This window comes from Panthera pardus, unplaced genomic scaffold, assembly GCF_024362965.1.
Source record: "Panthera pardus isolate Hobbes unplaced genomic scaffold, ASM2436296v1 HiC_scaffold_8, whole genome shotgun sequence".
Classification (NCBI taxonomy): Eukaryota; Metazoa; Chordata; class Mammalia; order Carnivora; family Felidae; genus Panthera; species Panthera pardus.
This window is the reverse complement of record NW_026527013.1, coordinates 141,121,957-141,266,135: the sequence shown is the minus strand read 5'-3', so window position 1 is coordinate 141,266,135 and position 144,179 is coordinate 141,121,957. Positions and strand designations below refer to the sequence as shown.

Below are 144,179 nucleotides of genomic sequence, written 5' to 3'. Positions count from 1 at the left end.
AACACTGATTCTGTTTTAAGCCTGAATGGGTGTGAACCGACAGGTAGTTTGATGAAGGTAGTCATATGATGACTCTTTGTAAGAAAATGTTTGACAAGCTGTCAAAACTCTTTTGGAGAAAAAAATAGTGGATAGAATTGCTCTAAGGAATACATGTCAAATCAGTTATCTTATTTCTACATCATATTTTGATGCTAGATGAGTAATCTCTGTGGATCTCATGCTAAAAATCAGGTTAAAGTGAGTCAGATTGATTTTGAAGCATTTAGCTAATGTTATCAGAATATTCATGCCAAAATTTTATCACAGGGTAAGCTTGGTTTTACTAAGATTCAAAACAAATATTGATAATATACAAATACAATCTTATGGCTTGATCAAGTAATTCAACACAAACCCTGTTGTTCAGAGTTTTATCTATCAAATGTCAAAAGTTAGAATCTGAAGGGAAAAACTGTCAGGGAATAGGGATGAAGGGTAATTCTCTGAAACAGACAAAAACCTGCAATCTGTCATCTGGGTAATGAGAACAAGAAAGAGTTGTATAGTTGACATCTTCAGTGGAATATGATTAAAAAAACAACTCTATCACTCACTAAAAATTTTTTTAATGTTTTATTTTACTTTTGAGAGAGACAGAGACAGAATGCAAGTAGGTTAGGGGCAGAGAGAGAGGGAGACACAGAATCTGAAGCAGGCTCCAAGCCATCAGCACAGAGACCGATGCGGGGCTCGAACTCAGAGCTGTGAGATCATGACCTGAGCCAAAGTCAGATGCTCAACCAACTGAGCCACCCAGGCACCCCTCACTAAAATATTTTTAAGACTTGCCATTTCTCAAGGAATATCATGCAACTACTTTAACTTTGGCATTCTAGGCCCTCTGTGATCTCAATGCCATGTGTCTGTCCTCATTCCCAACATTCCAGCAGACACATTAGACCTCTTACCTGATGTCTACATTTACTGTCTAAAGCCTTCACCGCTAGTCTCTTTGCCTGAATTCCTCTTTCTCTCTGATTGCTGAGACCTTACCTAACTTTTAAAGCTGAGTTCACATACTCAAATCTCATATCTTCAACACTTCTGATTTCTTAGTGAGAATTATGCTCTCATTGTACATACAGATTTTGACTCTGTAATTGACTCATCACATTTTGCCATAAATTATGGTTAATTTTATATATCTGTCCCTTTCCTATATCTAGTCCTAGAGCATAGGAACTGTATTAGTCACTTTGTATCTCATTTATATTTGAAAGGTTTGTGGAATTTGACTAGCACTGACCCTTGAACAACATGGGTTTATACTGCATGCATCCACTTATAGGTGATTTAGGGTTTCTTTTTAATAAATACAATACAATACTATAAGTGTATTTTCTCTCCCTTATAATTTTCTCCATAACATTTCTTTTCTCTAGCTTTTTTTCTTGTAAGAATACAGTATATAATACATATAATATTTAAAAATGTGTTAATCAACCATTTATGTTATTAGTAAGGCTTCCAGTCAACAGTAGGCTATTAAAAGTTTTGGGAGAATCAAGTTATATGGGATTTTTGAGTGCGTGGAGGGGTCACTGCCACTAATCCCCATGTTGTTCAAGGGTCAGCTGTAAATGAATTAATTAGCAGATTAGCAAACCACAGATGATGTTTCATTAAAATATCCGGTATAAAACAAAAACAAAAACCTCAAAAGGGCTTTGCAGACCTTGATTTCCCATTTTATATAAAGGGGGAAACATCCCCTGGGGTCTTCGGCCCCACATCTTCTTTGCCATTTGAACACCCAGGTATTATTCTAGAGAAATAATGTATCTTTGAAAAATTCTCAGACTTGCCTTATTTATCTCCTGGATCTTGACTATAGCATCACATATTCATTTCTCATTTAGCACCACATATTCCTTCTCATTTGGGGTAACGATGGTCTCCAGGCAAAACACACAGACTATACTTTGAAGGCTGAAAATTAAAGTTGGAGGCATGAGATATTGACAATAATTTTTATATACTTTTATATCTATGTATGGTTTCAGACACTAGACTAAAATGAGGAGTATTTCTTTACCCTGCCATAACTGCAGGGTGTTTTGCAATAACATTCTGAAGTTTCCTCTGTAGTGAAGGGGAAATGTATCTTTGGGTTTACTGATTTAAAAAAAAAAAAAAAAAAGACTATGCTGGAGTTATAGTCCAACATAAACTCAGACCTCACCAGAGCTCTCAGCAGTTAACATCTTCTAACTAAGCCTTGTAATGTTAATATTTTATGAAGAGACTGGCTTAAATGATCAATATAAGAATTACGTCCGCCAGAAAATTGGCGGATTGCTCTGGCAATCTCGCAGTACTCAGTTATTTGTTTTTAGATTCTAATACCTCTATAGGCATCCAGGCAAGAGTTACTTAGGCCTGAAACATCTTTCGTGAGACAAGAATAAAGAAAGTTGAGATTTGGGGAAACAAACAACCTCGGCTTCAGAAGTATTCCTTTTCTTTCTCATTTCTCTGGCTGTGTCTCCGTTCGTGAGTTACATCGCCCTTGTTCCTTCAATTGATGAAGATGTCTGATCCATCAGAGTCGTAACCAACCCATCTCCTACTGCTGCTTCAGTTTCTTCAGATCTCCCTGATCCTGATTAATACATGAAACTTACACCTCCTGCTCTGCTTTGTCTCTTATTCTACTTACCTGGGCACTGGATACTTCCCTTGCCTGGACATGGCATGTTTGTCTGTGTTTGGCTTCCCTCATTACACTTCTTCAAGGAGCTTCTCTATCCACTGCTTGAAGACACAATCACAAATAATAGTTTTCACTTTCTCATCTTTTCTCAAATACCAATTGGCCATCAGCTTATTAAAAGCATTGATAAAAATGTTCACTGTAAGGAGAGGATAAGGGAGAAGAATGACATATTAGGTTTCCAGGATGGCATAAAAAAATTACCCCAAACTGAAGGACCTCAAAAAACCAATTTTTTCTCCCCAAGTTCTGGACGCCAGAAGTCCAAAACCAAGGTATCGACAAACCCTGATGGAGATAATCTTTTCTGTGCTCTCTCTCAGGTTCTGGTGGTCCCTGGCAATCCTCAGTGAGCCTGGTTTGTAGATGCACTCACTCCATTCTCTGCTTTTAACACTTCATGGTGTTCTCTCTGTGTGTCTTTGTCTCTATGTCTCCTCTTTTCTTCTTTTTTTTTTTTAATTTTTTTTAAACATTTATTTATTTTTGAGACAGAGAGAGAGAGAGCATGAACAGGAGAGGGTCAGAGAAAGAGGGAGACACAGAATCTGAAACAGGCTCCAGGCTCCGAGCTGTCAGCACAGAGCCCGACGCAGGGCTTAAACCCACGGACCGCGAGATCATGACCTGAGCGGAAATCGGACGCTTAACCGACTGAGCCACCCAGGCGCCCCTCTCCTATTTTCTTCATATAAGGACACTATTTATATTGGATTAAGAGCCCACCTGACTCCAGTATGACTCCATCTTAATTAATTACATCTGCAACAACTCTACATTCAAATCAAGTTGCATTCTGAAATAGTTGAGGTTAAAATTTCAACATATCTTTTTGGAAAACAATTAAATTCATAACAAATGGTTATAGGCTGACTGGTCACATTTGTTAGCAGAAATTTAGGACTGTTCAAAAGTATTAGAATTTCTGACCCCAGATAAATATACCCCTGCTTCTATAGGTACGGGTTCTCTGCCTCGAATACAGTTCTGTTTTTTGTTTTTTGTTTTTTTCTTTTTGAGAAGAGAACTTCTCAAAGTCTTTGTCTTAGGTGTATTAGCGGGATTCAGGGTGTTTTGTTGTTGTTTATTTTGTGGGCTGTAACTGCAAATACTTTCACATTTGTACTATAAGCAGGCATATACTTTATTCAACAAATATTTACATCTCTATTTATCATAAAATACTGTTTTAGGAGAACAGGGGTTTACAAAAATATACAAGGGTAACTCATTCCTTCAGGGATGTTTTATTTTAGAAGACCACCTAAATTTTAATTCAGAAGACTATCTAAATTCAAAGGTATTTACTAAACTTCTAAAAATTGTACAAACAAAGCATTATAGATTCCAATAGAGGTGAAAATGACATCAGTTGAAGAAACGAAAAAAGCTTCCCACGACTACAGTTGTAAGTTTAGGTGTTAAAGAATACGTTAGGAGAAGAGCAATGATTACTGGAGTAAGTGCAAGTGTGTATATCTTGCCCCGAAATTCTGAACTTCTTTGATTCCACCATCTTACAGATATGAACATTGATAACGGGCAACATTCCAGGCAGAAGAAAATCAAATTGTGAATCACTGAAGGACGGCAAGGAGAGTACATCTCAGTGTGGCTGGATTAGAGCTAAGGGAACTAATTGGAGATGAGACTGGAAAGGTGGGCTGTGTATGACCCAAGCTAGTTGCTAACAGCAACAGCTGAAACTTCTGCTTTCAGGACCAATCTCGATCAGAAATAAGAGAGTTACAAACATTTCCCAGCTAAAAATCTTAAGTCTCAAATCGCCTTTGCTGCAAGTTCTGCCTGCTTCCTAAGCCCAGTCATGTCATTTGTGTCTCAGTTTGCAAAAACCTAAAAGAGCACTCTGGGGAACGCATAGTCCCTATGTATTACTAGTGAAAAGTTAAATTGTTAGATGTTTGCAGAGCAATCTTACAACATCTGTTAGAAATGAAAATATACAAATTCCTCTATCCCTTTAGCATTAAATAGCTACTAGATAAAAATCTAATAGAAGGATACATGGTAGCATTGTTAATAGTGAAGAAAAGATAAAAAAAAAAACAATGTGAAAAAATAACCATTAACAGAGGAATGATTGAATGGAACAAAATTTATTAATGACTTAATTTTGCAGGTATTAGGCTGTTATTTGATCTATTCAAGTTGATCTGATTTCACCATTCTGTTTGGAAAGGATTACTCTATTACTATTATTAATAGTGTTCTTATCTTGATTAAGATCATGAAGACAATTCTTTTTCTGCTTTAAATACCCTTTATAGAAGAAACATGTATTATAGAAAATAGAAAATGATATAAGCAAAATTAGGAAAAACTTTACTTATTGATAAAGATTATAACCCTTTCAGTGTATATTGTCCCAGGAATTTTTTTCCTCTGAAAAATATTTTTTCACTAAAATAAGATCATACAAAATGAGATGTTGGGTGATAAATTAGTTTCCTATTGCTGTTGTAACAAATTATCACAAATTTAGAGGCTTAAAACAAGACAAATGGATGATATCACATTCCTGGAAGCCAGAAATCTTAATGGGTTTTGCTGAGCTGAAATCAAGTTGTCTGCAGAGCCACGTTCCTTCTAAGGATCCTTAAGAAGAATCCACTTCCTCACCTTTTTCTGCTTCTAGAGGCTGCCTGGTTTCCTTGGCTCATGGCTCCTTTCTTTATTTTCAAAGCCAGCAAACTAGCATCTTAGAACCTCTCTCTGAGTCTGACCCATTTTTTTAAATCATATCTCCTCTTCTGAATCTGATATTCCTTTCTTCCCATTGGTAAAGACTCTTGTGTTTAAACTGGGCCCACCAAATAATCTCTACCCATTGTAAAATCTTAAACTTTCTCATACCTACAAAGTCCCCTTTGCCATGTAAGTAAACATATTCATAAGATGCTGGGATTACAATATGGATATCTCTGTGGGGGGGGGGGGGGGGAGTTGTACCACAGATGAGTTCTCCAGAAGCAGATGCTGAGATGGAGTTTTGGTTGGAAGATGTTTTTCAGAATTTCACCTGTGAAAGGGAAGGGAAAAACAGGCTTGGGTGGAGGAAGAAATTAAGCTTTGTCAGGTCTGAAAAACCTCAGCCAACCCAAGGAGGACTTCTAGAGCAAATCTCACCTTTCAGGGTGGTTTATGTGAGGTCCAAATTGTCAAGTCCCTATACCCCAACCTGCATCAATCACTGGGTGTGGGCTGCCCCAGGAAGGGAGTGAGGTGAGGCTCTCCAAAGCTGAGCTTGACCCCAAAGGAATGGACAGCTGGAGGCTGTCTACCAACCACATTTCCTGTGACTGAGCAGGAAATCTATCCTTGAAGAAGGGAACTGCATGGCATGTCCCCATGTCATCTACATAATGTATTCAAGACATTATCTATGGATTACTCTTTCATAAATTACTTTTTTTTCATTTAATATATTTTAAACATTTCCCAAAGGACTGCATAATTCTTAACGTCTAATACTCATGGTATCTATAACAGGTATCTCATAGTTGAACATTTGTGTTATTTTCTTTTTTTTCACTCTTATGAATAATTCTGCCATGAACTATGAACGTTAGAAATATTTAATAATATTCACCTTATACTTGCTCTTTCCTACCTGCCTAAAATACTAATCACACCTTTTTTCCATCTCTCATAACAATGAGACATTGGAATGAGACGTGGCAAATCATTCAAAGCCTAACCTTGGCAATTTATCTTTCAAAAGTTGTATTTTAGGACAGGATGGTGTATTTTTGGCGGCATTAAGATCTGGAGTGTTCCTTATGAATATACTTTTACCCTAAAGAATACTAAGATGGGAAATCTTGTCAAAACTTGTAAAAGCTAAACATTAATTCTAAAAATAAAAATCTGTAGCAAATCTGACCTTCCTTATTTATAGTCAACCTGCCTCTCTAGTTTAGGTATTCCAGGTGCCCTCACTGCCCATTGACTCTGTCTTGTCAATCCCATTGTCACGGAGTTTGTCTTCATTCCCAGGGAGACACAAAACACTCTTCTCCCAGTTCTTGGAAGTTAAGCCTAGACCTGAGATAATACCTTAAAATCATGCAGACTAGGGATATTTATACATTCCCTTTACGTTAAGCCTATCCCGAGTGCATGTTTATATTAACCGAGGAGAGCAAGAATGCTCCAAACACAGAGAAAAAAGTGGTTGGGAGATTAACAAACCTCATCTCTCTCTGGACCAAAAGTTAGTCATTTTAGGAATTATGTCTGCTTATCTTCCTGGCTAATGTCTTGATCCAGATGCACTGAGAAAATTAGAACACATTTGGGAACGAATTTGTACCAAACAGGGAGAAATTTGATAATGTTTTCAAATACGAATCTCCTTCTACATAGACAGTTACAGAAATAATTCTGCCAGCATTTGGAAGTAAAATTGCATTCATAAAAATAACTTTTTACATCCTTAAAAACATCCTACTCATAATTGCTCAGTACAGAATGTTTATTTTGTGCCTGTTTCTTTCACTTTTAAAAGAACACTAACTTTCAAAATTTAATTGGCTACTAAACTGTCATGTCACAGATTATATGGCCACATGTAATTTTTAAGAATACTATAAAGAAGTATTCAGGGCAAATATTTATAATGTTAAATGCTTAGTGAACATGTATTAAAAATAGTTTTAAGTTTGTATTTTAAAAATGTCATGTGCCTATACTGTCCTTCACTTAGAAAATTAAAGTGAAATATTTCTGAAGACACATAAAAAGTTCTATAAAAATATTCTTATGTATGAGATAATTCATTAGCAAAGTAAGTGCAATTATTTTTTGCTAGAATTTACATGTCTGTGTCTGTGTACACAATTTTTTATATTCCAAAGTAAGGAATATTACACCTGAATATAGAGCAGTCGCTATGACAGATTATTGATGAAAACAAACAATAAACTATTGCTTACTTTTATGGAAAAGCATTGGGTGGAAATGAAACTAATTGCAGTAAATACGATCTGACAGTAGGATGATAGTTTTGAACTAATTAGTGTAACACTAAATGAAAAGAAGGCATAATCGGGTGCCAAAAAAAGATATCTCATTTTAAACAAGTGCTTCTGCATTCTTTTAAAGTATGTAAAGGAAATGACAATCTCCAAATGAATCTCTCACCTACCTTATAAGTTAAGACACTAATGGTGAAAATGGGAAAAAAAAAAAAAAGGATCACAAGCATCGGTGAGATTGTGGATCACTTAGCACTTCTATTTAAGTTGCTATGTTTTTTTTTTCTCATTGTAAAGCCATTTTTTAATAACCGGTAAGACAGTAATACCTTGAAACATAATAATTGTGTAATTATTGTTATAACCTGCTAAAGTTTTCCATCAAAGCAACTGTTATCAATGGAATTTATTCAATATATGGCCATGGTAGACCCGAGCAGTATACAGGTGAAAGATGATCATTCTCTTCAGATCCTGGTTCTAAAGGAGATATTTATGGTAGGAGGAATATAAGCCCTCGTATACAAGCACTCTAATTCCCCATTTCTAGTTGTTGGAACAGGTTATAAATGTCTTGAGGGACCTCATAGAGGACTGGTTGGCAAGGAAGGACAGACTTATGTTGATAGAGCATTTCTAGTGATAAATGTTGCTTTGGCTCATTGTTCCCACAATTCATTATAGAACCGGGAATTGGTCAAGTTCGTAATGGTATTGGTTGGTGCCAAAAGTTTGGCAGTTTCGTAAAGCCCTGGACCTTCATCTGAGGCTGACTCACTCCTATATTTGTATCTAATGAGGTAGAATTTTAGTTATTTCATCCTTGTTAATGGCAAAATGTCTGGACCTTCTTTTCTTGCTCTTTTCTCTTTTCTTTTTTCCCCTTGAGATCTATTCTTGATTTTATTTGGCTCTTCCTGCTCCTACGTGTGTTGCCCTGGAAGTTACTGAAGACAATGGCTTTGATATTCACCCCTTGTTCTCGGACTCCCTTTACCTCTGGCCGTGCCAGAGAAAGAATGAGAATCAGAATCAAGGAAAGTTTGCAAGCGAGAAAATGGTGTTAAATAACAGTCGGGCAAGGCAATAAAGACAGAAAAAAGATGTGAGGTCAAAATAGTGAAAGATTAGAGACAAATTAGAATGTGGTGGATGTAATACTAGGATTTAGTCTTTATGAAAGTTACCAGGAAAAATGCAAGGATGCTGCTGACCACTTATGTGAAATGCCAACTGCATGTCGCAGAAAGGAGCCAGACAGCGTGTCCCTTGGAATGTATTTGTTTACCCCCACCTCACCTGCCTGAACAACTATACATTCCTCAGCTTCCTCCAGTGGTCGGTCTCTTTCAATTATCTTCTTATTTCTTTGATAGGCTTTGCCACCATTTGAAATTAATGTATTTTATTTATTTGTGATATGTGTTTATTATCTCTCTTTCCTAACAGAGTGTATGCTACGTGATGTTAGGAGCCTCTTTCTTGTTTACAGCTATAGCCAGCAGTAATGAACAGTGCCTGGCACAAAACTGATGTTTAATAATTTTGATAAATGCATGCATGCATGCACAAATGGATGAATGAATGAATTCAAGATCTAGTTCAAGCATTATATCCTTTGTGAATTTTTTGCTATATAGCTTAGTAATTTCTTTCTTGTTACAATGATGGCACCTTCTATATACAATGGTATTCTGCTTTAATAAACTCATTTGTTTACTTCTTATCTCTAATAAAATGAGTCCCTTAAAGATTAGGTCCTGTATAATTCTTGTTAGAACTCCCAACCATTTAGTATATAGTTTCGTGAGTGAATGAATACTTTTGAGAAAATATTATTAGGTTTCCAGAGCCATATTGACCACATGAAAAAACTTAAATTTTGTAAGTTATCAGATGTGGAAAATACAATTTTTTACAATCCAGATAGCAGAGAGGTTTATATTATTTGCTTATGGAAATGTATCATAATTTAACTACACGTTTTCTCCTTACCTAAATTCTATAGTCAATTTTATCCACTTCTTTGACCAAAAAAAAAATAGCTGTTCAATATAGGCAAATGCAAGGTTAAGAAGCATTTCTGATGTATTCTTTCTAAAAATTGGGTACTAGTCTTAGAATTTCTTTACCTTCTTCAACTTATCAGATGCTGTGATGTTTGAAAATAATTGTTTCTCTAACATACTTAATAAAAGTTCCAGGAATACCAGAGACTTCCTGACAACAGATGTTAGTTTAAAGCAAAAGTCATTTTCCACTGCTTTGCAAAATTTTCACTTAATAGAATAGATACCCTACATTTAAACAAATTAGAAAGAGGGTACAAAATATGAACATTTTTTAAACAATAGAAATAGAGAGCTCAGAGTAAGGAAAACTTTATATTTTTCTCCATTATGTATATTAACTTCTTGTCTTTTTGCCTAAACATTTACTTAAGTGAATTTTCAATCAAAAGTGTAAAATGTATATGCTTTGGCTTTCTTATAAGAAACATGATATTATTGAGCAACCACGAATCCCCGGTGCCTGAAGAGTTTCTTGGGATACAGGACTTTGAGTGCTAAAATCAGGCAAACCAAGATGGTTGTTCACCCTAGACTGATAGAACAATTTTTTTCTTTTTTAACTTGAATAATATACTTGAAAGAGTTTTTAGAATTTTACAAGAATACATCTCTAAGGTATAGTTAAAAAGAGAAAGGTAACTCATTTTTGTTTGAAAGGTTGACACTTTTATGTTTCATTTTTATCCCAAGATAATGATGATTATTTATTTATAATAGTTGTAAGGGTACATGGCACTTACAAACACATAAAAGACAAAGCTCCTGTGAGATTTCCCATCTAACTCGATATACAATATGCCATGTAAGAGCAAAAGGGGAGACAGAAAAAGGTTGGAAAAAAATCAATACTGGAAAGCTTAGTGAAAGAAATGTGTTCTAAGCTTTCAAGGAGAGATGTCAAGGAATAAAAGGAAGTTTATTCAAGTAGGACTAATCTAGTTTTAAACCTTTTGAGAATTATACATGCATAAGTAATAAGAAAATGGATTTCTACATCTTTTTTCTTATTATATTGTCTTAGTGAAGTATTTTTTTTTAATTTATAATTTTACAATGACTCTCTTTAACCTTACTAATGTTTTCTGCCTTAAACTATTTTCCCTGGGAGTTGTATAGCTACACCAGCTTCTTATGGTTAATACTTTTCAGATATATAATTTTTATTCCTCTTACTTTCAAATTTACCGTGTTACTATGTTTTAGATGTGCCTTTTAAAATAGCGTACAGCTAGAAATTCGGAATCCAGTCATCAAATTTTCACCTCTTAATTGTCAAGTTTATTGCATTTTCCTTTACTGTGTTTCTTAGTATTTTATTTCTGCCAACTTACTTTGTATTTTTATGTTCTTTGTTCCTTTACTGTCTCCAGTTGCACTGACCAACGAACTGTCTTTATTCCATTTTTTTCCTCTAAACTATTGGAAGTTACACATTATTTTTCTGTTATTTAGCAATTCCCCTTAAGTTTCTAATATTTGTAACCTATGTTGACAAAGTCTGATATTAATATTCTTATACTCCTCACCCATAATATAAGTAACTTCTAATCCCTCCCCTGTAATTCATGTCTAATGTTTTAGTTGTCTTATTTTTAAACCATATGCAATTAGTTATTTTTATAGTAATTTTAATTTAGATTGCCTCATATTTTTCAATATCCATTCTTACTATCCATTTTAAATCCTGCTACTACCTTCTGGGTATAATTTTCTTCTTCCTACAGTAAATTGCTGAGTGGTAATTTAAGTGATGGAAGGTCTCTGGTGAATAAAAAAAAAAAATCCAGCAAACAAAAAGTCCTCTCTATCTGGAAATATCTCCACCCACAACTCTTGAAGAATTATTTAGTGAGGTATAGAACTCTAAACTGGTAGTTATTTTCTTGAAGCACTGTGAGACTATAATTTATGCTTTATTTTTTGAGCTTTTTTATTATTTTTGACATACCTGCTGTGGTCCAAATGTTATTACTGTGTAGTTAATCTCTTCCTCTCTCACCTTTTCTTTCCTGGTAACCTTCTTTCTCCTGATTGTCTTTATTTTCTCATTGCCTCTAGGGTCCAGCCATTTCTACTAGACATTATTGGTAAAACTTTATTTTTATTTAGCCTGGTGAGAAATCATTTTGCTTCTGGACTGTAAGAATTCTTATTTTTCTTCAACTGGGAAAAACTTTTAGCCATTATCATTTCAAATATTGCCCCTCTCCTACTTCTTTAACTTATATGAATATATATGTTGGATCTTCTCTTCTGTCCTCTATGTGTCTTAATCTCTCTTCCATTTGTTTAATCTTTGCATCTCTATGGGCTACATCCTGAGAAATTTCACCAGCCATCCAATTCAACATTTTCTCTTTGGCTTTATTTCATCTACTATTTGGCCTGCTCATTGCTCGTTTTCATTTCAAGGATCCGTAAACTTTTTTAATTTTTAGGAGTTTTAAGTGGTGATTTTTCAAATCAGTCTGCATTTTTTTTCCTCGTGTCTAATTCTTTTCTTATGGTTTCTGTTCATAGATGGGTTTAACTGTATTAAATAAACTCATTTTATTTTCTGTCTCAAACTGTTTTATTATTCTTTTATACATTTCAAATATATCTGCTCGGTCTCAGGTAGATCATTTCCTTGTGATTTTTTTAAATATTTGATTGTGATCTTAAGTTGCAAACCAACTACTCCATAGGCATTTTGTGCAGCGTAGATTATAGAAATATCTCTTGGAAGTAGTTTTACATTTATTTTTTCCAAGTGTGTCAGGAGAAACGCTGACCCACAAATAATTTTTTAAGCATCTTTACTGAGGTACAGTTCACGTACTATAAAATTCATGAGTTTAAAGCGTATCATCACAAAAAGAAAGACTGTACACATTAGAAGTTACTTCCCATCCTTTCCCCTTCCCCAAGCAACCACGAATACACTCTCTGTCTCTAAGGATTTGCCTATTCTGGATTTTTTTTATATATAAATGGAATCATGCAGTATGTGGTCTTTTGACTTCTTTGGTTGATCATGTTTTCAAAATCCATCCATGTATCAACACTTTATTCCTTTTTATCACCAAACAATATCCTGCAGCATAGATATACTGCATGTTGTTATTCTTTTTTAGGTGATGGACATTTGGGTGGTTTTTACCTTTTGACTATTATGAATAATGCACTTATGATTATTCATGTGTAAGTTTTAGCGCAGATGTATGTTTTCATTTCTCTTTGAGTATATACCCAGGAATGAAATTACTATACCATATGGTAACTCCATGTTTAGCATGTTAAGGAATTACCAAACTGTTTTGTACAATGTTCACAGCATTTTATGTGCCCATCAGCAGTGTTTGAGGGTTCTGATTTCTCCACCTCCTCATCATTTGTTATGATATATTGTTTTTATTATGAGCCATCTAGTGAGTGTGAAGTGGTATCTAATTACAATTTTGATTTGCATTTCCCTAGTGGCTAATGATGTTGAGCATCTTTTTATTGGCCTAGTGGAATTTTGTATATCTTTTCTGGAGAAATGTCTATTCAGATGATCATCCCATTTTTTGATTGTGTTGTCTTTTTATTATTGAGCTATAAGTGTTTATATATTCTGGATACTAGTCCCTTATCAAATAAATGATTTACAAATGTTTTCTCCCATTCATTGGGTTGTCCTTTCACCTTCTTGATGGTATTACTTTCAGAAAAAGCAATTTAATTTTGATGTAGTCCAATTTACCTATTTTTTCCTTTCGTCTATGTTGCTTTTGGTGTCAAATCTAATAAACCATTGTCTTATCCAAGTTCATGAAAATTTATGTCTTTACTCTTATGTTTTCTTCTAGGAATTTTACAGTTCTCTTACTTTTAGGTCTATGATCCACTTTGATTTTATTTTTGTATATGGTTGAAGGAAGGGGCTCAATTTCACTTTTTTGCCTGTGGATATTTGTTTTTTTCAGCACCATTTGGTGAAAAGGCAATCTTTGCTTTTGACTTGACTTAGTATCTATGATGAATTTTATGTGTCCACTCAGCTAGACCATGGTAACCAGATATTTTGTCAAACATTGTTTTGGATTTTTCTTTGGAGGAGTTTTTATGTGAGATTATTATTTAAACAGGTAGTTTTTGAGTAAAGCAAATTACTCTTCACAATGCCCATTAACTACAGCCAATCAGTTGAAGGCCTTGATAGAACAAAGACTAATTCCCACCCACCCACCCCATCCACCCCCTCAGCAAGAAGGAATTACTCTAGCAGATTGCCTTTGGACTCAGGCTGCAACTTTTCCCTGGGTCTCCAGTCTGCAGGCCTACCTGAAAGATTTTGGACTTGTCAAGCCTCTACAATTGTGTAAGTGAATTCTTTAAAATCTATCTATATATCTGTGTATCTATGTATCTATGTATCTATCTATCTATCCATCCGTACACACACACACACACACACTCACACACTCACACACACACACACACACACACACACACACACACATCTATATTACTGGTCCTCTTTCTCTGGAGAACCCTGAGAACCCTGACTAATAGAGTACCATTGTCAAAAATTAACTGGCCTTAATTGTAATGGTTTATTTCTGGAATTTCAATTCTCTTCCTTCTATCCCATATATCTATATGTCTGTCCTTATAACCCAAACTACCAGTTTTAATATTTATGCTTCTATTTCACGATGCACGCGTATAGGATTCATGCATATAAACATTAATTTAGGATCAGTCTTCAAACTCATGCATTGCACACACTTGGCTTTGAATTCTTGTGAGATATTTCTGTTTTCTATTCAGAGAACTAAACATACACATGATAACTCGATTCATTAGGTCACTGGAAACATTTTGTAATCCCTTTATCACCAAAGGTAAAAAATCAAAGGACCCCAGATACGTGCAGGTGCCTTCATTCCAATTTCATGTCTTAATTGCTCCCAAAGTCTCACCTCTGTCTCTGCGTGGCTGTTAAACTCAAGACTTTGGGCATTGTAACTCATCTCTGAATTTGATAATCACCTCCTAGATGTACAGCAACTTGTGTTCTTAATTGATCTTTATTTTTAACACTTCAAGATCTGTATTTATTCATTGCAAACACACTTATAGATATGTTTTTATATTTATATCTGTATCTATCACTTTGAGTTGCAATTTATTATGTCTTCTAAGTATTTAAGGGAGTAGAGACATTTTGGTCAAAATCTTTGCTGGAAGCAGAATTCAAATATACTGATTATTTTTCTTTGACAACTTCAAAGGTCCACATTGAAAATTCAAACACAGATGAAAATGTTCAAATATGGATTATATTCTCCTATGAAGACAAAAAATAAGTACTCTAAATTCTATTAACATGAATACTCTGAATTATTTATATATTGAATATGCAAAGCTATTATCAGGATTAAATGAGATAGTCTGAGCCGGTGTATTAGTAATTAGCATAAGTTAGTTGCCACTCAGTAAATGGAATTATTATATTAATTTTGTTATTAGTATTTAGTTATACATTGAATTACCTGTGTGTCTGATTTACTTTAGGAGTTACTTAATATTATATTTCTTTCTTGATAGGAAAAAATGCTTCTGAATAAAATAACTAATTTACAAATGGATTTTGAAATAAAAAAAATTGCTGTCTGTCATTCTATATTATATATAAGGTTCTATTTACTTGAAGTTGAGGCCATTTAGTGAAATATAAAGGCAGGTTATAGTGTAGTGAAGCGTACAATTTCTAAATGTTGTTTCTCCCTCATTGCAATGAAACATTCATAGAGATGCATGATTTGAATAATTGATTTTTAAGGTCTCAGAACAAAGGTTCCAGAGAGAATTTTAACTATTTTACTGAAAAAAATAATTAGTTATGGAAAACTTTCCAACTTCAATTATTAGTGCACTGAAGTGATGCAACAAACCACACTAATCTTGAGAACATTTATCTTTAATTTTTGAGATGGACTATCCATCTTTCATTTCTAATGAAGGGACAAAAAATAAATACTTATTTCTAATATTTCTAATATTTTTAAAGCTCTAATTTTACTTATATTGATGACACTATTCTAAAAGTTCATCTATGAAATATATTTTTAAACGTTAAAAAAATTCTTTAACATTTATTTATTTTTGAGAGACAGAGGACAGAGCATGGGGGGGGGGGGGAAGGGGCAGAGAGACAGAGAGACACAGAATCTGAAGCAGGCTTCAGGCTCCCAACTGTCAGCACAGAGCCTGATACGCGGGGCTGGAACCCACAAACTGCGAGATCATGACCTAAGCCAAAGTTGGACGCTCAACCGACTGAGCCACCCAGGTGCCCCATACTAAATATATTTTTAAAATAAAATTTTAAACATTTAAATTTTTTCTTGTCAAAATGTCTTCATTTCTGGAAAGCCATTCCTTTGTTGTATGCTGTCAAATACATTTTGAAAATAAATAAATCAGCATTTTAACACCAACATTTATTTTTTCCTAATAAATATTCTAATAACACATTAATTACAAATCAGAGGTTTTCTTACAAAGCACAAGCGCCCAAGAATATTTTCTAGCCATGCAACAACTTTGACTACTACCATCTTACTTGGTTAGAGAGCTAGCAAGTTTGGTATCTGTATTAGAGTTCTATGGGTTTATTCAGGAAAGACAAGCAAAACCAAAGATACAAAATGCACTTACTATGTATCGATTTATCAACATGGCTTACTCCATCAATTAGAACAATTGCTAAGCTATACATCTCATAAGTGTATGTACTATATTGCATAACCAGAATTTTTCTTAGCTTCAACACAAAGATTTTACAGGAGCAGATGGCTACGTCTATGAAATGTAAACCTGTCTTATTTTATATAAAATGCTGAAATTATTTCATGCATTTTTGAACTTGCAGTTTGGACGAAAATTGATCTCATTTAAGCACACTTCCAGTTTATTAAAATAGATATTTGGCTTTCCAGAATTCTATATGTTTGATGTAGAATGAAGCTTTAAACACGCTTTCTCAACATGATTAACAGCTGACATAGTCTGCCTTAGCTGTGTGAACTTATTTCATGAAGAATTGTTTTGCTCTGTTGCATTTCCCAATAGATGTCATTCTCATTTTCTCATAATTTAATCTTTTAAAATCTTTAGAAGTGCCATTTTTATTATGTTAATTAATTTCTAAAGAACATTCCCACCCCCCCCCACCTCCCCCCCCCCCCCCCCGTGGAAATATTATCTGCTCATTTTCACATTTAGGTGAAAGTGTAAGATTTTTATTTTTAGGAAATCTGTTTTTGTAGCATATTTGCTTTTTTATCATTCATCATTTGAAAGTTTCCTTTGAGTTGTTTGATGTCAAATAACAATGGTGCCATAAAATAAATATAAAGGGCTTTTTGTTAAATATATATAAGATCTAATAGTCTATCAGTTATTGATAAATAAAAACTACATTCTCCCCAAAATGCCAGGAAGAAAACCCTCACTATATATATATCCTGGAACTTTTTTCTGTTAAGATAAAGGGAAAAGTTATGACTGCCTGCATTACCCATATTTAATAGGTGAAAATTCACAGTGAAAAGTTAAATATCTGGCCCATCCCAACAGAGATTTTGAAAATGATGACTTCATTTTCTAGACATTAAAAATTAGTCCTAAAATAATTCTTAAATATGTTGAATTAGCAGAACTGCAAGAATAATGTCAAGTACAAATACAACATATAAGTTTTTGTCACTTGTTATATTTACATTTTTTATAGCGATTCTCATTGGTGTTATAGCTTACCTAGCAGTTTTCCTGATACATGTGTTGACAGAAAGATTTTGAAGGTTGGTAAGAGATAATGGCTAACCATTAGAAGTGAGAGTATGACTCTGTTTTCGTCTTAAAATAGCTTCATTTTTCAGATGATTTACTTTAAGTTTCACATGAGCTCTGAGTATGAACAACAGATTGTGCAGGCATGCTCTTCTCTGTATAGATTTTGCTGTATTTTCACAGTCTAACATTCCAGTTACCAAATAGTAAAATGGCGAGCCTCTCTGGCCGCAGAGATGGGCTTTGTGTATCAATCAATGCACTCGCTTCTTGTAAACTGCTATGAAGCCAGACAGCCTGGAACAATTTAATACTGAGAGAGAGGTGTGAATTTCTTCTACTTATCTTAATAAAGTGTTAACTTCAGAATAGTTAAGTGCTTGCAGTTATATTCCAAAATAAAAATGCTCAGATTCAGTTGTGGAAACTTAATGAAATAACTTCTCATTTCTTAGTTCTTCCTTAGGTTCTGCTATTTAACTACTACTCTTTTGGGGGCTCCTGGGTGGCTCAGTTGGTTAAGCATCTGGCTTCGGCTGAGGTCATGGTCTTGTGGTTCGTGAGTTTGAGCCCCGGGTCAGGCTCTGTGCTGACAAAGCCTGGAGCCTGCTTCAGATTCTGTGTCTCCTCTCTCTCTGCCCCTCCCTTGCTCATGCTCTGTCTCTTTCTATCTCTCAAGAGTAAATAAACTTAAAAAAAAAAAAAAAAAATTAACTACTACTATTTTTGAAAGGGTTCTTAAAATTAAAGTAATTGGTAAAATAGATTTCTGAGCATAAACACACAAAAAAGCATTTTGCAATACTGCCAAAGGTTTTATGAGTAATAAAAATGAATAATAATTCATCTATCATGTAATAAAACTGCAATGTTACTATAGAATAATGCATTGGCATAGAACAGGAATTTAGATTGATTTTAAAGTGATGAGTCTGGAGTGAGATTTTCTGGTTTGAGATCTTGGCTCTAATATTTACTATCTAAGGCTTTTTTTGGGTAAATTATATAACCACTTTGTACCTCAATTTAGTCATCTGTAAATGGAATGATAATGGTACTACCTCATTGAGCTGTGATAAAGGTTAACTGGTCTCATATTTCTATTTGGAACAGTGCCTGGCATATATAAATATTATATACGAGTTCAAGATGTACTTGATCTAATAATTTATTATTATATCATGCGTTGAATAACGTACATTTCCAAGTCTGTGTTTTCTATCATCTTTCTGGATATTGGATTATTCTAGAGAATAACTAGTCCCAGTCAATCTCTTATTTAGAAACAAAATAAAAGATAAACTTATCAAATCTGTTACTAACCCAGAACTGAAATCACAGCTCACACTTTGGAGAACACACTGACATTCAGAAAGAACTGCTAGGAAAAAAACGAGCTGATTATAACTAGCTAAAATTGAATCAAAAAAAAAAATGTGGTTCTATGTTCAGGTTTTTAAAACAAAATGCCAAGTCTAGAATGGAGGAATTTTGTTTACCAAGAAAGAGAACTTGACAGCACTATTTGTCACCATACATAGTTCATTCTAAATTTACCTGGTAATTGATGTGACCATCTGTGTTAGTTAACTGGCTGTATCCAAAGGAAAAACATACTTCTTATATATTTATGATAGGAGGTAGTCTTGCAACTTGGAGGGAGGCAGCCACCTAAGTGAAGCTACAGAAATGGGGAGAAATAAGGGTGCTATATCCCTTGATAATTATATTTCAGACATGGCTCTCAGGTCCTTGAGAGAGACAAGTTGTGCCATAAAGCTGATAGGGGGGTCTATTTTTCATCTAAAAGATGTATATACATTTCAAAGAGACTGAGAAAGGACTTACAAGTTTTCTCAGTAAGTTCTCTAAGAAAATGGTGAGGAAGTCTCTTATTTTCAACATGGAGAATTAATTCTGTTATTTTTAATTTATATTTGCCCTTGCAGTAGAAGAGAGAAATCGGAAATGAAAAGGAAAAGCAAAGACAGAGTCCCTGCCATATATCATCAGACTTAAGATGCAGAAAATACAATTGGCTAAAGAGAGAAATCAAGAATATTTATTTTTAACTGCTTATAAATGAGTGATATCAAGGCAGATGGCTTTCATTAAGAAAGGAAATGTGTACCATAATGTAATTTAACATTATTTGAAATATATACCATTTATATCTAAGGTAAGTTCAGCCCAATAAAATTATGCTTATAAATGTGGTGGGGGGGGGTGGGGACGGGGAGAAAACTTTCTTTATTTGTGTCCAGGCTCCATTATTTATTTTCCCAGGAAGGTAACTGACAGGCTAAAAAGAATTGCATTGGGAAGATTTGTACGTATTACCACAAACCCACATCTGAAACACCTTTTCAGAAATGTGCTCTGGGAAAAGAAGAATGCATAGAAATAGAAGAGAGTAAGTAGGAGAAACACTTTTACCTCCCTGTGTTGAAGGTTCACAAGCCATATTTCCATATTAAAAGCTTCTATGAAGCTTTTAAGAAGTCCTTTTAAATGTTGTAGAAATAAGATAGGCTTATTTTTTTCAGAGCTAGCTATACTAAGGGAGTCAGCCACTATCATTTGTCTGCTGCCTTTACAGATAAACAAAAATTTAGAATAATACAAAATATTTAGTCACACTTCCTCTACTTGAGGATTTTCGAGAATTGTTTTACTTTGCTCTCACGCTGAAAAATGCTGTAGAGAAGGTTAAAACCAATCTTATGAGTGCCTCGAGGTGAGTTGATCTTTTATTTTACTTAGTTTTGGTTTCTTGTGTGCCATAGAAATCTTTCTTTACTTTTAAGTCCAGGAAATTTATGTGAAAATGTCACAGTGTTAATAAGTCTGAGTCAATTTTAATTAGTCCACCTTCAATTTATTGAGTCAAGTGTCTTTTTAATTTCAGGAATTTTTTCTTGATTTATATTTTCAAGTCTACTTTCTGTCCTAATTGTTGTTTTCTTTTTTATGTGGACCCTGGGTGTGTGTATAATGGATCTATTGTGGGCAAGTTTTCACATCTTTTTCTTCCTAATTATTTAAATGCTTTTTTTTTCTATTACATAATTTAAGGTACTAAAATTTGTCCTTCATTTGGGTAGATTTTTATTTTCAATGGTGTGGATGCTTCAACTGTTGCATCACTTATATCATTTTATCTTTGTTCCCACTTTTTTTGTTGTATTATTATTTCTTCTCTGAGTTCCTGTATTTTCTGTCTTGACATCTTCATGCATGGGGAACTCTTTTTTTTTTTTTTTTTTTTTAACAAAGCTATTTGATTCCATAGGAAAATACTTCACCAAGGTTTTTATTTACTCTGTGTTAAAATATTTTGTTGGCCATCTTTGTTTATAGCTTTTCATGGTTTTTTTCTTAATGACTTTTTGCCTTGTATGTTCCTTTTATTTATTTATTTATTTATTTATTTATTTATTTATTTATTTTTTTGTATGTTCCTTTTATAATGCTGCACACCTGTGAACGTGAGACATTCTTTCTGGCCCCAGTTATTTACAGAATTTGAAGTGGGAAGAGACCATATGAGTACTTTGGGCTAACATGAAGAAGAGTGTGGTAAACAGCTTTGTTGCAAAAATGGAACATACGTAGGTTTTTTTCCCTTCGGCTCTAACTCCCTTGCCGCTCCATGAGAACAAAGGATTGGGAAAGCTTCTTCAGCCCACACATTTGAGCCTGATTTCTAACACGAGAGTTAATTTCCCACTGGCTGGCACCAACCACTTTAGAAACCTGCTGCTCTAACAGGTTTGCTCGTGATCTGAAGTGGTCTGTGATCTCTCAGCCTTCTATCTCAAAATGGTCCCTTGTTCAATGCACATCGTAACCTTTATTAAAATATTTTAAAGTTTGGGATTATCTGTGCTAAATGTCATCTAACTTGCTATTTGTCATTTTCTTTGTTAGAAGTTGGCAGAGATTTTGTTTCTCCTCCAGCTTAAAAGTGAAATGTCTTCATTGTGTATTTTTTTTTTAATATTTATTTATTTTTGAGAGACAGAGTGAGACAAAGTGAGACTGGGGGAGGGGCAGAGAGAGAGGGAGACACAGGATTGGAAACAGGCTCAGGCTCTGAGCTGTCAGCACAGAGCCTGACGCGGGGCTCGAACCCACAGACTGTGAGATCATGACCTGAGCCGAAGTCGGACGCTCAACCGACTGAGCCACCCAGGCGCCCCATTCATTGTGTATTTTTTAAGAGTAGTTCTTTTATTCTCTTTTCCATTTTGTTTATAATGGCTCATTAATTCAGTTTCTTTCACTCTAGAGCCCATTTGAGCAATTTATATTTCCCCCCAAAATTATCCATTTAAGTTAGCCTTTAAATTTTATTGGTGTAAATATTAACACCAATTAATGTTGTTTATTTGAGCTTTTCTTTAATTTGTAATTTTTATTATTTTTTTTAAATGTTTATTTATTTTTGAGAGAGACAGAGACAGCACGAGTGGGGGAGTCCAGGCTCTGAGCTGTCAGCACAGAGCCCTATGCAGGGCTCAAACTCACAAACCGCAAGATCATTACCTGAGCCAAAGCTGGACACTTAACCGACTCATCCACTCAGGTGCCCCTAAACTTTTTTCTTAATACAAGCATTATAGCATAAATTTCACTCTAACACCTGCTTTGGCTGCATTCCATAGGTTTTGGAATATTGTGACTTTTTCTTTTGCTTTGAGACATACCTTTTTTTTTTTTTTGAGACATATTTTGATTTGCCATTTGATTTCTTATTTGGTCCATTGCTTGTGTAGCAACGTGTTGTTTAATATTTACATATTAAATACTTCATATTTATAAGTAATTTTTACACCAAGTGTTTTATACTCATTTAATATTCTACATCTATAATAGGTCCCTTTTTTTCTGATATTTTTATAACATCTAGACTTACTTTGAAGATGTTAATTACATTCCTTTTAAAGTCTACTGTTTGTTCTCTAAAATCTTGAGATTAATTTCTTGTCAAATTGGGTTTGGTGACTTATGTTAAAACATGTTTTCCTCAAAATGTTGGTGTTTTTTTTCACTGGCTCCTCATATTTTTGTTTGATGATTTGTTTTTGCCTGGCTGTGGATGTACATTCTGACATAAGAGCTGGCCTCAGGAGATCGTGGGAGCAAAGTGCTGGTAGACTATGCCAGAAATTTCTGTCTGATTATGTCTGGCTTCAATGATGCAGGCGCTCACCCTTGACACTTTGCTCCAAGGGCAAATGTAGCTGATGCCCAGGGAAGGAGAAGACTCTGTCCAGCTATTCCACATTCAGTCACCCAAATAATCCCTTCTCTGGGGGCCTCCCCAACTGTTTGAATGTGTTGCTCTGGGCTTGAAGCAACCTTTGGTACCATTTCACATCTGCTGCTCAATCCCCTTCTGTAAGCCTTTTGGGTTGTGGCTTACATGAACCTCTTTTCTCTGCTTTCTCTATTTAATGGATTCCTCAAATGACAAGACTAATTGATAAAAGATATTCTAGTTTTCCATCACCATTTTAGATTTATTATTTTGTAATATCTTTGGGCACTTAAAGGTGATCTGGGGGCATCTGGGTGGCTCAGTAGGTTAAGTATCCTACTCTTGGTTTTGATTCAGGTCATGATCTCACAGTTTTGTGAGTTCAAGGCCCACATCGAGCTCTGCACTGGCATCACAGAGGCTGCTTGGGGTTGTCTGTCTCTCCTCTCTCTGCCTCTACCCCACTCATACAATCTCTGTTTCTCTCAAAATAAATAAATAAATAAACTTAAAAAAAAATTAAGGTGATTTGGTTTGGAGAGAGTTCTTAGGTTTTGTCAGCCATCTTCATCCAATGTCCTTGTTCAGCACTTCTGTGACTACGGATTTGAACCTGTTTTATTTTTCTGTGGCCTGGATTAAACGTTTCTAAGAAGGTAATGTAGTGTCTGTATAGATTTATCTTTTCTAGGAATCTGGAGGTTTGTTTTAGTGGCATTTTTTTGGAAGGGAATTTGTCACTGGCAGAATGTTTTTCCATGTCTGTTTAAAGACAAGGCAGCTTATAAAGGCCATAATGGTAGAAGACTGACCTGATTTTACCTTATGTATAATTCATGGTGCAAAGATCTGACAAATGTTAGATATTTTATTATCTAACAGTCCTAATTGAAAGGGCCTTTTGTAAATTTTTTAAAAATTATTTATTTTTTAAAACTTAATTTTTTTTTAATTTTTTAAGTTTATTTATTTATTTTTGAGGTGGGGGGGGAGCTCAAGCAGGGGAGAGACAGAGAGTGAGAGGGAGACACAGCATCGAAAGTAGGCTCCAGGCTCTGAGCTATCAGCACAGAACCCGACACGGGGCTTGAACCCACAAACAGCAAGATCATGACCTGAGCTGAAGTCATATGCTTAACCGACTGAGCCACCCAGGGACCCTGAAAGGAACCTTTTTAAACTTTTGATTTAGGTTACTTGGGGCTTTTACATATTTAGTGGTGCCCATGTTTTTCATCTCTGTGGTAGTCATCACCACAGAATGCAAATATTAGGGTTCCGACATAGTACAGAAGATGCTATGAAAAATGTGGCTGTTTGCACTCCAACTTAAATGGCTGTTGTTTTTGTTTGTGTTGAGAAGGAAAAACTTTCTTCTACCATTGAAGATTCTTTTGTTTAATCTAAGAATCAAATTGACAAGAGATGGATTAACAGGAGAAAATAAAATTTAATTGTACATATACAGGGAATCCATAAACATGAGAGACTCTAAAGACAGCAAGGCAAAGTGAAGTATATATATATATTTTTTTTCTAAACTAAGGACAAGGGGGTAAGGAGTCCGGGACTTCAAAGGGAAGGAAAGCAATTCACAGGAAAATAAACAAGAATGATCAAATGTTTGCAGATTTGGTAATCAAATTGTTGCTGGGCCATTCTGAAACAAATGACATACAGAGAAATTTTAATAGATTTTGCTGAATGCCTTTCTGTCTATCATACTCAGCTCATATTATACTGTAGTTATTTATGGTAATAGCTCACTTTCTGGAATATGTCCTCTATCTGAATTCTTTTAGGCAGTTGGGGAGAAGGTGCAAAGTTCATCCTGAGCCTTCTGTTTCTTAAAAATAATCAGCCTAAAATAATCCACACGCCAAAGAGACATATTTTGGGGTGGCAAATTTTGCTCCCACACATTTTCTTGCATTAAAAAATGGGGGATATGCCAAAGATAACTTGGAAAATCATATTAAATCTTGGAGCTATCTGAATATAATCAAACTATGCAATTATAATTAGAATATACTTAAACCATCAATCTACAAATGTGACTCTAGCTGTACTGTGTATTTTACTATTTGGTTCTGAAGAAAGCTAGAAAATTGTAAAGTTTATATAGGCTTATAGAAATTATCCCATGTAAAATTACTGGGAAGTCTTAGAATTTTAATATTTCATCCTTACATTAATTTTTAAACAGGCTTTCCAGGATTTATAATTGTACTAAAATACTATGATAAATAATTGTATTTACTAAAGGGTCCTATGAAACTGGAATTAGATTAACAACTCATCACAAATCCCAGTTATGTCCTGAAAAGTGTCTTTGTTCCTGTTTTCTCCCAGATTGCTTATTTACCCTCAAAAACAACCAGTTTGAGTTAGGTTTGCTTTGCCTTGAGGTACTCACTGTCTGGACTTGTTCTTTTTTATTCAGTAATCCCTAAAGGGTAAATACTTTACCTCCTAATTCATATCCTAAAAATAGTTTTAAAGTAGTCTTCAAAAAGTGGAAGAAAGATTCCTCGAAAGACATGCCATATATTCTCCATGTGTCTTTCCACACCTTCTTGCCATTCTGTTTTGACCTGCTGTCAGGTTCCTGCGAAGGCTGACAGGTACAGACCACATTACGGCTATCCCGTATCCTCTGGCTTCTGGACGGCTTCAGCCAATGGTAGCCCTGGTAGTAGATCTTAGGGACTATGGATCTGTGGGGTGGCCTGAAGTCAGCTGCCTTACTACATTCAAGTCCTATCTGTGCTCTAGGCAGCCTCCATTTAGCAGAGAGATTGAGGGGGTTATTTGAATACAAAGGTGAAGAGGTGGTGGGAGGCTAGATTCATTCTTTCTGGGTTGATAAATATTTTTTAAAAATATTGCATAGAGGAGTGTCATTTTCTAATTATATTGTAATTCATTTATTTAATGTTTATTTATCTTGAGAGAGAGAGAGAGAGAGAGCGCACACACAAGTGGGGTAGGGGCAGGGAGAGAGAGGCCCTTCACTGTCAGCACAGACTGCAATAAGGGCTGGATCCCACCAACTATGAGATCATGACCTGAGCCAAAATCAAGAGTCTGATGCTAAACTGACTGAGCCACCCAGGTACCCCTAATTACTTTTTAAAAGCCTCACTCTGGGTCCTATGTGGAGCATCAAATGTAAGAGAATAAGAATAGAAGTTTGGAAAGCATCCTGGATCCAGGATGGGTATGTTCTGAAGATAGAGACAACTGGACTTGTTTACAGATTGCTTATGGGCTTTTATAAGAATTAAGTGTATCTTCAAGGCGGCTTGGACTAAAGTGATTAGTTGCATGAAGGTGGTGTAGTTTGTTGAGTTAGGGAAGCACGGTATTAAAGAGGAGCAATTTATTTATTTATAAAATAGAATCGAGTGTTCTTTTTTAGGCTTGGTATGGTTTGAAAGTTGGAAATATCTTCTAGACATCTGAATGGAGATCTCTAGTATGCAGTTGAAAATATAAGTCTGGAATTCATAGCAAATATGAATTTTGGAAATATGTCTAGCATAGAGGACATATATTGGGAAGTCATGAGCATGTACCTGCTTTGAGTGGGAAGGGAGGGATTCAAAAATAGAATGTCAAGGTGTTGTAGGATGGTGGATGGACAAGAAGTTAAAATCAGAATTCTCAGAGGCTATTTTTTTTTATTCTCTCATTTAGTATTGGATTTTGCTAAGGGAAGATTTCTAGTGATGTTAGATGTCTTGTATCTATGAATTCAGGTGCTCACCTGATTTGACAGCCAACAACAAAAACCTGAAAACTCAAAATGATTTAAACAGTAAGGAAATTTCCTAGCTCATAGACCTAGGAATTCAGAGAAATGTCAGGTTTCAGAGTTAGTTGATTCAAGGGCTTAATACTATCATCAAGTTCGCATAATTAAAAAACAAAATCCGACATTCTGCAGAGTCACCATAGACTGGCTTCGTCTTGAATTTGGTTCCTTTTTAGTCATGGAATGGGTGTCAGGGGTCACTGGTCTATGGGTTTCCTCACTTAGTACCAGGAAGAAGGGAGGTTGATATGTCATGTTATCTCTACAGAGAGACCAAAAAAAAAAAAAAAAAAAAAAAAAGCCTCAGCCAGTAGTATCTCTTCATCTCTTTTTGGATTGCATTGGGTCACATGCTCCTTCCTGAATCTGTAACTGTAGCAAAAGAGATAGGATTTTTTAAATGGAGGAATAGGTAATTTAATATAAAGAAAATCATGCAGAAATGGGAGGTGGGGAAGAGGCACTTCTAATATAAGGGAAAATTAGGGAGGAGGTTGATCAAGCTTAGTATCATTAGCACTTGGAAGTATAAAAAGAATAGAATTAGCAGATTACTTGGAGTACATAAAAAACTCTTAATGGTCAGATATAAATGACAAAACAAAAAAGAATATATTTCGTTTTTATCTTTTTTTTAAAACTCTAATACACTTACGAGACTGTTAAACAAACATGCCTCTAGACCTTGGACCTGTTTACACCATCTTAATATGAAAATAAGTAGGAATGGCAGAGTATTTGTTTTTATCCATCTGTTCTATTTCTTTGGCTGTGCCAGACTCTGACACTGCACTCTGGGTTGAATGTACCCTAATTAAACAGAAGTTTTTCAAATGTGATTATATAGCAATCATTTCTATTCTGCTCTAATTATAGGAAAGATGTCTTGGACTAATTTTTTACTATTGAGAACTAGATAAAAGTAGGGCCAACACAAATGATATTTTATCCTCTAATTAATACAGTAGCTACAACTTTATCATCCTAACAACATATAATCTTTGATGGGAAAGTTGTGGGAAGAAAAGATACCCTGTCACTTAGCCATAAAAAAGTCTCACTGTTATTGTACACAAGTGAAAAATGAATAAAATACCCTCAATGCTCATCAAGGGAACTCTGTGATGTTAACTTTTCCATTTCCTGAAAAAAGGTGTGAATATAATGAATAAATGCAGATTCTATTTAAACTAATAGAAGATCTGACAGAGTTACAAAATGTCTTTCTGTGTTAAAAATGCATTTTGAACCTAAAGCAAATGGTTCTCAATTATTCCAAATAACTGTGATGAGTTTAAAAAATATGCAACTTCCTAATCAATTTTCCATTACTTACAACCTTTCGTTATAAAGGGTTTTCAAAGTGCCTATTTTGGGTCACCCAAAAAAGAAGGGAAAAAAGAGAAAAAATATCAGGCTAACAAATAGCTACCTGCTATGGTGCTCTTCAACTTCTAGACCGTTGACTTTCCAAAACAAACATCAATGCAATTATTTATCCTAAGATTGCCTAGAAATAAGGTTCTAAATGTGAGTGTTATTGTATGATTTTTCAGGACACACCCTCATGGTATAAAATATAGGGCATGTAGAAAAGAGGTACTCCAAACGCTAGACATAAACCTTTACTTTTACAGTGTTAAGGAGTTGAAAGATCCTCTAATCTATCCTACATGTCTGTTAATTTCCAGCAGGTCTTTTCCTCTTATTTTTCTTCATCTGCCTTTTGTGTATGCTGCCTCAATTATAACTGGATCAATCGGAACATAAACCAAGTTCTTCACTTCCTTACTATGAGCTGGATAACTTTAGTAAAGATTATTTTTTCTTTTCAGAATGGGTGAATGGAGGACAAGACAAGCATCAGAGGGTATACACCTTCTAGTTTTCTTATGGTTCCTCCTCAATTTCTCTCTTCCCCACCTCCACAGAGAAACCTGAAGAATCAACCATATTCTTAGGCAACATGGTTCTTCTCACACATAGACACCTGTGAGTCTCATTTTTTTTTTCTATAAGCCAGCTTGTCAGAGAATCTTTTTCTGAATTAATACTCATGTTAATGTTTGTGAATGCAGGTTTTTGTTTTTTTTTTTTTTTCATCTCAACATGTATCATTGGTGTAACTCAACAGAAGGCTCTCTTTGTTGAATCAGCCTACCTCAAACTTCTTATATACTATGAGCCACTAAGTGCCACATGGCATGGTCCAAAACAGGAGAATGACCCCTTCCTCTTCATGTGAAAATTTTGGCCCTTCTTGCTCGGTCCGGGCCTTGATTTACACACTCGGATTCCATATTATGCTACCTTGGTGTTTAGTCATTTATTTTCTGTTTTCACTGATTCACTTTTCCCTTAGTATATGGCTTGTCCCTTAGCATTCCTCTCAGACAGGGCTTTTTGCCAAATTTGATTGGGAGGAAAATGGAAGTTATGCATGTAAAATTTCAAAACTTTGGCGCTAAAATACATAAGTTTTGGGGTGATCTCTTCAATAGACACTGATGTTTTTCTCAGTTTATGGTACTCAATATTATGATTTTAAAAAATCTTTATCTTCTTAATACACCCTGATTACAGACTTCATTTAATTATAAATTAAACTTATAACTTACACATAAATTTGCTATAAATTTGTTTGAATTATCTTGTTTCAAACATAGAATATACAAAGCTGATACTTCAAATAGGATTTTATACATTGATCTAAATGTTCAATAGGATTGGACAAAAACACCATTAGGTCACCAGGAAATGAACTCCAACTGATGTAGACTAGCTGGGAAATCTGCTAGGAAATCTCAGAAAACAGTAGCAAGTGATATTGTCATGTTGTAGGGATGCAACATGACAACAATGGCTTGCAGAGAGATAGTAAATCACAATGGGAATGGGTAATGATGCAGCAATCATTGCAAAGAAAATAAATATAAAGTGTTGGGTGATTAGAACATGTAATTCCAAGTCTCAGGTTACAAAGTAAATAGTAAAGAGCATTTTGAAAATGCTAAAGAGGGAAGAAGTATATCAGGGAGACACTTAGCATGTCTGACTCCAAATCGCTTCTATTTCTTTTGCTGCTGTGACCTATGGCTTAGAAACTTCTGCTTAACTCTGCACATAGGCATGTTACAGCTAAGATTTGTAAAAACTGCTTTTTACCCAAAATCTACCTCATCCAAGGAGATAAGGAAAGACATACAGAAGTGATTATGCTATGTTTAAGATTTACAGAAATGGCATGAGCAGATTTCTGTATGCAAAGATCAACTGACCAAGGACAAAGAAGTTACACAACCTTTACTTGGATGTCTACAGATGTCAGTCACCTTTTGACTTGAACTTCCTCCTACTTTCCTCTTTTGCTAACATCAAAGATGCTGGAATTTCATGCCAGGGGAGATTATACTTTGGGACAATACTCCACCATCTCCTCAGTTTGCTGGCTTTCCAAATAAAGTTGCTTTCCTTACCCCAACATCTTGCCTCTTGACTTACTGGCTTATTGTGTGGTGAAAGAAGGAGCTTGGACTCAGTTACAGAAGTACCAGATATTTGCAGATTAATTCCTTTAATCTCTGCTCAATTACTTATAAACAGCACCGTATCTTTATATTTATGCTTTTATTAATAAAAATTCCCACCCACTTTTAATGCTTATTATTTATTCGTGAGAATCTCATTTTAACTTTTTAAAAATTAAACATTTCACATTGTAGTTTGAAAACTTGACATGACCGCAGCCATTTTGAAATAGAGCTCGAGTGGCCACAGCAGAGAAAGTGTTTATGCTGTCTTTGTTTGAACTGGGCCATAACTTTTGCACTGAGCAAAACAGAAATTGTTCTAAGCAATTGCTTGAGAACAGACATCCTGATTACCAACTGATTGTTTGAACCTTCTGAAGATACAATTAGTAGCCAATGTAAAACCTAGAATTACCTGTTAACACCCACTGATAACTTTTTTTCCCTCTTCAACTCATGTAATTGGCTCCCTTTCTTTCCCTCATAAAAATTCTTATAATCCACAAAACTAAAAGTCAACTGACAGAATGGGAGAAGATATTTGCAAATGACATATGGGATAAAGGGTTAGTATAAAAAATCTATAAAGAACTTATCAAACTCAACATCCAAAAAACAAATAATGTAGTGAGGAAATAGGCAAAAGACAAGAACAGATACTTTGCCAAAGAAGACATCCAAATGATTAATAGGCACATGAAAAGCTGCTCAACATCACTCATCATCAGGGAAATACAAATAAAAACCACAGTGATATACCACCTCACACCTGGCAGAATGTCTAAAATGAACAACTCAGGCAACAACAGATGTTGGTGAGGATACGGAGAGAGGGGAACCATTCTGCACTGTTGGTGGGAATACAAACTGGTGTAGCCACTCTGGAAAACAGTATGGAGGTTTTCAAAAAATTAAAAATAGAACTACCCTATGACTCAGCAATTACACTTCTAGGTATTTATCCAAAGAATACAGGAGTGATGATTCGAAGGGGCACATGCACCCCAATGTTTACAGCAGCACTATTGACAATAGCCAAAGTATGGAAAGAACCCAAATGTCCATCGACTGATGAATGGATAAAAAAGATGTGGTATATATACACAAGGGAATATTACTCGGAATAAAATTCCACATATGAGTAAAATCACATGATATTTGTCTCTCTGACTTATTTTGCTTAGCATAATGGATTGCTTTAACATTTGATCTCCGTGCCTTATCTAGTTGGTCCACTCTTGTGTTTCTCTCATTATCTTAAGTTGTATGGTATACCCATATTTAATGTTCAATTTTCTTCACTTGTAGAACAAACTAATTGCTAATGTGAGGGAAAGCCATATAGGCTCTGGAGTCATATGTATACCCCGGCTCTACCACTAACTGGGAGATAGTAAAGAAGAAACAAGACTGGAAGTTACTTGGATGTGTATGAAGTGTTTAGGTCCTAGAGAAAGAGAGAGCAATCACAACCAAAAAACCAGTTATAGATATTGTCATCAGGGAAGAATATGGACATTTATAGGCTAACTGGAGGAAGAGAGAAAAACTTTAAAAGATTCAGTTGATATAGGATGAGGTAAACTAAACATGTCAACAAAATGAAAATGTTTAGAAAGATAAAGACTAAAGCATGTAAAGAGTGCCCTTTGGCTTAGCAACAAGGAGGTCTTCAGTGAACTTGGCAAAGGCAGATTCAGTGTAATGGGTGTGGAGGTAGGGCCAAGATGGAGAGGAGGAAGCCAGAGGTGAGGAAAGAGAACACTTTTTTTCTGAGCATTTGTTCATTCAACAAATATTCAGCCCCTACAGTGTGCGAAATACTGAATAGGCTCTAAGCATATAATAGTAAACAATTCTCCCTGCCGGTAATAAGCTTAGGCCGTGGAAGAATATGTTTAAATGCCAATGGGAAAGAATAAGACGTTGAAAATATGTTGAGAGAAGATACATAACTGATGGTAGGAGGTGAAACAAAAGCGGCCAGAATCCAGAGCCAAGGTGAAGGCCTTCACTTAGGGAGAAAAAACAGTATTTCTAAGCTGGGTGAGGCTAGGGTACGAACAAGGAGAGGATCTAAGCCTCACTTAGTCTAGTTTTCTACAAATGGACAGCTCAGCTTGCGAGTTCAGACTCCTGTCACCGCGGGTTTATGCATGATATGTGAATACAGGGGGGTGAGGGGAAGGTGCGCTAACGGAATGCTTCCTCCTAAGAAAATAGTTACTTTAAGCAGCTATTTCCTCCTGCAAATAAGTATCTGCAGCAGATATTTTAGTCCAAATTAGCCTTGGAAATATTTATGTCATTATTACATCAGGTCTTTGCACTGAGGTGGTTTCACTTTCATCAAATGATCGGGAAATACAAATCAGAAATTAGCAAAGAAATCACATTTAATAATACGTCTTACTAATTATACACCCAAACCAAGCCCTATAGATCAATGAAGAAGTTAATCCAATCTATCTAAAAATAGCATTACTCACTGATGGAATTATTTCTTTGCAAAACCTGCCTTTGGTTAATTGCTTCTGAGGTAGAAAACCTGCAGTTAAAGGAAGTGCCCTGCCCACGGGAGCTTCTAATTTCAAATCCCGCCCGGGTTTTGGGAAGACTTTTTATTGGTTGCGGGATTTATGAATCGCGCTGCGGACCGCCCCCGCTTCCCTGGCCGGCGCCTACAGCCCGACCCCAGGCGGAGCTAAAAGGGAACCGGACAATTCCGAAAGGATACTGTGCCAGCCCCCCACGCTACCCCGGGCGCGGCGCCATCTACTTATTCCGTGAAACTTCCAGGACACTTTATGCCTGGGAACCATCATGCAGTGTGTCCTCCGCAGGCGTAGGAGCAGTAAGCGTAGCCCTGCAGACCATGTACGCATGCGTGAGACCTGGGCCGTCGGCGTGCGTGTGGCGTCACGCGCGCGCCCTTCTAAACTTCCTTGTTTTTCTCTAGAGTGGGTGAGTGAAATTCTAAGTCGGTTTGCAGCTCGTTGTCTGAGTGCAGGGTGGTTCGGGTTGTGAACGGGTATTCCCAAAGAGGCTGATTTAGTTTAGATCAAAAGGTGGTGTAGTTATTGCAGAAAGACCCTTCATACTTATCTATAGCGTGAGCCTGCTGTGGTTAGTAACTTGCTTGGCATTTTGTGAGCAGCTGACTGGTCAAGTCCCCGCCCTCACGGAACTCAACTGGCTTGGGGAAGGTTGGTGCGCACACATTAAAATTAATATTGACACTGGTGGATGTCCCAGTCAAGAGGTATGACAAATAAGATTGAACCTAGGAAGCACGATTTAATATCAGTTCAGTAGTTCTTTCGATTATGTATAGGGGCTGGAGAGAGGAGGCAACCGGTATGTTTTGGAGTAATAAGCTTTCGGTGCCCAGTTTGCCTACACAATATTACCATGGCCAAGGGGATTAAAAAACAAAAATTCAATTCCCCTCCCTTTCCCAATAGTTTGTACATTTTAAAGCACAATTTTGGTAAGAGACATTGTTAGTGTGGTTTTCGCAGATCCTAAAACTGGCTTTTAGAGGTAAGTCTTTAAATAGAAAACCAAATAGAAAAGGCTGGAGTCTCAGTGTCCTAGGGGAATGGGTGTATTGATCTTTGTAATAAAATTATAGACTAATCCACCCCACCGCCAACAGTGATTACTAACTTAGAGGAAAGGAAAAGCAAAACTAAGTCAAAGAAGCTTAAAGCAATTTTTGACTGCTTTTTGGGTAAAACGTTGGTCTTTGTTTTCAGCCGCAAGCTGTCAAATTCCCTAGTTGAATTTGCTCTGGACAGCATTTTGAAGCAGATCTGATATGCCCCTTGAATTAATAAAAGAAGTGAATGGAGTGCCCGAAGTTGAGCTGCTAAGTGAATTAAACAAAGTAGATTTCAGATCTCTACAGCCAGGTTGTGATTATAGCAAGAAATACATCCAGGTAAGAATTTTCATAACTCAGAATGCTTTTTGTCTTCAAAAAGGGAATGCTAATTTTTATGTTGAGCTTATAATAGTTGTTTTAGAAATGGTTTTGTGTGTGTCATAACGTGACTATTTTGATGCTGTTATTCTTACTTAGCAAACATTTATTGAATTGTTTTGTGATACACTGGAATACATTTTGAGGGTACAGAGATGAGTGAATATGGTCCTTGAACTAAAGGGGACTGAATTTTTGTGGGTTTGGACAGGTAACCTAATCTCTAATTATAATAAGTTGGTGTTAGAACTATGGTATGTGAACATTTAGGAGGGAACTTTTGGTTCTGACAAGTTAGGTCTGGAAACTAGAGCTGGAACTTAAAGGGTGACTGAGACTATACCTTTTATTTTGGGTGTAATAGTCCTAATGTGCATTTTGAAGAATTTAGATGTTACCCTAAAAACTATGGGAGACCCTTAATAGATTTTAAGCAGGACAGGGACATGATTCATGTTGAGTTTAAATTACTCTGCCTTCTGGGTGAAGAGTATATCAGAGAGGGCAAGATTAGAGGAAGGATAATTAGTTAAGAGGTAGTTGCCATAATCTAGTTTAGAGTTGATGCTGGTCTGAAGCAGGAACAGAGGAGATGATAGGAAGGAGACAGACAATATCATAATAAAATTATAATAACAAAAATTAACATTGAGCTCTTTCTAGGAGTTAGGTGGTATTTTAAGTGTTTTGCATATATCAATTCATTTAATCATCACAAAACCCTGTGAGTTAGGTCCTATTTTTCTTCATCTGTAAGTGAGGATACTGCATTTCCAAAAGGTTAAGGTTAATGATTGGCCTGAGATACAGCTCGTAAGTAGTGGAGTTGGAGTTACAATCTAGACCTTCTGCTTTGGAACTGACAGAATAAAGAGGTAGAATCAACAGATCTTGGAGAGCAATTAGATGAGAGAGGTCAAGAGTTCAGGAAATTTCCATGTATTTAAGTCCTGTCAGCCTTGGGAAGATAATAGGAGTCACACGTTTAGGAAGAAAGAGGAGTTAGTTCAGTTTTGGATGTCTTCATAGGTTTTTGGAGGTATCCAAGTGGTGATGTCCTATAGGCAAATGGATTTGGGATTCTGGAGCTTAAAGGGTTTCCTTCTCTGGGAGATTTGGTCCAAAGAATAGAATGAGGAGAGTGTTGAAGGATTTCAGTGAAAGAAGGTAGCATGAATAAGAGTCTGAGTTGATCCAGAGGTGTAGGAGAAAAACTAGGAAAGAATGGTGTCTTGGATATTTAGTAAGTTTCAAGGAATGAGTAATATTAGTAACTTTTACATAAATTGCCATATTGTAAGCACTCTTCTAAGTGCTTTACATGTATTCCCACTTTTAATCCTTGAAAGAATCCTATAAATAGATGTTATTATTCCCATTTTATAGTTGGGAAAATAGATACAGTTTAAGTAATTCATTCAAGGTTAGATCCAAGGTTAGCTAGTAAGTGGCTGAGTGTGATTTGAATTTTCATTGTCTTTGCTAGTAACCAAAGCATTATGTTGCTGCTAGATACTCAGTCTAGTCTGAAAAGAATGTTTGATTTAATAACCAAGAAAGTATAGATCATTTGGAAAGACTAGTGTTGCTGGGTTGGCTTTTTAGTGGTTTGAGAATTGAATGTGGGGTGAGAAAGTGACAGCAGGAAATGTCTTTTGAGGAATATGTACTGGTATTTTGATATTTTAATTATGGTAAATCATAGTCCTGAAATGGGAGTGGAAGACTTTAATTTTAGCCAAGTCAATTTTGCAGTTGGTTAACAGTGACTGGCTTTTGCGCCACCTAAAATCAACTTCATAACTAACTACTGCACTAAAGTGAAATAAATTCAATTTTTAAAAATTTATCCGCATTTCCTTTTCTCTTCTGTTCTCCCCTCGTCCCATCCCTCTTCCACCAACACACTTCCAAACTCAAACTCACAGGCCCTGGTCACAAACTTACTCCTATAATAGTTTAGTATTCTAAAAAGGAGTGGAGGTCCTGAAGATAGGCTGACTGGATTTAAGCACAGATCCACCATTTACTAGCTATGTAATTGGAAGTGATTTTACCTGTTGATACCTTATTTTTTTCATTTGTAAACTAGGAATTATAATAGAACCTACTTCATAGAAATGCATTGAAGATTAAATGTAACTTGCTTACTTAGTAAATTCAAAGCATTTGGTAAATGCTGGTAAAGATAATGATATCAACAACATGCCTTCGGGCAAGGAATTTACCTGGTATTGGTTTTCAGTGAAAATAATGTACCATAATCCCATTGACCAGTGACAAAATTATTTTGCAGTTAGTGAAGTTGGAGCTTCAAAGACTCTACTTGAACAAGCCCTTCTAAGCCCATGTTAGGTGTCTTAGAAATGAATTTACATTTTCACATATTTGTAAAATTTACAGAAATGGGATGTTTTAACCTAGAGTGGTTAAGATTGGTGTCTCTTTCCATTTTGACTTCCCCTCCATCACATTTTCTGTCTTATCGAGTGGTCTTTGGAGTGGCTGAGAACATTATTGGAAGGTAGTTAAGGGGAAGTTGACTTATGGAATAATTTTAGTGAGATATATTTGTGTGGTTTTCAGTTACTTCTGCTTATAGGTAGCATATGCCAGCTCTTCTGGTGTAGGAATGTTTTCCAGGAACATTCCAACTCACTGGGTAGTGTAGGAGAAAAGTATGGGGACCGAAGTTGTACCAGGGTATGAATATATACTGTCACACCTAGCATCGGGTGTGTGTAGTTGGTGGACAAAAATAAGTACTGAAACTATGGAATCTGAAGCTACTTTGAGGACAATTGTTACAAATCTTACAGCTTATATAGGAAAGAAACTCAATAGAAATTTTTTTTCAAACTTGACAACAGTCCTAAAAATTTACACGAGGTTACTAATAATGAGTGGTGAAATTAAATACAATTGTTGTAAACTGTCAATAACAAAAATAAAATTTTAATCAACTATGCTATAGGAAAAACGGAATTTCTTTATATTTTATGTAGAAACCATACAGGACTTAATCCCACGAACTGTGAGATCATGACCTGAACTGAAATCAAAAGTCAGATGCTCAACTGACTGAGCCACCCAGAGGCCCCCTATTTTTCAATGTTAGCCCTTTATTACAATAATTCCTTTTAGACATAAGTGAACATGTTAGTATTCAGTAGGGTTAAACCAAGGAAACACCTTTTACTCATTTCTCATGATTATCACATTTTCATGAACAATGCTCATTTTTAAAAGTTAAGTCAAAGTATATAATCTCTTCTTTCATCTGTCAGAATGAATCTCTTATTTTTCATATCTCAGTTTGAATCCTTAACCCTTTTTTAAATTTAAAAATACTTTATAAAAAAGTTTATTTTTGAGAGAGAGAGAGCACTCCTGCGAGCATGGGGGAGGGACAGAGAGAGAGGGAAAGAGAGACTACCAAGCAGGCTCTATGTCAGCACAGAGCCCGACACAGGACTCCATCCCATGACTGAGATTATGAGCTGAGCCAAAATCAAGAGTCCGATGTTAAACCTACTGAGCCACCCAGGCGTCCCACATAACCTTTTTTAGCCTGCAAATGTCTCTTATGTTTCTTGAATTTTATTAAATGCATTTTACCGCTAAATTCACTTTTCAGTATACAGTTCTGCAAGTTTTGGCAGATGTATAAAAACATATAACCACAAACATAATTAAGCTGCATAACAGTCCATCACCCCCCAAATTTTATAGTCAGGTGCTACTCCCAATTCCAACCCCTGGCAACCACTTTTTACCAATTTTCTGACAGTATACTTTTACCTTTCAAGAATGCCATGTAGATGGAATCCTGCGCTAAGTAGCCTTTTGAGGCTGGCTTCTTTCACTTAGCATGATGCATTCAAGATTCTTCCAGGTTGCTGTTTATTAGTACTTTTCCTTTTTATTGGTGACTAGAATTCCATCACAGTCCATTTCTTCGTTCCTCAGTGTAGCAGTATTTGGATTCTTTCCAGTTTTTTATAATGATGAATGAAGCAGCTATAAATGCTCATACAAATTTTTACATAAACGTAGGTATTCATTTCATTTGGGGTAAATGTCAAGTGGTCAAATAGTTCTTAAGCAACAGTGTATAATCCACCTTTTGAGTTGGTGTGCAGATTTGGTTGGTCAGGAGACAGGGAGCCAAATAGATCAGGTTCCTACTGTGCACAAAAGCATTTGTATCCCTTTTGAGAGGCACTGACCTTAGGAAAACCCCACTCTTACAATGATGGGATGATACATTTTTAATATCTAATACTAATTGACTTTTATCCTGGAAGCTAGCAGATTTCTGGAGTATAAGCCAGCTATTATTTTTACTCTCAGCAGTGACTGCATCAGTTTTCTATCCTCACCTTCCTCACTCAAGACAGTACAGTGAGGATCAAAAGTCTTCCTGTGTGTATAAAGGGGATTTCTTGTGCTGTAGAAAAGGAACCTTGAAATTATGAATCTGGGTTACCTTCCCCTCCTGAGAGACAGAGAGAAACCTAATCTCCCTAATGTACATACATCGTTTGCAATGTAGAGAAATGTCTCTAGGTTTCAACCACCCCTTATTGAAATGAAATGTAAACAACTGGGGACATAAATCCCCCCTGCAGGTCTCTCATTATACAGTCATCCTTAAACTTCAAAGCTTAATCTTTAGTTCAGCCTCCATTTTTCTCTGCTCACTTCAGCTGAAGACAGGAACAAATTTTGTATTATCGTTCTAATGGAATAACTCTTACTGTGAATAAAACTGCCTACTTTGTATATAACTGAGGGCCACATAATCAACTGAGGGTGTTTTCTTAAACTTTTGAATATTTTTTATAACTATCCCTAGGAGCAAATCATACTGTTTGTTTTTAGTTAATTTCTGCTTTTCACACAGGAAGCACGATATTAAGGGCATACATGCTACCCTTGGAAACAAAGAGTTTACAGTTGTTAGGGGTCCTCAAGAAAGGATGTGGATCAATCAGGCAACATAAGTTAACAGGTCCTCTGTGTGGTCTGCCAGCTGGGAAGCCCTAAGGCCCCCAGTTTATTCCTAGTACTTCAGTTTAGTCCTTGTGTTCAGAGAGACTGCTTGAGGGCAGTCACTTAAATCTGGCCTACTTGTCCAGTTCATTTGCCCTGTAAGTTGTGGAATCATTTGAAAGTATCTTCTATTGAAGGTACAGGAGCTGGGCCATGCCCCTCAGGTGGGGATGCAGTTACTTTTCAGAGTTTCCTATAGTTTGTGGGAGCAGCTCCAGGACCTTTCCTTTGTGGTGAGGGGACGGCTTCTGGAATAGTTATGAAAGACAAAGATTAAAATTCCTTCTTTCCCCTTTACCTCCTGATGTTTAAGGAGTTCCTTTTCCAGGTTTGGGGGGGCTTCTCCCCAGGTGCTGGACATCTCTCCCTAGTTGCTTGAATTTTTTGCTCTCCATTATTACAGACCTGTGTATCCCATTCCAGAAAGCATAACATCACATTTTTTTCAGTCATTCTGGACTCTCACTTAGAGCGTACATTCTTTGTGCTTAGCCTCAGCTAAAGTTTCTCTCCCAGTTCTTTGCTTCTGTCTCAATAGTGGGTCATGTTGATTTTTACTAGACACTTGTTAGTCTTGCGATGAGTGGATGTTCTCTGTTCCGGTTTAGCCTCAGTCTTGTGGCAGTGCCACCTCAGTCTTGTGGGTGAGGTCTCCTTAGTGATTCTGGCCTGTCCTTAGTTGTAGGTCTGGCCCTCAACACCTGTATACCTTTTCCTGCTTATCGCTTGAAGGGGTAGAGAGTGGTTTTTTTTCCTACAGGAGGTTTTCACTGAAGCTCTAGTAAGATACATAAGTTTGTTGCTCTCCTCCCAGCAGTTCAAGGACTTTGTTCTGAGAAAGATGGGGGACATCCAGGCAGGGGTTCCTACTGTAACTCCTACCATCCTTGTATCCCCACCCCCTCTTGGCCTCAACTTTGTCAGGTTTGTGCAGAACAGCTTATAAGCGGGTGAGTTCCCCTTGTGTCTGCAGCTCCCAAAAGCTTCATGTCCCGTCACTACCCACACTTGGCCTTTAGCAACGTATTAAAAATGTTAGACGGGGGCACCTGGGTGGCTCAGTGAGTTACGTGTCTGACTTGGGCCCAGTCATAATCTCGTCGTTTGTGAGTTTGAGCCCCCATATTGGGCTCTCTGCTGTCAGCGCAGAGCCCACTCTGGATCTTCTGTCTCTCTCTCTCTCTCTCTCTCTCTCTCCCTCTCTCTCTGTCTGTCCCTTCCTCCTTCGTGCTCTCCCTAGTTCAAAAATTAATAAACGTTAAAAAAAATATATTAGATGAATTTTCTGACACGTGTCAGGCAGCTTTACCTCAGGTGAGCAAGTGGTTACCGCCCATCTCTCCCTGAAGATTTTCCCTTTACATTTCTGATAAGTTGGTTGCCTTGTGACCTCAACTCCCTGTTGCCCCTGTCTTATTGGAAGTTTTTCTCTTTTCCTAGATTTCTGATTAGTTGGTTGTCTTTTGACTTCAGTTCTCTGGTGGGTCAAGAAAGATGTTGAAATTTGTACATTGTCCACCTTTTTGTTGTTTTTTTCCAGCTTTCTGCCTCCTAAGTGGAACTATTTACTTTTACTTTTGACCAAATCCCGCACAACTGATAGCCTTATTTTAATTTTTTTCGAATTCCTATCTTATAAGTAAAATTGGTCTACACACATAGTTTTTTGTTGGTGGTGGTTACATCAAAGTCTAGAATATTGAGATATGTTTTACGTGATCCATTTTAAAAGTCTTTTAAACTTTTATTTCTATATGGAAGTTTTCAAAGAAACCTATAATGTATTTATTGATAGAATCATTAAATTTTAGAGCCAGAAGAAATTACAGAAACTACCAGGTTAAATACTTCATTTTGTCTGAGGAACTCTGATGAAGTAACTTTTTTAAGCAGATAGCTGGTTCATTACAGAAAACCGAGGACTAAACTTGATGTGTGCCTTCGTCCTTTGCGTCGTCCCACAGACCTTACTTACGAGATGACCATTCTGCACTTTTTAACCCTTCTTTCTTTATTTAAAAAAATTTTTTTAATTTTTGTTTATTTATTTTGAGAGAGAGAGAGAAAGAGCACCAACAGGGGAGGGGCAGAGACAGAGAGAGAGAGACTGTTGATCTCCTGAACTGTGAGATGATGACCTGAGCCGAGATCAAAAGTTGGACACTTAACTGAGCCACCCAGGTGCCCCTTCTTCAAATTAGTGTTTCTTTCTTTCCAGGAGCAAAATTTTTGTTTTTCTTTAGTAGAGGATAACTTTTTAGGTTAAAATGGAACTGAAGGTGAGCCTCTTCACTTTATCTGTAACATGAGGTATTGGATAATATTTGACTAACAAGATTGTTTAACAGTTAAATTGTGAACCTAAACAATTCGGTCTTTGGACATTGCTCTAGTAAAATCACTTTCATGTCTTAAATATGGTGACATGAACACAGTACCTTGTTTTTTTGGTTTTTTTCCCCCTTTTCCCTTATTTCTTGCTGTTATAAAAAGCTCTTTTGGCTCTTCTGTATAACTATTTTTTTCTCATTTTAGGGAAAACTCTCAATTATCTCTTCTTTAACTTCTGGTGGAAATAGAACAGCTGTTTTGAAGATTGCATTACAAGGTATACAATATAATACGACCATTTCTGCTTAACCTTTTGCTTGTAATCTGCAAATGGATAACTTCATATATGTACATACTCACATAGGCACAGTAGTGTAAGAAACTATAGGATGAAGTAATTTTTTTCCATTAAATTTTCCCCCACTGTCTATCCTCTCTCCCCTCTCCCATTGCTTCTGTTTCATTTCAGATTTCTTTAATCTCATATCTAGACTGTTAAATAGCTAACTGATGCCTCTACCTTCTAGTTTCACTAGTGTGACCTAAACAGCCTAGCAAACTTAACTTTCTTAAAATACTACTTTCAGCATGTTATTTGTTACCTAGATATAGTTAGGAGATTATTCCTTCTCCCTAGTAACCTTCAAATAATCCTAGTAAGCTAGGAAGAGCTACCATGGAGTATTTGAGGACCAAAATAGATCTCATCTAAAGCCTGAAATTGGTTTGAAGAAGGGTCTGCAGCAGTGAATGGGAAACAGACTTTGAACTACAACATTCTGTAACTACTGAAAACCAGTTACATATGAGATACTGTTTTAGATACGGGAGATACAGCAGTGAGTGACCAAAACAAAGCCCTCGCTTTCATGATGTTTACATTGTAGGGGAATAAATAATTACAAAAGTAGTTAGTATTAAGTAGAAATGTCTGAAGAAAAATAAAGCATGATCAAGTGGTAGGCCTGATGTATCATCCTTTTGATATATTGTTAGTTTGATTTACTAATATTTGGTTAAACAGTTTATGAAGGATGTTGTTCCAACTCTGTCTTTTCTGTGGTGATTTTGACTGTGGTATCAGAGTAATGCTGTCCTCCTGAAAGGAGTGTTAAGTGCCTCCTCTTATTTTCTGGATGAGTTTATCTGCTTTTATTTCTTCCTTAAGTATTTGTAGAATTCATCAGTGAAGCCAGCTGTGCCTGGAAATCTCTATGGGAAACTTTTAAACCCTATGTTCAATGTCTTCATTTTTTATGGGGCTTTTTGGGTTATCTTTTTTCCTTAAGTAATGTTGATAGTTTGTTTCTAAAGGAATTTTTCTGTTTCATCTTAGTTGTCAAGTATATTGGCATAAAGTTATTCCTAATATATTTTTGATATACTTTTAATGTTGATATGATCTACTTTTAATGTAGTGATGTTCTGTTTCATTGATTCTCTCTTTCTATCATTTTTTTTCCCCTGATCATTCTGGCTAGAGATTTGTTTTGTTGATCTTTAAAATCAACTTTTCATTGATTCTTCTCTGTTTTTCAGTTTTCTGTAACAGTTTATTCGTTTTAATCTGTTAACTCCACTCGGTATACTGTTAACCTCTTTTTTTTTTTAATGTTTTAAAATTTTTTAATTTTAAAAATCATTTTTTAATGTTCGTTTATTTTTGAGGCAGAGCGAGAGATAGAGTGCAAGCCAGGGAGGGGCAGACAGAGGGAGACACAGAATCTGAAGAGGACTCCAGGCTTCGAGCTGTCAGCACAGAGCCCGACGCAGGGCTCGAACTCACAAACTGTGAGATCATGACCTGAGCTGAAGTCTGATGCCCAACCAACTGAGCCACTCAGGCGCCCCAATTCTTTTTTTTTTTTTTTTTTTTTAATGTTTGTTTATTTTTGAGAGAGAGAGAAAGAGCGTGAGTGGAGGAGGGGCAGAGAAAGAGGGAGACACAGAATCCGAAGCAGGCTCCAGGCTCTGAGCTGTCAGCACAGAGCCCAACGTGGGACTCAAACCCATGATCCGCAAGATCATGACCTGAGCCAAAGTTGGTCATTAACCGACTGAGCCACACAGATGCCCCATATTAACTTCTAATGTTATATTTTTCTACCCTGAAAGTTCATTTTGAGATTTTTTTTGCATCTTCCATTTTCTCTTCATGTTCTTGGCTGATAATTTTTTTTATTGGATGCTGGATGCTTAGAATTTTATATTGTTTAATGTTGGGTTTATTTGCTATCCTTTAAATACTGTTTGTCTTGATTTTAGGATATATTTAATTTTCTTAGAATCAGTTTGATTAGCTTTGTTGGGGTGTGTATAGAACAGCCTTTATCTTCAGGCTAATTTGGCCTTATCACTGAGAAAATACCCTTCCAACAACTCTATTCTAGGCTCTGCGTATGAGGATACCATTCTGTCTGGTTGGAACCAGAACAGCTCCTAGCTCTATGTGAGTGTCAGAACTGTTCTGCCTACTCCTTTCAAGTGGTTCTTCCGCTTCTTGACCTTCTTGCCTTCATGCCATTGGAGATCAACATTCCACCAAAGATCTGTAGGCACCCATCTTCATATCACCAGGGCACTCTCTGTCTGTGCTGCTCTCTTCCATTTGACACTCTTCTCTGCAAATTCTAGCCACCTTAGTATCCTTGTATCTGAGCTCTTCTGAATTCACTGAGGCTGCTGAGCTTTGTTTGAGTTTGAGCTCCATTTTCTGCTGCCTGGAAACTCTCCAGGAATTAAGCTAGGGGTATTGCCTTATTTTCCTCCTCAAAGAGATTGCTCCATGGGGTACTTGGGGCACTTGGGGCACATGTTCAGTCCCACTTGGGCTCAGGTCACAATCTCACAGTTTGTGGGTCCAAACCCCAAGTCAGGCTCTGCGCTGACAGCTGCTTCAGATTCTGTGTCTCCCTCTCTCTTTACCCCTCCCCTGCTCATGCTCTGTCTGTCTCTCTCTCTCTCTCTCTCTCTTTTAGAAATATTAAAAAAAGAAAGATCGCTTTCCTACACTTACTGTTGTCTGATACCTGAAAACTGTTGTTTCATATTTTTTTTCTTAGTTTCCTAGTTGTTTTAAGGTGAGAATAAATCCAGTCCTTATTAGTCCATGATGGCCAGAAACAGACCTCTGATAGGTCGTTTCAAATATTAACAAAGCATGTTATATTTTGATTAGAAGCCACTATGTGTTTGAGAAACATTAGTGTTTCAATTTATGTATATACTTGCTTTGAGGAGTTGAAGAGGTAAGTGAAGGGAGGTAATGTGCAGCCACGTGTTAGTTATTTGACCGCTCGGTGGCACCAGATCTGACAGAGTAGCAGACTCAACAGTTCTGACTCACACAGAGGACTGTCAGTTTGGCAGAGGTCTTTCATGCACTGCATAGATTCAAAAAAATCTGAAATCATGGCAGTTTCTTGGAGTAGTTGAGTACTTGAAAGCTGATATGAATGAGACTTTTCCTCAGATGGTATAACTGAGTCTTAGCATTTGGCCCTACCGCACTGGTTACAGGAGGTGACCTCTGGAGAATGCGGATTGTGCAGATTCTTTTCCAAAGCCTAGAAGATCCAAATGAGGTTACTTGTAGAATATTCATTCCTTATTTCCCGAGTAAATTTCATTTTCAGAGTCACAGATACTTTGGTCTTTACGCACACTCTATTCTTTTACTCTTCCATTTGTGAGTGTGGGAGGAGAAAATCACTTTTCTAGAATAAAACTTAATGTACTGACACTGTGGATTACTAGAAGTTCAGTAAAAGTGAACTGCTTTGGGGATGATATGTTATACAGTATAAAAATTGAGTAATTGTTGTATTTCATTTCCTTTTATTACAAACATGGAAAATAAATAGAAAGTGGTTATTGTGTGCTGTTAATGTGATATTTATAGAAATTTATAAAATATATTCTAGTTGAAACTTGTTATAATTTTGATTTTGGTACCTAATAGCATTCTGTGCATTATTTTTGCAATACTTAAGGTTAACCTAAAAGCGAATGATAAAATTTTTAATTCTTCATAATTGCATTTTGAATTAACTGTTGTTTTTAGAATATAGCTGTCATCAATTTTCCTGTGTGTGTAAAACTGCTGTATCTAATTAAGTGTTTTTTTTTTTTTTTTGTATGTGTGTTTCTCTTTGTAGAACAAGAAAATTCAGATTCAGACATCAACACCATCAATGTATTATTTTTTGGAAAATTAGCAAAGGACTGTGCAAAAGTTTTCTATGAAGGGGTAAACCATTTTCATATTACTTTATTGTTCTAGAAGTAGATTGAAAATTATTGATACTATATTCATCTTATATATCTTTTTTTTTAATAGATTCATTATATATTTGTAGTTATGTTATAAAATGATATTAAGCAACATCTTTAAAATTGCAACATTCTTAAGAGATTGTAAAATTTATCATTGACATAAAAAGCGACAAATTTTCCTCTCACTTCATTTTAATGTTTAATATTCAATATTCAATATTGAATATAGTCAGTATTCAATGTATATGTACATAATTAAAAATAATTCTTAATAACTAAAAAATAATATAAGCTATAACACTCTGTATTTTTGAGTTATTTTCTAATAATTGTTTCAAAATACATGCCTCCTAAATCCAACAAGATACTACCAAACTGAACCCAGTGGCATATTAAAAGGAATTGACAATATGACCAAGTGGGATTTATCCTAAGAGTGCAATTTGATTCATCATACATCGATCAATCCTTATAATACATCACATTAATAGAACAAAGGGAAAAAACAAATAGTTGTCTTAATTGATACACAAAAGGCCATTTGGTAAAATCCTAAACCCTTTTATAATCAAAACACTCAGGAAACACCACGGGATAGAAGGGAAATCCTCAACACAATACAGGGCAATTATGACAAACCCACAGCTAACATCAAACTGCGTGGTAAAGGAATCAAAGCTTCCCCCTAAGATAAGGAACAAAACAAGGTTGCTCATTTTACCACTGCTCTTCCATGTTCTACTGAAAGTTCTAGCCCCAGAACAAAAGGACAACTATTGTGTGTTTCCATTCATATGAATATGTGGAATAGGCAAATTCAGAGTCAGAAAGTAGATTAGCGGTTATCAGGGTCTGGGGATGGGAGGAGGGGATGGGGAGTTATTGCTTAATGGTTAAAGAATTTCTGTTTGGGATGATGAAAACGTTTTGGAAATAGTGATGATGGTTGCATGCATCGTGATTGTAATTAATGCCACTGAGTTACACACTTAAAAATAGTTAAAATGGCAGAGCGCCTGAGTGGCTCAGTCGGTTAAGCGTCCGACTTTGACTCGTGTCATGATTTCATGGCTTGTAGGTTCAAGCCCCACATCGGGCTCTGTGCTGACAGCTCAGAGCCTGGAGCCTCCTTTGGATTCTGTGTCTCCCTCTTCCTGCCCCTCTCCCGCTCTCTGTCTCTCTGTCAAAACTGAACAAATATTTTTTAAAAAAAGAGTGTTTTAGACCAGGAAATTGCAAGTACAAACACTCTGAAGTATGAGTGCGTGTTCCAGATGCAGTAGGGGGTCAGAGTGTCTAAATCCTAGCAGGTGTGACTGGGGCAAAACACTTAATTCCATTCAGCCTTTTTTATTTTAATCTTTAAAGATTAAAAAAACTCTTAAAAATTTTTTTATTAAAAAAAATCTCAAGTTAAACAAAAATTAATTTAAAAAAATCTTTAAACAAATCGTAAGATAGGGATAATAATACCTACCTTTCTGGATTGTTGTTCGGGTTAGACATAAATGTGCCTACTGCTGGGAATAGGTGGGAACTCAGTACTGGCAGCTGTTGTTACGACTCTTTTTATCTTCTCTTACTGAAATTAGGTGCAGCCCCAATGAGGAAGAGCAGGGTGGAGAAAGGGCAACTGAGTCTGAGCCCCAGAGTGTGGCTTCCAGTTAATTACTGGATTTTGAGTAACCATTGATAATCTCCAGATATACATTTAATCAAATATGAAATGAGAATGTTGGATTAGCTGTGAATTCTGAATCAGTCCGACATACAGTAGTTTCAGAAACTGGTGATGTATAAATAGTTCTGTGGACCTGAGAAATGGTGCTATTTTGTAAAATCTGTCTTTGGAGTCTAGAATAAAGATCTATGTCAAGGAAACTGTAAGAAAATCTGCCTTTTTTTTTTTTTTTCTACAAGCATTTTGGGAATAGATTGCCAAACTCAAGTTTTGTCTTTTTTGCTAAAGCTTCTGTGAAGAGGTGGTAAATCAGTTAATTTCTTCCTAATTTATAATGTGAAAGAAGGGAAGGAGAATCAGCATAGTGGTTTTTCCCTCCTGTGAAAAATTGTTATTACATCACTGGTATATTTTAAAATCTTACTTTTAGAATTTAAGGAAATAAGGTATTTGCTGTGTAATTTATGTACTGAAACTCCTAGTATGTTTCATCAGACTTTCTCTCAGAATGATAGCTAGAGTAATTTGGGGTACAGTTTTAAAAATTTGAGATGTATAGTTCTAATTTAGTTGATGTGGTACAGCAGAGTTCCAGAAGCAAATGTACTTAAAAGTGAAGTGTTACCTGACCGTCTGCTTCAGGTAGTAAGCAGTTGCTCTATACGGCTGTTTTGATAGAGCACTTTTGTGGGTGCCTCCAGTAAAGGCATGTTCTTCTTCTTGCCCTTGAAGACATGACTTTATTTCAGCTTAGGTAAAATAATTAATATTCAGGATGGCAGTTCTAAAAAAAATTCAGTGCTTAAGATCTGAAATCATGCCATTTTTTAAGGGAGATATTCTTCAGAAATGATGAGGTGAAGGAGAAAGAATATGGATGAAAGCGAGAATATTAAGTAGGTGTTTAACAAGGGAAGTTTCACTTATTTGGGGGAAAAAAAACCTTACATATCCTTTTTCCTCTGAGCTAGAAAATGGTATGTTACAGTACTTTGTTAGATAGGGAAAAATGAAACAATATCAGTTTGGTGACTAATTTGCATGTGAAACTAAGCTTTAACAGATAATTTCTCTGGCTCTTCATCCTTGCAAAAACAAAACAAAAACAAACAAATGCTGTTAACAGCTTCCTCATTTTTTATGCTACTAGGTGTGCATAGGCAAGTTTTGCTCTAATACATTGAATTAGTAATATTTAGTGTTTGTGGATTATAGGGGATATGAAATACATATGAAATGTAGTTTTATGCTCTTAATTCAGATGAACTCTTTCCATCTGCAAAGAGGTATACTTTTAACAGAGAGATTTTGGAGATTTCACACACCAGGGCCAGGAAATGATAGTCAGCTTCCTTTCAACTTGCTCAGATCATTAAAGTTGCCTTTCCTTTCTTTCCTGATATTTTTTAATAAGTAAGACATTAAATTATCTGTTTTAAATTCCTGCTGCAGAGAAAAGACAATTTTAATGCATGATCAGGAGGGAGGCTCTATTATCTTTTTTAAAGAGTCAACTAGCTATAAAATTAAAGCCTACTTAATTTTTGTGAAAGGACCATTAGTTTGTAGATGAAGATGAGTATTCTAGGATGCAGAGATTTCCAGTGAGCCCCCAGCAGTGTATAGATCATCAGAAGATGTTTTTGAATCAACTAAATGTGTATGTAAATGTACATGTGCCCCCCCACCCCCCAGAAGGCCATTTATAACTCATTCTGAGAGATCCATGAACCCACAGCCATTAAGAACTGCTTTTTAAGGGCAGAATTTCATATGATTCTATTATGGTATATAGTTGTGTTAATATTGAATTCTAATAGTAGTGAAGTGACCACATTATACAGAAATGATAATGATTTGATATTAGAAATGAGTATCTTGTAAAAATCCTGTATTATTTTTAGAAGAATTTGTGAAAGTTAAGTGCTAATATGAATACATTGTTTTACATTCTTAAATTCTTGGGGTGCCTGGGTGGCTCAGTCGGTTGAACGTCCGACTTCGGCTCAGGTCATGATCTCGTGGTCCGTGAGTTCGAGCCCCGCGTCGGGCTCTGTGCTGACAGCTCAGAGCCTGGAGCCTGTTTCAGATTCTGTGTCTCCCTCTCTCTGACCCTCCTCCATTCATGCTCTGTCTCTCTCTGTCTCAAAAATAAATAAACATTTAAAAAAAATTCTTAGAAACATTTTTAAAAAACAATACAAAAGTGTATCTTTGAGGGAAATGTTCTAGGTAGAGTTTGTATGAGAAAAGTGTGTGTTATATTTTTTATGTATACATTTAAAAAATTATTTCACTTAAGTGTATGGATCTCTATCTTATACTTCCTCTTTACTCCAAGGGTGTTTCTGTGACTGCATGTGTGTGCACATGCATGTATGTGTTTTTTTTAAAGGGGTGGTTTAGAACTTTTAAAGAGGTTTTCTGGCTAGCATAGTTGGTTGCTTTGAAGTACAATGATATAAAGAAATTGTAAATATTGATTTCTAGTGATTTAAGAAAAATGAACTTCGGTGTCATCTGTTTTTTATTTTATATAGTTCAATAGCCAATGATAATGGCTATACTTAGGAGACTGTTAGCTAGATTTTGCTTAAGAAGTACGTAATAGAAAACATTGTTTCTTTTTCAGACATTTGTGATAGCCAGCTTCTACTGTTTAACTAGTGTTTTTTTTTTTCCTAATCCTTTTATTTAGGATATTAAATCTGTATGGAATTTTATGGATTGTATGGATTAAATTTGTATGGAATTTATGGTGCTTCTATATATGTTTATCATTTGAACTTTTAATAACCCTCTGTGGTGAGGGTCATCATAGTTTTAAGAAGATAACCACTGTGAAGCTAAGATTTGTTACAGGACTTGTAGTAGTAAGTGGAGACATGACTCTATCTCCACGACTGTATTCTTTTCTTGCCTCAGGAAGATCATGTGGACTTGGGTTAAATCTTGTAAATATTTGGTTTAGAAGATTGTGTTTTTCTTGTCTGGTCATGGTTTTATTTATTTTTATTATTTTTTTTTAACATTTATTTATTTTTGAGACAGAGAGAGACAGAGCGTGAACAGGGGAGGGGCAGAGAGAGAGGGAGACACAGAATCTGAAACGGGCTCCAGGCTCTGAGCTGTCAGCACAGAGCCTGACGCGGGGCTCGAACTCAATGGACCGTGAGATCATGACCTGAGCCGAAGTCGGACGCTTAACCGACTGCCACCCAGGCGCCCCATGGTCATGGGTTTAAAAAACATTCAAATGCTATGGAAGGGTATAACCGGGAAAGCCAAAGCTGCCCCTTTCCCAGTGCCTAGTCCCTTTGTTAGATAAAACCACCGCTGTGCTGCTTCTCCTTTCATCTTTCCAGCTGTCCTGTATGTGTATAGTTATGTGTATACTTCTGTATGTGTGTATCTGTGTGTGCACACAGATGAGCTCATATATGCACATTTTTCATCAAATGACAATATTATTCATGTTTCGTGAGTTGCTTTATTTTACAACATATCTTAGATATCTTTAGAGAAGAAGGGTTTTAAAAATAAATACATGGTATTAAATATTAGAGGTCTATATTTTATATTTTATTCTATTCTATTCTATTCTATTTTATTATTTTATTTTATTTTCATTTAACTTTGAGAGAGAGTGAGAGCACGAGCAGGAGAGTGGCAGAGAGAGAGAGAGAGGGAGAAGAGAATCCCAAGCAGGCTCTATGTTGTCACCACGGAGCCCGACACAGTGCTCAATCCCACCAACCGTAAGATCATGCGTGACCTAAACTGAAATCAAGAGTTGGTCGCTCAACCGACTGAACCACCCAGATGCCTGGATCTGTTTATATTTTAAAGACATTTTCATCTTTCTTCTTTAAGTTTTTTAAATTAAATTCCTATTTGGAAACAAAAGAATTCTAATATAATGGATTAGCAGAACATGGGCAGTGCATCTACAAAACATGCACAATGTATGAGATATTAGTATTTTACCTAACTGGCATATGAAAGGTGTTTTCTGCAGTTGAAATATATTTTAAACAGGTATTCATTAAAATAGAATAGAACTACACTAGCTAATTAGTACTTGTCAGATAACAGAGGATGTTAATGATAAGTCAGAGTTTCTCCTTTTTAAAGTACAATGGTGAGAAGCCTGAGGTCACAGTTTACTTTAAAATCTTTCTGGGTTTAAATTCATGAATGCTGATCATTTGGGAGGTCTAATTAGGCTATTTATTTTAGAGTTTGTAGTATTAAGGTTAAAAATTGTTGAAAATCAAAAGTAAAACTTTTTGCATAAAAGAATGGATTTTCTAATTCAATTCTTAAGCCTTTCTCATTTGTCACTTGCTTATTCCCTTAAGGTTAGCTCCATATTTGATTACAACAAAAATCCTAAAACATTAAAATGAATTTTAACAAAACTATAATCCTTGCTTTGCTAAACTAATGATACATTTTGTAGGAATCACATACAGTAACTGAACATCTCTCCATTTGAGGCATTTTTTTTGAGTTTTAGCTTTCCTTTAAAGTGAGATTTAACATTTAATATATGCATATAAAATATGAGGAAAGACTTTCAAAGTATTTTTAAAGTTAAAAAAAATTTTGTCACAAAACCATCAGAATTATAGATGTTTATCAGTACATTGTTTATCCATCCCTGTGAGATTTAGTTCTGAAAGATGTAGAATAGTGAGGAGATCGGGATTCTTGTCTTAATCTACAACTAGTTAGCTGGATGTGACCTTAGACTTATCCTATCTGGTCCTTATTTTCTTATCTGAAAAATGAACATGTTTGAGTATATGATCTCTAAAGTCCTGTTTTCAGTTGTGAGATGCTAAGATTCTATGCAGTGAGTTTTGTAGTACTTGCACAGTTTATTTAATGAGGGTTTTATATATATGTCTCCCTCCCCCACCACGTATTTGATTATTCATTTAGTTGTCCAAACACTTGAGTATTTTTGGTCTTCTGTACCGGATGTCAGAAACATCTTAACTGAATAAGAGGGTTATGGACCTTGCATCGTGGGACAGTGCTCAGTGGAGTAGAGGGACTTAAACAACTGTTATGTGATTGTTTTATCCAGATATGATACTTCTTGATGTTAAAAAACACCTGTGCTGATTTCATTTGATTTTTCTGTGAAACTGGTTTGCAGTAGATGTATTCTTATTGGCTAAATGCAAAAGGAAGTTGTTTAATAACAAAGGCTCACTCCTTTTAAGGCACTGTGAGAGAGTAGGTCACACACAAAAGGGAAATGACCCACTTGTTGATATCTGAGTATACTGAGTAGGTTAAAAGATTTCAGGTATACCAAATGTGTTTTTATTTTTAGCGTGTTCATGCACAGATACTGATAAAGCCTTACCACTTTAAGTCATATGGTATTCTTCTCAGGCTGGCTGCCTCCTAATACTTTTTTCAGCAGATGGAGATAAATACCTGCTTTGTATATCAGTATACACTCTTAGCACTGAACTGTGTAATTCCTATTCTTGTTTGAATGGCTTCAGTATGCTCTTTTCAGAAGCTTAGAAATTAGAACAATGCATATTAAATCTCATTTTCAGCTCAATCTAATGAATGTTTATACAAATTAATACTGCCTATTATATGTTTATCTTTTTTATCCTTTGTGCATTTGAATTAATTTAAAAGCTATTATGATTTGTAATTCATGGGAACTGGATTCTAAGAACTGTTCATTTTTTTCCCCTTTTTTGTTTAGATTTGTACTTTAATTTTACCAGTATTAATTAATTTATTTAACATATACTCTTTTGAACACTCGCTATGAACAGAAGCTCCTTCAGTCGCTTGTATGGGATATGTAGGTAGATAAGACATTCTTAGTCCCAGGGATCTTACAGACTTCTAAGAGCATTACAAACATTAAGAAATCTTTGTAAATAACACACAAGTGAAAAAAAAAATTAAAATACTGCCTAAGTTGAGTTCAGAAGAAGGGAGAATTTTTTTTTCTCAGACAATCTAGGATAGACCACATAAGAAAAGAAGCATTTACAGTCCAGGCTTTAAAAGATAGATAGGATCAGCCATATGCAAAAGAGAGCAATGCTATTTATTATTAGTGGGGGCTCAGGATAAGCAAAGAATGTATGTGAAAAAGCAGTAGGCATATAAGAGAATCTGATTTGTGTAGTATTGTATAGACGTATCTGGAAATAAAACAGGCCACGTTGGTGGGGATGAGATCTCTGAGGGCCTTTAGCAGTTTGTGTGTGTGTATATACATATATTCAAATATAAGTTCATCTTTATAAATATAGTAAATAAACACATTGTTTTTCTTTCCTTAAAGAATTTTGGTTGTTATTCTATGTTGATTTTGTACTAGAAGAAAAGTTTTCTTGTAACCTTTTACTGAATTGTATTGCTAATGTTAAAGTAGAATTACTTTTGAAAAATTTTTTCTTATGAATGCTAATGTCCTGCTTTTAATGATATATTCTATTTAAAATGTTTTCGTTATTAAATATTCATTATTCTTAACAAGTTTATACATAAAAATAGAAAAATATTCATCCGTAGCACTAACACTTGTATTTAGTAGATTTCTTTTCATATAATATTTAAGGTATTTTCAAGTAAAATAGCAAAGGACATGAGATAGGTTAGTTTTTGTGCTTTTAAGAGAATTTAGAACTGATAAATCAATGATTCCCTACTTCTGTGTATCTTCCTGTGTTAGTTTGATTAAACAACTTTAAATCTTACACCAAAGTCGTAAGTTTTCATTTAAATCAGAATATATTGGTCTGATGTAAGTTGAAAGCATTGCATATTTTTCAGTTTATAAAAGTAATTTATTCCAGAAGCATTCTTACTGCTTATTTTATTTCCCATTAAAACTGCCTAAAAACATAAAGAATATTCAGTGAGGATAATTTTCTCCCATTTAACTATGAAGAGTTGTGTTTATTTAGCATTACCAACACAGACAATTATGTTTGCAGTCTCATGTAAAGAATGGAAAAAATGCAGAAATTTTCAGACTTAAAATATCTGAATAGAGCTAGAGATCTTAGAAAGGCAATATAAGGTCCATACTTTGATTCAATTTGTTCATGGAGGGCCTACTTTGGGCCAAGCTCTATAAATACAGAGCAGAGTAACACATGACCCCTGTCTTCAAGGTGTTCACAGCCTTGTTTAATAGGTCTAAGTAGAGAATCCTGGGATTGACACGGGACCCTTTCTTGTATGTACAAAGCAAAAGTCAATAATGCAGAAGGCTTCCATTGGTGGAAATTAAGATTATTGAAGGAAGCTGCCTGAAGCCCACGAGTTTTTATGTATCTTCAGATTTTGGTGTTAAAATTAGAAGAGTAGAATAATATATATAATGCATAAATATAAAACATGTTGAGTGTATATGTTCCAGTATTTAGAAAATAAGGCGGTTTAAAGAATGAGAGAGGCAGGAATAAATGGGAATTGGCTTCTTATTACTATTATAAACCTAAGTAGAAAGAAAATATTTTTTTCATATTAGTACATAAATGAAAATTTCTTATTTATTTTCATATTCTGGATTTGTACGTACATACGTTAGCTTTTTGACAGTGTGGAGTTTTTACACTAATGAAATGTCTTTCTCAATGTAGTCTCTCAACTCTGATATTTAGTTTCATTTAAATTTCATTCTTATTACTCTTGGATCATCTCTTGTCTCTTCATTATTTGTGCAAACTTACACAAATTGAGGTAAGCATTGATTTTTGAACTCTCACTAAATAGCAATTTTCAAGTGATTTAGTTGGTGTTTTCCTGGTCCATGAATTAGGACATTGCACTAGTCTATGGCTACATTGTTGATGCCCTTTCAGAGGAAATGATAGTCTCAATCTTATATTCAGAAAACATTAAACATATGTAGGCTAACCTATAAAAAGTTTTCCATTTTATAGAAATCATTCCTGTTTTTAAATAATAATAAAAATAAAAATGTGTATGACATTCAGAATTACAGATACTTTGATGATTTAAAACCATTTTTTTTCTATGTAGGATACCATTGCAGTGGCTGGATTTTCTGTCTTGTCAGCATCTTCATCTACAGGCAGAGACGGTAAACATTGCTTATTTTTGAAAGCATTTGAGGACTTCAGATCAACTGTTTATGTAAGTGTGTAATTTTTAGTCTAATCATATCATGAGTTCAGGTGATGGAATAGGAGTAGTATTTCTATAAATCTGTAGATAAACAATTTAGTCTGAGTTTTGTTAATTAAATATTTTAAGTTTAAAAAATAGAAATTCTTTTATTGGCTTTATGTTTAGAATCACTCCAGGTAGAAAAGAAAGATCCTTTAAAGTTAATTATTTATTAATGGAATTTTTAAAACTTCATAGGTACTCTAGACCTGATATTATTCTTTGCAATTATACCATCAGACTCTTGATGGTGTACTTGATTTTGCTTTAAATTTATCAAGTGCTCCTTTTTAGGTAAAACTGATTTCCATTTATCTTACTCTTTATGAAGATGCCCATTCTCTACCTCCTGCTTCACCCCTCCCCCCACAGCCTCTATTGTGTGTGCACACACACAGAGACTACCTATTTGGTCAAGGGTGTCAGAGAAGTAGAGTTGGGCTAAGCCATGTGCCTGCGCTACTGTCTGCATGTTTTCTCTAGTGTCCAGAAGGGCCTTATATAGGCAAGGGGGGGGGTCCTGTGATATTTCAAATTGATAAATTACTCTTAAGCTAAGCTTAGACAACTTTACATGTGTCAGTCTTAATTTGTAAGACATAATTTTATGCTATTCTAATGAATTTGAATATTATACAGTTAAGTGTGTAGCTTTATTGCAATTAAAGGTCTGCAATCACATTGGAGGTTATTTGTATACAAGTAAATCCTCTTTCTGTTTTCAGGTTTATGTTAAATCCGTAAGAGATTTTTCTACAGAATCAATGTCTTTGGTAAGATGACATGCAGTTTAATATAATAGAGTATGCACACACCTCCCACTCACACACACATAAAAATGCACACATGTATATGCATACATATATGTATTTTTTTGATCCACTTTACAGTCTGATTTGAAAATACTACCAATACAGTGGGAAAACATAATCTCTACATTTTTGATATCTAATAATGTTAAATTTGAGTTATGTATTTACCTGGTAATTAATACCTGGTTGTTCTATTGTCTGGAGTATCTACTGATATTTTGTATAAGCTACATATGCAAGAAAATTAAAATGGAAAAGAAGTTTTATTGTGTGAAGATAATGGGATAAATACTCCCCACCCCCCCCGCACCCCGAGAGAGATTGAGAGAGAGAGAGAGAATTTATCTTAGCACAGAGCCCAACGTAGGGCTTGATCCCATGACCTGAGCAGAAACCGAGTTGGATGCTCAACTGATTGGGCCACCCAGGTGCCCCCATCCATCCATCTATCCATCCATTTATTTATTTATTTATTGTATATTTTTTATTCGATTAGTACTACTTTCAAACCTCAGGCAAATTCTTTTGTTTCATCATCAGCTATATTTATAAGCAGATTATCAGGTGCCAAGTTGCGATTTGACAAATAATTTAATTTAAATTTTTTTTATTTAAAAAGTTTTTTCTTTAACGTTTATTTATTTTTGAGAGAGAGAGGTAGAGCACAAGCAGGGGAGGGGCAGAGAGAGGAGGAGACACAGAATCCAAAGCAGGCTCCAGGCTCTGAGCTTTCAGCACAGAGCCTGACACGGGGCTCAGACCCACAAACCATGAGATCCTGACCTAAGCCGAAGTCAGACACTTAACTGACTGAGCCACCCAGGGGCCCCTAATTTTAAGGATTTTATTATACTTGTGATACATTTTTTATTTTTATTTTTTTAGTATTTTATAAAATGTTATAGCTGTAGGAAAGTTCCCATTTTTATATGTGAGGTACATGTAGCTGAGTGAGACTGGATAAAAGGTAATATATTGATGAAGTTTAATGTAAAGTTTACCTTCTACCTGTGTTCTTAAACCTTTTGTTTCTAATGGACAGAGTCCAGGGACTTTGTTTTAGTTAACAATGATTATGGGGTATAGATTTTATATTCTGAATAATACTATATGGTAGAATAATTTAAATTTGTTATTTAGGGAAACGGTAACCAATTAAAGGGTCGATATAGTTTTTTAAAAGCATGAATTAGCCCCAGGTATTAGTATTTGTGAAAATTGTTTTAGATTGCTTAGCTTCAAATATTTGATACATCCATGAGCCTGTATATAAGGAAGAAGTAAACAAAAGAGCCTCTGAAATTGGCAAAAATGCTTTTTCAGAGAGCCCAGGTATTCTGAACTCCTCGAATATAACTTAGATGCTGTATACAATATACTGGCTTCTTTACATGGAAAGTCAAATTATAATCAAGAAGTTGTTTGTTGTCCATGAATTAACAAGCACATTACAGGGATGGCCGGAATGGTTGATGTCATTGAGCTGTGCTGGCCTACCCCATTCATCTATACGTTAGGGAGATAACTTTTGGAGATAATATCTTGGGTCTAGTTATTTTGTCAGCTGAGCACATATCTTCTCTTTTCTGTCCCGTATGCTGATCATTATTTTTCTTTCATCATTGATGGGCTACACCTTTTTCTATATCAAGGTTTGATGAGATTTCTAAGCGCTGCCTTTTCTTGTGTTTGAACTGAGATATCAGTTTCCTTGAAAAAGTCAGTTAACATGTTTTGATTTGATTTTTAAAAGTTTAACTCAGTAGTGTGGTAGATAACCTTATTTCCAGTTGTGGATAGGATGGATGGGTGATGGGACTAGATGTCCGACTGCTTTTAAGGATTATTTTACTAATACGCAGACATGTCCTTATAAATCAGTTTCCCTTTTCTTTCTAAACTTCTGTGCAATTATTAAAGAAAACTTTTGTTTCTATTATTACCATTAAAAAATTTTTTTTAAGTTTATTTATTTTGAGAGAGACAGAGACAGTGTGAGTGGAGGAGGGGCAGAGAGATAGGGAGAGAAAGAATCCCTGGCAGGCTCCATGCTGCCAGCACAGAGCCGGATGGGCTTGAACTCACAAAACCGTGAGATCATGACCTAAGCCCAAACCAAGAGTCGTATGCTTAACTGACTGAGCCACCCTATTAAAAATTACCATTTTTAATGTCTTTATACCATTTATAATGAAAACCTGGCTTTTTTTAGGCCTAAGTAAAATCTTCATAGTGTATAGGAAAAGAAAAAAATACATATCATAAGTTTTGTTATTACTTAAGATTAAAATCCAGAACCCAAATCTCTTAAACTGCATTTCTTAGAATTGTATACAGATTGCATTATTTATAATCAAAGTTCTTTCTAAGAAAAACTGGGTGGTTTATATAGTAACCTTTATAAGCTGTGTATTTCCTTTTTTTTCAGACTATAGACTCTTTTTAGACACTTAAAAGGAAAAAAAAATGCAATTAGATGGATTTGTTAATTTAAAATTTTAATCAAAACATCATTCTAAACACTATATATATTTACTGTCTTCTCTTTCTTAGGTTCCAACAACACATTATATATATACACCCCTGAATCAACTTAAGGGTGGTACAATCGTCAATGTCTATGGTGTTGTCAAGTTCTTTAAGCCTCCATATCTAAGCAAAGGAACTGGTAGGTATTAAAATTAGCGAAGATTTTAATGGACTGGAACTACTTTATTGGTTTCAGAAACATAGCTCCTTCAGTACCCTAAGTCTTAGAAACTCAGTTCTGATTTATAATTGCCACACAACATGGATGCATATGTTTTGGCTTGGCTGTTTTATAAAATAAGTATGGTCTTAAGATTCCGAAGACTAAGTTAAGAAAAGGATGCTAAGGGGCGCCTGACTGGCTCAGTTAGAAGAGCATGTGGCTCTTGATCTTGGGGTTGTGAGTTTGAGCCCCATGTGTGGTATGGAGATTACTTAAATAAATAAAACTTAAAAAAAAAAAAGATGCTAATCTGCAACATATAGTATAAAATAAGCTAGGAAAGGTAACTATATAAACAAATATAGAATATTTTAATACTGTACCCCTGGTATATAAATCACTTCTAATTCTGGTTATAGAATTTAAAAAAGACAAAAGTATAAAAAAATAACTACCTGTAAACACTTTAATGAATACACAATATAAAAAGATACAAATTACAGCATAAAGTGTATGTGAGGAGGAGTAGAAGTATAGTTTTTGTATGTGGTATTATCAGCTTAAGATAGGTTGTTGTAACTGTAAGATGTTTTATGTAAACTCCATGGTCACCACAAAGAAAATACCTGCAAAAGGAAATGAGAGAGGAATCAGAGTATGTCACTACACACAAAAAAATCAATGAAATACAAAGGAGGACAAAAGTGCTACAAGACAGAGAACAGTTACCAAAATGGCAGTAATAAGACCTTTCCGATCAATAATTACTTTAAATGTTAAAAAAAAAAAATTAAACACCCCAAAGACATAGTACTTTGGTGGTTTTTGAAGATAATTGAGGAATAAGCTAATTAATTCTGTATAGTAATACAAGCTTTTAAACAGAATTGCATAGAAAAGAATAAAAAAACATGGATTTCAGTTTTCTGAGAGTTAATATGGCAAACACACCATTACACCTTTACCTTGGTTTAATTCAATTTGACTAAATTTAACAGTCATTAATGCATTTAATCTGAAACAACATTTGTAAAAGGCATCATTATTTATGTATCATTCAGAAAGCTCTGCCAGTTGAGTTATGCTTCACTGTCCATTGTAAGATGTAGCCGTATTTTAAAGATGTTAAAAATGCAAAATGGTGTTGTTGATGAAATCCTGTCTTTATCTGCTGCATGCCCGCCCCTGTGGCTCATGCTTAGAGACACAAAGATGTTCTCGTTGAGTTCATATTTACAAACTATTTTATTAAATTACACATATGTACATTTTATTATCGTGGAGTGAACTTGAAGTGTACTCTTTCGTGGGGAGATGGGAGAAACATCTTATTCTCATGTGGTCAGAGTATTTTGTTAATGTAGACTGTGAAGACTTTGTGTGGAAACGACTGTGTGAAGACTGTTAAATCTAGAGAAGTTTGAAATCAGTGGTACGTAAGTCTGAAGAGGGATGTTTTATTGGAAACTGATGATGGGGCACCTGGGTGGCTCAGTCGGTTAAGCGTCCGACTTCACCTCAGGCCGTGATCTCATGGTTCATGGGTTCGAGCCCCGCATCAGGCTCTGTGCTGACAGCTCAGAGCCTGGAGCCTGCTTTGGATTCTGTGTCTCTCTGCCCCTCCCCTGCTCGCGTTCGTTCTTTCTCTCTCTCTCTCAAAAATAAATAAACATTAAAAAAAAAAAAAAGAAAACTGATGATTTCTGTTTTAGCAGAAAGGGAAATATTAAACATTAAGGTTGGAGCAAGAAGTTATTAAGTATTTATTTCTTAAATATTTTCATTTGACTTTACTTTCTCCCAAAGTCTGTGTTCCCCGCGCCATCATACTGATCAACATAGACTTGCATACTTCCACCTTGGTGATTTCTTCTCATCTTCAGGTTTTGTTCCCCCCTGAATCTTAATATATGCCCATTCTGGGAATTCACTTACAAAGGTGCGATGACTATGATCCTCTTCCAATTGCGGGTGTTTTCTGGTGGCCTCTAATTAGCCTGCTGAATTCAGGAATAAGCTATATTACTGCAAATAAAGGTCCACCTGACTTGGTAGAAGGTATAATTTTAAAACTTTTTGCACTTGATATGTTGCTAATTCTTGTCATTGAAAGTTTTTGCTAATCAGCAAATATATTCTAAAATAGCAAATGCTAATGTAGAACAAAATGATAGCTGTTTTTAGAACATTGATGACTATTAATTTTAAGTTGTTATTAGACAGCATAATCATGTTTTCTTCTGACAGTGTTGTTAAATCATATGTATATAATGAAAGCCTTGGGGAGCTATAATATTTATTATATATTCATATGTATTTTATATCTCTATCAGATATGTTTAGTTGGATCCAGTCCCTAAATAAAAAAGTCATGAGTAGTAATAAGCCATCTGTTATTACAATGATAATATGTTTCTCTGTTTCTTCTGAGATACTAAATTAAAATGAATCTCATCAATTTTATCACAACATATTGAAACTAAAGTATATTTTAAAGTATATTGATAATGTCTTTACTACTAGCAAGATGGTAAAGTTTTAAATGATCTTATATAACTTTAGTTACACTTTTTATTTCTGTTGATAGAACTCATCCTTCAACATACTGCAAGAAAGGGAGTCAGACGAAATAGCACTTTTTGTGTTGAGGAAAAGATAAACTTCATTAGTATTACCACTGAGATGTCCCTGAACAATCCACAGCTGCGCCTTTTTTATATTATGTAGAGCAACTTTATTTTGCAAATATGGGGCTGCAATCTTAAATACTACATCCAGATGTACATAACTAGTTCTGTGGAGGAAAATTACCTATATGTAACTCAAATTTAGGTAAATGGAAAGAAGTTTATTCTGTTATATATCGTTTGCTAGAGTTTTCGTTAAAATTTCTTTTAAAAATGTTAAATTTAGTGCCATACAGGCCATTTGATGCACTCTAGCGTTTGTACTTCTTGACTTAAAACTTCCCCTCCATAGTAATAATGATTACATACGACCTGTAGCATGCAGCTGTCTTCTTTTTGGTAGCAACCACTTCATTTCCCAAGCTTTATATTCAGTCTTGAACAAGTTGTAGCTTTTTATTCTTGCTGAAGTCTGTCAGTCCTGTTGCTAAAAGGACAATAGATACTTACATTCTTCTTCAATTATGATAACATTCATCATGAAAACTGAGAATTTCTGAAAGATTATGGAAACAATGTATATTAAAAGATCTTTGTATCATCGGAATTGATTTTAATAATGACTCATCAGAGGTATGTAATATGTCCTCATTTGTGTAGGCAGACAAGGTCATTGCTGCCTTCTTAGGAATTTGAAATTTTATAGCAGTTATCTTTGAAAGCCTCACATTTCCTTTTGCTTTAGAGAGCTGGCTAGACAGGTATGTACGTTTTTTTGCCTTAAACAGATAACATTGATTATATTTTTTTAGGTAACACCAATGAAGAAGTTTAATTTTAGCTTTGTCTCAGATTTTAAGAAATAGCATACAGCTATTTTTAAGCGTGAGGCACATTTACTCTGTTCTCATTGTCTGTTCTTGCTAAATATTATAAATGTACGCAGGCCATAAAACACTTCCAGGCTTAATAGTATGGGACTCATGCTTGTTTGTTATTGATAACATAATGTCTGCTTGCTCTGTGAGCAAATGGGAGAAGTAAAGGCAACCCTGTTTGTGCTTACTTTTCTAGTATTTGAGTCCAGAGGAAGGGAGAGGATAACCAAAATACTTACATCATGTTTTTGCTGTCCACCTCTCCTTTTTTGTCTTTTTCTTTTTCAAATTTTGGGACCCTGCAGCTCTCCGCCTTTTTGTGCCACATAATGTGGCACATTGCCTGTGGCTCCCTAGCCTGTTACTTCAAGAATGCTTTATGAAAAACTTACTTGTTTTTCATACCGTGCCTCCCATTAAAATCCTCCATTTTTGGAAAGCAGTTTGATTAACCTCAAACAGCTTTAGATGTTACAGTGTTTCCAGAAGCAGACCTTTCGTTTGCTGTTCATTATCTTATGAAAGGATACCTGTTTTAGCCAATAACTGAGTATAGAATCCGATTTCTTAGAGGAGTATCCAAAACATTGCACTTCTGAGAGCCCCTAACTATTTTGCTTCTTTTACTTCTTGCGATAGAGTGCTAGGACATAGGGCCCTGGGAGTTTCTCTTTTCCTGTAAAACATCCCAGCTAATGCTAGAATGCTAGTCGTGGCTGGGTAAAAATATTTTCACTTATAAGAATGAATGACTCACCATGTATACATTTATATCAAGTAGCATTATCGTTTGAATGTTTTTGTTTCTTGGGAGTGTTAATTGTTGCAGGTTAAATGATTACGTAGTGTCTTTTAATTTTTTTAAAGCGTTAAACTCCTTCATATTTTACATTAAAATGGTTAAAAATAATTTAATTATTGAATAATTAATAACTCATTGGTGTTAACATAATATCCAGAACACTGCTGATTCATCAAAGAGAGATTAAAGCATGTAGTACAAATTAAAATTACATGTATGTTGAATTATATTTTTTATTTTATTTTTTTACTTTTTTTAATGTTTGTTTATTTTGAGAGAGAGAGAGAGAGAGAGGGCACGTGCAAGCAGGGGAGGGGGAGAGAGTGAGGGAGAAAGAGAATCTCAAGCAGGCTCTGTGCAGGGCTCAAACGCATGAACTGTGAGATCATGATCTGAGCCGAAATCAAGAGTTGGATGCTCAACTGATTGAGCCACCCAGGCACCCCTCCCCTTTTGTTTTTAAATTTATAATGCATCTTTGGAAGTTTTAACCCTTTTGCTGTCCTGCACCCTTATGCAAACGAAGACAGCTATAGAGCTTGTCCTACAAAAATGCACATGCATGCCTGAAGACTTAAACATGCCATGTGGAAGTTCACGCCCCCATTCTTTGAACCCCAGATTGCAAACTCCTTATCTGTGTTACGTTCATATGTTATTTGAATATTCAGCTGGTATCAAGACCACAGCATACGTTTTTGGTTTAATGTATGGCTTTTAAAATAAATAGCTTTTTGGTTCACTCATCTGTTCCCTTACTCAGTAAACATTAAGTACTTTCTATATGCTGTGTATCATATTAGACATGGAAAATTCAAACATATGTAAGTCATTGTTTCTACCCTTAAGGAATGTTTAAGACAGATAATAATTACAGTACAATGATTATAATTATTTATGATTTCACTTTGTTTTTAGTCTTTCCTTAATTTATGAAATTCCACTTTTATTCATCCACTTTATTGTTGGAGGTGTAAGATAGAATCTTCATTGTAAAACACACCATGCTTTTGAGTTTATATGTTAAAGTTGAATAATGGATTTACCTATTATAAAGAATGGAGGTTGTGGATTGGGCAGGCGTGGGGTTTTCCATTTCCTAAGAACTAAAAAATAACATCAAGTTGAGTGAGGTAAGACTCTTCTCAAGTGTTTGGCTATCCGACTTTCGGGATCAGGAAGGCATCTAGGGCATGGTTAGTCATCACTTAACCTCTTAACGATTTGGAAAGGTGAGCTACACCTCTCTTCAAAACTATTTCCAGCTGTTTTGTCCATGCCAGTAAGAAGTAGGTTTCCACTCGGACAATGAAGGTGGAGAAAGAGGTCACTGAACCTTTGTATTGCCTGCTTGCTTATATTCAGGAATGACTATGATGAAGCTTGAGGCTTCTATCTGGCTTTCTATATATATCCTAGAACTGACTCTGTCTTTTATGACCTTTTCCTCAAACAAATTATTAGCCTGCTTATTTAGAGAATTATCCTTATGTTTCATTAGTTTATGATTTGAATTGCTTTAATTGATCATAAATATCAGTACTGTTTCTTCATTCTTTCTTAAAACTTAAGTTACATCCTTTTATTCATTCAATTAAAAAATTTCTTTGCCAGCCCTGTGTAGCCTTGTACTGGACTTGGTTGTTGTCCATAGTGATAAAATGAGAGAGTCTCAGAGAGTTTTTCCTGAGGGAGATGAGGAAGACCTGAATTGAATCAATTCGCTAAGGCACAGTTGTATGCTGTAACTAAAAGAAACAAACAAAATGCTTTGGGAGCAAGAATGGAGAGATTAATGCCAACAGGGGAAAGGCTACTAAGAGATACGGCATTTAAGCTGAACTTTTGAGGATAAATTGGATTTTGATAGATGAGGAAGAAGAGGCCAGCATTGCAGGTGTTGGAATAGCAATAAAAGTTGTCAGACTTTTATAATGAAAATGTGAACTTTCAATTTCAAAATCTAACTGCTGAAGAAGTTAAATAATAATTTTAAGTGATGGAACATCTGCAGTATGTTGGTGCATAATTTTATGCTCTTGTAGCAGTCTTTTTCAGGGATCATTATTAAAGACTTATAATACTTCTGTTTTATACACTTTGTTTATATTCTAGGTCAAAATTTAAAAAGTATTTTTTGTATTTAACTTTCTGTATGTGGTAAAACTGATTGTTTTATTATGTATGTAATGAGCAACTTTATTTTTATGATAAAACTATAATACAGTTGGCGGTAGGTTTTTGAAAGATTATGTATTCAGAATTATTACAAATAAAATGTTTTAAGTGGCCATCAGTGGAATGCTTTGCTACATTACTTATCAGGTCAAGTGGATTCTAGTAATATTTAAGTCACAAATATTACTTTCAGTTATAAATTGCTTTGATTTCTATCTGCATTTTTAAGATCTTTTTCAGTGTACTACTTTTCTTCCACTTTACCCACATTGATTAAGATAATCAAAATATATTTTCGTTTTCAGTTTGGTTGTCTTTTGTCAGCAATTTCTGGAAGCTTCTCTTATATTAGTGGTATTAACCTCTTTTTTGTCCTAAGTGTTAGATGCTTTTTCCAGCTTTTTAGTTCTGGTGCTGATAGTTTTCAAAACACAAATGTTTAACATACTTTTGGAGTCATGATTTTGTTTGGAAAGGCTTATTCATTGTAAGATTCGAAAAATATTAGTCTGTATTTTCTTAAAATTCTTTAGTTTTTTTTTTTATTAAAGTTTATTTTGAGAGAGAGAGAGAGAGCATGTGCACAAGCAGGAGAGGGGCAGAGAGAGAGAGTCAGTGAGTCAGTCCCAAGCAGGCTCTGCGCTGAGAACATGGAGCCCAACATGGGGCTTGATTCCCCGAACGGTGACCTGAGCTAAAATCAAAATTCGTGGACGCTCAACCAACTGAGCCACCCAGCCCCTTAAAATTCTTTAATATTTTTAAAAACAGATATTGCATATATTACCCGGAATTTTGTTTTGTTTGTTGTGTGTAATGGTCTGACTTTTTCCTGGTAAGTTTCATGTTGTTTCAAAATCATGTATTAAATAATGTGATGTGTGAGTCACATATAATATGTGTACTTGTATATAGAGGTCTGAGGAGCAACGCCTAACAGAACTCCAGGTAAATTTTCTTCTCCCAATATGTGACTCTGTGATGGTTCTCCTTAATTAAGAGGAGGCCTGTTCAGCTGTCCAATTTTTAATCATTAGGCAGAGTATTTGCTACAATCTCCACGTGAACTTTTTGGAGATGTTTGGGTTGGTAAGATTCTTTATCTCCATTCTAATTTTTCATATAATAATACAGTCTTCTTGTTGATCTTAGTTTTTGGTTTCTTCATTTATCATTTTAATATTTTTTAAGACTTGCAGGAGTATGTTGCTTACCTCTACAATATTCATACTAATATGCTTTCTTTCTGTGTACTACCTTTCTGGACACTTCATATAGATAGACTCATACAACATCTGGTCTTTGCTTCTGGCTTCTTTCACTTAACATAATGATTTTGAAGTTCATTCATGCTGTAGCATGTATCAAAATGTATAGTCAGTCGTAGCATGTATTTTTATTGCTGAATATTAATACACTTTGATAGTTATTTTAAAAATTATTATTGTTGTGCCTTTCTTATTTTAAATACAAATGCTGTGAAGATAGAGGCCATTGCTAGTCTTAGTATAAATCCTTACACCTAGGTATACCATCTACTGTGGTTTCTCAATATGTGGGGTAAAATGTAAAACTCCTCCAGATATAATTCCAGAATGACACTTAGGAACTCACAGAATATCAGCTTACATACCTACCTACCTAATTCGTATTTAATCTGTATGTGTACTCATACAAGCATGTATATCTCTAACATAATGTTTATGCTTTCTTTCCTGTCTTTCCTTATCTTTACCAATATGATTAAAACATGAGGGAAAATTAATGTAACTTCACACCAACATAATTAAGGGAGTGCTATTATATTTTGTATAGTAAAACAGATAAACTTGTAAAACAAGTAAAATTGTAGCATATAATATTGTGTTGATTTAGCGATTTGCCTTTTATAATTTTTAGTTGGGTTTTCAGTAATAAACTTTTATAGAAATAGAAACTTACTGAAATACTGATTGGTTTATAAATAGTACTGTAATTGGTAAAAGGAGATGAAATAACTTTCATGGAGGAATTTTTTTTGTGGATTGTATAATTTATGCATGTATGCTTCTTTGATTAAACTACCAGCTTCCTCTTATTATAAAACTTCAAGGCAGTTTACACTTAATCATATTGATGAAATTAGGTGAGTTACTCAACATTGCAGAATATAGGACCTAGTTTATCATTTGTTATCTTCTCCAGATTTATATCAGGTTACGTGAAGTTAAAGTAAATACTTAGTCAACGGTTTACATATGAAGTCTTGCTAAAGCATTAAAGTCAAGACTTTCTCAAAGGTTTAAATATATATTTTATTATTTTAAAACATTTTAAGGAATTTATATTTATTTTTATATTAGCACCTAAATGTACTATGTAGGTAAGGTAAGAATACTGATTTATTAAAGTTCTTTCTACTCTTCCTATCTTTCCTGCTGGTGTTAGCTATCAAGAAAACAATTATCTTTTGGCTTTGTAGCTTTATTATTAAAATATGAAGTTGTAAGTTGTGATTTCACAAGTTATTTTTCCTTCATTTGAGAATGAGCCAAAAATGAGGCATGGGGAAAATAAGTACTTTAAATATACAATCATTTTTGATGGATTATTTGGTAAGACACTTTGAAGCAGGAAAATAAAACATTTAGCAGTTTGCCTCGTTAGTATTTGTTAAAATGGGTAGCTTGGTTTCCAGTCATGTCATAAATCAAGTGCTATTTGAAAGAACCTTTTGAAAGCTATTTAATATTTCATTTAGATTGTTGTTTTTATTGCAATTGAGAGAAAATTATTGGACAGATTTTTTTTTTTAATGTCTTTTGTTTTCTTGGATGTGAATTTTTGTTTTCTTTCTTTGTTAATAACATTTTATTAAAGGGGTGTGCTTGGGTGGCTCGGTTGGTTAAGTGTCCAGCTCTGGATTTCAGCTCAGGTCATTGTCTCAAGGTCCTGGATTGAGCCCCGCATTGGGCTCCGTGTTGGGTGTGGAGCCTGTTTAAGATTTTCTCTCTCTCTCCCATTGCCCCTCCCCTGCACGTGCATGGGTGTGTATGCTCTCTCTCAAAAAATAAGAAAAAATAAAATATGAACACATGGTGGGTCTGTTTGGCTTAAACTTGCTAAAAGTCACAGATGATACTTTAAAAAGAAAATATATAAGCCAAGAGAAAGAGTAAGGGGGACACCTGGGTGGCTCAGTCGGTTAAGTGTCCGACTTTTGATCTCACCATTCGTGAGCTTCTTTGAGATTGAGCCCCTCATCCGGCTCAGCACTGGCAACACGGAGCCTGCTTGGGATTCTCTCCATGTCTCTCTCTCTTTTTCTGTCTCTCTCTCTCTCTGTCTCTCCCCTGTTTGCTCTCTCTCTCTCTCTTTCTCTCTCTCTCTCTCTCTCTCTCTCTCTCTCAAAATAAACAAACTTGAAAAAGAGAAGAGTAAGGAACAGGCACTTAGCATATGATAGCTCAGCTATGTGGTGCACAGTGTGCTCCGTTTAAGGAGATGCCACTTTCATCCACATGGAACCACTTACATGAAAACATGCAGGTGTGGAGATTTCAGGCCCCCCACTCAAGTCCTGATGCAGCTGGGGAGCACTCTTCTGCATAAATCTGTACCAGCACGTGGCCCCATTTCATTTATGGACTCCGAACTCTGAGCATACACCGACACACCTGGCAGACACACACCTGTTGCGATGCTCTTTGGGCATCCCCTGAGGTTTTCTCTCTCGGCCTCCATTCCCACCCCAGCTCTAAACCTGACACCCTCACCACCCTCACTCTGCACCTGATTCCTAGGGAGCCTGGGAGGAAAGGCCTGGAGAAGGAATGTGTACATTGCAAGTGGCATGTCTGTTCCTCTTCGGGTTTATGTGAAAAGACTGGAATGCAGATGCACGTGTAGGTGCAGTGAAGACTGCTTCTCTCTTGGGCTCAGTAAAATTCCTCTGGAAAGCTCTTCAGGTTGTGCAGTATTTCTTTTTGAGAAAAGGGGAGGCTTTTTTCTAATTTGCAGGAAGGCACTGCAAAAGCTAGACCCTGGAGTCCTTTGTAGCCCACCAAGTCATTTTTTAGAAAGCTGACATTTTCTTAGGAAAAGTAAAACAATGAGACAGGTTCCAATATTTTGAGGTTTAGATTAAGCCTTTTTTAAATTAATATTTTGGTTTTTTCATTTATTCCTCAATATTGTGTATGTGCTGCAAGGCTGGAACTATGTCAGTTCATCTTAGCTAACGTTTAAATTCAGCTATTATTACTTACGCCCGCTAAATGTGCAGTTTTGTTTTTGCTTTGTAGCCCCAGTTTACATGTGGCTCATTTTGAAGCATTTAAAGCAAGAAGAATGTTGTAGGATTACTACAACTTAAAATCACATTATGAATATAAGTAGTAAATAGTTCTCCAATACAAATATGATGTGTGAGATTGCTCATTCTATTACATATGAATCTGCAATGTGTGATTTTGCAGAAGCTGTCAAGAAAAATGTAAAAAAAAAAAAAAAAAAAAACAACCAAGTTTGATGGTGCATACCCGAATCGGATTTTGATGGACTTGTAATTTCTTTGCCCTGTGTTTTGTCTGTCATGGAATTTTATGAAATTTAAAACCTTCGGAGCATTTGTGTTGTATTCTAAGTACATTCATTGTTAGCAGTGAGATCTAAAGTGCTCCTGTCTTTGCGTTTAGCTTTTGATTCATCTAATCATGGTGAAGGGACTGGCTCTGTCAGTTTCCTTCCCGGTGACTATTGGCAAAAATTTCTCAGTAAGTGGGGGAGGGTCAGAGAGAGAGGGAGACACTGAGTCTGAAATAGGCTCCAGGCTCTGAGCTGTCAGCACAGAGCCCCATGTGGGGCTCAAACTCACAGACAGTGAGATCAGACCTGAAAAGAGGTCGGACACTTAACTGTTCAGTTCTTAATTCTTAACAGCATTTATATAAAGAAGAAGAAACTCCAGATAGTGTCTCTGAACTTTGTCTCCTTGAAAGGTGTTACAATACTTGAGCAGTGCAATGCATTGGGGATGCTTCATTTCACTCTTGTGTCTGTCTTCTAAGCAGGGCCCTCATTTTTCCTTTTAAAAAATCAATTTAGTATTTTATAGCATAGGTAGGAATAATGAACTAATTGCTAGAGTAATGAAATAGCAAAATATTTCAACATATAGAAATATAGCTAAGGTCTCCTAATACATCTTAGATTTATAAAAGGGTACAATAAGGCCATATGATAATTGCAAACAAGAATGATTATATTCTATTAAAAATAAGTAAAATTGGTCTTTGATTTTTTTGTAAGACTGCTAAGAAAAAAAAACAAACCGTGAAACAACACTCCTCATGAGTAGAGGTACTAAGAAAGGAAATTCTGAATATAAATTTGGGCCCAGTGGATCCTGCTGGTGTATCAAGAAATGAAGATGTAATAATTTTTGCTCTTTGAAGATGCTTATCAAGGTTTTGATTTTATTTATTTTTAAAATGTTTATTTTGAGAGAGAGAGAGAGAGAGAGAGAGAGAGAGAGAGTATGAACAGTGGAGGGGCAGAGAGAGAGAGAGAGGGCGGAGAGAGAGTCCCAAGCAGGCTCTGAGCTGTGAGGCCCAGAGCCCAAGGCCAGGCTGCATCTCAGGAACTGTGAGGCCATAATCTGAGCCAAAATTAAGAGTGGGACACTTAACAACCAGCCAGCACTCCTGATTTTAAGTTTTCTTTTTTTTTTAATGTTCTCTGAATTATTTCCCCCTCTTCACAGAATCAGGTTTCTTTTTCTCCCTCCTTCCTTAACTCTCTCTTCCCCCTCTCCTCCCTTTCCCCTCCCATTTCTATTCTCTGCCCCTCCCTTCTTTCTCTCCCTCAGCCTCCCTTGGCCCATTAGTCTGTCCTTCCCTTCTTCCTGTCTGCCTTCCTACCTTCCTTCTTTCCTTTCTTCCTTCCTTCCTTTTTATTTTTGCCAGATATTTATTTTACCATAATTGTTTCCTGGCTTTACATTTTAAAATGTAGGTATGGCTTGTTTTAGGTTATAAACATTCATCTTGTTTGCTTTGTGTATAAGTACTTTGTTTTTCCATACAATTTTGATTACTACAGCTTTGTAGTCTATCTTGAAATCTGAGATTGTGATGCAGTCTTAGATTGTTCTTTTTCAAGATTGCTTTTCTAATTGATCTCCTCCTTGAATGGGAAATCTGATAGAGACAAATAGTACTTGCATAGGGCATGTTGGTTGACAGTGTCATTCTAGGGTGGGTGAAAAGAGGGCTGCCCATCAGGCTGTAGGCCCCCTAAAGTGATAACATGGAAGGACTTATTCTGGGTGATAACACCCAGATTGGAAGACTTAGCACCCTCTGGTTAATCAGTGAAAAATGTCCTTGGAAAGCAGCCTGTGTTCCTGGAAGTACTAGGTTTAAATACAGTGCCTCCCTACCTGAAATCATTTTCCTGGGTAATAGAGGTCAGGACAAGTGGTTACTGAAACCGTTCTGTATGTAAACTTTTAATTAACCTTGATTTGACTCTACTTTTCACTCCCACCCTTAATCCCGGTGGCTTCTATCTTTATTCCAGCCACTTTATACTATCTTCTGGATTTCAGCCTCCCTGTTTATTTTATCCCTAACCATTTGTTTTCCCATCTTCCTGTAACATGTTGCTACCTTCTCCCCTGCTCTGTCATTCCTTCTCTCTTCTGTTCCTTCACGGTCTGGGTTTATTCTTTTCTATCCCAGTACTGTAATTACTAGGGTACTGGGAAGGGCTAAAGTCAACACATTTCCTCAGTGTGCAACTTTCTGAAACATGCATATCTCAGAGTAGCATCTATTACAGTTTTTACTACCACCAGTATTTGAAGTTTTCATTTTCATAGCAACCCAAGTATTATTAGTGGTTTCTTTGGGTTGTTGTTTTTTTTTTTGGTTTTTTTTTTTTTGCCAGTTTCTTGTTCTAACGTGTAATCTTCTGTAAGGAACTGGCAAATCCTCATTTTTTTCTTTTGAGTTTGTTTTTGTTACTATAATTTTCTAGGAGTTGTTTGTTCACTTGAATTACATAGTCACTGTGAAATTCTGGGTTTTATAATCAGTTTTCATAGGATTTTCGTGCAGAATATTGATTTTCCATCACATTTACTTCAAATACCTTCTAGTCTTTTGTTTTCACCCTAACTTTTATTATTTTATAAGTTATGTTATTTGAATGTTTCATGATTTCTAAACTTTGAAATAATATAAAAGTCATGCCCCTCCAGATAATTTATATTAATTAGGATTTTTATTTTTGTTTTACTAAATTTTCTAAAATTTTTGTGGAATACTGTTGCAAAATAATTTGGCAGTGCATTTTGAGAGCCAAGAAAATGTCCCTGTGTTTTGATCCTGTTCTCAGAAGGCTTAATTAAAAGGAGGGATAAAAATTTGTTTGGTGTTTTGAATTCACCCATATTCTTATTTTGTCAAATTCTTTGAAATACCAAAAGGTAAAATATTTTTATGTTTTCCAGATTATTGCTCAGTTGTAACAATTGTGGACCAGACAAATGTAAAGTTAACTTGCCTGCTCTTCAGTGGAAGTTACGAAGCCCTACCAATAATTTATAAAAATGGAGATATTGTTCGCTTTCACAGGCTGAAGGTAAAATTCATACTGTCCAAACTCATATGTATTTGAAGAGGGCTCTGTATTTTTCATTAGTACTAGTTAGCACTAATTATGTGGTTGCTGTGGTGGAACATGGCATCAGCCATTTCAAGAGGTAAGAAGAAATGTAAATAATACTAGACTTCAAGTAATGAATATTAAGAAATCTCCTCATTTGGACAAACTGTGCCTTCCTTCCACAGAAATGTGTTAGTTGCCATGATTAAGACTAGTTGCATTTCCTCTTCTCACTTCTAAAGATAGATTGATGGTTTAAAGGTTTTCCAGGTAGAGTTGGGTTTAAAAAAAAAAAGCCCTAGGCTGCTGGGGTTTTGTTTTGTTTTACTTTTTTATTAAAAACTTACACAAAGATTGGGAGATTGTGTTAATTCAAGTACAGTGAAAGCATTGAGATGTGAGTATAAAATCAAAGTAAGTTGATCTTTATGAAAAATGTATTAAAACATGAGCATATTTCAGTTCTTACAAAATTATGCTAAGCAGTTAAACAAGTAAAGGTAAAAAAAACCCACCTTTATTATGAAAGTACAGCTATTAAATACTATCTGATTTTTTAAAAAATTCAGTACTGTAATATTTTCAGTCCGTAGGTTTTAAGTAGTTTTGTCCTTTCATCTTTTCCTCTTGTTACATGAAGATTTCCATGCAACTCTTTCATTATCTTGATTGTCTTTTTTCTTCTCATGCTTCAGTTATTCTGTGTCCCTCATGGTCAGTGAGATGCTCATGAAGTGAGCACAATATTCTGGGTGTGTTCTATTCTTAGTTTTGGTAAGAATTAGCTATCTTGATCTCTTAAGGCCCTTCTCCTGAGAATAGAAGAGTAGTAGAGAATATTTTTGTTATGTTAAAAGAGAAATAGAAATATTATCATCGTAGTGTTATCATTTCTCACATACTGTTGTTTCCTATAGTATTTGTATTCCGAGAGTGCACTCTTCCCTCCTAATGTTTTTAGTTGTTATTCTTGCTGTTGTTTAACTGAAGTAGACTGTACATCTCTCAGTTCACAATATAAGTATAGTCTGTAACTAGCACTCGGAAACTTCCTTCATACCCCATCCAGGAATAAATACTCTCATAACTTCAAACAACATACATTAGTTTCATCTCTGTTTGCTCTTTATATAAAGAGAATAGACTTCAGGTTTTGTTTTGTTTTTAATGTCTGGCTTATGCCCGTGTGATTCAACCATGTTACTGCGTATAATTTTAGTTTGTTCACTTTCATCGGTAAGTGGTATTCCGTCGTGTGAATGCATCAGAATGTATATATTTTGTGGAACGTTTAACTAGTTTTCAGTTTGAGGATATTATGCTGCCGTAAACAGTCTAATATCTTTTAGTGAGTATATATATTAATATTTTTATTAATGAAAATTTACTAGATAAGCTAAATAGATTAGATATATCATGTTTACTTAAAGATTGTGGAACAATATCAAATGGTGAAACCTGTCATTTGAGATGCACAAGAAAACAGTGTGAATGGGAAAAAATATATTTATAGAAATAAATAGAAAGGACTAGAATTTTTCCAAATTTGATGGAAAACATTGACTTACAGCTGTTAGAAACTTGGTGCACTCCATGCTGGCACCTCAGAGAAAAACCACATCTAAACAAGTCACTGTGAAATCATTGAAAAAGATTTTAAAAATCTTGAAATGAGCTGGCAGAGAAATAACACATTCCACATAAGAAACAATACCAGCCATCTTTGATTTCTTATCTGAAATGATGGTGCCCGAAGAACAAAGCAATGATAAAAGTGGTGATAGAAAATGTATTCACCTGGAATTTTGTATCCAAAGAAAATATTTTCCAAAAATGTGAGAATCCCCAGCCAGTGTATCTTCAGTACAAGTAAACGCTAAAGGATGGTTATTCAGGACAGAAAAGCATGCTACCAGCCAGAAACTTTTGATGGTTAGGAAATGACCAAAACTAAAAAAAGAAAATGGTGAAAGATAATGTTTTGTATTTCTTCCCAAAATTTCACTAAAAGATAAATGGCTATTAAAAAAATAATAATAACATTGGAAGATGGAGTTTATAAAATAGTAGAAAAATATGAATGATAGCACAAGGGATAGTTAAAAGGAATTATACCACTGAAAAGTTATTATCTTCAGATAATACTTTCAATAATACTTTCAGTAGAAAGTGTAAAACAGGATATGGGCAAGTGGAAATGTGACCTGGAAACTAGTCATTATGTAGTAGAACAATACTGATTCCAAATAGACTTTGCGGTAAAGATTCATTCATAATTCAGAGGAAATAAACAGAACACTAATAAGGTCAAAATAAGATGGGAAAAGAACAGTAGAAGAACAAAATTTTTAAAGAGCAAAAAGGGGGGGGATACAAAAGGAAAACAAGACAGTAGACTTAAATATAACCGTATCAGTAATTTTATGTAAATGGACTAAACATTCCTTTTGCAAGGAAAAAAAAAATAGACCAAATAAAAAAGCAAGAACAAACACCACTCCCCACACCAACAGGCAAGTTGCAAAACTGTAGAAAAGATATACCAAGCAAACAATAAACATAAGGAAAATGAAATCACTATATTAATATCAGACAGAATATTACAGATTAAAAGGGGGGGCATTTCATAAAGACAAAACGATTGCTTTATGAAGAAGATGTAAGCATCATAAATGCATATGCATGTAATAGCAGAGCCTCAGAACCTGAAAGCCAAAGTCTTTGTCACTGTCTTGCCTCTCAGTCAGACTGATGAAACCTTAGCCTCTTCCGTTTTGTTCACTTTGAAGTCCTGTATTTTAAGTGTTCTAGTTTTCCTCATAACATTCATAAGTAATTGTCACTATCCTTTTTCCTTTTGTAAATTATACCTTAATAAGAAAAGTAACAATTGTGAAAGTGCAAGCTTGATAGGATCAAGGGGTTGACTACCTAGACCTTTAAAAAATAGAAATAAATGTTACACAGTGGACCTTGATATAGCCTGGTTGATTTTATAATTTCATATGCTAATTAAATGAAATATATTAATTGCTTATATTCTTTATTAACTGTGCTGGCAAGATTTTATAATCCCTCAAGTATCTTACTTTTCGGGTTCTGCATCAGTAAGCTATTCTGTTTTCTACTTTGCCCGACTTTCTTAGATCCAAGTGTATAAAAAGGAGACTCAAGGTATCACCAGCTCTGGCTTTGCCTCTTTGACATTTGAGGGAACTTTGGGAGCTCCTATCATACCTCGTACTTCAAGCAAGTATTTTAACTTCACCGCGGAGGACCACAGAATGGTAGAAGCTTTACGTGTTTGGGCATCTACTCATATTTCACCTTCTTCAACATTAGTAAAATTGTGTGATGTTCAGCCCCTGCAGTATTTTGACCTGACTTGTCAGCTCTTGGGCAAAGCCGAAGTGGATGGAGCATCATTTCTTCTAAAGGTAGGTATTTTAAATACTTGAAATTATAAGTTAGCACCACCTACATATCTATAAAGAGCTTATAGCTCAGCATTCTGAAGGAATAAGTATGCCCACTATTGTATTATATTAAGAACTTTCAATCTAACTTACCATTTTTGATGAGCATAGATATTCATGCAGCTCTACTCTTGAACTTCTCTTTTTTTATGCATCCAGAGAAAAATAGTATTGTCAATAGTTTAAATATAGGTTATGGTTTATTTATATATTTCTTATTTTAATATTAATAAAATATGGAGTTGTTTTCTGCTGTTATATTTCAGTTACAATTTTATGTATGCATATTTCTGCTTCCCTGTCAAGGTAGCCTTGCTTCTCATTTATTTTCTTGGTTCATTGATGTTGGCTTCTCTTCCCATGTCATTTCACTGCCTGCCTCATGGGTAGATCACAGATGGTTTTGAAGTGTTTATTTTTGTTCTTGTTATGTTTTGTTTTTAAATCAGAAGGATTTTAAAAAGTAAAGTAAGACCTATCTAATCTTTCTTTACACCTACCCCAATTTACTCATGAATAGCTTCTGAAAAAGACAGTTGTCCAATATTAACCTCACCTATCCACCCTAGTCAGAATGCGTTTAAACAAACACTGCTTCAGCTCCGTGCCTATGGTTATTTCTTTAGCTTCTGACTCTATGAAACAACAGGACAAGAAACTGTACCGTGGCACTTGGACAAGTATTGGGTTTAGCATTATTATCATTTATACCTTGCCCTTATTAAGGAGTTGGTGAAGATAAAAGCTATTGAATGAAATATGAAGTTTTTAAAGTTGAAAATAGCATACATATATACATGTGAAATACTTTGAGAAAAGTAATTACATGCTGTAAAAAAGATAGGTAAGTCAAGTATGACATCTGAAGTTAAAGCAAAGTAAAATCATCCAAAGTTAGAAGAAATCATAGGTCAGCCAGTCATACTGATCACACTTTGGATGCCCAAAGTGACATCCTTAACAGTTGAACATTTGATAGGCACTGAATACTTCCAATGGCACATAGTATGCTGTGCAGAATATACTCCATCTTTTCACTGCTGTGTAGAAAATTCTTAAATTCTGGGATAAAATCTGCCACCTTTTAGCTGACATGGCAGAATGTACGTTCATTCTAAAGCAACAAAACATATGCCTGCATTCCATTTTTATAGATAGCCTTTTCAGATAAGTGAAAACAGCTTTTACGTAGATGTTATTTTAAAACACAGCATTCGGAAGTGAATGTAAGACTTTCTTGAAGACAATTTAAATCTCAGAAGTCTGTGTATATTCTTTGACTCAACAATTTTATTTTTGTAAATTTATTTTTGTAAATTTTCTAAATTTACTTCGTAAATGTGGAAAAATGAATTTAAGAGAATATTCTTATATTGCAGTAACAAAAATTAGAAAACTCATACTAACAATGGGGAATTAATTGTGTGAAGTGTTTCCGTATTATGGAATACTCTGTTACAATAAAATGACATTGTACATGTATAGTTACTAAGATAGATATTTATAATATTCTATTTAGAGATTAATGCAGTTTTCTATACTAAAATGTATTATATGCATAGTAAAAATGTATTAGGAAGAATATATAGCAATATTTTACTCATTACCTCTGGAAAATTGAATTTTGAGTGATTTGTTTTTCTGAGATTGATTTTCCTATCACACAGCAGAAATAACTTTTTAAATTATGTTTTAAGCACAAAAGGAGACAGACATTATTCCAAGTGAGTTGTGGAAAGCATGGAATGCAACAACATAATTACTTCCAGTGTTTGGGCATCTGGTCTCATATCCAGTCTGAACATGGATATGATACCAATATTGATTCCTTTATTAGTAACTATGATACTAGTTCATTTTAATCATACCAGTAGACATGTTACACCAATAATGTATTAAAACAGTAATACACTGCAATCCATGGTTTATTTTAGAAATCAGAAATTTAAGGAATTAATTTTAGGATAACTTTAGGAAAATTACATTCCTCTTGGTGAATGTTCAATAGATTTGTGAAAATGTTTAGCAAATTATGTCAAATGTTTAGAATTAGAAGTATGCCTCCCTAACTTGATAAAAAATTTCTCTTGTAATCAAACAAAATATTTAGTGTTCAAATTTTGGAGTCAGTAATGCCAGGAACAAGACAAAAATACCCACTATTTTCTGTTACCTAATATTTTTCAGGAAATCTTAAGAAATTCACTAAGAAAAAAAAATGAGAGCTATAACTCTTTAAAATTTTTTTTTATGTTTATTTTTGACAGAGAGAGAGAGAGAGAGCGAGCGAGCGAGCGCGCATGAGCGGGGGAGGGGCAGAGAGAGAGGGAGACACAGAATCGGAAACAGGCTCCAGGCTCTGAGCTGTCAGCACAGAGCCCGACGTGGGGCTCGAACTCACAGACCGTGAGATCATGACCTGAGCCGAAGTCGGACGCTCAACCGACTGAGCCACCCAGGCGCCCCAGAGCTACAACTCTTTTAAAAGAAAGAAAAAGAGAAGGTCATTAGTCACAAGATGTAAAACCCAAACAATGAACTGAAAGGCTATTTGGATTAATAAAATTATTCAATGAGATAACTGGTTTAAATATTAGTAAAATGTAGCTTTGGTACCTATCAGTAATAAATAGAACATATACGTGAACAAAAGTTCTTTCAAAGTCACATCAACTGTGAAACAAGCCAATTCATGAAAGAAATCCCTGATATTCTGTGAAGAAAACTACAAAACTTCATTGAGCATATTCAAATATTTTTTTATTCTTTCTTAAAGAATAAAATGCCATTTTAATTAAAACCAAATTTTCTAAATTGACTGTAATTCTAAAATTTATTAGAAACATTAAATGGTCAAGAATAAAACAAGAATAGCTTGATTAAAAAAAACTCAGATATCTGATATTAAAGCATATTATGAAATTATAGTAATTGAAATTATAGTGCAATTAGTTAATCAAAAGATTAGGAACCTCTTACACTGTACATACAAGACATACATGATAATAACATAACATTTCAAATTGATGAAGACAGATTGCTAAATGGTGATTGTTATCTATTTAGAAAAGAATCAGATCTGTACATAAGATACAAATTCCTAACAGATTAAGTTTTGATACAAAATTACAAAAGTTCCAGAAAACATTAAAAAAAAAAAAAAAAGACTTCTAGGTGATTAGAACTGAAGCATAAAAACAATGTAGCTACACTCTACTCTCTCAGCCCCTCCCCCAAAAGGCTGGGAGATTCGTCTGTAAAGCTATTTAAAAGTCACAAAAACAGTATGAAAGAACACATTCCAGGTGGAGAAAAAAGTTCGTGACATACACTGTACCTGCTCCCAGAGTGTGTATCCTGGTTCTTTGAATAATTTAGGGAACGGTGAGTGACCCAAACTCAGTGATTGTTTAGTTGAAACTTGGAATAGTCACCAACGTTATTCAGTACTTCCTCTGTAAGCTCACGCTGGCAGACAGCTGAAATGAGTGTATTCTGTTCAGAGAGCCTGTTTCTCTTGTCCAGCCAAATTTCTCACATGCAGAGGCATTCTTATCTCGTGCCAGATGTCTTTTGTCATACCCTTTTATAACAAAGCACAGCCATCTCTTCAAAGCCTAGCACAACGCAGGCTAGCTCACACCCTAAGGATAGGGTAGCACATACTCCTCCTGTGCCCATGTTCCCATCCTCATCTTAATGTAGCATACGTAGCAATCCAAGATGTCCTTTCCTTTTCCAGCACGATTTTCATTCATTTGTGTTCATAACCTCTAACTTAAACAGAACGTTCCTATCTGTACTTTTAAAAGCCTCTTCCAAATGAAAACAAAGTGAAAAAATAAGCAAAGGTTAGAATACATTCCTAAAAGGGATTTATACTTAAGAAAATGAGCAGATGTAGTCATAAAGGTGTATTTTAAATTATTTAAAATAGCAAATCACCAGTACAGGGATCAGTTTAATAAATTTTTGTATATCCACAGCATAAAATGAAAGAAGCAATTGACGATCATATTTTAGAAAAATATTTATATTAGCTGATAAATTGCTCGACAGTAAGCTAAGAAATGCAAAGCAGAATATAATGCCAGTTAAAAACAGAAAAAGACACATAAATACACAGAAGAAAAAAAGATAAAGAAATTCAACAATGTGTTAGCACTTTTTTTCCAGGTAGTGTCAATTTTTTTCTTTATAGTTTCTACATGACCTATATCTATGTAGTCCTTTTACAACCAGAATATACACCATTTTTAAAGTTTAGCAGATATTTGGGGGAATACATTTAATACTTGTAAGTTATATTACCGGAAAATAATGTTCTTTTTAAAGTCTCCACTGTTGCTCAGAAAGATCATTAAAGTTTGCTTTACCCTGTTATGGCAGGTATGGGATGGCACCAGGACCCCATTCCCATCTTGGAGAGTCTTGATAGAAGACCTTGCACTTGAAGGAGATTTAAGTCACATCCATCAGCTACAGAATCTAACAATAGACATTTTAGTCTATGATAATCATGTTCAAGTGGCAAAATTTCTGAAGGTGATGTTGAGTAGCAAATGTTTTCTATTTTGTGTTTTTATCAATGTGGGGGTAAATCACATTTATAGATGATATTTGAGGTCTAGAAATTAACTCCAAATTTATTTTTCTTTAATTTTTATTTGTAAAATGTATTTAAAATAAGTTATTAGAAAAAGGAAAATATTAGAAGATTTCATTAAATTATAATGGCTTGAATAACTTTTAAAAATTAAAGAACATTTCCTGGATATTTTAAGACTGTACACAACTTTACCATAAAAGTAGTAAGGAAAAATGTTCTGGTATATGGTTGTATAAAATGTTTGTAAACTTAAACATTTAAGCTTTATAAATTGGGTTTTGAAAATTTAGCCTACAACTTTCTACTCATTAGTTTAAGAAATTGTTGATCCACCTCTAATATCTGTCATAAATTGTGTGTGTTTATACTGTACAGTTTATTAGAATTTGCTCACTGCTTTTGAGTTACTGGTTTTTTTAGGTAAAAGCTCACTGTTGAGATGTGGCACTTCTTGATTATTAATATTTTAGGGAATATTTTTCTTCATTGTATTGTGTCTTTTATTTGGAAGTATCTTTTCTAGCAACATATGGCATCATTATAACAACAGTGATAATAGCAACATTTGTTAAACACTTCAGATGTATTTAGCACTATCCTGTGTAGTCAGTATTGTCACCATTCCCGTTTTACATATGAGAAAACTGAGGAGTCAGCTGTTAAGCCCAAGATTTCACGGCTACTTGTATGTGAATCTGTAGTGTTTGGTTTCCAGAGCCAGTCCTTTTAAGCAGTATAAAGAAATGATTTTCTTTATTGCAAATAGCTTCGATCCTACCTTTAGGGAGTTATACAGCCTGCTTATAGAAAGTTATATGGCCTACTTATAGGAAGAAAACAGTAAAAGTGAATTGCAGCTGTTTTCGATCTGAATTTTATCCCCAGTCTCCCTTTGTAAATAAATGTTCTTGGAGAAGGAAATAGTTCCTCTAACACTGCGTTACAAATAAGCCCCCCCAACTCATCGATAAATGAGGCTAAAGTCTGGGTCCAGGAGGGGTGATAACTGAACTTGCTTGTCCTTTATATGTATGTATGTATGTGTGTGTGTGTGTGTGTGTGTGTATACACGTTTTCATACCTAACAGATCAGAGAAAATTGACTGTTGAAAATACATTTTTGATGCTTCTCCCTGATTTTGTCTACACTGATTATTTCAAAAATACACATAATGATAGAGTCAATTCAAAGTCTCATTTTTTTTTAATTTTTTTTTTTTTTTTTTTTTTTTTTTTTTTTTTTTTTTTTAGCGTTTATTGGTTTTTGAGACAGAGAGAGACAGAGCATGAACAGGGGAGGGTCAGAGAGAGAGAGGGAGACACAGAATCTGAAACAGGCTCCAGGCTCTGAGCTGTCAGCACAGAGCCCGATGTGGGGCTCGAACCCACGAACCTTGGGATCATGACCTGAGCCGAAGTCGGACGCCCAACCGACTGAGCCACCCAGGCGCCCCTCAAAGTCTTTTTAAAATACAGATAGAGTTCTTTTTTGAATGAAAAAAGATTTGCATTTTTTTTTAGATTCCGCTTTCACAATTTAATTTCCTCTCTTTCCCTATGCTGAATTTATAAGTTTTCCTATTCCCTCTCACCTGTCCAAGACTTGAATAACACCTAGCACAGTGCTTTTCTTACAGTAAAGATGAAGTAAATAGTATCTGCTAGTGAATGAACAAATCAATGAGAGCTGTGAATTTTTTTCAGGTCCCTTTTTGTTTACCTTATCTTACCCACTAGAGGGTGCTCTGAGCGCACATTGCTAAGAAAATATAGGGCACTTAATCTTTTTCTAAAGATATCATAATATTACATTATTTATCTACACTGTAATAGAAAAATGGAAGGGATTTTCTCTGTATAAGTAAGGCAACTGTAAGCTTTTAGTTAATGTATATTGACATCACATTTTATTTATACTAAGGAAACCTCTATACCATTTCATATTAACTTAAGAAATTCCCAGTCAGATGACATTATACAAATGAATTCTTATCAACGCTTGAAGACAACTGTTTGAAATTGCATTTTTATACTGAAATACATGGGACACATGTATTTTTGTTGCATAGGAACAGGAAAAAAAAATGTTTTTAATAAAGAGAAGACAGTGAAGGCAATCTAAGTATAATATAATTGGCTTTTATATGCAGTACATTTTACAGTTGAAATCGCCCTTAACATTCTTCCTAAATTTTGCTTTTTGAGTGTTACACATTCACACATGCACAAACCCACCTATATGCGGGCACACACACATGTGCACAAGCACACACACATCACAAACTTTTTGTCTAGAAATTAAAGCAGTGTATTTCTAATCCCCAGTCTTATCCTGACACAATTTAAACATAATTATAAAAAATTTATAGTCATAATTATGTTTTGGCCTTCAGTGACCCAAGAGCTATATAGTTAGGTTATTTTCAGACATATACAGGTAATTAAAACTATTAAAGGGAACTTCTCGATAGTTTATAGGGAAGATTTAAATTATTTCTAAAGGGATAGTGATTTCTTAATAGCTACATTTGCTTTGCTTTTTTATTTTGCTAGCGGGGAGGGACAGAGGGATAGGAGAAAGTCTTCAGCAGACCCCTTGCTCAGCATGGAGCCCAACACAGGGTTTGATCTCACGACCAACCATGAATGAGATCATGACCTGAGCTGAAATCAGGAGTTGTAGGCTTAACTGACTGAGCCACCCAGGCACCCCTGCTTTACTTCCTTTTTGATATTCATTGAAAGGGATATTTATCACAATTTGTGAAAGTATATTTTTATAATTTTTGGTTATGACTCCCTCACTTGTAATTTTAGAATCTTATCACATTACTGACAAGACTAAGCAATGTGTGTCTATTATAGTACAGCATCTGGCACATTTCATGGTATATTTAGCCAGCTTAAAAAAAATACAATGCTGCCTCCAGAAGGAATTTGTGGAAATAACAATTTGTCATCTTGATAGCCTATTTATATAAATAAATTCTTTCGTGGTCTTTAAATATTGTTTTATTATGAAATATAGTAGTGGAAAAGATAGTGTAATAAATACCCATGTGCCTACCATTCAAACTTAATATTTTTAAATGTTTTGCCACACTAATTTCAGGTGCTTTTAATTTTTAGGACATAAATCTCTACATGTTGAGTCTTCTTTGTACCTCTGCTCATTCTCATGTTTTGCTCCTTAGTATCTTTCTATTTATCCTAACATGTAGGTATATACACCCAGGTTTATTATGCTTTTATTTTAATAATGTACTTTTCTCTGAAAAATGCATAAGGTATATATATTATTCTGTAATTTACTTTTTTCTTTTATATTTTTAAGATATATCCATGTTCATACAAGTGTCTGCGTTAATACCAGAGAGTCTTAATTATTACAGCTTTATTTTTAAATGATTCTACAGATCAAGCAAACCTTCCCCTCCCCCACCCCCCACTCCCGCAGTTTAGTCTTCAAACTTGACTTGCTGTTCACGTCTGTATGCATTTTCAGATTAGCTTTTCAAATTTCATGTAAGACACTGGAGATTTTGATTGAAATTATACTGATTTTAAAAATTAATTTGGGGGGAAATTACTATCTTTATAGTGTTAAAGCTTGTTATTTATGAATATGATATCTTTCTCCATGCTTAGGCCTTTAAAAGCATTTTTTTTAATTTACATGGAGCATTTTATTTAGAGGGAGGTGGTTTTTAATTTGTTTTTTTTGTTTGTTTGTTTGTTTTGTTTTTTCCTTACGTGACCTCTTCCCCCAACATGGGGCTAGAACTCAGGACTCCAAGATTAAGAGTTACGTGCTCTACTGACTGGGCCAGCCAGGTCCCTGCATGTTTTAGGCCTTCCCTAAGTGCTTTTTTTATATGTGTACTAGTGTATTACCTACTTTGAAAAGGAATCACAGAATAATAAACATCCAGAAAAAGTTAGATAAAAGTAAATAGAAATGGAGTGTTTTGTTTTGTTTTTTTCTTCTAGTATCTCACTTTAGAGACCATAAGGAAAACTAGTTTTGTCTTCTTTTCTTTTGGAGTTTTCTTTCTCTGACTCTTTTTACCCTGCTCCTCTGCCATGTTGTAGATGTATGTCAGTGAAAGAAGTCAGAGAAAAAAAGACCTAAATGTCCTATCTCCTTCTCACAAAAACATGACTGGGTTGGAAAAAGGTTATGTAGCTTCTTCCTTTGAGTAGGTGTCAATTTCTTTTATAAACATTCTGCATCTGTCATTTTAAGTCTTCTCCCTTAAACAAATACTCTATAGTTAAAGACATTTTTAAGACTAAATAAAACATCTAAAATTGTAGAACATTTAGTTAAAAATTATAATTGGTTTAGTTTTGTATTTGAACTCACAGAATGTATTTCACATGGTGACAAGAGTTCTTATTACAAAAGTTTTCTTTCTATAAAACTTGTGGAATAGAGGGATATTTTTGCTATCTCCATAGAACTTGTGGAATAGGGGGATATTTTTGCTATTATAGCGCATTAAAAAATATTTTCTAGTATTCTCATAATGAGAGTATTTTAGCAACCGTATTTAATGAAATCTTACCTTCAAGTAGCTAAAGCAAGTTAAGAAACCTTAAACAGGCTTCCAAATCAAATAGAGGGCTTGGGTTTGATTTAGGTTATAGGTTTCTTAACTAGTGTATTTTATCACTGCTAAGATTCAGTTTTATTTCACACTTCAGTATCTCTGAAATGTCTTTCATTAGAAAAAACATACGGATAGATAGATACGTAATATGCATATGTACATACACTTATATACTACATATACACATCTACATAAATACATGAGTCTACGTATGTGTAGGTATATACATATATACGTGCCTAAATATACACGAACACGTATATACACATGTATATACACATGTGCGTGCACACATAAAAACACATTTTGGTTTTGATACAGTGTCCTTGAGACTGATATTCAGTACACATCAGTATCGCATACCAGTATCCTTTCTGATAGGTCAGCACTTTTGACTGTTGGTCTGTGCCCCATATTTGTTGTTAAGTATTTTATGTATCAGAAATTGTTTGATTTTTCTCATTTTTTAAATCGTAAATAATCTATTTTTAGGTTGGAAGCTTTCTTAGAATTTATAGCCTCCATACCAAACTTCAATCAGTGAATTTGGAGAACCAAGCAACATTGTTAGCTCTAGAGTTTCATCTCCATGGGGGTACCAGTTATGGCCGGGGAATCAGAGTCTTGCCAGAAAGTAACTCTGATGTGGATCAACTGAAAAAGTAAGCAAATGATACACCTATTTAGAAGTTGTAAATAAGGTATTAATTAAGCTGATTTCCAAGATACTGTTGTTCTGTGCTGGGGTGGGTGGATTTGATAAGTTCTTTGTAATCAATCCTCATAGGCTACTGTGCCATTATCCATTTGTCTAAATAGGTGAACCAAATGAAACCAAACTCAAGTGATTGCAGGTTCAAATAGCTAAACAGTAGCAGAGCTAGGGGTGTAATGTCAGGTTTCCAACAGTTCTTGTGCACTTATGTCTACTCTGTGTGCTTATTCTCTTCTTCCACCATGGGTCACATTCCCCACGTAACACCAACAAACAGTTGAAACTGGAGCTGAGCTCAAGTTTGGAAAACTTGATACATATCTAGAATTCCAAACGTACTTAATCCTGCCATGAAAAAATAATTATCTTTCTAAAGTGCCTAGGACCGATCAAATAGGTAACAGAAATGTTTTAGAGTATATTTTAAAAACTTTGAAATGTGCCCAGAAAGTGAATAATGCCTTAGGTCCTGCTACATATGCAGTTCCCTTCTTTGTCAAGTGTTTCTGGTGCTCACTGTGTACAGAAACTTTTTGACCAGGATTCTAGAGGAATAAAAAATAAATCTTCTGCATGTCTTCAAAGAGCTCTAGAAAATGACCTGTTCAGTAAGTTCAAATGAAATAATATTTTTATGTTTTAATATATTGAAATAGTATGACTTGTAAAGCCAATTAAATTAGCTATTTTAATAATCTTCTATCAGTTGTACCTCTTTATTTCTCATATTTCCATATATAGAGCATAGTATTTTACTTTTTGAATCCGGAGTAAGATTGTTCTGACAGAATGCCATCCAATAAATTCCTGGTTTACTTTTGTTTGCTGTATTTCATCATCCTACTGTTTCACTCATATCTTTGTAGAATCAGGTTTTTTAAATTTGGGGGATCTTAGAACTCCCAGATACTCTGAAGAAAGCTGTAGACTTTCTACTGAAGACGGTGTACTACACACATACGTAATTTTTATACAATTTCAGTGATTTCTTATATTCTAAGGATAGAACGGAACTGATCATATTGACTTTGTTTTATGCAATTTGATTTGAAATTATATTCTTTCAATTATAGGGTTTTAGAATCTGCAGATTTGACAGCCGGTCAGTGTTTTGATGGTATATGTCAGTCAGAACATGAGGACAGCTTTCGGTCTCTTTCAAGTAAGGACAGTTTTTAATGTTAACAGTTTAGTCTGTGCTAAGTAAAATGGCTTTATCAATCAATATTCTCTTTTTTTGAATATCTTCCCATCTCTGCTTCTTTCTCTTTTTTGTTAAATCCATATTCATTGTAAAGGAATAGGCTAAATCTTTATCTGTGTCCTATGCAAAGTAAACATTATTCTTCCCTTATTGTGTAATTGCATTTTCAAATTGGGATGGTAAGGATTACTTGATTTGTGATATATGTAGTATTTATATGTATATATTTATATGTGTATGTATATATATTCATTAAGATTTTGTATTTCCTAGGCAACCATTTTGCCTGTCAGTTTCTAATATGAACAGTGATTGTTTTTGCTGCTTTATTTCAAAGAGCTCAATTATTTTTTGATCATACATATTTCAGAGATGCATATAGATCCCAGTCTTTATCAAGTTAATCAGGTACCTAGTTACAAGCTCTTAAACACACACATAGTTCTGTATTATATATTATATTATTGTATACTGTTCAAATCTAAATTTTAAAAATCTGCAAGATTTTTGTCCTTTACTATTTTGCCTTACTGTCTTAATGTACAAGGGTACATTCTGGGACCTAGAATCTATGCCATTTATATATGCATACACACACACACACACACACACACATATTTACAATCTATTTTATGAGTATTTTTTTTTCTATACTAGTAATAACAAGCATTAAAATTAACATGTATTGCTTGGTGTAGGAACTTACTAAGTGCCTACATGCATTAATCCTAACAGTATTCCTTTGAGGTTGAAATTGTTTTGTCCCTTTTACACAAAGGAAACAGGCTTTGAGTGACAGGGGTCGTGTAAGTCACCCAGGGTTACTTAGCTATTAACTAAAGGCAAAGTCAGTCAGATTCAACTGCAGATTATTTGATTTTTTTTGTACCTTTTTTTTTTAAGTTGAGAGAGAGAGAGAGAGAGTGCGAGCAGGGGAGGGTAGGGAGAGAGCGAGAGACAGCGAGAGAGAGAGAGAGAGAGAGAGAGAGAGAATGAGAATCTTCATCAGGCTCCATGCTCAGCACAGAGCTTGATGCAGGGCTCGATCCCACAACTCAGGGATCATGACCTGACCTGAAATCAAGAATTGACATTCAACTGACTGACCCACCCACGTGCCCCTGATTTTTTGGACATATTTTAAATTTATTTCTTTATTCTCTCTGCCTTAAAACTCTCCACATTTCCTAGCACCTGGCCAGATCTGTGATTAGTTAAACTACAATTAGGAGGGCAATTTACTTCAACTGACAGTCATTTGGAGACAGCATAATTTGTAATTACACTTTTTGAAATTTCTTTTCTCCTTTTTCAGAGATTTTAAAATTATTTTTAAACTATAAAGTTAATAATACATGTCATGATACCAAGTGACACAGCTTCCTCATGCCTTTATGCCCACTACTGAGGTAATGTTAACAGTTTAGTGTGGTTTCTTCAACACTTTCATGTTTATAGAAATATATATGCCTGTACATTAACAGATATGACTTTCCCCTCTGTTTAAAATATTTTAAAAAATGGGAATACTACATAGTTGCTTTGTCAGTGTATCATAGATCTCTTCCTGGGCTAATCCATCTTAAACTCATTTTATTTTATTTTATTTTATTTTATTTTATTTTTAAAAATTTTTTTTAACATTTATTTATTTTTGAGACAGAGAGAGACAGAGCATGAACGGGGGAGGGTCAGAGAGAGGGAGACACAGAGTCCGAAACAGGCTCCAGGCTCCGAGGTGTCAGCACAGAGCCGGACGCGGGGCTCAAACTCACGGACCGCGAGATCATGACCTGAGCTGAAGTCGGCCGCTCAACCAACTGAGCCACCCAGGCGCCCCAAATCTTAAACTCATTTTAATAGTTGCATACCCAAATCTTAAACTCATTTTAATAGTTGCATAATGTTTTGTAATGTGAGTCTAACATTATAAATGTAGCTATTTTCCATTTGATACACCTTCAGGTTTCCAGTTTTTTGCTCTTACAAATAATGCTTTAATAGCTATCCTTGAACAATTATAAATTCCTGCTTTTCTTTCTCTAAAATAAACTTCTAAAAGAGGAGTTGACAGATCAAAGGATAAGTACATCTTTTATTTTAATAGATGCTGTCAGATTATATGACAAAATGCCATAGAATTCATATGAAATAGCAGTGTAGCAAATATAAGGTGATATCTTACTTAGTTTCCTTGAGTACTTGGGAAATAGAAAATATTATATATTTTATCAGCCCTTTTTACTTCCTCTTCTTTGAATTGTCTGCTCTTACCTTTTACCTGATTTTCCATTGGGTTTTTAACATTATTTTAAGCAGTTTGAGGGAGACCATATATATATTTTACACAGTTTCTCTGATTTTCTTCTTATTCGACTGTTTTTAAGGTTTTTACAATTGTTTTCACTTCATGCAGAATGGCTAATACTAGGTGATCAGATTCATTGAAATTCTACTTAGCCAGCTTATGATGTCCAGTCAGGTTCTCTTGTCATGAATTCTTATGCCATTTATTAGTGATGTTGAGGAAGAAGGACTATTAATGCATGTTTGTGTATGATTCCACATAAAAAAATTATAAAAACATACTATAAAATTGTTTTTAAGTTTATTTATTTTGAGAGAGAGTGGGGGGGGAGGGACAGAGGGAGAGAGAGAGTATCCTAAGTAGGCTCCACACTGTCAGTACAGAACTCAATATCAGGCTCGATCTCATGAACTGTGAGATCATGACCAAGAGTCAGATGCTTAACCACTGAGCCACCCAGGTGCTGCCCAAACATACTATGATATGCAATAGAATGTAAGCCAAAGTAATTCCAAAATATGGATACTTTTTTAGTCTCAAATTCATTTTAGAAAGCACTATTAAAACTTACTGCTATGTTCACTTCCTTTGCTTTCTTGTTTTTTTAATTTTTTTTTCATGTTTATTTATTTTTAAGAGAGAGACAGAGCCAAGCAGGGGAGGGACAGAGAGAGATGGAGACACAGAATTGAAAGCAGGCTCCAGGCTCTGAGCTGTCAGCACAGAGCCTGATGTGGGGCTTGAATCCTTGAACAGTGAGATCATGACCTGAGCCAAAGTCAGACACTTAACCGACTGAGCCACCCAGGCGCCCCTCCTTTGCTTTCTTGTTAAAGTAAAATCCTATTTTATGGTGTTCATCAAGCCATCATCTTATTAAATTTAATAACTTTATTGTCTTATCCACTTCTCCATTTATTTCTTTCACAATGTGTTTTTCTAAAATAATAAAAATTTTCAAACATGCAGAAAAATTGGAACAGTTGTACAGTGAACACTCATATACCTACTCTCTGGATTCTCTTTGTTCTGTCATATATTTCTCTCTCACTCTCTCCTAATCAACCCATCTGATAATTTGATCCATGTCAAAGTAAGTTGCAGAAATAAATACGCCTCCTCAAAACTTCAGAATAACATCATTAACTAGAATTCAGTATTTGTTGATGAACCTTTTTGATTTTTGATGTAAAGTTAAACTCAGTGGACAACTGAAGTGTACCATTCCACAAGTTCTGGCTAATACATAAACCTGTGTAACTTAAACCCCTTTAAAAATGTAAAATATCACCCTTGTTGCAGGAAGTTCCCTCATGTTCCTTCCCATTCAGTCCATCCCCAGAAGTTCTGATTTTTTTCCACCATAGATTGTCTATAACTTCAAATAAATGGAATAATATATTCTCTCTTATGTACTGTTTTTGAAATTCATCTGTATTGCCTGTATCGCTAATTCCCTTGTAATACCCAGTAGTACCCTATGAGGTAGACATTGTTTTTAATATGAATTTCCAGTCTTTGCACCATTAGTTTTTTTGTTTTTTTTGTTTTGTTTTGTTTTTTGTTTTTTCCTATGAGATGGCTTGGGTGTCTTTGTCAAAAATCAAGTGAGTGTAAATGTGGATTTATTTCTGGGTTTTCCAGTCAGAAATACTTCATAGTATGGTATGAAGTAAACTTTTTTCTCCTAAAACTAATTTCCAGTTTTTGTAGCACCAGGGTTGTGCTTTCCCTTTGGGTTGTTTCCTGCTTTATCAGAAATCAAAGTGACCATGTAAGTGCAGGTTTATTTCTAGGCTTTCTATGTAATTCTCTTGATATGCTTGTCAGTTTTTATGCCAATATCATATTGCCTTGATTACTGTAGCTTTATAATAAGTCTTTAAGTCAGGTAGCATAAGTCTGCCAGTTTTATTCTTTTTCAGAATTATATTTTATATTCTGGATTCTTTGCATTTCTACTTAAGTGATAGAGTCTCTTATCTTTTACTGTAATAAAGCCTCTGCAATTTTGATTAGGATTATATTGACTCTGCAGATCAGTTTGGGTAGAATTGATGTCTTAACAAACAGTTTTGAGCCTTCTAGTCCATGAACATGGCATGTTTTACTATTGTTTAGATTTTCTTCAATTCTTATCAACAATGTTATATAGTTTTCAGTTCCATATGGAATTTTTCATGGATCTTAAAACTGTATAATTCTTCCTTTTTCTTTCCTTTTTCTTTCTAGGCTCTGGATCAGTATCACTGTATGAGGTAGAAAGATGTCAGCAACTATCAGCTACAAGTAAGACTATGTTTCATTTTTGAAATAAGGGTGTAATAGTGTGCATAATAAAGTCTGTCCTTACATTTATCAACTAATTTGTTCCTATCTATTATTGAGAGCAGATATCCATGAGGGCGAAAATATGCACATATTTATCTTTCATTTCTGTACCTCATCCTAACTGGCATAAAATGGAACTCAGAAAGATACATGTTTTTACATTGAACATATATTTTAAGTCCTACAGGTATGAGGTTTGTAAAACATATTCTGTTTAACAGTGCAGTGGGGCTTATTTCATTTTGAGAATGTGATAAAATATATGACATAATTTTTATCTATTCACACTATGAATTTAGCGATGTGCCCATAAAGGCAGTATACCCCAAAACTTTAATGTTAGCAATGATAGTAAATCTGTCAGATGCCCTCTTTCTGTTAGTTCAGCTAAGATGAAAAAAATTAAGAAAAAAAATTTTTAAGCACGAGTCTATTAAATAAAGCTCTATAATATACTATTATAATAATATGAGTTTCTCATTGGAGAAAGAACATATAACTGTGAAATGAGGGAAAGCCAGAAGAAAGAAACTTGTGGTGTTGTATTGGAATAGGAAGGGTCAGTATGGACTCATGATTTTATAAATAAATGTAGAAATAGATGTAGATGTCTGTGTGTGTGTGTGTGCATATATATACATGTATGTATATATGTATACATTTATACATGTGCAGGTGCGTGTGTGGAAGTATAAGTATGAACACATTTGCATGTATATCCTATCTCTGTCCAGTTAAAGGGCTTCAAAATAATGGCAACCCAATAGCAATGGATGCACCTCATGCACAGATCTTGGTTTATAAATGATATTCCCCCTTAAAAAGAATCAGGGCTGCTTGGAGAGATAGCAGACTCCAGGATTGGGACAGGAGAATTACAAGATGAATCCAGAACATCTTGTTGTGCCAGAAGGTAAAGAAGTTCTCAGTTAATTATGGAGCATGTCAAATCTGATACAATTTGAGCATCAAAATAAAAAATACTAGTGATGGAGTAAAACCGAACAGTAGTAGGGATCCATTAGTCCGTGTGGATAGTAAATAAAAGAACAAATGAATGAATGAATAAATATGTGCGATTGAGTGGAGAGCTCCTAGTTACAATAGAACGACAGCTAACGAATGTAAAAGGAATGATGAAGTTAGGAAAAAAAATCATTTTGCAACCATGATAGTAATAACTGACTTAGTTGTAAATCACCAGTGGGTCCTAAACTAGCAGGATCCTAAATGTTTACTGAGGAGTGAGATACTTCTATTTCCCCAAGTACTTTCTTATTAGTTATAAAGGGGGAAATAATAAATTTATAGTGGAGAAGAAACCTGCTGAACACCACTATAACCAAGTGAGCAAAGTTAACATCCCCAGGAATGAAAACGCTGGTGACTTGTATGCCTCTTGTTCCAATGCAGAGAGGGACGCCTGTATCACTTGCAGTATACTAGACTGCCAAAAGGGCATAATCTGTATCTGACCATGAGCAGAACCAGACACACCCAAGTCAATGGCCTCTGCTCAAATATATCAGTGTCATAAAAGACCAAGAAAGGCTGAGGGACCATTCTACATTAAAGGAGTCCAAAGAGACAGGAAAAATAAATGCAATGCATGGTTCAAGACTGGATTCTGGACCCAGAAATAAAGATCTAAGGAAGAACATTACAGGGACAGTTGGAAAAATTTGAATAATGTCTGTTGATTCAGTGATAATGTTACATATTCTGAAGTTGAAAATTGCACTGTAATATGCCAATCTTCAGAATCTTCTGAAATACACAGTGAAGTATTTAGGGATAAAAGAGCATGATATCTGGAAATTATTCATAAATGATTCATGTATATATATGAATATGTAAGGAGATATATATGGAGAGGGAGCTACCAGATGGAGATGATGACAAATGTGGCAAAATATTAACAAGGTTGGCAATAGAACTTAAATAATTCAGTTTTATTGTATCTGGTTCAGGGGAATTCGTATTATGAATATTCTTATTATTCTTGTAGGTTATTCTGACTTAATCTAAAAATTATTTTTAGTACTTACAGATCATCACTATTTGGAGAAAACCCCACTATGTGCTATTTTGAAACAAAAAGCTCCTCAACAGTATCGTATTCGAGCAAAATTAAGGTCATATAAGCCCAGAAGTCTCCTTCAGTCTGTTAAACTTCACTGTCCTAAATGTCATGCACTGTAAGTATTTTCTGTAATAAAACAGAAGTTTTTATTTCATAATTTTGTGAATATACATTTTCATATATACCAATCAGTTTAAGTCCTGGCCGTGTGTAAATTGTGACTTTGTATATTATATTTTGAAACAGTGGTAACATTTTTAAGAGAAAATACTAAATTCTTAGTAAATCCTTCTGACATTTCTTAGTAGTAATAAATAAAAGTGGGTGCTGTTTTCAGATCTAAATTCAGTTTAGTAGCTTTAATACATGCATGAATACATATAGTTATATAAAATAAATTTATATTAGAATGATTATGTACTTACTCAAGACATTCTGAATTTAGTTTTAATCTCTTTTTTCTTTTTTATGCAATTTGACTGTCTTCCCTTTAAATATATAATGTGTAAATATAGTACATTTCCTTTATATTTGTGTGTGTGCATGTGTGTATATATATTATAAAATTATATAATTATGTAGTCCATTATATTTGTGTATATAAATATAATTTGTGTATGTACATTAATATATGTATATTTTCTCCTCCACAATCTATAATACTATTTGTAGACAGTTTTGATCATCAAACTTTAAATAAAATGGGGACCATCTTCTACCCATTTGAGCTTAAAATGATGGTCGGAATTAAAATATAAATACAGATTTTATATAATTGTTGAAGAATTATTAAATTACAGTTTGTTAAATTCTGTAAAGTCATATAGCTTTGCCAAACAAAACTACTGTCTATGAGCATTTTTTTAGACAAATAAGAGAATCACGTCAAAAAGGTAAAGTGGTGTTACCTGAAGTTACACAGCTGGTTGGGGACAGAACCAAGGCAAGGACATAGACATTTTGGTTCCAGATCATGCCATTTCCATTGTATACATACTTTACCACGTGACTTTTTAAAATTATCAGTCTAGGTTAAAAGGAATTGGAAGGAGTATTGGTTTGTAAAGTGGGTGCCCTGTGAAAGAGATTACTTAGGTGGTAAGTGGATATTTAACAAGAAGCTGTATCTTTTTCTCCCATGGAGAAGTTTAACATTCCTTACAGAGGAGAATGAATTGGTGTTAGAAATAGTTATAGGATCCTTGGTATCACAAAACCAGATAAGGAAATTGCTAGCAGTTAATATAGTTATGATATGGATCTACTTAGTTGTGAAGTATCATCAAATCTTTTTCTGTGAATAAGAGTCATTTAACCTGCAAAGTGAATTACCTCCACATTTTAAAATAAGTAGCTGATGCATCAGCATGTAAACAAATTTGTCTTAATTGGATAATTTGTTAAATTTGAATTTCCAAGCTTATACCAATTGTTTTGTATTATTTCATTGTCAATGATTTTAGGCAAGAAGTTCCACATGAGGGTGATTTGGATATAATTTTACAAGAGGGTGCAACTAAAATCCCAGATACTAAACTACAAAATACATCATTATATGATTCTAAAATGTGGACCACTAAAGATCAAGGAGAACGAAAAGTAGCTGTTCATTTTGTGAAAAATAATGGTATTCTCCCACTTTCAAGTGACTGTCTGATTTTGATAGAAGGTAAGGTACTTAAGTTACTGTTTTATTAGAATATAGCTTTTGCTTGTGTCTTTCTCTGATTAATGATTGTTAAATATATTTTAGGGGCAACCTAGGACATACAAAGTCAAAATATTATTAAATTACATAAAATAGAGTATATTATATATAACAAATAAATTTAAATATATATATATATATATACACACATATAAACTAATCTGAATTACATTTAGAAATCATATATTGAACTCAAGTGTTTGCATTTGTCTATCTTGTTGAATTTGGATAGAATCTTAATCAGATTCAAGCTCATTGTCGAGCAGTGTTTCATCAGGAGGCTGCTTGTTATGTACAGTTGTTGTTACCTTGGCCTCTGGATGTCACTGTTGTTCCATAAAAAAAAAAACAAACCTGAAAGTCATCTATTGATATTTAGGTCAAGGAAGGGACCCTGGAAACAAGTAAAGATAACTTGACAGGTTTTAAAAGGAAGAAACTGAGTCATATATATTTTTGCATTTCCTTTCCACTTTTCACTAATTTTAATATCTATCTAATATATATATATATATATATATATATATATATATATATATACACATACACACACACATATAAACTTATTTTTCCCCATGCCAAATTTAAAGTTTCATAATTTTCCTTGAGACTTTTCTTCCTCAGTAATATTCTATGATAGAAGGAAAACATCATCTTTAATTTGCAGAGAAATCTTTAGTTTTATTTTATAAATGAATTAATCTTTATTATAGTGGATTATGATCATTTTTGTTAGTGACATTTTTCTATTTATAAAAGTAATATGTACCTGTTTTAGAAAATACATGTATGTAAACACATATGAATGTGACCATTGGTATCCTTTCATGAACATCTCTTATTTTAATACACTTACAACATACCAGAAATGATTTTAATTTCTATGTATTAATTAACCATGACAATATTCTTATTCATTTGGTCTTATTGTAAGCTCTTTTTTATACATGAGAAAACTGAATCATAGAGAAGTTGTGGATCTTCCCCACTACAGGTAGTAAGTGGAACTGAGTTGTTTCTGGTTTTTTGACATTTTAACTCTGTGATGAAGTTTCTTCTCCCTGAATGAAATGTAATTGGGAGGTGGGGGCGGGGGGCACAAAGAATTAAGTAAATGTTGCCCAGTTACTTTCCAGTAAAGCTGTCGTAGTATTCATATGCTTTAGTAGCATATGAGATTATCTGTTCCCCCATCTTCATCATCATATACTAGCCCTTTAAAAAATGTGTCCACTTTGATGAGTGAAATGTGGTATCATCTTAGTCCATTAGCAATACTGGAATCTCTACCAGTAAGTAGATATAAAAACAAAGCACACAGACACATGCACACACACAAAAATGGAGTAAGACTATTCGTATGCCCTAAAAATAAAATAAAGCTTTGAAACTATCAGTTTCTATAAGTATTGTCCTTGTAGGGCCATCTAGGAGGATATCCAGTACACCTTAGTGTTCTCCTGTGAACTGCCTCCCAGAGAATTCTGTGTTAAAGCCAAGTTGACCTTGAGGGTCCAAAAGAAGCTTGAATGAAGAAGTACCTTTAGCTCCTGATCCTGTCACTCATCCCACAAACTTTCAGTCTCACCTCCTGCCATTCCTCAATTTCCATTACACCCTCCAGCCATATTGAACCGGAGGCAATTCCTAAACCCAGGGTATTTCTCTGTACCTCTTTGCCATTCTGTTGCTATTCTCCTGAGAATTTCTGCTCTAATGTTCATAAGTAACTTAATAATTCCCTTTACTCAACAATTCATGTGAAATATTTAATGAACACCTACACCTACCAAGCACTCTTGATTCTCAAGGCAGATTTGAGTGGTTTTTATTGCATAGTGTATGAACTTTCAGTAGATCACTTTTCTTCCTGTATTGTATTTGTATTATATCTGTTTATAGACTTGTTTGCTTACTAGACTGTAACTAGGATCCATGTTCATTTTAATCTTTGTATCTTTAGCTCCTAGGGTAGGACACTAGGCATGCAGCTGGCTCTCAGTAAATATTTATTGAACAAATAAATATATCCAGAGTAATAACACTGACTTACAGAACTTTTTAATGAAACTCAAATGTGAAAATATATCTGAAAGCACTTTAAAATATAAAAGGGTTTCATGAAAATGCAAGCTATTTTTATTTTATCATATTTCTGAGTATTATAACCCTACCCAGGGGCAAGGACCTAACTGCAGTGCGACACGGCAGAACTGTGGCTTCCAGCTTCTCAATGCTGTGGAAAGAGGAATGGGAGCTGGGCAACTTAGAACACCACAAAACTTGTTCTTACCAAGATTTATCTGCTTATTCTGAATAAACACTCCCTGGATTGTTGCAAGTCTTTGGTTAATTTCTAGAGTTCCAAAAAAAGTCAAATTTGACAGTTTTTGCCAGTGTTCTTCTTCCTTGTATGGAGCAGTGTATTTTTGGACGTCCTTATTCTGCTGTGCTGGGAGTGCTTTCCCCTCACAATTGAATTTAACGTTACAAATATTAGGAAATACACAAAAGTATTCTTATAAATCATATTCTCTTTCCCTAGGAAGGAGGAATGCTCAGTCTAGGTGAAAAATACACCAGGAAAGGAACCAGTAGGTTTGAGTTATTCTAGATAATCCTGCCTTCTAGTAGTATTGCACCCCTGGGCTTACTCTTTCTTCTCAGCTAGTGATGGCTTTCATGGCCACTGTGTCATACAATTAGAAATGTAATGATTTTTTAGGAAAAATGAACAAACACTCTACATGAATTGTAATTACACAAACTTTTCGCAGCTATATATAAATTTAATGTTGACCTGGAAATTTAAAAGACTTATTTCAAACTCAAGACTTAATTTACCTAGACATTATTAGTATATAGCAAATTTAATAATGAGAATCCTGTTATATTTTGGCTCTCAATTTTATTTTCTTTTGAATACTTAAACCAAAGTGTTATAGCATAAAAGAGCAGTTTGTATAAATTTAGGAAGATGGTTAAAGTTTCACAAGTCTTCTATTTTGCTCAAGTCTCAGCATTTCTGTGTAGTGGTTTCTTTAATCAGTGCAGGATACTAAGTTTACAAATTATTATTTTTTTATAATAAATGTATTAATCATCTAAATTCTTCATTGTATTTTTCTTTCAGTCCTTTTAGTCTTTTACTATACCTCATGTGTTCCTTTAAATACACACTCAATTTTGCCTTCATTATATTTGTACTACTTGAAGGATTTATTTATTCTGTGTTCATAGGAGGAACACTCGGTGAAATCTACAAACTCGCAAATAAGTTTCATAGTGTAATTCCTGTGCGATCTGGCTATGAAGACCTGGAAGTCCTTGATCTTTCAGTACCATTCCTTATACAAGGAAAAGTACATCACTATGGGTATGCTTTCAGATCTGGGAATTTTGAGAATTAATAACTGCTTAGGAGTAATTGTTATTATTTTATCCTACTAGTTGCTATATATTCAGTGGATACTTATTGAATACCAATTTATATGTACAAGATTCTAGATTTTTCTGGTATGTATTTTATTCTTCTGATAGCATATATATCGAATACCAACAATGTGCTAATTATATAAGGCTAGCCCAGAGGTTAATATTCATTTGCTTTCTTTCACAAAGATTTAGATGCTAATACAGAGAAAGGTTTAGAGCTGTATCCTAGTAAAAGTTAAGTGATTGAATTCCAAAATTTCTGTGCCACGAAGTTACAGATTAGTTGCCACTGAGGAACTGGAAGATATCAGGATATATTGGGAGCTAGAAGTAGACATGCATTTCAAGAAACTTACAGTCTCTCGAGATCTTGTACCTTTTTAACTTTATGGTTTCTTTTGTTTTACGAATTTGTAAAATATTAATACAATCAAATTATTAAAATGCTTATGAAGCCTTAAAGGTTTTTCTTACTTTAGGTTTTAGTTATTTTGCTCAGATTTCTGGACCTGATTCTTTGTAAACAGAATTTTAAACTAATGCTTTAGTTTATTTAACAGTTATACATCTTTTATCTTTTTTTTATTTCTTGAATCTATTTTATTAATGAATTTTTTATAGTTTCATTTCTTATGTAAATTTACATTTATTGACATAAAATTGTTCATAGTACTTTTGATGATTTTTAAATTTCTACTTTGTTCCTGAATCCACTTAATATTATTTGCACCTTTTTTCCTTGACTTTTTTTTGCCAAAATAACTAGCTTTTGTTTTGTTGATACTCTCTGTTGTTTTATTGTTCTTATCTTTAGTTTCTGCATTTACTTTTTCTAGATTTCTTCGGGTTTTTTTTGTTGTTGTTTTTTTAAGTTTATTTATTTATTTTGAGAGAGAGAGAGAGCAAGTATGCATGAGCAGGGGAGGGGCAGAGTTAGAGGGAGAGAAAGAATCTCAAGCAGTCTCCCCATTGTCAGCGCAGAGCCTGACAGAGGGCTCAAACCCACAAACCATGAGATCATTACCTGAACTAAAATCAAGAGTCGGATGCTCAATGGACTGAGCCACCCAGGTGCCCCTAGGTTCCCTTGGTTTTTCTTTTTCAAATGTTTTTAATTGAATGCATACCTCACTTAATTCATTAATTTTAGTATATTTTTTAATATTTATATTTAAGTCCATAATTTTTCCCCTGAGAAAATAGCCATAGCTTTAACCCAGGATTTGATATGTAGTAGGTTTTTGGTTTTTGGTTTTCTTTTGTCACTTCTAAGTGTTTTCTAATTTCTCATTGTGATATCTTCTTAGGCCCATGAATTACTTAGCTGTGTGTTTTAAAAATTTCACGCACACAATTTAGGTGCTACATTTGTTTGTATTTTAGTTAGATTACTTTTTAACCAAATTGCTTGATACACTTCATAATGATCTTTGAGATTCATTTACCTTTGCTGTATCCTAGAATATGTTTGTTCAGATTTTGTATATATTGCCTATATTTTAAAAAGAACGTGTATTCTTTAATAGTTGTGTTTAGTCTTTAAAAGTGTTTACTTGTGTCCATTAGACAAGCTTGTTAATCATATTCAAAACTTCTTTTTCCTTTGTAACTTTGTTTAATCACTTCTTAGAGACTGTGCTTAATGTCCTATGTGGTTGTAGGTTTGTGATTTTTAATTCGGTCAGTGTTTGCTTTCTACATTTTGAGGTTCTTTTGCTGGTTTGCTTTCATGTTTCTTTGTGTTCTATTTTAGGAAGTCTCATAAATAAATAGGACTAGATTTTAGTTGTTTTTTAGTAGATAAGTTTAAAATATGTTCATTACTGATATATTTAGGTTTTATTTCTACATCTTATTTTGTTTTCCACTTACATTATTACTTCTTCCGTCTCCCTCCCCTTTTTTGGTTATTATTTAGCTTATTTTTTTCCTCTAATCTTCTATTGGATTCATTTATAAAAATGTTCTTAATTTTCCCCTCTTTTGTCTTTTATTGCTTTGGAAATAATAAATCTCTACTTAATTTTTACTTGTTACCCTTAAATTCTAATTTATATACTTAATTTTTAGTTTACATACTTGTTTTATCGATGTCTAAAGTTAATATCCTAGTCTTTAAGGAAGTAATATTTCTTCATTCTATTGCCTTTTTTTCCCCATAATTTTATTTAAATTCTAGTTAATTAACATGTAGTATAATATGGGTTTCAGGAGTAGAATTTAGTGGTTCATCATTTGCGTATAGCATCCAGCGCTCATCATAGTAAGTACCTTGCTTAATACCCTTCACCCATTTAGCCCATTGCCTATCCACGTCCCCTCATCAACCCTCAGATTGTTCTCTGTCATTAAGAGTCTTTTATGGTTTGCTTCTGTCTCTTTTTTTTCCCATCCCATATGTTCATCTGTTTTGTTTCCTAAATTCCACACGTCAGTGAGATCATATGGTATTTGTCTTTCTCTGACTTATTCACCTAGCATTACTTCTGTAGCTCCATCCATGTCATTGCAGATGGAAAGATTTCATTCTTTTTTATGGCTGAGTGTAATATTTCACTGTGTAATATATACCACATCTTCTGTATCCATTCATCAGTTAATGGATGTTTGGGCTCTTTTCGTGGTTTCACTGTTGATAATGCTGCTATAAACATTGGGGTACATGTGCCCCTTCAAATTGGTATTTTTGTATCCTTTGGGTAAATACCTACTAGTTTAATTGCTGGTCTTGGGTACTTGTATTTTTAACTTTTTGAGGAACCTCCATACTATTTTCCAGAGTGGCTTCACCAGTTTCCTTTCCCTCCAACAGTACAAGAGGGTTTCCCTTCTCTGCATCCTCGCCAACACCTGATGTTTCCTGTGTTGTTAATTTTAGCCATTCTGACAGGTGTGAAATGGTATCTCATCATGGTTTTGATTTGTATTTCCCTGATGATGAGTGATTTTGAGCATCTTTCCATGGATCCTGTTAGCCAACTGGATGCCTTCTTTGCAAAAGTGTCTATTCATGTCTTCTGCCCATTTCTTCACTGGATTATTTGTTTTTTAGGGTGTTGAATTTGTTAAGTTCTTTATAGATTTTGAACACTAACCCTTTATCAGATATGTCTTCTGATATTCAATATCAGAAGACTCAAATATCTTCCCCTATTCCATAGGCTACCTTTTAGTTTTGTTGATTGTTTCCTGTACTGTGTAGAAGCTTTTTATCTTGATGAAGTCCCAGTAGTTCATTTTTGCTTTTGTTTCCCTTGCCTCTGATGATGTGTCTAGTAAGAAGTTGCTACGGCCAAGGCCAAAGAGGTTGCTGCCTGTGTTCTTCTCTAGGATTTTGATGGTTTCCTGTCTCACATTTAGGTCTTTCATCCATTTTTTAATTTATTTTTGGGTATAGTGTAAGAAAGTGGTCCAGTTTCATTCTTCTGCATGTTGCTATCCAGTTTTCCCAACACTGTTTTTAAAGAGACTGTCTTTTCTCCATGCTTTTTTCTCTTAAAGAATAAATTTCTATGTATTTGAAGGCTAGAAGGGGAAAATATTTAATATAGGTACCCTCTACTTTTCCGCAGATTACAAATGAAAAGGAGTCTACGTAAATCTTTTGAACATTGATTTCTTTTTATATTTTTACTCAAATATATTTTCTTAGTAGCATCTCCTAATCTTATGATAATATATAATAAAAAATAATTACTTATATTTAAAGTATGTTTGTATGTAAATAAAGCAAAATAACCTATACTAAATCATGTGCATTCTTAGTATGTTGTGTAGTTTCCGATTGACTTACATTATGAAAGATAAGTATAGTATTGGCATTATAAACTATGAACCTCTAAATACATGCTTACTGAATATATTATCCAAAGTCTTGCTACTACTGACTTCTTTAATGAGAATAATTTTCTGGTATTGGTTATATTTATTTAATACCTTAGCTGTTATCAAAGAGCCATAAAATGAAAGAGTCCTTAGAGATAATCTCTTTAATTTTTTTCATTTTACCAAATTAAGAAATCAGCCAAATTAATTAACAATCTAGATCTGGACCCTTTCTCTTATTCTCAACTTAGTGTTGTTTATTCTGAACCATACTATCTTTGTGATTGTTTCAAATGTAAAAATCTTGTTTGTTTATAATTCTGTTTGTATTATGTGTGTTATAATGTGGAAGGTGCAATACTATTTAATAATTAACTTTTTAAACTGTACATTTTGAACAGCAAAGGTAAGTTATAATTAAATGAGTTATAATAATAAATTATTTTTAAATCTGTATGGTTTTTTTTTCTGTCATTAATTTCAGATGTAAACAGTGTTCTACTTTGAGACCAATACAAAATCTAAATTCTCTGGTTGATAAAACACCTTGGATTCCTTCTTCTGTGGCAGAAGGTTAGCTAAATTTCTGTGTTCTACAACTGCAACTGTCTTTGTGTAAGGTGATCTCACTGATTATATTTCAGTGTTTGTGGATATAGTAAAACCAGACAAAGACTGAGCTAACGTTTAACTTTACTTAAGCAAAACTGTTCACGGTGATTATAATAAGAGCATAACATAGTTTAAACGTATTTGAAAACTTGCTTTCAGGCATCTGCCAGTATCTTTAATCATTGCTCACATTTTAATGTTCAGTAATTTGTTTTAGTGTTAATCATTAATCACAAATACAGATTCTGAAAAATTCCTCCAGTTTATAGTATCTTAGGATTCAAAACAATTTTAGAGACAGCTGTTACACTCTCCACCCAATATACATCTTTAGTTGGAACGACAAGAAGCTTTTTATATCCTGTTCTTAACTGTGATCATCCAGCCTTGGCTTAAAACTCTTTCAGTGATAGGGGACTCATTACATTGCAAAGCAAACATATCCCCTTAATTTTTAAGTAGTTCTTAGCAGTGAAGCAAAATCTACCTACTTAAATTTTAACATGGCCCACGTTCTATCTACTAGAGTTAGAGTATAGGTCTTGTAGAAGATCAACAGCTTCATGCATTTGAAGATATCTGTCATGCCTTCATTGAGTCTTTATTTCTCCAAGTAGGCACCCTCACTTCATTTGGTATTCACCACATTCCTTACTATTCTCTTTCTCTTCCTTAGTAAACATTTCACTTTACCAATGTTCTTCTCAAAGTTTGCCCTTAAAAGCTGCAAATAGGGCTACAAATATTGGCCAGTTCAGAATATAAAGAAAACCTTTATTTCTCTAAAATTGGACACTTTGCTTCTACTAGCCTGAAAATTTTATTGTATATATATTTATTTGTATACTTGGTTTTGTTTTCTTTCTTTTGTAATCCAGCTCTGTTAGTACTTCTATTTCCTGTTTTGTTTGTGGTCCAGTCACGTGAGCCCCTTGCGATCCCGTTTGGTCTCCTCATCCCATTCTAAAATGCAATTCTTCGTTTGTGTGGTCCCTCAGAGTAGGTTCTACATTCGCCCTTCTTGGTTTTAGCTCGGTTTTAACCTATCGAGTCCTTTAGAATCCTAAAAATCAGTTCCTCTGTATTAACCACTTTTTGTCATGTCTGTGTGTTCTAATTCATTTCTCTGTATGCTGCTTTATTCTTCTATTTCCCCCGTAGTTAATCCTTTTAAATATGGATTCCACAAACGAAAGACAGTATTTCATTTTTTAAACATATAAATGTCTCCCATTTCCAAACACAAAGTAACATTTTAACCCATGGATTTTTGTATAATTTAGTATCTCTTCAATTTCTTTTTCCTCATCTTACCAAATTATTCAATCCCGTATTCTGACATTTTTGGCCATTCAACCAGATGAGATCTCTTAAGACATACGTGATCCTTGTGTTTATGATATAAAGGGGAGAAACATTTTACAAAATCATAAATAGTGAGCCACATGCTATTCTTTTTAGAACATTCTGGTATTTTAATTTTGTCTTTCATGTGGCTAACGTGGTGAACTGTAGTTCATGAATTCGTTTTTGTGTTTTCTATCAAGTTATCAACTCATTGTAAAGATACCTTATATTAATATTTAATCAAAAAGGTAGAATTGCTCATGAGTCATTGTCACTACATAGGTATGGTTTAATATTCCAAAGTGAACCTGCTAAATGAGCTTAATATATTGTTACTAGAGAACAAAAGGCGTATTTTTTTTAATCTCAAATTATTTTAGTAAACAAAATTAACATCATAAAACAATTTTTATCTTACTTTGATCATAAAGAATAGAAGATTCATATGGTTTGATCTTTTCTTCCTTCACTAGTGCTGGGTATTGTACCCCTTCAACATGTGTTTGTGATGACATTTATTCTTGATGATGGAACAGGGGTACTGGAAGCTTATCTCATGGATTCTGTAAGTAACAGAGGGAGTGTAGATATTTTTCACTAACAATATGTTTTTGATTTTAATATGTTTATTCATACCAACTTTATTACTGAGAGGATTTAAGGCAACTTAGAAGAACAAATAAAATGCAAGCACATAAATCTTGAATTGTCTGTATATTTATCCTGTTCCGATCTGACTCTGTAAATTTAATATCCAAATAATGAAAAATCAAAGAATAGGAATTTGAGGAGAGAGTCTTCAGAAGTTTTACTCCAGGAGCCAAAGGCAGAGGTATGGCTGCACCTTCTGGACATTGTCTAAGCAGCATTTTACCAGGTTTTTGGAGTCTCCACATTTCCGTAGTAGAGGGAATGAAGTTACTTTGGAGGAGAGATGGTTATAGCATACGAAGCTGGAGAGCTATCCACAAACTTCTCTCATTTCTAACAACAGTTCTAAGTTTGGGAGTTCTCAGGACCACCTTAGTTTTGATACTCCCCTAGAAAGACTCATGGAACTTACTGGAAGTTATTCTGCTATTATTGTTTGTTACACCTAAAGAATACAAATTAAAATCATCCAAGGGAAGAGGTACGTAGGGCAGAGTCCAAGAAGTTCCAGACATGGGGCTTCCAGTTGCCCTTTGCTGTGGAGTAGCAGCCAGCGTTACCAGCCTAGCAGTGAAGTGAAACAGGACACAAGCGGTACTGCCAGCCAGGGAAGCCTTGTGATTCCACAAGCCAAGTCTTGGTGGCTAGAGTTTTTATTGGGGCTCCATCATGTAGTCATGGTAGAGACATGTAGACAGCCCATAGGCTCATCTGGTTTCAGTCCTTCCAGAGATCGAGCTAATACCACATGCCCCAAACTTTGTGCCCTAAATCACGCTGATAGACTTAGCTAGTAGGACAAAGACATTCCTAACAGGCCTGATATTCCAAGGGCTTAGAGGTGATTTCCAGGAGCCAAGGGCAAAGACCAGATTTCTTTTCGCAGTAAGGTCAAATTGGTTTACTACACACGTTGGGAAACAATCTGGGGTAGGTTTGAGAGAATGTTTTCTCTTGCCAAAACAGTTCATTGGTCCATTTATTGAATAAATATTTAATGAGCACCTGCTATGTGCCAGATACTGTTGTATGTGATGGGGATTTAGCAGCGAACAAAAGCAAACAAGATCCCTTTCTTCTTTTAAGAAAGTATAACTTATAATCTGATCGAGGAGAGAAAAATTAAATATACACTATACGTTATACTCTTTTAAATTTAACACTAGATTTTTTTCCTGTACACAAAGAATGATAAGCCTCACTCTTTTCTAATTACTATTCTTACTTTCATTTATATATATATACATATATACATACACATCTATATGTATAAATATATTTATATATGTATAAATATATATTTATATATGTGTATGTATATATGTGTGTATATATGTGTGTATATATATATATATCAATGCTGTTTTTAGATTAAAGTAGTAAACCAGATTTTAGAGTTTAGACTAGAACTCTAGTTTATGAAGTCTACAATCTTCACAGAGTGAAATAGTCTAGATTATTTTAATTAGATGATATTGAAATGCTTTTATATTAATTATGGCTTTTAAAAAAGATTAATATAGTTTCCTATTTTCTCCTGTAATTTTTTTTTAAGGACAAATTCTTCCAGATCCCAGCGTCAGAAATCCTCATCAATGATGACCTGCAGCAAAGTATGGAAATGATCATGGGCATGTTTTGTCCTTCAGGAACAAAAATTGGTAGGCACTAATATTTTAACAATCTCATTCATTCTTTTTCTTGAAATAATACCTACCTAGCACATATCGAATCTGTAGACATAGGGGTTGGAAAAACTTTAAAATCTGAATACTGTTACAAAGTACTAAGTAAATTATTGTCTGATTTGTCTTTTCATGAAGACATTGGCAGGGAGAAGATAGGTAAGAATCATAATTCCTGAAATGAAAAGATTTAGAAAATATTTTTGAAATATAACAAAAGGAGGCAGTTTTGCTTGATCACAAGCACATTTGATACGACGTTTACGTATACAAGCATTTTCATTGAAATTATACCAACAAATATGAAATTTTGAGAAGAAACATTTTTGTGTAACAGACTACATACAGCCAGTGTAATTCATTCATGAATTTTCTTTCTCTCTCTCTCTTTTTCAAATGTTTATTTACTGAGGGAGAGAGAGAGAACATGAGTGCAGGAGAGGCAGAGAGAGGAGAGAAAGAATCCCAAGTGGGCTCCAAGCTGTCAGTGCAGAGGCTGACATGGGGCTCGATCCCACAAACTGTGAGATCATGACCTGAGCCGAAATCAAGAGTCAGACCTCAACTTACTGAGTCACCCAGGTGCCCCTCATTCATAAATGTTCTATTAATATTAACTAGTTTCAGATTGTATGCGTTTTTATTTTACTAATTATTTTTATTTACTTTAGTTGTTCTCTGGATAACATTTGATTAATCAACCAGATCTTCAGGTCAAATTGTATTGATTCCATCTACTGCCACTGAGTTTTCCTTTTGTGGTCATTATTTCTGTTTACATTGAAGTTTGCAAATCCCTCTCATAGTTAGTTTGACACTATTAACAATTTTTCATCGGTAACAAATTTTACCAGCTGCAGATTTAGCTGCTGTCAGTTTACCTTTTAGAGGTTATTATTATTTTTTTTTTAAGTTTATTTTGAGAGAAAGAAAGAGCATAAGCAGGGAAGAGGCAGAGAGAGAGGGAGAGAGAATCCCAAGCAGGGTCTGCACCGTTGGCACAGAGCCCGATGCGGGGCTCCAACTCACAAACCGCAAGATCATGACCTCATGACCTGAGCCAAAAACCAAAAGTCGAACACTTAACCCAGTGAGCCACCCAGGTGCCCCTTATAGGTTATTTTTAATCAGACTTTATTTTCCCCTGGTCAGTCTTTGCATTTTATAACAGTTCCAGAAAGATAGCTTTTTATACATCTTAACAAGGTTTAATTTACACACTTTTTATTTGGTGTCAGTTTTAATTTTTAGTTTCAATTCTTTTGGATAGATTCTGGAAATAAAACTGCCATATCAAAAAGGATGGGTTTGGTAGGCTTTTGATACATGCTGCCAGATTGCTTTTCAAGAATATTTTTACCTATTTATAGTTCTTCCAGCAGTAGAGTGCCTATCTTGCTCGACTCTTGCCAAGATTGACTATATTAAGTATATTTCAAAGTTGAACTTGAAGAAGCCTAAGAAACTTTTCTAGAAGTTTTAAATAGATTTACTGTGGTCATAATCAGAGCTTGGGAATAGCATCTGCATTGTCTGGACTAAGTGCTTAGAAATTGATGGGGAGTTTCAGCTAGACAGGTGTTAAGGGCCTGAGCTGATGTGAACTTGGGGTTCACTTTCTTTGCAGTCAACCAAGAAAAAAAGAAAAAAAAAACACCTGGGGAGGTCAGGAAGCAATCAGCAGAAATAAAGAATAAAGAAATAAAGAATGGGAATGAGATGGCTGCTACCTTTGCGATCAGACATTTGGGAAACTCCACATTTAATTATTGTGTCCTGTGGGGGAAAAGATTAGTTAGGATTGTTACACAATAATAACATGAACCCAGTGTGTATTTGTAAGCATAGATAATAATATATTTGGTAAGTGTATTTTATTTACTTCTCCAGCTAAATTAAATATGTTAATTTTTCTAGCTAATCATTATGCTCAGCTACCTATTTTAGAGATATTTGTTTAGTTTTAATGCATAAATAACATTTTTTCTCATCTGTAGATGCATACCCATGGTTGGAGTGCCTCATCAAGTCGTATAATGTCACAAGCGGAACAGAGCAGCAGATTTGCTATCAGATTTTTGACACCACAGTTGCGGAAGATCTAATCTAATATTGTCATTTAGCTTAGCACATGTAAAATACTATAATTTTAGAAAACATCATTTTCTGTGAGATTATTGTAAAGATTTAGCTGTATAGTTTATTTTCTACTTTAACCACAATTTAAAATTCTTTTGGCAAATAGACATTGTGTTATCAAATGCCTACTTGTGGGTAAGTTAAAAATGGTCCCGTTGCTCAAAATTTCCAGTATGATGGCTGCTAGGGATATAAAGGAAGAAGTGGACGAAATAAGGACTGTGTTTTCATTTACCCCTTGCAGCCCTTTCAGAGAAGCTGTTTTGTTATCCTGCTCTAAGTTTGTTTTTTCCATATGTCAGCCACTGATTTCTCTGCCAGTCATCATCCTAGGCCTTCCTTCTTTCCTGCCCTGATTTTTGTATCAGCAGTGTTAATGATTTTAGCACAGGTATGGGGTTAGAAAATGTCCTTACATTAAATTACTCAGCTTTTACTGAGTGCGAGGGGTGTAGCAGCTGAGTCGTTTTGTTTTGTTTTGTACAAAGGGATCTGCTTAAACAAGCACTCTTGTTGAGAAGTGCTCTTCTGAGTGAGCTACAGCATACTTAAAGGAATGATTTACTTTAAGTGTACGTGGCAGAATTGCTTTCTTTCGGTACTATTGACCAATTTAGGATAAATCCATTTCTTAAGACCTGAATTATGTTCTTTTGATTGCTCGTTTCGTTTCTCTACATGAAGTTATTGCATTCCACCTCGATCTAATAAAGCAGTCAGATTTATAATGTTAGTGACTTATATTACCATTTTTTAAGTCTTATGTAATGTGTACTTATATTTCAGGTTGAACACAAAATGAGATATTAACTCAGTATCATAGTCCACTTTTTACCTGACAGTGTTTGTGAAGTTCAAAATCATGAATATTCAGTTTTATACAAATACTTCCATATATTTGTATGTATGTATAGATTTATGTATATTATTTGGTAAAGACTAAGACATACAGATCTGCCTAGTTCAGTATCAGTGAAGAATAAATTAACGCACATATTTCAGCTGTTTTCTTTGTTTGCCCTGTGTTGAGTTGAGACATGATTGGAGGCAAAGAAAGCAGGAATGTCACTATAATAGATATTTAGGACCGTCTATACACTAGGTACTGTACAAAGCATTCAACATATATTTGAGTTTCATAAAAACCCATTTGCCTAATAAAACTGATTTCCTGATAAAACTTGATTGAGAAGCTGACTTCACTAAGTTCACACAATATGCTAGTCAGTACTCTCATTCAGGTAATCTGTGTTCAGAGGCTGTTCTGCTAACCACTCTAGGATTCTGGGGCAAAAGCTAGCATGGGTTTTCTACAACTGCGTCCTCTCTTAAATATTTGAAATGACGTTGGAAGCAGATTATGAGAGGAGTCAGTGTTACATTTTCTTACCCTATCAAAAAGCTTTTAACATTTTATTGGCAAAAAGGGTCAAATACCTGATTTCCTGTGTTTATAATAACTCTAAATTATTTTTTTAATGTTTATTTATTATGAGAGAGAGAGAGAGAGAGCAAGCAGGGGAGGGGCAGAGAGAGAGGGAGTCAGAGAATCCCAAACAGGCTCCACACTGACAGTGCCTCATGCCCAGCCCAAAGCCCAACGTGGAGCTTGAACTTGCAGGCTGTGAGGTCATTACCTGAGCTGAAATCAAGAGTTGGATGCTTAATCGACTGAGCCACCCAAGTGCCCCAATAACTCCAAGTTCTAGTTCCTGAGTAAATTAGCCCATCCCCCAACCTAACGACCCATCTCCCATCACTGAATTACCAGCTTTTTGGAGATGGTGAAAGAAGCTGATGCTGCTTTTTGGGGGGATATAATCACTTGGTTCAAAACATCTTCAGGGAAATGTTTTAAGAACCGTATAGATGAGTAGATTTCAGTACCAATGGTATACTGAGGATACAAAGGTGAGAGAGCCAGTTTCTCTACAGGAAATGCCCAGAAGAGGAGAGGTCAGAAGGTAGGGCAGGTCACAGTGCTCGCTCCAGGTTATCAAAGTCAGATGCCTCATATGAGTTTTTACAGTGATAGGTCACTTCTCTCTTTTCTGTTTTTAAATAGCCCCCCATGTTGTCATCATTTGTTTTCTTTTTTAACTTTTTAGCTTTGAACAAACAAGAAGAGTTCTGTCAACACCTAGTGTTTGTCCAGCTGTGATGCATGCGCCATACCTGAATCAGGAATCCAGAATGCTAGGAGAATTCTATTTCTGGAGCAACAAGTAGACAGTAGTTCATTGTGCCCTGATTTGAGCCATGTCCTCTTTATTGTCCATGTGAATCCTGGTACCTTTCCGGTCAGACTCAAAATTACATAAATTTAAGAAAATGGTTTGTGTACAGCCTCTTTGCTCAATTTCCAGTCCCTGCAGCATCCATTAGATACTACCAGACTGTCTCTTATAGCCCCTGCACTGTTTCGTGGGAGGAAGAGAAGGCGTAGCCTAGACAGTCTGAGGCAGTTGATTATACAGTAATGAGAAGTGTACTGCTCACATGCTCTTTCCTCTGTCCCTACCCTCCATTTTACTGCTTTCTTTGGGGGAACTCTACAGGCCGAGATGCAATACATCATTCCCCCTCTTTTTTTTTTTTTTTTTAAACCCCTGGTCATGTTGCACTTCGGGAGTTGTTTCTGAATGAATATAGAAAGACTAGTGTTGAAATAGGAGCTGAAGACCCCTCTGTCTCCCTGAGAAAGCCGTCTCCATGCACTAGGGCACCGGCTGCCCAGGTTTTGAGTCCATCTATGTCCCGTGCTGCCACTTTTGCAGGTCACAGGGATGGACCAGAATCCTTCACCGGCTGTGCTGTTTGGTTTCCAAAGTTAAAGCATGAGTTTGTCACGACTTGTGACTCTCATTCCAGCCAATTCTCTTCTACACTTTCTGGAAGCTTTCCTTGGGATCTGGTGAAATAGCTAGATTCTTATTGTTTTCACTGTTTTAAATTTTGACGATGTGTTTCATCAAGTTTTGTTTTTATCCAGAATTTTGTAAAATGAAACCAGTATGCATTTGTAAATATTGAAGCAACAAAGTATATGAAGTTGGACTAATTCTGACTCTTAACTAGTACCCCAAAGCAAACTACTTTTAACTGTGTGGTGTATGCTTTTCCAGACTGTTTTCCCTAAGAATGTGTAAATATGTGTATACATACCTTTTAAAAATAACATCATGTTATAAATATATTTCTGCAACTTGCTTTTGTCACTTTTATAGAGTTTGTTTTTTTATGTCAATACACATAGGAGAAACTTGTTTTTAATTACTCAGCATAAGTAACTTTTTAGTGGGAATTCTCTGATTATTTGACCTATTTTTGTCGTGGTTTTGGGTCTGTTTATGTATTTCTATTATTGTGACAGTTTTGGAATTTTATATTTTTATTGTTACCTATTTTGTTGACTTTGTTGCCTTATACTTATTAATAATAATATTTTGTTATTATTTTAGTCTGTATTTTTGTTTTTTGGGGTTTTTTGGTGTTATTTTCCTTTTAAATAAATCTGAAGCCCCTGGGACCTGGTTTCACTGTATTCACTGGCGGTTGGTTCTTAGGTGATCAGAATTTTGAAGTCCTACCCAACTTCTAGTACAGATTAGGACTCTGCCATGACAGAATTGTCTTGAAATATGCTTTAAAAGACTCATTGTAATATATATATATATATATATATATATATATATGTGTGTATATATATATGTGTGTATATATACATATATACACACATATATACATATATGTGTATATATACACATATGTATATATGTGTGTATATATGTACATATATGTGTATATATGTATGTGTATATATGTATATATGTGTATATATACACATATATGTATATATGTATATATACATGTATATATATGTATATATACACACACACATATATATACATGTATATATGTTTACGTATACATAATATATATGTTTGTTTATGTATGTGTATATATACACATGTATGTTAATGTAAGAAAGGAGAATGCCTCCTGTAATGCTTTTCATTATGAGAAAGGTGCTATGATGGCTATGATGAGTCACCCTAAAGTTGTAAAGCATCATTTTAGAGGAAATAAAGATCTCTCTTCCTGTGCTTGCCCTTCAGGATCTCTGGATGGTGTCAAAGCCTTCTACCCACTTCCGGAAAAAGAACTAGTCAGCTAGTAAAATCTGGGCCTAGTGATATTCCTTCTCTTCCCTCTGATACTTGGAAATAGTATCAGAACTCACTAAACAGGAAGTCACCAGTGTGTTCAGGTATGTGAGATCGTATCTTGCCTTGGCAGCCAGGAAGTGAATTAGTAGCACCATGTATTATTTTTCTCTGCAGAAAGTGATTTAAGCTGTTACGAAATTTGAGATCATGTAAGGTTTCGAAGTGATGGTCATCTTACATGGAGATAAACGTTCTTCCATTTAGGACTGCTTTTGATGGGTTGAGAAGTGTTAGGTATCAATTACAGTGATAAGGATAATGCATTAATGTATATGGGAGCTCTCCCTCAGATGCTCCAACTGATGAAACGTGGATAGTTCAGAGACTCCTCTGCTATTTTTGGACTGTAGCAACATCTTAATGTCTATTTTTTCCCCTTGAAATCTAGGCCATAAAGGCACATTGGTACAGTGTGTGCATATGTGTGTGTGAGCACACGTGCTGCTTTTATTCTCTACTTTGAATTCACTTTGCAGGGTACTACGTTAGAATTTTCCTAACAACCTAGTCCACAACTACCAAAGAAAGACATTTTCAGCTTGAGTGAAAAGTTTCTTTTATTTCATCTGTTCACAACATTCTGAAGATTTGGAGCGTGTATTTGTTAAATACCTTATTATCTGTTAATATATTCCATCAAATATTGTTAACAGTTTCTAAACAAGTACCCTTTTATATACAACCTTAAATCTATGGTATATCCTTTTTTTGTTTTCTATACCTTCAGAATGATTGTTCCCTTCTTTGAAATATGAACTCCCAGGGGTGCCTGGGGGTGCTCACTCAGGCTTCCAACTCTTGATCTCAGCTCAGGTCTTGATTTCAGGGTCATGGGTTCGGGTCCCACATTGGGCTCTGGGCTGGGAAGGAGGCCTACTTAAAAAAAAAAAAAAAAAAAAAAAAAAACATAGGAACTCCCAGATAAAAGCCAATTTGTTTTTACATATGACTCTCTTCCTCAGCAGATTTTTTGTCCTCTATTAGAGGGCAAAGTCCTTTTAGAATGTAAAACTTGTATCAAGTTTAGCTACCTCTTAAATGACTTTCTGTCTCAGACTTCCATAACAGTAAATAGAAAAGGCAACACATTTGAAAATCAAAAGTATTCATTTGTGAGTCACATGAAAACATAGCTTGCAGTGGATAGGCATGGTGGTGGCTTTTATTTGGTTGGTTAAGAATCCTATGTGTTCATTCCCATTAGATGAGGTTCAGGAGCAATAAGCTTAATACTTAAATTTTGGAATCATTGGCAAGTATTTCTGCACAATGATCAAAGCTTGAATGGAGGTTAAGCAAAAGAATACAGAGTACAAAATAGGTATGTATTTAAAAGTCAGCTGATACATTTATATTCATTTATTATTCATATGGTGTCTGTCTCCATAAAGGATTTCACGTGGTTTACAATAAAAGACAGACATGAGACACAATCTTTAGAAATAGGGCAAGAGGACAAGAGCTAAATAGAGGAGTAGCTATTAACTCATTATCCCTAACATATGGGATAGTTATAAAACCTAAGCTATGGGTTTTGAACAAAACTCATACATGAAAATGCAACAGATTTCATGGCTCTTATTCACAAAGTTATCATCTTATTAGGAGATACAAGCCTTTTATTTATCTCAATATTAAGAGTAACAAGGTGGATTTTTATACTAGGCACACTGAACAACAATGTCTTTTTGTAGTGATGGTTATTTTAAAATGCAGAAATTTGTTCCAAAATGGTAGGATGTAAACTCTGCAGGTGGAAGAAATAGAGCAAGGGAATTTTCCACTGGCTGTCCACTTTTTGGCTCTTCCTTGAGGCACTTTCTTGTTTTGTTTTTATTACTAATGATGAATGTAAAATGTTTGCAGTATCTCCACATGCTCAAGAATTATTAGAAGCATTAATTACTACAGGACAGACTTGTATTTTTCTGGTATTAAATCAGTTCTCTTCTGATATAAATATCATTGAGAAAATTAGCTTTTCTTACCTTTTCCTATTGTTGTTACAGGTAATGAAAGAGTTGTCTTGTTTTTAGTGTTTAATGTCCGGAAGAATACGGGTTTTAATGAATCACAGTCGTTTGGAAGATGTGTACTCCCATATTTCACCCTCAGTGCTTCATGGGAAGTGTTGCTTAAGTCCTAAGTAAAACAAGCTTCACACCGGTGTCCAACTAACTGGGAATTTGCTGAGAGGGTATTTTACCTATACCAAATTTCCTAAGCTCTAAATTCCCAAACGTTAGATCTAGTCATCCTTGATCCCTCTCTTTCATTCATGGCCCACATCCAGTCCATTTGAAAAATCATCAGGATGCACTCTTTAAAGTATCTCCAGATTTTGACTACTTACCACTTCCTCTACTACCATGCTGGCCATGCTACCATCTTCCCTTGCCTGGACTACAGCCTTAGTTTCTCAATTGGTCTTCCTGCTCCTACAGCTTCCCCACAAACTATATCTATCCTCTATACATAGCTAGGCTGACCCATTAAAATGTAAGGCAGATAATGTCATTTTCCAGTGTTTTCTAATGTCACGCAGAGTTGAGATTACCGTGGCCTTCACCACCATGTGATCCATTTCCTTTCTACCTCCCTGACATGACCTTTCTCCTCTCCTGTCCAAACACTGGTCTCCTTGTTTTTTCAACATACCAGTAAACTTCCCCTTCACAGGCTTTGTACTTTCTGTTGTCACTTTAGTCTGGACATTGTTGAGCTATTCCAGGTTCCATGATTCACTCTCTCACATCCTTTGTACCAATGTGACCTAATTCAGAAAGTCTACCCCTGACCATGTAAAAGACCATTCGATTCCATCATGCCCCCCTCCAACTGACTTTTCTCCATTGTACTTACATAACATACATTTATTCACTTGTACTCTGTTTCCCTTCCCTAGCAGCATATGAGCTCCTTGGGGAAGGTGTTAGATTTGTTCCCTGATGTTTACCCAGTGCCTAGAAGTTCCTTTTTTATAACAGATGCTCAAGAAATATTTCTAGAATGAATAAAGTGATCATCTCATATTTGAGAGCCCAACTCAAAATCTGAGACTACTAGAATGTATTAGCACGTAAGGTGATTTTAGAGCAGTGGTTACCAGGGACTCAGAAATTTGTGCTTAAAAATAAAACCAAGATAATTTTGATATAGATCGAACGAAGATTTTATGAGGCTGAGGCTTAATAATTTGCATTTTTAACAGTCTCCACAGGTGATTCCTTTGCAGGTATAAGATTTAGTACCATTATTATAGAAATTAGAGTATGGGATCTATATCTGCTTGCTTCAGACATTGTATTACCTGCCTGATCCTGAAAGCATTTGAGCTGAAGTACCTTGATATGGAATCTGGACCAGTCAGTGCTTCTTAACCTTGGCTTCATATTGTAATCATCTGGGGAAAGAGCTCTCAAAGCATCAGATCCTTGGATGTCACCCTCAGCTGTTGTTTAAGACTGCATGGATTCAATCTCCGGCTGCACTTCTCACTGGCTTTTTGACCTTAGGCAGGTTGGTTACCTTCTCTTGGAAACTGTGAGTAGTAATAGTGCTCCCTTCAGAAGATCATGGAGGGGCCCCCCGTAAATGAATTCAAATTATATATGTAAAACACTTAGAATCTGGCACTTAGGAAATCCTCATAAAGGATTAGATAGTATTACTAAGTTTTGGTGACAAAAACCGATCATCTTTATTGCTCTTCTCTTACAAAGAAGACTTGAGATTTATTCTATTCTACTTTGCTGATTCCTTAACTTCCAAGCAAACCCAGCTGCAGTGGTGACAAAGGGAAACAGCTACATCCTCGGGTCATTTCAGGCCCAATCTAGTGAAGCTGCTACCTATATGGGAACGGAATGGAGTGAATGGCAGTGGACCAACTGACCAAAGGATCCTCTCCTGAGATGGTCATTTTGGATAGTTTTATTTTTTTCAAATCCCATTTTCTCAAATATCTCATTCTTACTGGGAGAAATAAGAGAAATAAAATAAATTCAAGAGAAATATCCATCATTATGTACCAGTAGGGCTGATACTTATTTTAAAATAGGGGCTAGCTTGACTGAGTAACAAGGGGAGGAATCTGAAAATAGCACAGTGTGCAAGCGCTAGAAAAGAATGAAAATATTCTTGTTCCGTTGAGAAAACACAGCTCTGAAACAATGGTAGAGATGAAAGAAAATGTCATGGGGAAATTTCACGGGGAAATTATTGGGCAGTATAGTCTGTTTATAAAAGTCTCTTTGGTTTCTTTGAGTCAGTTAAAACTAAAATACAAGTAAAGCTATGGATTTCCCAGTGTTTTTGTCACTCAGAAGTGGTTATATTTAGTGCCATTGACTAGCTATTAGTTGTTTTTCGGAAAGTCATCAGGAAAGTTTTTAGCTAATATTTGGTAAGATCTAATTTTGGAATGAGCTTCTATGACTCTATGTACCTGTCTCTTCTTGTAACAGAAAGTTAAACAAAGAATAATGATGTAATACACTACAAGTGTTGAGTCCCTATGGTTTTAGTTAAATCTAAATGCAAATCAAAATGCATTTTTTATGCCAGGTTATTTGGTGAGCTACTTTAATGCTTATTTTATGGTTCCACAGACCATAACTGACACCTATTTGAAAGCACTCAATTTCCAGTATTGAATGTGCAAAATTGCTTTCTACTCTAAGATCACAAAAAGGGCATGTGACGCATACCATAATTTATCTGCCTCAGAAAGTAAGATTTGGTTCTTATAAAGAAGACACATGTTACGTACTTAAAATTTACTGAAACCTGGCTTGCATGTATTCCTTAGGCTTGATGATACAACATTTGGTTATCCTAAGGTAGTAAGACAAATCTTTCAGACAAGACTACACCCGCAGGATCACGGCAGAGGAGGTCAAACCACATGGCGTTATCCAGTTTCTTCCCTTTTATTATAAAGGAAGCCAACTCTGCAAACATTCAGGACCTGATATGTACCTCTGGGTCTGATTTAATACAACTAGTGCTAATCACTGAATTCAACTAATCCTAAGCAAAAGTAAGGAATCAGCCCAGATTTCTCATGGGTGATTGTACAATTTTTAAAGCTTTTTGTAATGTTGAAAATAGTTTAAGAACCTTACGTTCTACCTATTACTTTTCTAATGCCCTCCAATAGTTCACAAATTCAGACTGTAAACCAGTCAACTAGATGATGCTTAAAATCATTTCTTTCCTCTTCCAAAGTGAGAATTTCTCTTTGGCATCTGAAAGATCTTTCTTGGAAAACTTTAAGTCATCCACAGTCATTTCAGTATTTTAAGGAAGAGGCAAATCAATTACTTAGCTCCTCCTTCATCTGAATGGAGTTGTTTCTATTGTTTTTGTTTTGTTTTTACTCTTGATTTTAATCTGTAGTGGGTGGGCCAAACACTAGTGTTCTGGCAAACCAAAATGTAATCATTAATATTGTTTAGGTTCCCTGGCAGTTCATTTAGGAAGTAGGTGATATTTTAAATGGAAAATTACAGACTTAAAGAAATAATAGTGTACATTCGAATGACCCTTTACAATTTACAGTGCACTTACACAGAGGCCAGATTGGTGGTATTGATCTGCTCCAGATTCTCCTGTGTACCTCCTCCAACCTTGGAGCAATGATTAATTTGATTTTCTCCGTTTGTAGAAAGAATTTGCAAATACAATTCTAGGTGTGTGGAATGTGGTTTGAGTTAAGTGGATAAAGCGATGAATATGATATTACAATGTTTATTTAGAGTCTACCTCTTCTAGTTTAGAGGATTATGAGGAAACCTTCAAACGGTCCATCCTCCAATGAAAATAATAAAAACTATTGTGCTCATGTGTTCCCATCTTTGTATTAGAAATTTTTTCTGAAGATATGTTAAAAAAGAAAAAAATAGCCTCTTATAGTGTTAGGAGTTGAACTTTTTCTGTAAGGTTATTTAGTGGCACAAAGTTAAAACTTTAAAAAAATTGTCCTCTATATGCCAGTTTTTCCTCTTTTACGATCTGCAAAAAATTGAGAATGACTGTAATGCCCAAAAAATGATGTTTAAAAAAAAATGGAAACAACTATAATGTCCCCAGAATGCTGATTAGATAAATTACCGATCACCTTAAAAAAAAAAAAAGAGTATAATGCAAACTTCAAAGATCATGTTTTGGAATACTTAGAAAATTCTTCTATTTATTGTTGCATGAAAAAAGTATATCAACAGTTTGACTCCAGTTCAGTCTGTGTGTCTATGTATTTATTCAATGATCAAATTTCACTGAGCATTTACCTTGTTCAGAGCTCTGTGATGAGAACTGGGATAGCAGCAGTAAATAAGACCGTCCCTTCCCTCAAAATCATACGCATGCCAAATAGTACAGGCAGAACCAGTCAGAGTGCTAACGGTTTGGGATTTTGGTGTCTATTTCCTTTTTTAAACCTGACTTGACTTCTCCGAATCCTAGCAGGATCATGTATCAACTCATATTCAGACTACAGCATAAACATGTTTTTGTAACTTTATTCGCTTCATGCATATTCAAGGAAGACCCTAGCAGAATAAAAGTTATTTTCTTAAGCAGCTGAAGAAAAGCAATCTCAGTGTAGCATAGCATTTATGATAGTCTCCACCACATGTTGCTACTCTCTAAGATAAAGAACGAAACTAATGCAAAGAGCACTCTGGTGCTAGAAACATATAGTCAAATGTTTCTAGGGAGAATTGATAGAAAAATAGAAGAACTCTAGAATATTACTAATGCTTTGGCTATCCAGAATTTGTGTAAAATCGCTAATTTAGTATCTATTCAATAAGTCAAATACTGTGCATGGTCTGTCACTTTTAATTATGCTAAAAATCCCAAATAGTTTAATTATCAATTCATAATTTTCCTTAGAAAAACTCTTGATTCCACTGGGCTTCTCAATGTATTGCATAATTCAAGGAAACAATTGCCGGTTTTAAGTTAACATTATGTAAAATAAGTCACATATTTTTCATAAGCTTAACGTTAAGCAGAATTTATTATTTCTTATGTCCTTAGTGATGAGAAGGTTAATTTTGTTAGGACTTTATGGATGAATAGAAGTTCAAGTTAATATTAAAAGATTTGACAGGAATTTTTGCTGCCTTTTTAGTTGTGAACTCAATGATTAAATTTTGCTCCCACCTTAAAAAAATCATCAAAATCACGCTACAGAGATAATCAAAATCAACACTTACATTTGTGACTTTAGATCTTAGAAGTCTTCACTTACTGCTTAAATGGCAGTAGGCCATTTAAGCCTTCCTCACAAAATTATGATAATTGATATATGTCATTGCCTTCACGTTAGCAGTTTTGGATTTGATAGGCAGAAAACAATCCATTTGATCTTTTCTGCAATACTCAAATTTTTGTTTCACTGATTCTGATCAGATGTATGTGGTTTGTATACTTTGGATTTGTTTATTCCTCCATATGAAATCTATTTGAAATTGCTTTCCAAAAGGAAAAGAGGATGGATTTGGGGCTTGTGAATGCTAAACAGAAACTTATTACACATGTAACAGAGATGTGCTTTCGACTTCAAGCTTTAAAATACTGACTTTGTATCAGTATACATATCAGTATACATCAGATGCATAACATTTGAGTCATGAGTATGATGGAGAATGTCAGAATACTAATCAGTTTTGCTGTATAGCCACTATCCATATATCTCTTTAGAGAGCAACTCCTTTTGATCCCAAATAAATCTGAGTAAAAGTATCCTAAGTTCAATGAGATTAGTCTGGCATTAAACCCAAACCAAATTGTCCTTGCTCTTGCCCTGCCTTACCCTGATAAAGCAAATAGTCTAAAACAAGAGCAACAAAAAGAAAGAAAATTATCAATTGGAAAGTCATTATTCATCTAAAATTTGAAAACCAGACATGAATTCAGATAAGTTTAGGAACGTTTGATTCCATAGTTTTAGTCTCGAAAGTGAATTTTACTGAGTAGTTTATGTGGTCTCTTTTGTCCTTTCATTTAACACATATGCATGAATATCTGCTGTGTCAGAATAATAACTCATCATCCACTATGATTATCAAGAACAAATTGAGCAACTCTCTTTGAGATTCCAAAGAAGAATGGAAATCTCTACTAGGCCCAGAATGTTCTTATAACTGAGAAAAGTCAGCTGGACTGAAATGTCTTATTGGTTCTGGCATTAACTTAGTGTGCGATCTACCATAAATGACTCTGCTTCCTTGGGCTGCATTTTTTTTTTCCAGGTTCAGATATTTGTCATCTTTTGAAGCACTATTAACTACCTGTCTTCTGTAGTGAACTTTTGTAAGAATTAAAGAAGATGCTCCTGTGAAGCTTCTCAGGGTATTTATTTGTCGTAAAATCAGTGCAAACCACTTTCATTAAGGTCAGCAGAAAACTCTTCTCAAGGTTTTAGAAACCTTCACTTTCAGATCTCACATGCAAATATATTTGGCCTTTAAATTTCCTCCACAAATTAAAATAACAAAGATTATTTGCAACTTTGTCCTAAATGCCAGATTTTGGGCTTCTGTAGTAGTAGGACAAAATAGCAAAATAAATACTTTATGGATGTGTACCTTCATGTAAGAAAAAATGTGTTGTGGTTGATTTTATTTCAAATAGGCAGAGGCAGAGATAGTCTAATTTAGATCGATGGTTGTCATCCTTTTTTAAAGTCCAGACATAACTTTGTGTAAATGTAAGGTGTACGATGTATATTGATACACCTACATATTACAAAATAATTACTTCCATAGCATTAGTTAACACCTTCATCACATCAAATAAGTCCTCCTCATATGTTTCTCACCACACATCACAATTGATGAGACCTCTCTCCATGCTCTTAATGTATTTACTTGAAACTCGGGTTCTCTCTAGTATGTCATTCTCTTCTTTCATGACCTTTTCTTAGAAATGAGAGATTATTTGATTAAAATGAATCAGATTAGGATTTCCAGGGAAGATGGTGGAGTAGGAAGATCCCAAGCTCATCCCGTGGATGCAACTAAAAACACCCATATTCGTGTAAATAACTCAGAAGATGACCAGAAGCTTGGCAGAACAAACCCCCCACAGCTAAGTGTAGAGAAGAGGCCACGTCAAAGTGGGTGGGAAGGGCAGACATGTGGTTGGGAGCCAAACGGACCTGTCAATGGGAGAGAGGGATGCCGCGTGTGCATACAGCGGGGAGGATAAGATCCTCAAACCAGGCACCACAGGCACAGGGAAGATGAACCTCCATGACATTTGGCTTTGAAAAGCAGAAGGGCCTAACAATCCATGGAGCTTAACATGTGAACTTTAAAAATGAATAGGCTCTTCCCTGGGGGAGCAGTGAGGAAACTGAGTCCCTGCCCATAAAGAGAGAGCACAACAGCCCCTCAGAGATACAGCATAGAAGCAGTAGTTTGAAAAACGCCCGGGCTATACTGGAGGGACATTTGTTTCCTAATCTCGGAGCATGTGCTGGAGGAGCAGGGAACTTTGGAAGACTTCGGGAACAAAGAAGTTGGTGGGCGCTATTCCCCGCCCCCCTCCCCTGCCTACCTCCCAGCCTGAACACACAGACGCCTGCAGGAAGCAGCTCAGTGCCACCACACCACCTAGCTTGCTAACAGTGTGCCCGTCCCCATTCTGTGCTGTGGACATGCTCTCTCCAAACCAGCACCTGGTGGGAGCTCTCCCCTCACACAGCAAACCAGCAAGGACCTTGTGGCACCATGAGCCCCACCCCCATGGTCTCCTGGGCACTCACCTCTCCAACCCTGGAGTTTTCTAAAGCGGCTCCAAGTCCCCTCCACAACAGACCCTTGCAGACTTTAACACCGTGTACCCTCATGTTCTCCAGTAGTCCTGCTCCCTCCAATACACCATTGGGTGGAGCCCATCCAAAGTGGTGTCACAAATCTGGCAGCATGCAAGCAGCCCTGACGGCGGCCAGCACAGCTTCAAAGTGACTCCTGCCCTGTGGAAAGGGGAAGATAACCACACATACCAGTCTGACTGAGGCCTCAGTGGCGGGCTGGAGCCAGACATCTGGTCTGACTGCAGGCCCCTCACACCAAAGAAGATTTCTCAAGGGGACAACACAGGAAAAATGCCCTGAAGGACCCTGAAGTCCAGTGCAACTGCATCTCTGGCAAATGCCTGGTGTGACTAAACTCAAGCCCAAGGTGGCCCCAGACTGGCCCATTAACACAGGGACAGAAATGCCCCCAACAGGCAAAGGAAGCCATCGCAAATGACAGTACTGAAGGCAAATGCGTCTCAGCCACAATAGCAGGGTACACACAACACACATAGGAGACACCCTTGAAGTGCCAAGTTCTAATTAATAGGAGACAATGCTCTTCAGGACACTACAGGCCTCTTCTTCATAAGGCTGCTAGTTTCAAGATCAGGAAACCTAGCCGACTTTGCTAACAGAAACACAGAGAGTTAGACAAAATGAGACAACGGAATATGTCTCAAATGAAAGAACAGGACAAAATCACAGCAAACATCTAAATGAAACAGATGACCAATATGCCTGATAAAGAATTTAAAGCAATGGTCATGAAGATATGCACTGGGCTCGACAGAAGAGTAGAGGACTTCAGTGAGACCCTCAACAAAACAGGAAACAAAAAAGAACCAGAGATGAAAAAATAAGTGAAATTAAAAATAGACTACATGGAGGAAATAGACTGGAGGAAGCAGAAGAATCAATGAGCGACCTGGAGGACAGAGCAATGGAGAGCAATCCGGCTGAACAGGAGAGAGACAAATAATAGTAATAAATGAAAATAGACTTAGGGAACCCGGTGACATCATCAAGCATAATATTCCCATTATAGGGTTCCCAGAAACAAACTTCATAGATACAAAAAAGAGGTTGGTGTTTGTCAGAGGCTGGGGTGGGGAGGAGGTATGGGGGTGGAGGAGCAGTGAAGGTGAAAGCCACTGCTAAGTGTTTTGGGTTTTTTTCACTGTTGCCTTTATGGGGAGAATTGGTTGGTGGACCCAATACCCATCTACTAGCCCCTTCTCTCCACTACATTGGAGCTAGTGATGACCATGTGATACATTTCTGAGTCATAGATATAAGTAAGAGTTTACTATTTTAGGGGTTTGCTTTCCTGATAAGAGAGAAGCTGAGCTGGCACCCCACTCTAATTTTATGCCTTTTGCTCCTTCCTGCTTTTTCCTGTTTTCTAATGGAGAGGTGATACCCAAAGATACAGCATCACTCTAGAATCATGAGGCAATAACTATGAGTACAGAGACCTTCACACTGAAGATTGTCGAGTACAACATCAAAAAAGAGCCTGTGTCCCCGATAGCATCTTTGGGAAGCTGAACTAATATCCCACCTCTGGACTTACTGTTCCGTATGAAAAATGGATTCCCATTTGCTTGAACTTTTATTTTTGTTTTTGTTTTTGCTATTTGCAGCTGTGTTCATTCCTAATCAATTTACAATTTTAAATCATTTATCTGCCATTGAGTACCTGTGTGCCAGGCACTGTGCTAAGTGTTTTATATATATCAATTAATTTCAGCCACATGACAGCCATGAAGAAAGTGACACTTCGCTACAGATAACATGCTGGCATATGGGCGGATGGATCCCTGTGTGACTGGAATGGATTTATCAAATGAAGGAACCAGAGCACCAAAGTGTTAAGTGACTTTGCGTAGCTAGTAAGTGGCAGTACTAGAATTCAAACAATGTCAGTCATATTACCAAATTTCATGACTTTATAATTTTCTTGACTTAAACTCATTTTTGCTTAAATTTGATTTATGGCAATGCTGAGGTTCTTTTCAAATGCATTTGTCTTTATCATGAATGTTGCCCACTTTTCTATCAGGGCATTCCTATTATTAGAAATGGGTCTGAACCTCTTCCATTCTTTCCTATTTGTCATTTGTCATTTTCGGTTTGCTCAGGGGTTTTATTTGTCATGCAAAGTAATTTTATTGTGAAGTTAAATTCATTAATCTCTTTTATACTTTCTGGTTATTATATGTAGAAATTTCTTAGACCTCTAAGAAAACCATATTTGTAATTTTATTCAAATACTTTTATAGTCTAATTGTTTGATTTTATATCTTTGATCTACCAAGATATTATTTTGGTGTAAGACATGGGGTAAAATTGCAATTTTCCCAGTTTTCTAGAATGCCACATCTATCATGTGTAAAAACTGAACAAAAACAAAGAAAAAAATCCTGCATATTTTGTCTATAACTGAAGTTTCTGTTCCTTTCTATCAATCTCTTATGATAAAGGATATCTCCTTCATAACTGAGGTCAACATCATAAATATCATAACTAATAGAGAATTATGTGAAACCTTTTTGTTTTATTTAAAAAAAATACAAGAATGTGAAACAATTCTATACCTTCTTAAGATTCTGGAAGTTATGGCCAATGTATGAATTTATGAAGCAGACCCAGTAGTATAAACACAGAGAAGGAAAACAAAATATAAATATATGCAAAACATTCTATGATATTAGAAAATCCAAGCATTAACTGGAAATTTATTAGAACAAATCAAAACAACTGAGTAAATTGGCAGAACAAAATTTAATTACCCTCAAATCATAAGTTTTCTTAAATATCGTTGAGGCTAGATAATGTTTCAAGATTATGATTTATGTTTCTTCTTTATCTACCCCCTGACCATCCACAATTTAAGTAAATCTGAGTTCTGCATTTCATTTCCTCAGGGAAGCATTGACTGAACAGGAAGCAAAGACTTTTTTGTCCAAAGACTTTTGCATAATACTTAGGAGAACTTGGAGGGTTTATGGGGAGGGTAAAGGGGATGTAAAGCCAGAGTGCCTTGAGGTGTATATTATCAAGATATTGGAGGTCTATCCATAGAAAGTTATAATCCATCTCCTTTCTCCTTTTTTATGCATTCTGCACTGCAGGTTAGGATTGTGGTCTTTTTATTATTATTATTTTAGAGAGAGAGCACGGATATGCAAGGGGAGGGAGGGGGCAGTGGGGGAGAGAGAGAGGGAGAGAGAGAGAGAGAGAGAGACAGAGAATCTTAAGCAAGCTCTATGTTCAGCATGGAGCCTGACAAGGGCCCCGAAACCACGACTCTGGGATCAGGACCTGAGCCAAAATCAAGAGTTGAACTCTTAACCGACTGAGCCATCCGGGCGCCTCCAGGGCACCTGGGTAGCTCAGTCAGTTGAGCCTCCAACTTTTGATTTTGGCTCAGGTCATGATCTCAGGGTTGTGGGATCCAGCCCTGTGTGAGGCTCTGTGCAGAGTCTGGAGCCTGCATAAGATTCTCTCTCTCTCCCTCTGCTCCTCTCCCCCCGCCCCCCCACTCTTGCTAAAATTAAAAGCATACATACACACATACATACATACATACATACATACATACATACATACATATGACACCTACTCCTGAGGGTGGAGGGAAGCAGGACTTCATGATGCTGTCTTGAGGCTGATGTGTGCCATGAGGGCCAGGGTGTTCTGAGTTCTTTGCCTCCTTTTAAACTTCTGCCCTTTTCATGCACTGGTTTTAAAGACCTAAGAGAGGCTCTTAAAATAAGGCTGTGTGATTTTTCTATGCAATACATTCTGATCTGTTTCTAAAACAGTTCTTTTTCTAAAATTTTTTTTTAATGTTTATTTATTTTTGAGAGAGAGACAGAGACAGAGCGTGAGCAGGGGAGGGGCAGAGAGAGAGGGAGACACAGAATCCGAAGCAGGCTCCAGGCTCTGAGCTGTCAGCACGGAGCCCGACACGGGTCTTGAACTCACAGACTGTGAGATCATGACCTGAGCCGAAGTCGGAGCTCAACCGACTGAGCCACCCAGGCACCCCTGTTTCTAAAACAGTTCTTAATGTGACTACTTAAACATTTAAGTCTTGTGGGACCACCAAAAAATCCCCAAATAAATGGGAATAGATTTTTTTAATGTGTTAGACTATCTACAAATTTATTTTTATTATTACAAATTTAAAAATAAAAACTTGTGCTTCCTGTAGTTAAAGTTCAGTTAATGGCACGTTTGCTAAAAATATGGATAAGAAAGAATTAGGTCTTCTTGTCTTCATCTCTCATCAGTAAGCCTGAGTGGGTCTATGAGACTATCCATTTTTTCCCTTCCCATTTATAACCTCAAGTTTGGGATTTTGGTTAACTTGAAAGTTATTAAAAGCTCTTACATAGTTTTACTGCAATTCTGGACTGCCTGCAATGTTTCTTGTAGCAATTTTAGGCAAACAGAATATGTATCTACCAGGCCATGTGAATTCATTTATTGAATCATGTGTCGTAATACATCTTTTAGCATCTACTATGCAGCAGGCATTGTGTGATTGACTTTACAAAGGAAATGTTAAGAATTTACAATCTCATAATCCACTTAGGCAAACAACATAGCTTTTTAGGAAAAGATGGCCATAATAATGGTTCTAGGCTCCTCCAAACTGGGGCTCATGCAGTTGTTTAAGGTGTAGCTATCCTTTCTCTGATTCATATGGTTACCCCGGAAGATTCTTTGCATTTAATTATCTGTAAACCAATCTGTAAACCATGTAAACATGTAAGAACTATATTCAAACTTAAGAATCAGACAAACCTCAAGAAACGCGTCCTGTTTATTGCAATTTTAATCTCTTAATGATTAGGATAATTCACTTGACCATGAATCTAAAATGTATGTTTGAGCTCTTTGATTCCATAGATCATCTTCCTGTTTCTGATTTAGATGTATTTCATCTACTACATACAATACTGGTGGTCTTATAGTTTCTTTCTTATATATATCTGGTTAAAGAATTTAGTGTTAGCAGAGCATGATGACTTTAAGCAACATTTTAGTCAGAACGTCTTAAAAATGTTATCACCGCTTTTTAGTGTGTGTGTCTACATGGGTTTTTACTGATCTATTTTAAAAAGAAAAATTTTTAAGAAAAATAAAAAGACAGTGTTATTGTACTCCACTAGCAGAGTGCTATTGTTTAGGGACCAAGTGAGAAAAAGAAACCATTCTCAGTATTTAAAATAAAGAATTTAGTGTAGGAAATGGATGGAATGGGTGATGGAAATTGCTGAGAAGCTATCCAGAGCCAAAGAGGCTATCCAAACATTGGCAAAATCAAAGCTCCCGCCATCTGCAGACTGAAGGACAAAGGAGCAAGAGGTATGATGGTAGCCCGTGGCCATGGGTTACTGTATGAAGCGTGAAGCTAGAGGGCTTCTCTGACAGGAGCTGGAATCTTGAAAGTGAGGGTAGCTACTGCAAAGGCAGAAAAAGCAGTTCCTTGACTTTTCCCTTCCTCCTGCCCTCGAATCTGCAGATGGTCCTGGAGCCTGGGAAAAGCAGATCGCAGAGGTCAGCCTCCCTGGATACAAAGCAGAAGGGGGTACAAGAACAGACATGACCGGAGCAGGCACAGAGGGCATGCAATTCAAGTGGTTTCCAAAAGTGGGGGTGGATTCGCACTGGGCAGCGCACACTGTTTCTCCTGTGAGTCCCTTACCCTCACTGTTCTCATCCTGTGGGACAGCAAAAGGGAGGCGTGCAGCAATGATGTCAGAGCCCCTTGGAGCTTAAATCAATGACACTTGTCTCACTGATAATACTGCGTCCTGTCAAACAAACCAAGCCACGTAGAAAGTGACTTATTTTCCATAGCTTCTTTTTGGAAAAAAACGTACATTGCCTCTTCACCATGTACCTTAGCAACAGCCACAGAGAATACTTTCGGACTATGGTAGTACAAAAGAATTCCCTAATTAAGAAATGTATTTATTCAAAAAAAAGTGTTTATTTATTCTCTTAGTTTTTTAATTTATAGTTTTATTTATGTGTGACACATGGAACAATTGAACTAAAATGAAAATACAGAAAACAGTTAAATGATGCTGAGTTTGGAACTTGAAAGTTGGATATCAATCAAAGGGAAAAAAAGCCAGTAAACTACATCAGTTGCACTGCTATGCAAAAATAATTAAATCAACCTCAAGGAAACCATGCTATGACATGTACAAAAACTACATTAATAGCAACGGCATAGGACAGTCTGCTGTTCAGGAAAAGATTCAGTATAGACATCAATTACATGCAAGATGCTTCATGACTTGACAGCAAATATTTTCTGCCTGTTTTCCTGCTACTTTCTCATATATATCCCCTACATCATTTTGCAGTACCATAGGTTTTGAATCAAGCAGCGTTCTTTAATATAGAGGTAATGCCTTTAAGTTTCTAAAGAATGTTCAAGTATTTTAGAAGGGAAAAGGAACATTTTTCAATACAAGATGACATGGTGTATAAGTGTGTATTAGAATATGTTAACCAACTGATCAAGAAATATTTATAGGGAGCCAACATATCCAACGCCTTTGTGAAAGGCACTGGACAATATAAGTAGGTGTAAGACTATAGATGTTTATTGGGGAAGCTTACAGCCTATTTGTGGAACAAGGTATGGGACTGACAAGTAGTGCAAAGAAAGTACTGTAGAAATTCCTGTGTTAGATAAAACCAGATCTGATCACACTTCTTAGGCTTAGAAACTGTTAGTCAATAGGATTTGAGTTCAGCCTCCTTAAAAAGACATACAAGGGACTTCATCACTGGTTACAAATATTTTCTCCATCTTTGCCAGTTACCTTTACCACCTCACATTTACCCTTCTTTGCACTAGGTTTCTCATTGTATCTAAATGCAACAAGCGGAGCACACTTTCTGTGGGCGTCAGCATGATGTGCCTGCCCTCTGCAAGTCATGTCCACTCCTGTCATCTTTTTGTTTTTTTAAACCAAAAAAATTTTTTTAATGTTTATTTATTTTTGAGAGAGAGAGAGAGACAAAGCATGAGCAGGGATGGGGTGGGGGGGCGGGAACAGAGAGAGGGAGACAGAATCTGGAGCAGGCTCCAGGCTCTCAGCCCTAAGCTGGTCTCAGACCCGTGAACCACATGATCACGTCCTGAGCCAAAGTCGGATGCTTAACCGACTGAGCCACCCAGGCACCCCTTCTCCTGTTGTCTTTTGGCGTATGATCACTCATCTTTCAAAGGTTATTTCAAATGTCATCTCCTTTCTGTCATTTCCCATGACCAAATCGCCATGAAGGAGATAGCTTTAATAGCCCTGTCTCCTGTAATACTTAGTTCGTGCTACTTAGTATACTGAATTGTGGTGATTGATGATGAGTCTGTATCTCCCACTAGATTCTTTTAAGGATGGAACCTACCTGGATGGTCCCTCCCTATGTTTTAATCCCTGGTCATTATCACAGTGGTAGTGCATAATAAATGCTTATTTCATATTTGCCTAGCTGAATGGAATTGTGAGGGAGAACACTGTGGACAGGGGAGTAAGAGGGGAATCCTCAGAGTGATAATCCTAGAGGAAGGGAAAGAACTGAGTCCCCAGAGTGATGGAGCGAGGGCAGACATGGAGCACATGTGAGCCAGTGAGAATCATGGGGAGTAAGGACTTTAGAATATTAGATAATTAAGAGGTGAATTGAACTGGGGATCTTTACGTTGTCTCCTTGCAAATGTAGAGTAACAAGATAATGTTATGGTTAGTTTTATAGTATTTCAAATAATCAGCATGATACAGTTTGTACTTGTTATAAATACTTGTAATAAGGTGTTTTTAAGTTGTAACATTAGATTACAAAATGGCTTTTAACCATTTTGATTTAAATGCTACCCTGTGCCTTTCTTATTATATGCATTTTTTATTTTATTGTAAAGGTTTTGATGATTTCTTCTTTCAGTAATGTGCATAAACATTTGAAGGGAGAAGAGGAATAGGTATACCTCTTTATTCTGTTTTAATTTTTTTATGGAACTTATCACTAGACGACATTACTTTCTATTTCTATATATATTTTTCTGCCTCCCTACTTCACTAGAATTTCAGCTCTCAGAAATGGGGGAATTTATCTATTTTGTTCGCTGTTGCATTGTCAGGAAGAGTCAGGAAGAGTCATCAGCATTTAAGATGTGCTCAGCAAATAAATGTTTATTTAATGAATGAAGCAAAGAGAAGTTTTATTTAAAAACCAACCAGCCAACTGACCAAACAGATATTCTGGTTCTGATAATGGTGGAGTAGGTTGTATTTGATTGACATTCCCCACACCCCACCTAATGTAACAATTATAAAATCTTTTTTTCCAGCTTTTTGAGATATAATTGACATACAATATTGTAAGAGTTTAAGGTGTACAACACAATGATTTGACATATATATAGATAGATATAGGTAGATATAGATATAGTGAAATTATATTAACATCCATCACCTCACATAGTTGCAAATTACAAAATCTTAGAGAAAAATAATGAAGCCACTAGAGAATGAGCAAAAGCAGAATTTGACCTTTGACGTAAGGGTACTGTACTTGTCCTTCTTTCCCACTACTTGGCATACTACAGGGCAGCAGGAACTCAGCAGACAGCTGAGTGTCCAGGGATAGGATTTAGGGCTGCCTAAGTGTCTGAGAATTTCTCCACAGGAAGGAAAGGGTTACAAAGGAGGGAACACCACATTATAAAGATAAACTTTGCTTGGAACTGTGTAAGTGTGAGGGGAGAATCCAAGATCAGTGGAAAGCAGAAGTTTAAAAGGCTCAGTAGAGGTAGAGATGTTAGCTGCTGCCCACCACAGGGAAGACAAACATTTGGAACGAGTCATGTGGCAAATTAAAGGGCTTAAAAATACCTTGTGTTTTTTTTTTATTTAATTTTTAAATTTTTTTAATGTTTATTTTTGAGAGAGAGAGAGAGAGACAGAGTGCAAGTAGGGGAGGGGCAGAGAGAGAGAGGGAGAAACAGAATCCAAAGCAGGCTCCAAGCTCTGAGCTGTCAGCACAGAGCCCGACGTGGGGCTCGAACCCACGGACCACGAGATCATGACCTGAGCTGAAGTCGGACGCTTAATCAACTGAGCCACCCAGGTGCCCCACCTTAGGGTTTTTATTGACACATCGTACTTTCAGACTAAAAACTGTATTGCGGGATTAGCCCTATGGGATTTTCCCTGAGATATAACAAATCTCAAATTATGCCTGCTTTAACAATATATAAAAGCAAACATTCACAAGTTCAAGGTGAGCAACCAATAATGTAACTGCTAGAGGAAAAAAGTAGCACTCAGAGAACAACACAGAATCCAGTTTCTCACCAGTGTACCATCCATCATGTTCAGAGTATTACGAGCATCACTAAATATGCGAAATAAAATTATGACACTAGATCAAGAGGAAAGCAATAGAAATAGACCAACTGACCCAGAGATGGATAAGATGCTGGAATCATTTTAATAATTTTAATTTATTTAAATTAATTTAAAAGCACCTTTGAAGTTGCTTTTATAAATATGTTCAAGGGCTGAAAGAAAAGATGGTCATATTGCGTGAACATGTGGAGAATCTCCCCAGAGAAATGCTGACCATAAAACAGAATGTAATGTAAACTTGAGAGCTGAAAATGAAAATATCTGAAATAAAAATATCACATGATGGATTTAACAGTACATTAAAGATGGTGGAAGATCAATTAAAAATTATCCAGTTTAAAGAACGAAGAGAAAACAAGATTAAAGACAAGGAACAGACATTAAGAGATATGTGGGATAATATCAAGTTGTCTAATGTATGCATATGTGAAGTCCCAGCTGACAAGAGAGAAAATGGGAGAGAATGAATTCAAAACATAATACCTGAGGTATGAAAACATACCTCAGATTTCAAAATCTTAGTAGAATTAATACATAGAAAACCCTAAGTGTACGCATCATAAACTAATGATAAAAAATAAAGAGAAAATCTTGAAAGTTGTCAGAAGTATGTGTGTGTGTTAGAATATTAGTATATACAGGGAAACAATGATTCAAAGATGAATTGAGATGATTGAAACCTCAACAGAAGACAATGGAACAAAATGTTTAAAGTGCCAAAAGGGGATCCTTTCAACTCAGAATTCTTTCTTCAGAAGAAATCTCTCTAAAAAATAAAGGCAAAGATTTTTCAAATAGATAAAAGCTGATAATTTCCTACCAGAAGACACACTACAAGAAATGCTACAGGCTTTTCTTCAGGTTGAAGAAAAATCATGACTGGCAAACTCAGATCTCCAGGAAGGAATGCAGGAAGAAAGATGATTATGTACATACATGTGAAACAGTTATCTTTTTCTTCCCCCCTTAACTTCTTATTAAAAGACCACTGCTTTTTAATGCAAATATGATAAGCTTGTATGTTATTTAATTATTTAATGGAAATACTATAAGCTTGTGGTTTACAATGTATGTGGGTTTGAAATATATGTCAACAATGACAGAAAATGGGGGTAAATGGGATCATGCTCTATTTAGGCTCTCATATTTTAAGTCAAGTGGAAAAACATTAACTCTAGAGTGATAAAGATGTGCGTGGTAATTATACATAAACTACTTAAATCAACACAGAGGTGGGGCTAAAAGCCCAAAAGATTTAAAATAGAATGATAAATAATAGTTAACCCAAAGGAGGGCAAGAAAGAGATCTGTGCATTTCACTGGATGTAAAATTTAACTTTAATAAGGCGTAAGAAAAATACAAAACAAAATGAACAAAAATAGATCTTGTGGATCAGAATTAGGGAGTGGGGTTCAGGAATTTGTATAACACCCACTCCCCCCAAATATGATGGTCACTTGGTTTGAAACTACTGATGTAGGTTGACTTCACCAACCTTCCTGTGCTTATGAAAGGACAAGGCCTCTCTCGGGCCATTCTCTCCACGCAGACACATCACTCCGTTGGAAGATGGAGCGTGAGGAACCTCAGACTTTGTCAGCTGGAAGAAGCTGGATGTGGCCTGATGGTCTGCGAGAACTATGTTATCAAAATGACAGCAGTTACCACAGCCTTGGAGAGCTTAACAGCTTGCTATTTTCTCTTTTATTCTTCCGTACCGCTTGCTAACTTTTATCTTCCCTCAATTTGTCTGCCTTTTATAGGCATTTGATGGGGAGAGAATTATCATAATCTGACACTTCCATTTTTACAGGAAAAGGAGACTTGTAAGGGAATATCAGTGCTCTCTGTCAACTCACACATTTACGGCCCGAGCAGGTTTGGCATTGAGGTTTTAAGGAGACAAGTCTGTGGCACTTACTAGACTTCTGTAAAACCAAAGCTGTGTGAAAGACGGAGAATCTGTCAGAAATGCTGGAGAGTCCGACGAGACGTGTGCAGTACATTATCAAGCAGGTCATGAGAGATTTGATATAAGCCTCTTTCTCATGCCCTAGATGTCACCTTCTATCATGCTGATGCAAAAATGTAAAAGAAGTCTCTTCAGGAAATATGCTGATTTGAACTCATGAGAATGATTTATAGTGGTAATATGCATGAGCTGAGCATGGAGATTACATGTGCAAACCTCAATGTGGATTTTTTTTTTAAGTGTAGAATTCTTGGAATATAAATGCTTATTTAATGTAATATAAAGTAAAGGCAATTTTAATCATTTTGGCTATACTAATTTTTTTTTTTTTTCCAGTAGCCTTCAAGGATGGCAGATAAGGTTCCATATTTCCCGGTACATAATCTCATAGGAATCTTCTAGTTTCTTAATTTAATACCCTGATTTATGGTTATGTCTACTTAATGTCTCTATTTCTGACTCTCTGAGTTGTCTTTTTTTTTCACTCACTTAATATTTATTCAGTAGCTAATATATTCCAGACTGTGCCAGGCCACGGGGATACTATCCCAATCCTTATCTCTCTAATCTAATGAGAGGTGCCACAATTAGAGTTATGAGATATTGTGTTAAGCGCTATGATAAGGAAGTACAAGCACATAGGAAAGGGCATGTAATTCAGACTCGGGAGATCAGGGAACGCTTCCTGAGAGATGGGAGATCTCTGAGAGATCTCTAAGGTGAGACTTAAAGAATGATTAGCATTTGGGAAATGATGGAAGAAGAACATAATGTACAGAAGAATGTTGCAAGAAGAGATTCTAGCATATGCAAAAGCCTATAGGTGGGAGAAGGCATGGCAAATTCAGTAAACCCAAAATAACTCAGTCTACCTGAAATATGGAGTGAGGCAGAAGCAACTACAAGTTGTTGCAGTGTTTTAAAAAGGGGAATGACATGGTCAGATTTGTGTTGTAGAAAGATCACTCTGGCTGCAGTGTAGAGAATGGGCTGGGAGGGGGGTACGTTTGGAAGGACTAGGGTCAGGAAGACTTATGTGGATATTGTTAGTTAATCTGTGTGCAAGGTAATGGTGACTTGAAATGGGATGTTGACTGTGGGATAGAGAGAGGAGTGTAGATTTCTGAAATATTGAAGTGGTAGAATTGCAAGACTTGCTATATTTAAAAAAAAAAGGGTCATTGGAATCTAAACTGTTACAAAAAATGTGAATATCAAAAAGGAGTTCATAGAAGTGGTTTCAAGAGCACTGAGGTCACTGTGAAGTAAAACTTCATGTTTAATGAAAGTCACAGATTGAGAAAGCTGGAAGAAACTTTGTGCACAGAGTGGGACTTTCCAGTCAAGATCCCGGAGGTGGAGGAATGTCACGTGATGATAAAGCCCAGGATGTGCGATAGGGGGGAGCTTGTGACTGAAGTCAAGTGGAGGTGAAGGTCATGGGGGACAGAGAGCCAAGGAGGCAGTAGGTGTAGCAGTGGAAGAGATCTTCACATTTCTTTTGAATTTTATTTTATTTTTAAAAATTTTTTAATGTTTATTTATTTTTGACACAGAGAGAGACAGAGCATGAGCAGGGGAGGGGCAGAGAGAGAGGGAGACACAGAATCCGAAGCAGGCTCCAGGCTCTGAGCTATCAGCACAGAGCCTGACGTGGGGCTCGAACCCACAGACTGCGAGATCATGACCTGAGCCAAAGTTGGATGCTCAACTGACTGAGCCATCCAGGCACCCCATATTTCTTTTGAATTTTAAAACGAAAATTGAGGTTGACATAAAAACCATGAGTCAGACACTAAAGGCTTCGGTGAATGCGAGGGAGTTACCCGGAAGTCAGTAGATGACAGAAGTAAGGAGTCGAGGTTAGTATAGACTGAATGACATTATAGTAAGCAAGCCTGTCTATATAACTCAGAAGAAACAGAAAAAAATTTCCTTCAGTGACATTCTTCTCTAGCTTGCCAAGTCTCCCAGATGGAAGCTGATGAGTGCAGTGTTGCTTTTATAGCCTAGTTACATCTTTGACATCACTACCTCATTTAGCCTCTGCTGATTCACCGTTATAGGATCCCCTTGAATCCTAGTCCTCCAGGAGTCCTACTTTAGTGGTTTCCCTTATTCTAACATGTATAGATCCTTGGAAGTGTGTGTGTGTGTGTGTGTGTGTGTGTGTGTGTGTGTGTGTGTGTGTGTGTGTGTTGGGGGGGGCTTGGGGGCAAGGATAATGGTCATTCTGCCTGTGCAGTTTTTGTGCTCCAATTTTAGCTCGTAGAAATGATGATTCTTTGGGAAGATAAGAAAATGAATCCATGACAAGAGGTCAGCTGAGTATACAGATGTAGTCAGGAGTATATAGACGATTGCATAAGCACAATGTAGTCAGGATGGGCGTAGACAAGCACTAAAGATTGAAAACATGAGAAGTCAGAGAATCACGAAGAGCAGCACTGAGAGGAGAGATGTTTAGTCTCTACCCTGTTTTAGATAGACCACTGTGCTTGAGGTTCTGGATTCTGAGGACTTCACTGGAGCCAGAACGAAATCATAGGTTTGCAGGAGTTCATCTTCCTGTTAACAGGGGCATGGGAGAAACAAAAGTGAGATGGAGGGGCAAATCGTATTTATAGAAACAATTATGAAGGCCTTTCATGCCCAAAGTAAATGCTATTAAACAGGGGAGGCCTTTTACATGTCTCCAAACAATGAGATCATTGAAAGCAAAAATTGTGGCTTATTATCTTTACTTTGCCTTTAGGGGTCCCTGCAACTTCATTATAAGATTTGAAGTATGAATTTACAATTTTCTGCTGGGGATTCATTGAACAATTCATTTGCTTTATAATTATATTATTTAGTTTCTTTAATATTTGCTTTCTCAATTTCTTAAAGTTTTCTTTCTTTAATTAAAATCAGGAGTGCTTTAAATGAAAATTTCCACTCAGACTTTCTTCAGACCACAAAAGTGGTGATAATTTGGACTAGAAGCTCAGGTGAAAGCTTGCTAATGGTTATAAATTGTCAGAGGAGACATTACCTTCTTTGTTGTACTCTTCTAAAGAGAGGATTTAGTCCTTATTCATCTTTACTTTGAGAGTTTGGTATACTGGGGTCCATGCTGTGTTTAGGCTGTAGCTTTCACCTCCTGTCTCCTTCCACCCAGTCCTGCGATGGGGTTGTTAGAAACCACTGATAATAAAGCTAATTTTGTCACTTACCTCCCGTGTTCTCACTTTCACTTCAGATTTTGACTCTAGTCCTCAATTTTGTGCCAGATTGGGTAGGCACTGAAAAAGATTTTTTGATGTTATATCTAGCATTTTTGTTGTCTCAGTAGGAGGACCATTCAAGGTATAGAACTCGAAAGCCTTTGAGTTCACTGTCAAGCAGGAGGAAGCCAAATACTGAAAGAGACAGGATGCGAGAACTTCCTCAGAGTGGATAGTAAAAGTTCCTGGGAGTAATGGCAGCTAGAGTCATGCAGGATAAAGCGGGAATCTAGTCTGATGAGCACAGAGGTAGGTTCAAGAGCTGAAACAGGGATGGTAAAGAGAAGGCTGGCTTGTGTTAAGGAAACATGCTATGTGCCATCCAGGAAGAGCGCATTTATATCAAAATGGAAAAAAACATTGCTTCCCATCAGCAGTTTAGCAGGGGGTCTGCTCTAGAACATATAAATTGAATGCACATTATATGGTCAAATAAAGTATCCCTCTTTTACTGAAAATCAGGGGGGAAATGCCAAGCGTAATGAATATGAAAGCAAATGATAAATCTTGCCTCTGAATTCAATGTTTATTCCTTTTTATTCCTTGGAAAGAAAATAGAACTATAAAAGCAAAAGAAACTAGAGTGGACATTAAACTTGTCACAGGAGGTAAAGGTAAAATGATAGCATTACTTCATCTTCGGGGAGAAGGAAGAGGATGAAGTGGGTGGTGGAGGTCAGGAAGGAGAAAATTGGGAATGTGGACGATAAGGCTTGAGGACAGAAGTGGAAGGAAACATCATGAGCAGGAAGAAAGCAAGAGGATAAATGCAGATAATGTAAAAGGGAAGGAAGACTAGGAGCAAAATGCAATGAATGTGCTTGAAAAACTGAGAGACTGAAAGAATTAAAAAACAAAGAAACAGACCCAAGAAATAGATAACGATGAGGAATAGAAAATTTAAAAAGGAAACGAGTTCAAAGGAGAGAAGAGATGAAAATCCTGAGAAAGGAAAGGAAGTGCAATCAGTCAGTGTTTGTCCGTGCCTCTTGGATTAGTTGTGGGAATGTTTAGGCATGGCTCCAAAAAACATGGTCTCCAGTCTTTGGAGGAACTTACAGATTGTCCATTTACAGGGAGCTTAAATGTTTCTTCCTTAGTAACACAGAACAAAACGAATAGGAAAAGAGGTGTAAACAGCCCATGGGCAGTGAAACAAACCATAAATAATACTTGCTCAGAATTCTTTAGTTTTTATAGGATTTGACTTCCTTTATAACTCTTTAAAATGGGTTTTTAAAAATTATTTAAATAACATGTAATTTGAGTAAATATCTAAAGGAAAAAGTACTTTTCCTGTTCTTCTGTAAACTCTGCCAACAGGTGTTGTAGGACCCACTGCGTTTAGATTGCTATACAGACAGGCTCTGTGAGAGTTCAGTGGAATTTGTGACACACAATTACAAAGCAGACAAAAACATTAGACCTATTTATTTGTAGGCAGATAAAACATTTACAATCTGATTCTTGCTTTGCTACAGTGTACTTAAAAGTACTTTGAGATATACACTAGATTTGCAAATATGGAAAGAAAAGAAAAGAGGAAAGAAAAGGAAGGAAGGAAAGAGAAAGAAAGAGAGAAAGAAAGAAAGAAAGTGAAAGAAAGAAAGAAAAAGAAAAAGAAAGAAAAGGGAAGGGAGAAAACACCTCACAATTGCTTGGAGGATTTCCCACATACATTTGTTAGTTTTGAAAGACTTAATTTTTTTTAAGTTTTATTTATTTATTTTGAGAGACAGAACAAGTAGGGGAGGGGCAGAGAGAAGGAGAGAGAGAGAATCCCAAGCAGGCTCCGCATTGTCAGCATGAAGCCCGATGTGGGGCTCGATCCCATGAACTGTGAGATCATGATCTGAGCCAAAACCAAGAGTCAGATGCTTAACTGAATGAGCCACCCAAGCGCCCCTGAAAGACTTAAGTTTTATTAAAAATGTATGAAGACAGTCTCAAGAGTGTCTTAGATTTAAGATGGCAACATTACCATGTATCTAAATGTCTCTATGTAGATTGCCATTGAATTGAACAGTGTATTATTTAAGCAAAAAAAAAAAAAAAAACCAAAACAATAATAATAATTAAAAAATTAAAGAAACCCTTCACTAGAGCAGTTAAATATAGAATAGTGATGGCCACACTCCAGAAACAGATTTTTCTCCATGTAGAGCAAGGAGGAAAATGAAGGGCAAATGGAAACTGCCACCTCATAGCCAAGTGTCCCTGGGAATACGTGGAGAACATGTCAAAGAAAGTCTGGATGTTCACCAACTGGGGAGCCTGTGACAGAGTCACAAAGAGTGTGCTGCATCCTCCATATTTAATGTGTCCTGGTTTATTGCGCACACAAAAATGGTGGCCTACCATAGTTGATTTCTGGTTGCCAATCAAAACAAAATTTAAAAAGCTAGTATCTTCAAAGGAGAAGAGTGCCCCTCTTTATTGCCTTCAGTCTGTTGTATCTCTTAGCTAGCTGGTCAAGTAAATGTACAGCCTAAATTAATCCCTTTTCTCTTCCTCTGCACCCAGAAGGTTCAGGCAGGGATCTGTACCAAGGTCCAATGGACCTCATTTCAACTACAGACTTTCCTTTAAAAGGTAGAGTAAATGGAAACAAAATAGGTCATTATTAGACTCACAAAAACACATTCCAGTTCACAAGAAAAGTACAAACATTTTCTTTGTAAAAAGAATGCAGCAGGAAATTTTAGAAAAATTTTCCCATTTCTTTCAATAAGTATGTGTAATTGCTAAAACTAGGAGTCATATGCAGAATGTTTCCAATGTAGCAAGGAAGCAATAGCCGTTTGAATAGATGATTCAGAATCATCTCAGACATCTCCATTTATCAACTCCCTCCCTCCTTAGACTTAAACATGTGGCAGCATTTGGGATCAAAGGATGTGGGTTCAAGTCTTGACTTTTTAAATTCTATCAGCTGAATGTTCTCCGAAATGTTGTTTGGTACCTTCACCTGTAAAAATAAGGAAAAAATATTCTATGGTATTTTACGCTTGGTGCAGTTAATACGAAAATTAAATGGAGTGAAACATATAAAAAATGCCTGTCCTGTGGAGGATTCTAAACACATCTTAGCTTCTCTTTCTTTGTCTCACCTTTTCCATTCTCCTTTCCTTGTTTCCATCACCCCTTTCCAATTAGTGGTTCATGTTTCTCCTCCACTTCATAATGAGATTTCTATAACAGACATTTTACATTTGTCAGCTTTTACTTTTTTACGCCCATCCCACTCTCTTCCTTTCTGTCTTATTATCTCATGGAAGCCCTAACATTTGTTAAGTTAATCTCTACCCAGATCCATTTCTCTTCTGTCCAGTTATCCTCTTTTGACTTCTTGTTGTCTCTCATACCAAAAGCGAGTATTTCTCCTTCTTGCAGTCTTTCCTAGGCATCGTAGGTGCTATTGTGGATCCTCAACTCCAGTTCCACACTGAATTCATTGACCAGTACCGTACCCAGGAAATGGCAAAGGATTGTGGGAGAAAGCAGTTATTAGTCAATGGTTTAGTCTGAAATCTACAGTGTAGTGGTTAAGTACAGGAAGTCTGAAACCAGACCTTGATTGAAAACACAGTTCCACCACTTCCTGGCAGTGTGAGCTTGGTCAAGATATTTGACTCCCTCGGCCTCAGTTTGCTTAGATTTCCTGGAATTCCTGAGGTTTAAAGGGGGTAATAAATGTAATGTAATTAGCACAATGGCCGGTACATAATAGTAGCACATAAGAGTACATAATAAATGGCCGGTAACATTTGTGGAACACTCCGTAAGTGTTAATTCATACTAATTTGAGGATCTTCCAAATGAGTGATGAGAATTAAGTAAAGCACAGATGAGTGACATTATAGAAAATTACTTTAATTACTTTTGTGTTTATCTTCTAATCTCATACTTTTTCATAACAACTCCTTCCTAACAGAAGTTGAACTTTCATGGTTAATATTCAGAAACTGTAATACATTTTCAAATATTTATGAACAGAGAAAAAGAATTTGATCTCAGAATGGTTACTTAAATACACTCATTTTAATTCTGAAGACATGTCTGAAAACTCTATTTACTGGAATGAATATTATAATAACACATTGTGATGGAGGTGCCAGGTAAGGTTCTGAGTACAAGAGCGTTTTCCTCTGGCATTTTGAGTATTTATATTTTATATTTCATCTGTTACTAACAAGTGAAAAACTACCTGGTATTAATTAAAACTCTCTTGACCTTCAGTATGTCTACAGGTAAGACAGTTCTTTCTGTGGTTTGTGTCATTTTCATTACAGGGCTAAAGCATTAAACTTTAATATCTGGTATTCATACATCTGTCAAAATTCATTTTAACTCATGCATAAACATGTCATTTGCATGTTGATTAACTGCCACAATTTCCTCCGTAACAATCTCACATTGGAAGTGCACATAAATCACAACGGAGCAGATTCCTATTAATTCCAAAACTTCATATGAAATAATTGTTGTTTTTCTGGAGAAAATCTGTAGTCAATGTGCAAATTATACATTTTGTTTATACATGTGATCTATAGTTGATGTTGTAATTAGACATTTGTTTATACATGAAACTTGGATTTCCAAATGATAGACTATAAATATAAAAAAGATTTAGCCAAGCTAAAGTGCAAACTTTGTGTGATCAAATTAACTAGTTTGGCTGCAGGAGGCAGTTGATGAAGCCACTCTGGCGATTGCCCGCAGCGGCATTACCTTCTAGAGGCAGGCGAGGGAGCTCTTCCCCACAGTATCCTGGTCTAGTGGTCCCGGAGAGAACCGGGCGTGAGAAGCCAGCCCAGTCAGAGGAAACACCCCACAAGTTTGAGCAGCATCATGGCAGTGCTGTGTTTGGAGACCTTGAGAAACATAATTATGTCCATCACAAAAACGGGAGGCCATTTTTGGATTCTATTCATATTTGGATTCCAAATGGTTTAGGAGGAATAGGGAAGTTACGTGTCTACTCAGAGCTAAAAATGGAGGGCTTTGAACTCAGGAGGTTCATTCAAGTTCATTCCCAGCCTACAATCTGAAGTGTGCTGGAGTCAAGCTATACTATGTGGGTGGGGGCTTTGTGATACAGACCGTGGATTTTGACTTTGGATTCTGGATCGCTTTTTTCACATATCCTTTAAGCGTTCTGAAATACAAAGAAGTTTGTGATCTTTGGAGGGCTGAAATTTTGAACTGCCTGTGCACTCTTTAAAGAATGGTTTTAGCTATATATTTTGGGAGCTCAACAAACTCCTCCTGCATTCTTTTTATTCTGCTTTAATTTGCACTG

At 35.4% G+C, this 144,179-nt stretch overlaps 1 protein-coding gene across 3 annotated transcripts; it reads left to right on the top strand.

Moving 5' to 3' along the window:
• The first annotated feature begins 32,989 nt into the window (after positions 1 to 32,989).
• POT1 (protection of telomeres 1) lies at positions 32,990 to 113,615 on the top strand. 3 transcript variants are annotated; one of them, XM_019452619.2, is made up of 20 exons: positions 32,990 to 33,222; positions 34,017 to 34,201; positions 41,834 to 41,906; positions 45,787 to 45,878; positions 55,629 to 55,742; positions 56,501 to 56,548; positions 59,141 to 59,255; positions 73,260 to 73,390; positions 76,561 to 76,851; positions 81,280 to 81,435; positions 86,605 to 86,774; positions 87,901 to 87,989; positions 92,572 to 92,628; positions 94,712 to 94,868; positions 96,217 to 96,422; positions 99,702 to 99,837; positions 104,206 to 104,294; positions 106,154 to 106,245; positions 107,887 to 107,992; positions 110,014 to 113,615. In XM_019452619.2, exons 2-20 carry the CDS (start codon positions 34,079 to 34,081, stop codon positions 110,124 to 110,126), a joined length of 2,358 nt encoding a protein of 785 aa, XP_019308164.2. In that variant the 5' UTR covers positions 32,990 to 33,222; positions 34,017 to 34,078; the 3' UTR covers positions 110,127 to 113,615. The 3 variants fall into 3 exon arrangements, with proteins under 3 accessions (XP_019308164.2, XP_019308165.2, XP_019308163.2); XM_019452620.2 differs by lacking the exon at positions 32,990 to 33,222 and adding an exon at positions 33,232 to 33,464; XM_019452618.2 differs by lacking the exon at positions 32,990 to 33,222 and adding an exon at positions 33,232 to 33,520.
• Positions 113,616 to 144,179: the final 30,564 nt, after the last annotated feature.

Excerpts from the sequence above, each read along its gene's own strand:
- POT1 (XM_019452619.2), top strand. The coding sequence starts at position 34,079 with ATGCCCCTTGAATTAATAAAAGAAGTGAATGGAGTGCCCGAAGTTGAG. Across the intron at positions 87,990-92,571 it reads CAGCTTTCGGTCTCTTTCAA|GCTCTGGATCAGTATCACTG; the intron begins GTAAGGACAGTT and ends TTTTCTTTCTAG. Across the intron at positions 92,629-94,711 it reads TCAGCAACTATCAGCTACAA|TACTTACAGATCATCACTAT; the intron begins GTAAGACTATGT and ends AATTATTTTTAG.